This window comes from Polypterus senegalus, chromosome 6 (assembly GCF_016835505.1).
Source record: "Polypterus senegalus isolate Bchr_013 chromosome 6, ASM1683550v1, whole genome shotgun sequence".
Lineage (NCBI taxonomy): Eukaryota > Metazoa > Chordata > Cladistia > Polypteriformes > Polypteridae > Polypterus > Polypterus senegalus.
Window position 1 is genome coordinate 127,181,399 of NC_053159.1, and position 144,179 is coordinate 127,325,577.

At 39.5% G+C, this 144,179-nt stretch overlaps 2 protein-coding genes across 7 annotated transcripts; both read right to left on the bottom strand.

Moving 5' to 3' along the window:
• Positions 1-1,455: 1,455 nt before the first annotated feature.
• On the bottom strand, positions 1,456-34,985 carry inpp5ka (inositol polyphosphate-5-phosphatase Ka). 5 transcript variants are annotated; one of them, XM_039757119.1, is made up of 14 exons: positions 34,850-34,985; positions 32,099-32,188; positions 22,261-22,368; positions 21,254-21,362; positions 15,473-15,589; positions 15,186-15,361; positions 14,645-14,756; positions 13,849-13,958; positions 13,568-13,594; positions 10,404-10,629; positions 9,899-10,036; positions 9,614-9,697; positions 8,957-9,061; positions 1,456-3,856 (listed from the first exon to the last, which is right to left on the bottom strand). In XM_039757119.1, the coding sequence occupies exons 2-14, from the start codon at positions 32,182-32,184 to the stop codon at positions 3,767-3,769; spliced, it is 1,488 nt and encodes a 495-aa protein (XP_039613053.1). In that variant the 5' UTR covers positions 32,185-32,188; positions 34,850-34,985; the 3' UTR covers positions 1,456-3,766. The 5 variants fall into 5 exon arrangements, with proteins under 5 accessions (XP_039613053.1, XP_039613056.1, XP_039613055.1 ...); XM_039757122.1 differs by having other exon boundaries at positions 34,799-34,985; XM_039757121.1 differs by lacking the exon at positions 34,850-34,985 and adding an exon at positions 34,247-34,785.
• A 10,998-nt stretch (positions 34,986-45,983) lies between these two features.
• On the bottom strand, positions 45,984-121,140 carry pitpnab (phosphatidylinositol transfer protein, alpha b). Of its 2 annotated transcripts, XM_039757123.1 has the most exons (12): positions 120,978-121,140; positions 90,490-90,520; positions 66,280-66,425; positions 64,958-65,049; positions 62,999-63,006; positions 61,098-61,172; positions 60,750-60,833; positions 57,175-57,252; positions 56,709-56,819; positions 51,673-51,795; positions 51,497-51,545; positions 45,984-48,848 (listed from the first exon to the last, which is right to left on the bottom strand). In XM_039757123.1, the coding sequence occupies exons 1-11, from the start codon at positions 120,995-120,997 to the stop codon at positions 51,498-51,500; spliced, it is 816 nt and encodes a 271-aa protein (XP_039613057.1). In that variant the 5' UTR covers positions 120,998-121,140; the 3' UTR covers positions 45,984-48,848; position 51,497. The 2 variants fall into 2 exon arrangements, with proteins under 2 accessions (XP_039613057.1, XP_039613058.1); XM_039757124.1 differs by lacking the exons at positions 62,999-63,006; positions 120,978-121,140 and having other exon boundaries at positions 90,490-90,525.
• Between the last annotated feature and the right edge of the window lie 23,039 nt (positions 121,141-144,179).

The following is a 144,179-nucleotide window of genomic DNA, read 5'->3' on the forward strand; positions in this document are numbered from 1 at the left end:
CAATTGGTGTCAGAGGTGTTTGTGATTACTCAGGTGTGTTTCATAGCTTCGTAAGATTCCTAGGCCTGCTTCTACTTACAGACTGACTTTGGAGTCATGAGTTGTTTGAATGAAAGCCAAAGAATCTATTATGAGGCTGGTAAACAAGAATAAAACCCTTAAAGACATCGGAAAACCATAGGATTACCTAAATCAGCTGTCTGGAATATCGTTAAGAAGTAAGAATGCACTGCTGAGCACAGTAATCACGATGGGACTGGTAGGTCAAGGAAGCCCATCACTGCTGATGTCAAAAGAATTTTCACTATGGTAAAGAAAAAGCCTCAAATGCCTGTCCAACACATCGGAAAAAGTCTGCAGGAGGCAGATGTGTATTTGTTAGACATGACTATCTGCAGAAGACTTCATGAACAGAAATACAAAGGCCAAACTGCAAGATGCAAATCACTAGTTTGCCACAAACACAGGGTGGCCAGTTTAAAGTTTGTGAAAAAAGTGCTTGAAAGAACCTGAAAGATTTATGGAAAAAGGACTTGTGGACAGACGTGACAAAGATGAACCTAAATCAGAGTGGTGGCAAGAGCAAAGTGTGGAGATGAAAAGGAACTGCCCAAGATCCAAAGCATACATCTCATCTGTTAAACATGGTGGTGGAGATGTTATGGCTTGGGCATGTATGGCTGTCACAGGTATGGCACACTTCTGTTCATTGATGATGTAACTGCTGATGGCAGCTGCACAACAAACTCTGAGGTACATAAAAACATCTTATCTGCTCAAATTCCAGTAAATGCCTCTAAACCCATAGGACGGCACTAAATCCTACAACAACATAATGACCTCAAATACACTGCTGGGGAAACACAGGTGTTTTTCAAAGCAAAAAATTGGAAAATTCGTCAAGGTCAAGCAAGTCATCCAATTTAGCATGCCTTCCATATGCTGAAGATAAAACTTGAGGGATCAACCTCCCAAAACAAGCAGGAGTTGAAGATGGCTGAATTAGAGGGATGGCACAGCATCACCAGAGAAGATCCTCAGCACTTGGTGATGTCTATGAATTGCAGACTTCAATCAGTCATTGCATGCAAGGGATATGTAACAAAGTACTAAAAATGACTGCTTTAATATAATTGCCTTTGGTATCTCCCAAATATTATGGTGCCCTGAAATGCAGGGGAAATTTCAACATGGTGTGACCAAAATGTATGCAAAATCCTTAAATTAAAGTCAAGTGCAAAGTGCACTTGTATCGTATGTGAATTGTTGGATTTTTAATTTTAACCTGGGGGGCATTGGGGTAAATAAAAATAAAAGTGTGTTTGTCCCAAATGTTATGGAGGGCACCCTGTAGTTAGGATACAGCGTGTTGGATAATGGATGGATGGATATTTTACAGCATGCACATCATCAAATATAAAATCCCAATATCAAAAGAACAATTCAGACACACAATGAAAAGTATTATCTGTGTTTATTTCTTCAATGTCTTTATTACTGACATTAGCCACTTGGTTTACATAATAGAAGCCTTTCTTTTTTTTTACTATGAAAATAGACCGATTAACATCACTCAAAGTTTGTAACAAAAGTTCAGCAGCTTTGGACCTTCTAAGGAGCAGTACCAGCATATTGAAAGATAACAACATTTAACATAATTGCATAAAATAGCAAAACATTTAAAATGGTTTTACAAATGATGCTTGCAAGCAAACTGCCTGGGTTGCATGATAAGCAGAAATGCGACACACATTTCAGAATCAGAGCTCTTAATAAGTAAACACCAAGGATTTTTCAAATGGAGTATAAAAATAAACTGAGGTTTTTGATACTTCAAAAAGTAGAAAGAAAAAACACTTTTGCGCAAATATCAGAACTCAGCATTTTATCTGTGTTAAATTCTTTTTTTCCTGCCAATGAAATTTAAAATAAAGTTTAGTTAAATATAATAACATGTGTAAATAGACACTGTAAGACATTCTTCTTTGTAATAAATCTTGTTTGGCATTCCAAATTCTGTGATTGTCAAATCGTTTTGCATCCTAATGTCAAATGTGCATGATATCAGTATTATTTCTTTGTTTTTGTTACCATATTTAGACCTGTTCAGCTTCAACCATATACAAGCAACTAAAAGTGGACAGAAATGCTGATGTAAAAGTCACCAGCCACATACTGTAAATTCAGATTACGGAGGCCACGGTTTATCCTGGCAGTGCCAGTTCCCATCAGGGTCCACATCCCAGCACTCACACAGGGTTAATTCACAATCACTGGCTCTGTTAAAATGTGAGTGACTTAAAAAAACTATGTAAGGAACATGTAAGAGAGAAATATTTTGAAATCCTCTCTACTGTTTAATATTATATTAGCTATGGTAAAAAACATCTTTAAATTAACAGTAACAATAGTCAATACAATGTTTATTCCAGATGTTGTATATGTTTTAATGCACTGCATTTGCATTGATACTGTAATAAATGCATTGTCCTGTTTCTTCTTCAAAAAATATTATATTGTACTGCTTATGCTTAAAGGTAGTATAAAACATTCTCACGCAATATGGCATAAAATAAATGACAATACAAGAAAAAAACATGACGGTTCCGAATGAAAGGGGAAAAACAATCTTTCAATTTGGATGGGTGTATTTTTATAGTTTCTCATTAACTGATAGAGTTTTCCCTTCCAATTAAAAATAAATAAAAACACTACAACAGTAAAAATAGTACACCAAATAAACTTGTTAGTAATATCTATCATCAAAGGTTTAATTTGGAAGACAAATATTACATTATATTTTTTTAGTAATTCAAAACCCACCTCCTTCCTATATGTTAAATATCCTCCTAATAGCTCCTAAATTTAACATAATTAAATATTTCCATCAATTTTGGCTCTGAAAAAAACAATATTACTGTAAGCCCATAAGAATGAGCTACACCTACCATTTCTGACATGCCAGAATCATGGTCAAGCTTTCTGGAGGCTGCGTGACTGCAGTAGCTCAGTGTTCACAGTCACCCGCGACATTTAATGAGGTTATCTACCACTCTTCAGATCTCAGTCATCTGGCTGTGCCTGCATCTGAGATACCTGTACTTCATTAAGATTACAATTGGATGCCCCTAAAATTAATTCAAACTTGAGACCATCAAACAAAAATAACTTAAAATATCTTTAATACTGGTTATACTTGAGAAAAAAGAAAAAAATCTCAGTAGATTAGACTATAAACCTTTTCAAAGTTTTCTTTACCAGGTGATCTCAGTAGGGCCCATATATTGTAGCATTCCATTTCTCTGATTTTAAAAGTAAAAACTAATTAAAAGAAGTTTAAAATGAATCAAAACAACTTGACACGTAGCTTAACCAGGACCTCACATCAGAGTTAATGGGAAACAGTGGGCGTTTTTTGGTCACTCAAATAAAATAATGGATCTTTGTTTCTAATATTTTTGTCAGGTTTGGAAATCTACATGCAGCTTATAGGACAAGTTTCGATTAACACGTGTTTTTTCCTCAAGCAGCCATGTTTAGTATTAGTCCTTCCAATTTCTGGTTCTTTGTTAAACCAAGGTTTATGTGCATATGGGCTTGGTCCAGCCTTACTGAGATTTTAAATGTCTTCCATCTCTGTGAAGCCATCTGACTTCTGTCTGAAAACAGAAGGAGGATGACAATTAAATTCTTAATTTTAGTTTTAATATCACTGAGATGAACGTCAGAACGATGTGTTTCTTCATTCAAAAGAACTTCAAGGCTTTCAGAAGTCGTCTTTTGGGTCCAACTCAGGCCTATCCTGGCTCTTGACAAAGCTTTGATTTTCTTGTAAAGTGACACGAGACTCATTAATCTGCAAACAAGAAAAAATGTATTTGACTTTTTATATGAACTGATGCTTTTAAAGATTAAAGAAAGTGACAAGTTTCAATATTAAACATTTGCTGTACATCAAATTATTATATAAAACATTCTGTAATTTTAAACAGTGCCTAATACTGTAGGTCACAACACAGTCTTCTACATTCAATCAACATAAATATATGCAACATACTCTATTTGTATTTTATATAGGGGTCATAAAGTCTTACTCCAAATATTTTCTCAATGTAAGCACTGGGAGTGTTAGCATTTTTCTAGCTTCATGCAGTTTCCTTACTAAGTCATTTAGTAAATAATTTTGTCACAAAATACAATTATAAGTGGCACCCCTAGTTCAGCAACCTAAGACAGAGAAGGTTTAAAAATAATATACACTCATTGGAACATTAGGAAAATGTTGATGAGAACAGGACACTCAACCCAACAAAGTTCACCGATCCTATCCACGTAATTTCTCCAAAATAACGTTAAGAAAAGCTTTGAAGGCCCCTAAAAGTCCTACTCTTTACTGCAATACTTGGTATTCCATGGTCCTCTGTGTGAAGGAAAAACCTTTCAGCATTTGTGCAAAACTTACCATTAACAAGTTTCCAACTATGTCCTTGTGTTCCTGTTGAACTCACTTTAAAGTAATGGACTGGATCTGCTGTACTAATTCCTTTCATAGTTTTAAAATCTTTAATCATGTTGCATCTTATCATCTGCTTTAGCTTGAAAAAGTTCAACTCCTTCATTCCTTCCCCATAACTCATAACCTGCAGTCCTGGAATCAGTTTAATTGCTTTCTCTTTAGACACTCTCTAACATTGCTTTTTTTGTTAGCCTGGAGACCAAAACTGCACACAGTACTCCAGGCAAGGCCTCGTCAGTGCATATTAAAGCCTAATCATAACCTATTTTGGATTTGGTACTCTACAAATAATGCTATATAACCTAACATTCTGTCAGTTTCCCTATTAATTCATGTACATTGTTTGGATGTGGACAGTGGCAAGTCCAGTAAGACTCCTACATCCTTCTCATAAGAGGTACTTTCAAGTTTCAAACTTCCCACTGTGTATTAAAATGTAACATTTCTACTTTTTATGTGATATACCTTACATTTATTTGCATTAAATTTCATTATCCAAGAATCTTCCCAAACCTGCATTCTGTCAAAGTCTCTCTGTAATAATTCAACTGATTTTAGACCTCCTACCATCTCAATTCGGTTGGTCTCATCTACCAACTTAACCAGCGTGTTGCTTATATTACTACCCAGAATATTTATATATATTAAAAATAGCAATGACCCTAGCACTGAACCCTGAGGAACACCAGTTATAACATCGTGGAATTCTGATAAGGTTCCTTGCACTATAACCCTTTGCTTCCTGTGTTTTAACCCATTTGTACCCATGTACACACTGCAACCTGAACTCCTGCTTCTTTCAGTTTTATTGCTAGCCTCTCATGTGAGATGTTATCAAATGCCTTCTGAAAATCAAGATAAATAATATCACATACATATACACCTTTCTGATAGCCTTCTGTTGCTTCCTCATAACATTCCATCATATTAGTAAAATACGGCCTTCCCTGTTCCCATATTGTTTGTTCACTAACACTCCTGTTCTTGACATGTGCTGCTCAGTCTTTTCCTTAATAATTCCTTCAATTAATTTACCTGTGATGTATGTTAAACTTACTGACCTATAGTTATTTGGATCTGCCCAATAACCCTTTTTATACAATGGAATAAAAGTTTCTATTTTCCAGTCCTTAGGAATTTCCCCAGTGTGTAGTAAGTTTTGGAAAGTATGTGTCAAAGATTTATATATGTACATGCTATCAACTTTTTGCACTTATACCTATTCCTGGTGATTTGTTAGACTTCAGCCAATTTAACCTAAGCAGTACTTCTCTGTAAATGCTGGGATGTTTTCCATTTCTTAGCATGTTGAATCATCAGAAAAATGCAATTTCGGACCATTCTCTGTTTAAACCATTCGCTACTTTTTTTTATCTCCCATTGTGGTACTTGCTTGTATTTTTTTTTAAATAATTTCTCACTGCTTCCAAATTTTGGCATGAACTTTTATGTGTCTTATGTAAAACATTTTTTAATCTGTTCCACTGATCCATGACAGTTTCCACACTGAAAGTTGCCTTGAACTTAACTAATTTAATCTTTGCATCTGTACTCTGACAAAACACTGTTAATTGTACTAAATTATGGTCACTTGACCTTAATGGTTCAATCACCTCTATACCCTGAATTCTATCCTGGTTATTCCAAAATAATAAATTCAGCCATCCCTCTCATCAGCATTTTAGTATACTGTGTTAAAAAGTGTTCCTAGAAAACCTCCTTCACTACACTATTTGTAAGACTAGTTCAGTTAATATTTGGGTAACTAAAGTCCCCCCCCACTCTGGACGTCTAGCTACAGCCATGACCACGAGGAATGAAGAAAGAACCCTGGAACGGATTGAACCAAAAACATTTTTTGTTGATGGCGTTCAACCAAAAACATTATTTCTGATAGCATTAAAAAGTTTGTACAACACAGAGAAAATTGCACCTCAAAGGAAGGTGACTATGTAGAAAAACATTAATAAACAGAGTTAAAAAAAGTGTGGAAATTTTTGAACGTTCCTTGTATTCAACTTTATCTCTGCTATTTAGCCTGGTTTCTATTATTGTTATAATATCATTATTATGCTCAGATATATAAAACTTGCTTGTTTTATTTTTGATACTCCTAGCATTCAAGCAAGCAATTTTTAATGTAGTCCTTTTTTTACTTTGACACTTTATCTGTGGGCTAGAAATTAAGTTACTATATGTACTTAATATTACACTACTGTTCATCCCTTCATGTAAAGTTCTAAAGCTGGCCTGTTCTAAACTCCCAACCCTGACTCATTAGTTTAAGCAATTCTCAACCAACCTACTTGTACACCTCCCAAACATATTGCTGCCCCTCCAGATCAAATGTAACTCATCATGGTGGAATTGGTCCCATTTATTCCAGAAGGAGACCCAATGCCCCATAAACCTATTCCCCTCTTTCCTACACCACGATATGAGCCATGAGTTAAGCTTTCTAATCTCATTATTCCTGGACTGGTTCATTACAAAGGTTGAACTTTGGAGAAAACCACCTTTCTCAGATATGCTCCTTGGCTTGGAACCTAAGTCTTTAAATTTGGACTGCAGAACTGACAGCCTACCCCTTATGCATGTCATTTGTTCCAACATAGACAATGACTACTTGATCGACCTCCGCACTGGCCAGGGACCTATGCACCCTTCCAGGAAGTCTCTCACTTGTACATCTGGAAGGCAAAACACTGTCTCTGAGAGTCTCCATCTCTGGAGCAAACCTGCATTTCAATTCCCATAATGACTGAGTCACCCACTGCCATAACCTCTCTCTTTGTGGGAGACCTGTTTTGAGGTGACCTGTCGGGGCTCTTAAAATTTGCTTACCTCTCAGAGATTTCAGTGTCATCATCCAGCTCTACAAAGTCCTGAAAATGGTTTGACACTTCAAATTGACTTTGGACAGTGTGCACCCTTTACCTTGCACCAAATCTGACTGTGACCAAACTATCCCCACTTCTCTGGTCTGGTGTTTCTCCTAGCACCAATTTGGGGATGCAAACTATCTTCCTAAAGGACACCTGGGCCAGGTGAGCCAATTTCCTACTACAATGCTGAATAGCCATCCTTCTCCTCAAGTTCAGTGACTCTCAGCTCAAGGTACTGGTTTAGATGGCATCAACTGCAGCCATAGCCTTCAAGAAGGACTGATTCACTCAAGTCTAGGCTAGGCTCACAGGTTAGGCTCCAAAAAGTCCAACGTCAAAGAGGATTTGGCCTTGATTTTAAAATTTTGATTAGGATTAGGATTATAGAATTGCTCAACCCTTATTTATTAAAATGTTAACTTTTTTGTTAAATTATTAAAATTAAACTAAATAATGACTGCCTACTGTTCGTTATTCTTAGAAATTACTAAACCTTACTTTTCTCCTCCTTACTTCCCTGATTGTTTTCCTATCTCTGCACACTTCTTATGGCTTCTTATGTACTTTCACACGTAAACTAAATTTAGATTCAGTTATTCTATGCTAACAAAGTAGTGTTGATTTCCAGCTTAATCATGGAGTGGAATTTGCTTGTTCTTCACCTATTATTGATGTTTATGTATTAAAAAAGATGTGATTTAGGTTATTTAACAACTCCAAATTGGTGAATATGAGTGAAGTGTGTGTGTGTGTGTGTGTGACTGTGAGAAATTTAGCTCCTGCTTTCTTCTCCCAAGATGTATTTTAGCTCCTAGCTCTCATGTGATAGAAAAACTGGTTCAGGAAATGAAGTGATAATTCTACTGTTCATTAGAAAGTAGCAACAATTATAATAAAAAGAGGTAAAAGAATTTAAATGATTTTTATCCTTTAATACTGTTCACAGCAAGCACTCTCAAAAACTGCTTCATGAATTTGTTAACCAATTTAAAGACAGTAGAGTCTCTAGACTATACATAACACTTTACCTGTGTAAAGTAACAGTATCTTTTTCAACTCAATATATAGCAAATTTGTAATATAAAGTTATATAAAATACTGTATTTGATGAAATGAACACAGGCCAAGCATGAGCTTTATTATTTAGCAGTGGTATTACATCTTAAGTACATTAAATATTCAAGTTTGGAATTTTTTGATATTGTTCTGTGTGGTGCCCTTGTATACACAATTGCATTTAACTTGGGTAATACACAACTGGAGAATTACAAATAATTTTTACTGATGCTCTATGGTGCCAGCAAGGGTAGAAACTAATATTCAACCATCAAAATATAATAACTTTCTATTTATGGGTTCGATGCTAAATTTAAAATACATTAGTAGTAAAGCTTATCTGGGCATAATATGTAGTTGAATAAATAATTTCTTCTAAAGGTAGATTCTTATTCTTTACAAACCAACTGACAACAATCCTAAAAGTATTCTGGTTTTCAAAACCTAAACTGAATAAAAATATATGTGACAGAATAAAAAAAAATCACAACAGCTTTACCTGGAAAGATGGACTCATTCCAATAATACATTGCAAGTTGCTGCTGTAGTAGCAAAGAATGAACTCTCCACCAAGCACTGGAATCTGATCCATTCCAATATAAACCTGCAAAGAAAATCTATATTTACACTAAGCTGATGCCAAGTATCTGGCAGACAAAATGAGATGTGAGAGATGAGAACAATATTAGCAGGAATTTCTCTTTTCGAACTACCTGCAAATCATTTACCATACCTTGATAAAACTAACTTAACCATCCTGAGGTTTATTTAATGTTTTACTTGATATAGGTTTTACGCAAATAGAAATGTCTTTATGGGAAAAAGGGTACACTTTATTTCCTGTTACCATCTTGGTTTTCTTGTACTGTGCTCTGCCTCAAAATACAAACCAACTGCTTTAAAACATTATACATTCCAACCATTGTACACTGTTGAAACATACATAAAAGGAAGGCTTTGATAATTACTGGAAATTAACGGGCGCAAAAGCAGCAAAAACTCTGGAGATTCCAAAATTCAATGCTGAATACCAATTGATAATGATGAGGTATTTTATGCATACTTTGCAGTCAACAGTTAACATATATGTATAAATGCAAGACCTTGTAAATGCATTATTTAATTCATCAACACTGTTTATTATATTAAAATGTACCTGAAAAGCCTCACTACTGCTGGACACCTCATCGTCCTTCACCCACACATATGTAACATAATCCAAATGACTCCTGAATCCTGTCTGCAAGGACAAAGAAATAAAACAATTTTCTAACAAGCATTCAAGAATTAGTAATAGCACTTTGGTCTTTTTTGCAGTACTGATAATGACAAAGTGTCTCCTTGCAGTCAATGCAGATGAGGTAAATACATACTTTGTTATCAAGTGCACTGGATGCCCTGCTTCTTGAAAAGCAAAATGAATGAAATGAAGAAAACATACCTTGTATAGGCCAATCCAGTCCCACATGCTGCTAGGAAAGGCCTCTAGCACAGAATATGTAATGAGTGCATCCTGGTCTGCACTCCACTGGCCTTCTGCACACAAGCTCACCAATGGGGTGGTCTGTAACTTTTTCATCTTGAATAAAGGCAATAGAAGCATAATTCAAAATATATAAAATCAAAGAGCTGGTGTAAAGTACATTAATAAAGAAATTTAGAAGGATCATTGCTCACAAACTATGAAGAAAAGTAAATAAATCCTTGCGTATGAAAGGGAAATGAAGGGAAAAGAATATTTTTATACCACACATTTTATTGGTGCTGTTTAAATTCAAGTTACATTAAGAACTGATGCATAGTACTGTAACTGCTTCTTTAAGACTATTTTGATGGCTAGTTTGAAGGTGGGTTTTTGGCACTTAGAGAGCACAAAGAGGAATAATTATTAAATACCCAGTGCAATGCAGCTAGGACTAGTGTAATATACTAAAAAAAAGTCTTACCTCCAAGATGAAGGTACCAGTGACAGGTTTGTGATCACTGATACCATATATCATATGACTTGTATATTTTTCCTGGTTAACTGCAATAGGTGGTTCTGGATTTTTTGGTTCTATTGTGTTCTCCTCTGTTTTCTGTTGCTCCCCTGCCTCTTCTGTTTCTTTCTGGTCATCTACCTTCATCCACCATAGTATCCTATCAGTCCAAGCTGGCTTACGTTTCTTGCCACTAATCAACATGAAAAAATGAGAGAAGAATTAGAGTTTGTGAAATTTCTGTGAAAGTGTAGCTGACACTGTCAAATGATGTGCTCCTGTACTTTATTTCTCTCTAATATGGGCCTTTTAATACTTCCCATGTGTACACTGAATAAGTATATGAATATTTCATTTTTTTAATACAATGAAATCAAGTTCTTATACTGCTGTGCATTTAAACTTTTAGTGAACTCATATCACATCAACAGTGTGATTTACACTGCATCTATTTTCAAATAACATGTATTTCTTCGCAGTGCTGCATATTGGAGTTAAGAGGTGCAGTCACTGTAATAAGTTCTTGTTTGTGTCTGACTGCTTGGTAACCTAGTAGAAACTCTTCAAAATGTGATTAGGACATGATTCTCCAAAATTCATCTACACTAAAAACTAATTAATTGAACACAACAATGAACATATATTCTAGCCTATATTCAGTAAATTAATCAAGCTTTCATCCATGTGATAAGAATTAGAGCAACATTTTTTTATCTGTTACCTGCTGTTTGTACCAGGAACAACTTTGATAGCAAACAGTAAAACAGACAATAGGAATTTCTGAATGAAAGGTCCACAGATTGCTTATAGGAATAGTCTAAGTAACATGCTGCACAAATACTTGCTACAGGAGAAGGGTGAATAACTTTTTTGACTATAATTTCTCAAAAGCAAGCACATTATCATAAAGAAAACAGAAGATTAGTAACTCTATATCTATTTGACTAAAGGGTTGCAACAAAAATCAGTACAACAGCTGACATCACACACACACATCAGAATGCTAACTAAAGACAGAAGGCACATTACAAACTCTGAAGAGGATTAGTTTGGAAATAAATACTGCCAGCATAGTTGGCTTTTAATAAAGTCAGTGACAAGGCTGTGGTGGTGGGAACAATTTGAAGTTTAAACATACACTGTAAAGAGGGCATCGGTTTTTCTTTTACAGTCATTAATTTTGAGAGAGCTTAGATTAGACAACACAATACATTTTTTAAATGAAAAATCTGTTTCAAGGCCGGAATAAAATTTATGCTTTATACCTAGACCAATCTTAAACAAAACTATACAAAAGTTTAAATAAAGCTAAACTAAACAGAAACACAGGTGCAATCAAGCAAAGTAACCATAAACCTAAAGGGTAAAAACTACAAAAATTAAAAGGATATGGTGATGTATATTTATTCATGGCATTGAAAGCTGCGGGTAAACTTTCCACATTATATGCTGTTTTTTTATCTTTCTAGTTTCTTCAGGGGTTTTTAGTCTAAAATACCTTTTTTAAGATTTATTGATACTACACACTCCACTCTTAAAAGGATATAAAAAATAAAACATTCCACATTTCCTTAAGTTTCTCTGAATCGAGAAATTTGTTAAAAGTTGTAGTATGTTCTAAAAACTACAACAAAAAATTCTTAAACTAACAAATAGCTGCTAAGATACTCTATATTATCTATCTATCTATCTAAAAACTACTTTATGATACATGATATATATACACTAGTGGCGGGTGGCCGAAATCCTTATCTGGCCAGGACACCCAGAGTGTAAAAGGACTGGGGGAGAGAGTAATTGTGGGACAGTGTCTATCCCGGGCCGATAGAGGGCAACCCCTGTTGGAACATGTGGCCACTGCCAGGGAGGGGGGCGCATGGATCTTTCCAGGGCCTTATTTGGTCACACTTCTGCCACACCCAGACTTGCAGACCAACCACAGTCGTTACCTGGTAGGTAACCACCCATACAATCAGATTGTGATTCAGACTACGAACGCCATGAATGTAATTACCCCGATCTAAATGCTGTCAAATAAATGAACTACACGCCATGGCGCAACCTAAAGAGGCTTCGCCTCTGACGCTGACGTCCGAGGTTCGAATCCCCGAGAGGGGATGCAGTGAGTGTGTACGCCTATTGAGCCCAGAATTAGGGCGAAACACGTGTCGCATACTCTTTGCATTATTTGACAGTAAAACTATTCAACCATTCTATGATCTGCTTCTCGCAACTAAAAGTGGGCACCATGGCGGATGTTTGTCAACTTGCAGGCCAATCACAAGTGTTACCTGGTAGGTAACGGTAACCACCCATAAAATCAGATTGTGATTCAGACTACGAATGCCATGAATATATATATGTCTTGCTATATGGTTGCGAGACATGAATGATCTCCAGTGACCTGAGACTAGACACCTTCGGTACTGTGTCATTCGGAGAATCCTTGAGTTCTGCTGGTTTGACTTTGTGTCAAATGAGCATTGTTCATGGAGTCCCAAATGAGGCACCTTGTCTGCATTTTGAGGGAGTGTCAGTTACAGCACTACGGCCATGTGGTGAGATTCCCCGAGGATGATCCGGCTCACAGGTTCTTCCTTGTTGAGGATCGAAGTGGCTGGACCTGGCCGAGGGGACGCCCACGTAACACCTGGCTGTGGCAGACAGAGGGTCATTTCCGGAGGGTGGGAATGGACTGCATGTCTGCCTGGGGGGTTGCCAACCAGGATCCCAAGCTGTTTCGTCATGTGGTGGGTGCAGCAACGTGCTCGTACCAGTGCATACTCCTCAATGTGACCTTACCTGGTACATATACGTTTATACTGCTTATATATAACATAACATAACAATATGTATATAACATAAATCTAAAATAGAAGAAGATAACAAAAAAAGCAAATTTACTTTTTAAAAAAAGAAAAACCTGTGCACATTTTGCAGTGATGTTGATAAATTAACAGAACTGATTAGGATTCAATTTCAGCCGGCAGTATCAAATGATTTCATACTTCATTGTAATTTGTGATAATGCAACTGTGAAAGTGATTTCTCTGTCTTCTTTGACATGAAATCAAGTTTGTTCGCATGAATAGTGGAAATAGGGAGAATGCTAAAGATTTACTATTTCTTACTTAAAACCCAACCAAGTCTTCTGCTCCCTGAAAAATTGGAAAACAATATTAGAAATTAGTTAGTTAGTATTATTACATTATATTAAGAAACATATTAAATAATGAGGTGCAAAAATCTTTACAGAACTGTACAATCATTTTCCTAAAAAAAGTCTACAGCTGCATGACTTAAAATATAAGGAAATATGCATTTGTGAGCAACTACATTTTTACAGTTTAATTTTTACAGTTCAATACAGTATGCAAGAAATGGGGAGAAATGTCAGGCATGCCAAATTTACCTGGAGTCAAAGTTATCTGAGTTTAGGTCATATTTATATGTTGGCTTAAATTGAAGGGGGCCTTCTTGGAAGTTCTTCAGGAAATGTTCTTTCTTTTTGGCAATGTTTAACTGAATGGGCAAAAAAAAAAAACAATTACAAACCTGATTTTTATTTTTGCACTGTGAAGCTATGAATTACTGATAAATGTGGCTGTTTTTATTTGATTTGAGTTTAACAATTGTTCCATTACCACACCATAATATTAGATATGACCTGTTAATCACTTAATAAGATGTACAATGCAGATTTTCTTTTTAAGCAATTTATTTAATACAGCACATAATCACAAGATATTTCATAAAGCAAACAAGAATACAAAGCAATATAATATAATAATAATGTAGATATGAGGATAACTTCAGCTCAACTAAAAATAAATTCCAGACTAGTAAAACTCTAGGTAGAGGATAAAAAATTCCTGGTACCAAACCAGAATACAGAAGGGTAACTGAAGGTATATTGAGCATTGCATAAAATTTAATTCTATTGAAAGTAACTCTGTCAAAATGCACATAATTGGAGGATGATTAAACACCATTGTAAAAGTTCATGGATCACAGAATGTAGTACCCAAATGTCTATATATTACCATTATGCATATAAAAATGAATGAAACTCTTCATTGTTTTTTATTTCAGAAATCAGTCACTACAAAAATCACAGTATATGGACATTGCTAAACTTTACAGTGGGTTACTGAAAGTTTAGAAAATGTAGCACATTTCAAATCAAAATTCACAGAATCACCTCCTACCTGGTCTTTGTCCCACAAGAGGTGGAAACGGCGGTTGTTAATGGTTTCTCTTAGGAAATGCATTCCATGGTCTGCAATACGGAAATTCAGATCCCCAAATAAGAAAACTACCCTGAGGACAAAATTTCCACATTAATGTCTGAATAACAAATGATATCCAAACACAAGAGTATACGGTCTGGGATGCTTCCACTACCTGCTATATTAGACTTGGTTACTCTGTGTTAAATCAAAGAGCTCAGACCTCAGTAGACATGCATATTGATTTTTTTTAGAACACAGCAAAGATTCTTATTTAACCAAAGCAAAAAGAACAAACTCTTTAAATTAATTTATTAAACACATCCTGCAAGTTTCACAAGACACAGGCTGCGGGAATCATAACTGAAACTAAACATTCTTATTTCACTATGGAAAAAGCTTGTACACAGTCAATGTAGAGCTATCTGATTGGTAATTTAGATAGCCAAAACGAAACAGACTATAGACAAGTACCAGAACTCGTCCTTTGAAGCTCTTCTTAAGTACTTGGCTTTCTTACTTGTGGTCAAGAATCTTTGGTGAAGAATTCCCATGGAACTCTTGAACATCCAGGATGCGTTCAATTTCATCAACACGCTGACTAGCATACTCCATGTGGGCAGCAAGGTGGCAATTCAGGAAGCAGATCAAATGGCCATAAAAAGACATGCGAACAGAAACTCCACCTTTATTCCCCTGGTAAACAAGTATATTCCATTACATCCAAATGTATTTTAAACATCAAACAATATTACTTATTATTTCTAATTCTTAGCCATTATATTACGCATCCCATCCAATACTCACCCAGTATCCATAGATTCCTGTGCGGGTGTAGCTAGCCTGCAGTTCCCGTATAAAAGGAATGTGGCAGAGCTTGGAAAACACCAGTAACAGGAGCCCCTGCATTCGTACAGAAGTGAGCTACAAATGAAAAACATGCTGTTAATGTTGGATTGGAATCAATTACATTTGTGTTCACAGAAATATATGATGTTACTGTGACTGCATGGGTGATAACACACTAAGAACTAAATGAAAGACAATTTCTAAGTCACAAACATCAAACTTTGTTGAAGCAGTGGGAAAAAAAAAAACACTGAGCCATGACTTGTAAATTGGTAAATGAAAAAAAAACAAAACATTTTAAATCCATTTACTGAACACATTATTCAATTTACTGTTCACACTTAACCCAATTTAATGTGTCACATGGAACAAAGACCAGAACCATCCCTGGACAAGATGCATGCTTGTTAAACAGGCACTCACTCTCACATACTCAAATCCTCAGTTTAAAGTAAATTTATTTTTCCTATTTAACCAGTAATAGAGCTGTGATAGGAAAACTAGGCCACTTGGACAAAAACAAATGTAAAATGCAAGCAGAACAAGCCAAGTTAATACATTGTGCACTAAAAATACTTGAACGTTATTTCTATTTTGTGATGATACTAAAAGGATGAGAAATACATACATGTAAAAGGCTGCTTTCTGTTTTGTTTTGTTTTGTTATGGAGAAAGTCTGATACGCAGATTTGGATGAGTTTTCTAAATGGGCACTTTTGTTTAATAATCTTGTAACGGGACTTGAACTTTTTAATGAAAACCACCTTTGGCAGATTTCTGTAAAAGTGTTTTAAAAGCCAAAACAAAAACTTAAGAAAAGTTAAAAGTTGTATTACTGAGAACTTTACTAAATAATAACACTCATAAAATTTACTGAAATAATATGATCTTGTGAAATTCTCAATAGCTGCCATCAAAAAGAAAACAGTAAACACTTCTGTCCATCTCAAAAGAGAAACTAGACTTGTAATCATTCAAAATATAATAGCCATTTCAATAATTAGCTCAAACTATTTCAATAGCTGTGATGAACAATTTAATGATATGCCCTGTTATAATTATTGGGCTTATAAGGGCACAAGTATAAATGTTTTCTGCTTTAATACTATATTATAATGCAGATTCCTAAAGCTGATCATCTTCTGATCATCATCTTTTGTTGATAATGAATTGATATAAAAGTATATATTAATTATAATATCTAAATTATTATTTCTTTGACCTATTATACATCAACTTTAAAGAAAACATACAAATCTAATATTACAATAGAACATCTGGCTAAAATTCAATGGGAATAAATGAAGCAAAAAATCATTGAAATATCTGGACCATTAAATATTGGAGATTCTTAAATCTTTCTAAGGTTTGTTTCTTTGTGATCTGTGGTTGTGTGAAAGGTTTTGTTTTCTTCTTGTTTTGAATTACAGAATTGTTTTCTGGTTTTCACAGTGAAGCACCTTGTAAAACTGTGCTCTGTGACAGATATTATAAAAATAAAGAGTTAATACCTGACAGAAGGCCTTTTGAATTATTAAAAGAAATGGCTACATATTTTTAAATATCTGGGCAATATGACTCCTGAATGAGAGTTTACAATTCTTTAGACTGAAATCCATCAATTTCATAAAATAAACTAAGTGTTTACTCTTATTCAACCTTTTCTGCAGCCTAACAAAAACATTGTTTTACTTTTGAAAACGTCTAAGCAATAAGAGGCACAATTAAAACACTCTATCAATTTTCCATTCTGTCTATATTTGGAACTTGTATTTTTTATTCCAGCCAGGGCCTATCCTGAAAACATTATATGCAAAGCAGGAACTGGTACAAACTGGACATTCATTCATTAAATAACATATTTATGTCCAGTTCACACAGGGTGAGTATAGACCTACTATTTAAACATGACTTTATGCTGTGAGGAATAACTATGGTTCTGAATTCACATAAAAATACAAAGAACATGCAGACTAACACACTTTATCTGGAAATAATAACGATTTGGAAAAGTAATGTAAAATGTGTTTATATATTTATATTAAATTATTTATTTATATATAAGCAAAATGTAATGTTCTTGTTAAAAAAAAATGATAAACTAAAATCTGCAACATTAATTTAATTTCTAAAACAAATAGAGCATTGTTTGCTGTGGAGCTGCTGTGTGTTTCTACCCGCTTGGTTTAATGAGGGCTTTTTGTGAAGGAAGACATTGTTCATGGCAGCTAAAGCGCTTTCACAATGGAATGCAGAAATTATGTAGCTCAGCTCTGTAAACTGTGAATTGACTGCAGTGCTCAAATTTCTAAGCAGTAATGGCCAAATGAACCACTGCCATAATTTGCTTTCCATTCTTCTTTTGGATAGAATAATCTATTCCTCTAAACATTTTCACTTGAAGACTTCTACTGCTAAAGTGGTACAAAAAAGATAATGGGTTTCAATAATCAATTCTTAGATGAAACCAAATATTAATCAGAAGAAGAACAAAACTCCAGATTGAATAAAATAACTGACAATAGGAAAATTTATTATGTTATTCAGGATAATTATGTACTCAAATTTAAATTCAATTATTTATTGAAGATTGCATGAAAATAAACAAGGTTGTATAAACTAATGCTGTAATACAAATGACACCTTAGGCACCAGAAATATTATTAAGAATGAAATCAATACCTTTTATTAGCATGACTGATTATTTTACTTTAAACAAAAATTGGGTCCATTAACAAACTTGACAAGCATATGCTGCTGAAGAGCTGTTAAGATTAATTAGGGAAATATCTTGTAGGAATGGAAACTTTATACACTTTATATATGTCAGTCCACATCCTAGAGTAAGGTGTGTGTTAACACAGACGGTATTCAGATTCTTCCCATTACAACTGGTTAGTGGGGAGTCCCGGATATGGGGATGTAGCAACAATGCTAAACTTAATCATTCCTGAATACATTTGGAAAAAGGCAAGCCCTCCTACCCCTTTGACCTATTCATATTAGCTGAATACTGACTTGTTTTTTTCCAGTATGCTTATTTACACCAGGGTATTTGCATTGAGTGCTCCGGTGAAATGAAATATTGGCAACATTAGAAAATAAAACCAATCATATTAAACCAGACTTAATTGCATGCAAGAAATAACTGCTCTTCTTATTAATTTTTCTGTGAATTATTTGATTATTGTCATTTACTAGTTTCACCAACTAAAAATTCCAACAAAAAGCAGAATGTTTCCACTTATTTAATCAGTGTAAACAAACAAAAATAAACAGCAACATGTAGGTTGGTTACTGAATTTACCTGCAATACTGGTGGATGGAAACATGATGTTGAAGCTAATCTCTCAGCTTTATTCTGTTATAAGTGTGAGTCACTTCAGTCAGTCTATGTTTAGAGTGCAACTTATGTTTTAGAACTTTATTATTTGCAACAGTCTGAAAATATTTAATACCACTGTTGCTGAAAACTATTATGTTCCCATAATGTTTTGCGCTATTCAAAGAACTACATTCTGATAATGTTGTGCTTGTGTAACCCAGTTGTGTATCTTACTTACTGTACATGATCTAAGACAAGCATCCAGACATTGTTATATTAAGGTATGGTTAGCATTGGGCACCACAGCTTGTGAGTCCTAGGTTCAAATCTCAGTTCAGACACTATCTGTGTGGATCTGAACATACTCCCATTGTCCGTTTGTGTTTTTTCTGGGCATTTCAGTTTAACACTCACTTCCAAAATACATGCATGTTAACTGGCAACTCCATATTGGCTGGAAGTTAATATGAGTGAATGCTTTATTCTTACTTCTGTTGGAATAAAGTATATTTCATTATGGCCCTGGATTGGAAACATATTGTTCAGAAAGTAGATAGATAAGACACGCAGCATGACAGCCTTTTAGCCTGAACTGTACAATGCTAATTCCCAGGAGTTGACCATTCCTGAAGAATACAACTAACCTTCATTACACTGGTGGAAGGTACAATAATTTAGCTATTAAGAATGTAACAGGCTCATATTAGGTGATGTGCAACAAAAACCATGATACCAGCTATGTAATCAAAAGTATGCAAATCCCAGGCCTTACCCAAAATGTGGCTTTGGCGCATAGTTACAATCTGGTGTAGGCATGGTGTGACTTCTGCATGGAATAACATGGACTGAAGCCTAGGACCCAGTGGGCTACAAGGGCCCTAAATTTAACCAAGATGTATGAAAAAAATATTTGATCTTTGTTTTTCAAACTGATATTCCTGCTGCTAGACATGATGGTTCTGTACTCTTTATCTGCTTTACTGTTATCCTGAGATTACTCATCCACTGCAAGCCATATGCATACCATCATTCTGGAGTTTGCTCATCTCCGGTGAACTGCAGCTTGGGACAGAGTGCAGCATCAGCAGGAGAGCTGAATATGGTCTATCAGAATGGAAAGTGTGTGCAGAAGATAACAATTTTTTGTATTATATTAGTGACAGATATTCAGACAGCATTATAAGATTAAAGTTCTAGTGATAGTGAAGCAAATAAAAGTGATGATTTTGCATAAGCAGCAAAATCCGAGACTATTTCTGTATGTTTGTAGTGTAAGAAAAGCTTTCAGCATCCTTCAAAGGTGCCATTCACTGATTTCTAGGACAAAAGGAAAATATATCATGTATATATAACCACTTACAGTATTTCAGTCTGTTCATAAGTGATGTTATATTAGATGTAATTGTGAGCAAGCCCAACAGAAGTGCACAGAAACTCACCTAGCACAGCACACTCAAACCAAATTACAGGGTCCTCATGTGTTCTGATGTTAGTTATGATCAGTCGCTGGATGTATTTGCACTTACTGTATGTAATATTTCAAAAACCTTTATTTGAAGCGCCTTATGGACCAACCTGAATATGGATCACTAGTTGAAAATGTTCAAGCCTACTTGTCAGGTGTTTGCATTTTTTGACAACCACTTACCCCCCACTTCGCACAGCAGTGAGAAATTTTTTTTGAAAATAAAAGTTTTCTCTGCACTTTAAATGCTTAAGCAGAATCTTGTTGTTGACAAATCACACAGTTTGGAAGGATTGTTTGACAAAATGGACGTTGTAAAATTAGCCAGTTGACCATATATCTACTAAACAACAGTTAACATTTCTTGGTAGCTTGACAAAAGTGCCCAGAGTCTGAAAACTGGTGAAGTAAACCTGCTGATGTGTTTTAATTTTTTAAGCTTATTTGTATCTATTTTCTGTTTTTGTTTTCTTTTTCTCAAACCTAAAATTGTGAAAATAATAAGGTGTCAGAATATGGTTTTTAAATATTTTTTCCACCCTCTCAAGATAACACAGTTGAAGGATCAGAATGTATTTGTTTTTTATATTTGACATGGCATGCTGTACTGTGATGAACATCAAGTACAATTTCTAAGCTTTGATATTGTATACTCTGTCCCTCCCTATATATATATCATTCATAATATCTGAAATTGTTTCAGTGGTTTTGGCTGCTATCCATACACCTACAGTATTACACACTCTCACTTTACTTGCTCTTCTTATATAGTGCCTATTCAAGATTAGGCAACTCTAAGCTTTGACAGGTTCTCTCAGAACACCTGGGGGGAGTCCAAACAGTGGTTCAAACCCAGGAGGTTCCTCTCACATCTAAGTACTCACTTGGGTGCAAGGGTTGAGGCTGGCAATGAATGCCAACACTATATAAAGAAATAGCTTGTACTGACCTTGACATATCCAAAAGGAGAAAGAGTATCCATAATGAAAATGCTCCAGGGATCTTCAAAGGCCATATCATTAATGAAGTTCAGGATTTTTGAATTCACTTCCTGCAGTCTAGGGAGATCAGAGATCACAGGATATTAGTCGGCGTAGGACGGGGAATCAAACAAATCTAATAAGAGTGTTGCTGTATTTTCAATGGCAATACACCACTGATGCACTGAGGAAGAGTACTGGTATCTTTTTTGTCCAGGTAGAAAAATCTATGGAATGATGGTAACATTTGTAAAATATGTCTATCCAACAGATGCTGTGCCACTAACATAAACACTGCTACAGTTTCCAGTACCAAATTCTCCTGTTCGCAGAGAAATGCTCCTATAGAATATTTGTATTTAGATTTCTTTTCAGAGTGTTACAACAAAGAAATGCACATTTCAAACATTATCATATTAAAATGACTCAGGAAAACTATAGCCTATTACTGTGTTTATGGTTTTATCTGCTAAGAGGGCCCTTAAAAGGCTTATAAATACTTAATTGAGAATTCACAAAGTGATGTAATAAAAAAAAAAAGTGAAGTAGCAATAAATGTCAACTGAAACAAAACATCATATCCAAGAATTCTGTGATACTTGAAAAAAATAACTGGAATGGATTAAGTCTTGTGTTTCTATCATAACATGCAGCAAATTGAAATTTTTGCATACATGAAATTTGATATCAAATAAACAAGGAATAAATTGCAATATCATAGAATTAAAGTGCAATACCTAATAACTTGCAAAATATAAAATATATTGTGAACCAAGCTAAAATATTGGAGTTCCTACCTCTACAGAACATAAGCTTTTTTTTTGTAACCAAAATAATTATATCTAATGATACTCTCTGGAAACCTACAAATAAATTTACATTTATATATAAAAGTAAAAATAGATTATGAAGGTCAGCATTCAGCAAAAGAGTTTTTCTACATTTTACACACTTGATATTTAATTACATTTCTTACCCAATAATATACAAATCCACAATGGGCTCATCTGTATCCAGTTGTAGCAAAGAACTGACATCATCAGGTGGCTGAGCTGTGGCAACATTCCATGTGACTATGTGAAATCTGTAAGGACAGGAAGCTTATGACATTATTGTTATTATGAGCATCTGTACCATTTTACCTGCTATGTTATGAATGCTTATTTGTAAATTGTTCATTTTGCTTGCAATTCATGAGTGATACCAATGCACCTTATTACTTTGTTGTATACGTAGGCCTACTTTAAAGTTAACTAAAATACTTTCAAATCACGTGTATTTAGTAGAATGTTTATATTGTTGACCAGTAGGGGTACTGGCAGGTTACATGACTAAACACATTTGGATATCTGGTCAATTACTACCTCAATTGAGAAGCATTCCATCCTCTCCTGAACTTAAACCTTTACTGCTTCTCCACTAGCCTTGGATATGTTACATAATCTAGAGTGCAGAAGACAATCTGCTGGTTAATTCAGTATGATATTACCAGTATTTAGTGTTTAGTATTACTTCTAATGGGTGTAGCCTTACACTCAAACTATTTGGCAGCAATAGGTATAAGACTGTGCAGTTACTTTTACAGTCAAAAGCCAACAATAGTGGCACTAAACTAAAATATATAGTAGGCCTCTGCAAAATAATGTTTGCATTGTTTCATTTCAAATTAACTAGTTCAGAGTTTTGAAATTAGGAGACACCATGTTGCCTAAACACTCATCTTCTAGTAATGAATCTTTATCTGTTATGTCCCATTCCACATAATACATAATAACACTTGATTATTCAGCAATGAAAAAAGAATTTAGGGGGCACAATAGCACAGTTTGTAGTCCTACTGTCTCAGATTTCAAGACTTCTGGGTTTAGACCTGTTTGTTTTACTCCCTTAAGGGTACTCCAGGGTTCATCCCACATCACAGAGACATGTGTAGTATGTTAATTTGTAACCCTATATTAGCTCAGTTTAAGTGAATGTGTGGGTGAACATGAGCATACTGTGCACTGAACTGACAGCCTTTCCAGGATTGGTTATGGCTTGTGCTCAGTATTGCTAGGATGGACACTAGGTCTCTGCTATCTTAAACTGGGTTAGCAGGATCAAAAATGGATGGAAAGCAGACTTCTTCTCTGTAAAACAATATGTATTTACAAATGCATAATGCAACTGTAATGTTTTTGACCACTATGAAATAGAAAGGCATTACATTAAAAAAAAGCATTACTTTGGCCAACATGCCTTTTTATTGTTTTCTAATAATAGCCTCTCTACTACAAAAGATTTACAAACTATCATTTGTTTGACTTCAATCAAAACAACAGGTTGGCACATGACCTTAAGAATTAATTTTAGTCTGGTTAAACATACAAAAATAACATGTGCACACTCATCACTGCCACATAAGCCATCTTAATCTCCCCCACTAGCCCCTGTATTCCCTTTTCTGTGGAAGCATAGATGACACAGCACCTGAACCTGACCTCCTCCTTCATACTTTTCTTGGCACACAGAGAGAAGGCTTCATCCAGGGTTCGAGACACCTCTTCCTGGATTTCTTCATCAGAGCTCAAGTCTTCCACGCAGGCCATAAGTTGGGTCATACGCTGCCGCAGCAACAGCGACGCACTGGAAGATTGTGAAGTGGCGCTGTTGCAGCTCTCTGACCGAACACGATGCTCTCCTGGAGTGGAGCTGGATATGATGTCCATGGTGGTTTCTTCTTAATTTGGCACCTGATAAGAGCCCCTTGGGGCATCCAGAAGTAGCTGTTGCATATTCACAGCAGTTTACATGTAGTAATTATTTCTAGTAGCAAATACATTTTAAAAAAGCTTTAACTGTAGTAAATGTCCTTTACTTTTCTTAATTAAAGTGATGTTCAAAGGCTATCTATAAAAAACAAATGTTGTTCATAGGCTATCTATAAAAATTATATATCTTTCTATTACACAGAAAATGCAGAGCTGTCACTTACAACATGAAATGCCTGCATGCACCATCAATAATGAAACAATATTGATTTTAAACAAAAAACAGAAAGCTTTAAATAATCATCAACACTATTCTAGACATACTGTATTTAAATTTTAACACAAAACTTGAATAATATTTTGGTGTAGCTATAACTACAAAAATATAAACATTTTCATATCTACATGCATCTAAAGGACGATCTAAGGCAATCAAAACACAAAAGCTTTAACTTACAACAAAAATACTAAAAGATTAGAAAATACATCATCGCTCACTATTGACAAAAATGCAGTTGAGCCAATAATTTCATAAATCAATTTACTGTATTCACCTGAAGACTGGATCCAAGTAGTCTCTTATATACTTTGTACTTTTTCCTTTGCTTCCTTTATTATTAAACATTTGCTGGTTCTATAAAATCCTTTAAATACTTATCTTCTAAAAACTACATCACTCTTCATCCACAGTTAATTTATATTCCAGTAAAAACATACACCCCAAAAAAAATCACTTTCCATATGTTCAGAAAAAGCCTTTCATTTAATTAACCCAACAGCCTGTTGGAGGATACATCTTTAAAGATTAGTGGCTTGCCAAGTACTGAAAAAGTGCATATGAAATCCTGTGTTGAAATGAAGAAGAGCACTTTTTACCAAAAATGCCACATAAAAAGCAGCAGAAAAGCGGATTGGTGTTATTCAAATCTTGATTATATGGGAAGGCCTAACCACATGATTACAAAAGTAGGAAGCCGATCTACAATAGAGATATTGTACTAACTATGTAACAGGTTTAACATCTAATCTGATCTTTCTTTTATGAAACAGAAAAACTGAGTGAATTTGTAATCCAACATTACCTAATTTGTTGTGTAAGAATATAGAGATACAATTGTCTATGATAACCATAGTTCAAGGGTATAGCCAAAGAATACAACAAAAATGCAAATAAACAAGGTGTAAAATTGTTTCTTGTTTTCATTAGCTAACACCACATTGATAAACTGTCACAAAGGCTTTTGTCACCTTAAATTTCTTTCACTATGGTCATATACAGTATATGCACAACCTATATAGTTCCAAATTAGATACATATTCACTCTTTCCATGACACTCTAAAATAATCACAGAATAATAACACATGCGATCTATTCTCTTTAGAAATCATACAGCTATTTAGTTAAGAGAAATGCAGTTTATATAGTTTTAGATTAATTAGACAGGTGCTTCTCTCAATGCTGAAGAGTACATTTTCCATACAACCTAACAAACTGAGGATCATTGTTTAAACAAAAAAAGAATGTTAAAAATCTACAGTTCTGTGGCTTACATGGTCAAAACACACAAAACCTAACAGATGGCATCGCTCAAAATAACCCTGTCGTGATAGAGAAAGTATCATGCCTTGTGTCTGATGATTACTGGGATAGGGCTCAGTTGTGCAGTGACCATACTCTGCATAAGTAGGTTAGGAAAATGGATGGATGGGTACACAACATCCCAAATTCCTTAGGGTCACAAAATGCCTTAATCTGTTACTGTATGCGAGACTTGGTATCATGCACATTAAACTTCATTTCATTTGTTCCACTACATGTTTCCTTTCATGTGTGTGAATGCATAGTGGGTATAAAGAGTCTACACACCCCTGCCAAAATAGCAGATCTTTTATAATAAAAAAAATGAAATAAAGATAAGTCTTGCAAGAACTTGTTCCACCTTTATTGCAAAATTGCAATCTATACAAAGAAGGTGAAAACAAATCAGAAACTATTTAGTGAAAAGGGAAAGGAAATCCTACAAAAACCTGGTTTCATTAGTGCAGACCCTTTAATAATCAAGGCTGTAGCTTCATTCAGAATCAACCAGTCACAGTAAGTCTCATCTCAAATAGTAGTTAGTATACACCAGACAGCAATTAAAGTGGCTGTGATTGAACTCAGATAACGTTTGGCTGTTTCTGTAGGATTATTCTGGTATCCTCTTGGTTGCAACATACTCCAAAAGCCATGGTCAGCAAAGAACTTTTAAAACTTGAATGACATATCAACATTAAAAGGCATCAATTAGGACAGGGGTACAAAAAAGTATCCAAAGCATTAAACATCCCATGGAGCATGGTGAACACAGTTATCAACAAGTGGAAAAAATATGGTTCAACAGTGACTGTATGAAGAAAAGGACATTCCTCCAAGACTGTTGAAAAGACAAGGAAAAAAACTGGTCAAGGAGGCCACCAAAAGACCTACAGGAACATTAAAGGAGCTGTAGGATTTCCTGGCAAGTACTGGTTGTTCCCTACACGTGACCCAAATCAGCCTTATTCTTCATATGTCTGGTTTGTGGGGTAGGGTAGTAAGACTAAAGCATTTTCTCACAAAGAAAAACATCCAAGCCCAGCTAAACTTGAAAAAAGGTACACCCAGTCTCCCACAACCATGTGAAAAAATGCATTATTGTCTGATGACCCTAAGGTTGAACTATTTGGCCATAATTTCAAAAGGTGTGTTTGTCACAAAAATAATACAGCACATCATCAAAAGAACACTACACTGTATACCCGCAGTGAAGCATGGTGAAGGCAACATCACGCTTTAGGGGCTGCTTTTCCTCAGATGGCACTGGGGCTTTAGTCAAGGTGGACAGAATCATTAATAGCTTCAAGAATCAGTCTTTTTTTTATAGAAAAAACTTCTAGCATTTGCTAGAAAGTGAAGATGAACTTCACCTTTCAGAATGACAACGACCCAAAGCATACATCAACATCAACAAAGCAATGGCTTCATCAAAGGGGAATCAATGTTCTCGAATGGCCCAGCCAGAGCCCAGACCTTAAGCCAATGGAAAATCTGTGGGGTGACCCAAAGAGAGTTGTGCCCAGAAAATGCCATCGGAATTTGGCAGATCTGGAAATTTTTGCAAGGAGGGGTGTGCAAAATTGATAGTCTCTTACCCAAAAAGACAGAGTGCTGTAATAAAAGCAATAGGTGTTTCAAGTATTAGTTTAGGGGGTATGCATACTAATGCAACCAGATTTGCACCAAATAGTTCACCAAATGGTTACCTGTGTCATTTAGAATTGACTTTAAAAGACTGCTTACAAAGCCTTAAATAATCTCGCTCCATCTTATATTTCGGAATGTCTTACACCTTACACTCCAAATCATAACATTAGATCTTCAAATGAGTGTCTACTTAGAATTTCAAGAGCTAAACTTAAAAGAAGTGGTGAGGCGGCCTTCTGCTGTTATGCACCTAAAATCTGGAACAGCTTGCCGATAGGAATTCGCCAGGCTAATACAGTGGAGCACTTTAAAACAACTGCTAAAAACACATTACTTTAACATGGCTTTCTCAAAGCTTCATCTTAGTTAAATCTTGATGCTCTGTATATTCAATTCATTATCATTCATGGTGGCTTCAAAATCCATATTAACCCCTACTTTCTCTTCTGTTCTTTTTCCAGTTTTCTGTGATGCCGATCTGCGCCACCACCACCTAATCAAAGCACTGTGATATGCTTACATTGATGGATTAAAGGCCAGAAGTCCACATGATCATCATCATCAAGTTCTTCCATGAGAACCCAGAATACAATGAGGACTGGTTGAGGTTATTTATGTTAGGTAGAATGCCTAGAGGGGGCTGGGCGGTCTCGTGGCCTGGAACCCCTGCAGATTTTATTTTTTTTCTTCAGCTGTCTGGAGTTTTTGTTTTTTCTGTCCTCCCCGGCCATCGGCCCTTACTTTTATTCTATAGTTAATTAGTGTTCCCTAATTTTAATTCTTATTTATTTTGTCTTTTTTCTCTTTCTTCATCATGTAAAGCACTTTGAGCTACATTGTTTGTATGAAAATGTGCTATATAAATAAATGTTGTTGATTTGTTTTCACCTTATTTGCAATTTTGCAATAAAGATGGAATATGTTCTGAAAGGATTTCTCTTGGTTTCATTTTTTTTTAATCACACACAACCTGTTATTTTGGTAGAGTTATTTAGGCCTTTTATATCCACTGTATGATATAATAATACAAAGGCAGTGGATGAGCACTTTATCAAAATTGAAAGTTGCATTTCACAGTAACATATGTTCTAGTTATTGCCAAAAAAACTGTGGTGACTTCACTCATGTAAGGTTTCACACTCACATCAAAAGCCAATGAGTAGTTGTCTTGCCTCTGCCAACTCTTAAAAGGTTAATATGTCTCTGGATTCAATCACGGTTTCAAGAAGCATGTTTCAACAATTTAATAAAAGCCAGTTCCAATCACATGAATGCAAGTCTATTGCTATTACTGTTAGTTTAAAGGGGCAGATTAGGAAAAATGGCTGATGGACTCTCAGAATCGTAGAAGAATCTAAGTTCTTATTTCTTCTACCAACTCAATCCTAGGCCAGGATTTGGAGCGCATACCTTCTCCTAAATATGCAGGCGACTGAGCATATGCCAGATGCTCCTTTAATAGGGAGCGAAAGCTTGAAGGTCTGACAGGATAAAGAAAACCTTCTGGCCACTAAGAGGCAATACATAATCTGGAGTAGAAGTAATCCTGTTTAAAGGAAGCAGTTCAGGATGGTTTACAAAGTTCATAGTGAAATCAAAATCAGGTATTTAGAGATATGAAGCAGCAACCCCTGCATATCTTCATAAGTAAACTATACACTGACATTCCCGTTTCTCTTATTCTTTAAATTAAAAGATGGGAAATTGCTATCTAAAACAGCAAAGAACAACACGAAAAATATAACAACATGTAATCTGTAGGGCAAGAATTCAATAATTAATACTTGATGTTTATGTTATCTGACAAATAATACTTTAACTTTTCCTAACAAATACCTTATCAAGGAAAAACTTTTTTAAACCTGCTGTTTTGGCCATGGATGCTGTGGTACTAATGATCAAACTCCAGAGGCAGTAACAACTTGTGCCTAGGATGGTTACAATACTTCCATCCATCCATTTTCCAACCCGCTGAATCCGAACACAGGGTCATGGGGGTCTGCTGGAGCCAATCCCAGCCAACACAGGGCACAAGGCAGGAACCAATCCTGGGCAGGGTGCCAACCCACCGCAGGACACACACAAACACACCCACACACCAGTCCACCTAACCTACCTGTCTTTGGACTGTGGGAGGAAACCAGAGCGCCCGGAGGAAGCCCACGCAGACACGGGGAGTACATGCAAACTCCATGCAGGGAGGACCCGGGAAGCCCCGGGTCTCCTAACTGCGAGGCAGCAGCGCTACCACTGCGCTACCACTGCGCCACCGTGCCGCCCCTTGGTTACAATACTTTTCTTAGTTAATTATTTGGTGTAATAACTGGTTTTTAACTGGTAGTGACTCTGGCTCTTTGAGTTTCTATCAGATGTGACAATCATCTAAATAGCCTTCTTTCTCATGTGTTACCACATCACACAAAGGAGCCATAGGTCTGTAACAAAAACTTAATTTACTCAGAAGTACCATAATATCACAGTGCTCTTTTCCTTTGCTTCAATTTGCTGTATTAAGTAATTAACACTCTGAGCAGAAACACTGATAAAAGTATAAAGTATATTTTGTAATATTATTTTTTTCTTTCATGCTTTGACTGTATGTATAAAAATGTGGATTGGATTATCTTATAGTGGGCCAGGTTATTCAGGGATCAATGACCACAATAAACTCAACATGGACATCCATATGGTGGAAATAAATGGTTTTTTTTTTTTACTTTAATCCATTTCTTAAATTTTCTGAGCAACCTTTTTATTTCTTTTGGAGAGCCAGAAGACATCCTGACAGCTTTTAACAGAATGCACACCTAGATGGTACACAGGCAAGACAGCAACGCTAATCATTGTATTCCAATGCTGTCCATGTCATCGTCAACATAATTGTATTACAATATAACAGAAACAAACATATTTCTCATGTACTGGCCGGAAGTCTCCAATTGCTCAGATGACTAGATATGCTCCAGTGCATTATTGTACACTTTAACTAATGGTTTATGTGCTTTTTTAAGCTACTAAATCCAGTACTGTCAGTACCCTCTTCTTTGTTCGGGAACGCACAAGATGGAAATCGGCTTTTCTCTCGTTACGAGCTACATAAAACTAGGGCTTGCACTGGCGCCATGCCTCACTAATCAGTTTGGACAGCGAGGGCCAGAATGCTGTGCTAAACACTGAGAGCCTGTCACATGGAAAACACGAGCTCCTCTTTCTCAAAATGGATAATCTGCCTGGTGACTAAATCCCACACAAGGAGGATTTTATATGGAGCAAAAAAAAAAAAGTAATCTGCCCCTTCAAACATTGCACTAAACTAGACGAAAAAAATAACTTTCTTTGTTAAATTTGCAATAATTAGTGGGGGATAAATTCCTTCATCCTGAATTCTAGAAGGACAAATCCCATTTGCAACAATGACCAACCTTGAGATGTCTTTTGAGTGTTAAAGGACTCTGGGTTAACAAGTGCGCAGTATTAAGAATACACTTAGAATACCAAATAAAGTGAAGTGTGGGGTAAATTTAAAGCCAACTGTATTTCAAACTCACGATACCAGTACTGGCCACCATGGGCTGCCCAAATATTTCTCAGTTCAAATTACTACCACATAATCCAACTGCAAATCTTGTGAATAGTGCTAAAGTGTACACTGACTAATGGAATATTCAGAGAATACTCAACTACAGCCTTATTCTTTCACAATTGAGAACAATAATTCAATGTGGTATTTACATATTTCACGTTTATTTGACTTTCTATGACACCATCCTGTTTCTTCTCGGACTCAAAGACATACCTGTAAGTCAGCTGATGAGTCTAAATTGCTTTAATGCAGCAGGTATGTCTGGTAGTGACTGTGTTTGCTCTGTGACATACTAGCATAGTGTCCAATGCATGGTTTATTTGGTCCTAGCAGGTAAGGATTAGGGTTAGAAAATGGCGGGATGAATCAAACAGCCATGGTCTGGCTGCAAATGTAAAGAGTGGACCTGACTACACACCCCTCAAAGCTGACACCAACAATTTTGTGCAACTTAGCGGCACAAAGTTATGTTTGAGGGAATGCTGCTCTTAGTCTTGATTACCTGGATTTTCAAATAACATCTTGTAATCAGGGCTTTTGATTTATCTTGTGTTAAGATCAACTGTGTTTTGTACCTTATCTGTGTTCAGGTAACAGTCCTTCTTATACACTGTCTGCTACTTAGTCACCAATCATTTTAAGATGCAAAAGATACGCCTTAAATATTTTCATAAATAGACGCCAGAATATTATTCCTCCAGGAATGTCATCAAGGAAAGCATGCACAAACCACTAAAAACAGTACATATTTCTTGTAATACATAATTGCATACATGATTGCCCAAGATAGAAGCTGGTACCTTATATAAAGGATTGCATGTTTAATTATATTTGTTTAACCTCATAACTGCAAAAATGTTGCTAATCTAAATGAACTAAAGATTCACTAAATCAGCCAATCAATACTCTTATCATAGAAACAATGAACAGATAATAAAATCTTGGGTTGGATTTACATAGGGCACAGAAAAATCAATTAAATAAAACACTAAAAACCTACAAGAAGAAAACAACTGCATATATAGCAACGAGCAAATGCTCAAAAATATTTAAAGAGCCACAAGCTCCATGTCCTTTTGGGTCAGTCCATCTCACTGGTTTTCAAAACATTCAGAACATTGGTTTCAAACGCAGCACAGCTCAATGAAAGAACCACACGTCATATGTGCCCCTTATCTTGAACTCTAAGACTCTTGTCATTTTTTTTCCTACTTTTGCATGTATCATTCCATAAATACCAAAAAAGGCACACACCTGAATTTTCCCTCCTTTGCTGTATGGTAGTTGGACGTTTTGATGGTAAGGGAGGAGAGCCCAGCAGACACTCGGTCTACATCCATGGCACTGTCAAAGGAAAATAAAAATCAGCTTGGTGTGTGTGTGTGTATGTGTTTGCTTTGTTTTGTTTTATTTCCTGCTATTTCAACATTACTTTAACATTCCTGAAAATGAACTGGACGGTGCAAAATATGAATACAAATGTACAGTTTATGGAAAATGTCACATGCACAAATGAATTCTTCCTTGTGTTGTCCACTCATAAAAGAAAACACAATAAGTAAAAAGTTCATACTGGGCAGTTGTTAAATTATGAATGTTGAATGAAGTTCTAGGACCCAACTCTTATTAATTTCACTGACATTAGTTGAATTGTGCCATTTGAAATTATTTTTTACAATTTTGACAGCTTTTTTCTTGAACATGTACAATACGTTCTGCTGGTAAAGTGCAATACACTGTTTAGTAATATGTGAAATAATATTTTATGCTGCTGTACACTAACAGCAATAATAATTTGTCTTGGTTACTTGAATACAAAACACTGTAAATGGCATCTTGCTCATTTTCTGAATATATTTTGTATGATCATTCTGTTTTTAGCTTTTAGTTTGCATTTATTTATTGTATTGTTATCTATTTGAACCATTTGCCTTTTGGATTTTAAATGCACCTTTGGGGTTGTTACATTTCATTGTGTTACACAACGACAATAAAGTGCTTGCTTGATTGATTGAATAATTGGCTGATTGCTCAGGGAGATTACCTCTGTTCTGAATTTAATTCAGCTAATCGCCAACTCTAATCCTATGCGAGCATGTTTGCAATGGCTCACACGAATGGGACCAGTCACCTGAAACACAACTCTGGGGTGAAAAAGATGCTTTGTAAATGCAGGGGTGACCAACCTTCAACATTCTGTGGCCTTAAAGAAGTTTTAGCTGAGGTTATTTCAGGCCCAAATTAACTTCCATCCTTTTCTTTCCACTTTCACAGTAAATATGGGTTGAAATTATGCATTAACAATACAAATAATATTATTTACAAAAAAGTGAAATTACAACAATACATAAAAATATAAATGCAATACAAATATGGATAGCAAAATACTTTACATGAATCACATCAAGTACATTCTTTTAAAAATACTTGCTGAAAAAGACTTTCATGGTGTTATGTCATTGCAAAGGTACAGTATTTATTATATAACACAGTGAAACACAACTGATTCATGGCAGATGACTAGCTAGTGTACATCCCTGAAGAGGCCCTTTCCTTTGCACAGAACCATTAGAGCTTAACATAATAATTCGCTGGTTGTAAGCAAACACAACAGCACATTCATTTTCACATTCCTGATAGAAGGATCATCTTTACTGTTTGCTGCAGTTCACACATCTTACCTACTGAATGACTGAATAAAAGGCATCATTAACACTGCTAACGGCAAGGAAAATGTATTTGTGGTAATATTCATAAACAATTACAATGCTGGCATTACTAATTAATTCACTGATTAAATAATTTTTCTTTATCAGAAAAACCTGGGGATAGTTTGCTAAAATGCATACATCCTCTTTCAAATTTATAGTGGATGCTATGTATCCCTTCACCCATTTTACGAGGCCGCTAGACAGTCACAGCAGCACTGAGTATAACGCAGGAAACAACCCCAGATGAGATCAGATGCCAGTTAACCACATGACAAACTGATCCATACTTGTCTAAATCAATTTCTTGTCTACGGTTTAGCTAGCATGCACGTCTGTGGGATATGAAAGAAAACCACATTATCTTACTAACATATATGCAGAAACACCGAAATGAACAAAGTTTACCCTGGCGCCATGGGTTAACACGAGCTTCTGCACGGTGCTGCCCCGATTGTAGATCAATATAACATTAATAATTATTTTTGCCAAAAATCCTGTACAGAACAGAAAGAGCTACTTAAAGTGAGGTTCGTTAGTACATTGCCACGCCTGTAAAATTAAGGGTAATATTTACATTATAAAGCATTTGCAGCTTTACAGTATAATATTATAACGAAGCTCATAGTACAGTTTTACTGTTATATAGATGCGAGGCAATGTTCGAACTACAATATATGTAAGGAAGACCTACCTTTGCAGAATCCGAAAAAAGAGTGAAATCAATGTGATTCAACCTCGCTTTATCCAAATCGGTGTCACGGGCTAAATCTAAATATCATAATAAAGGTTTTTACCACAATGATTAAATGTGGCTCCTATTGCTTATTTCGGCATCAGATTTTTTCTAGTTAATGCCTAGAGGCCAGATCTGACGTGCCAGGGGATGTCATCCTCTACAGACTGTCATTGCCTTTCACTTCCTTGATTCTGATGCAGCATGTGCAACTCACGAAGATACCGCATCGAGCCTCTTAGCTCACGGCCAGACTTCTGACAGCCTCCACTGACGCACAGATCACCTGGAATTTAAGCCGGCACAATTCCCTGCTATCTGGACTATAACATCCACAACATTTATTTTATGCATCATTTTTTCTGCCGTACTGCTAAACTCTTCTACCCTATCCTGTTGCGCTACAAACAATCAGCACATAAACGTCAAACTGTGCCACCTTGACCTGTACAGCGGATATGCAATACAAAAAAGTAACCAAAAAATATCTATTTTTCCATTTTTTCACACCCATTTTCTGCAGGCCCTGAGGTAGCGAGGAATCTCCCCCGTTGCTTTTACCGTTCTGTCGAAGCCGCGTCCCGCCCAGTACCAGTTCCGCCAAGTTTCAGAAGACCACAAGGATGCCCAGAGATGACTCACGCCCTCCCTTCTTGCTCTGTGTTTGTGTACAGAGTGAATAGCCACGCCTCTTTCTACTAGCGTCTACACCATAGAGCCTGTTACATAGATCACGCCGCAGTCTCGCGACATCGTCGACTTCCGTTACCCGTCCCAAATGCTACTAAGTAGAGCTACAGCGATGAATGTAAAGGAGGAGGTGTGTGTGTAGAAAGCACATAATATCGTGGGTAACAACAATAAATATAGCAAGTAAGGAACAAACGCGGTAAAGGCAGTAGAGCTTCAGTGGTTCTAATAGTAGCCACTGCTTGTAATTTAATTCGTATTCTACAACAGATGTGCAGCAGGTTAGGGTGATAATGGATAAAAATGGAAACGTACTCACAAGTGAGGAGGGTATGTTGAGCAGGTGGAAAGAGTACTTTGAGAGGCTGATGAATGAAGAGAATGAGGGAGAGAGAGAGAGAAGGTTGGATGATGTGGAGATAGTGAATCAGGAAGTGCAAGGGATTAGCAAGGAGGAAGCAAGGGCAGTTATAAAAAGGATGAAGAATGGAAAAGCCGTTGGTTCAGATGATATACCTGTGGAAGCATGGAGGTGTTTAGGAGAGATAGCAGTGGAGTTTTTAACCAGATTGTTTAATGGAATCTTGGAAAGTGTGAGGATGCCTGAGGAGTGGAGAACAAGTGTACTGGTACAGATTTTTTAGAATAAGGGGGATGTGCAGAATTGTAGTAACTACAGGGGGTTAAATTTGATTAGCCACAGCATTAAGTTATGGAAAAGAGTAGTGGAAGCTAGATTAAGAAAGGAAGTCATGATTAGTGAACAACAGTATGGTTTCATGCCAAGAAAGAGCACCATATATGCAATGTTTGCTCTGAGGGTGTTTTGGGAGAAATACAGAAAAACCCAGAAGGAGTTGTATTGTGTCTTTGTGGACCTGGAGAAAGCATATGACAGGGTGCCTCGAGAGGAGTTGTGGTATTGTATGAGGAAGTCAGGAGTGGCAGAGAAGTATGTAAGAGTTGTACAGGATATGTACGAGGGATATGAGACTGTGTTGAGGTCTGTGGTAGGAGTGACGGATGCATTCAAGGTGGAACTGGGATTACATCAGGGATCGGCTCTGAGCCCTTTCTTATTTGCAGTGGTGATGGAGAGGTTGACAGACAAGATTAGACAGGAGACCCTGTGGACTATGATGTTTGCTGATGACAATGTGATCTGTAGAGATAGTAGGGAGCAGGTTGAGGAGACCCTGGAGAGGTGAAGATATGCTCTAGAGAGGAGAGGAATGAAGGTCAGTAGGAACAAGACAGAATACATGTGTGTAAAAGACAGGGAGGTCAGTGGAATGGTGAGGATACAGGGAGTAGAGCTGGCGAAGGTAGATGAGTTTAAATACTTGGGATCAACAGTACAGAGTAATGGGGATTGTGGAAGAGAAGTGAAGAAAGAGAGTTCAGGTAGGGTAGAATGGGTGGAGAAGAGTGTCAGGAGTAATTTTTGACAGACGGTTTTCAGCAAGAATGAAAGGGAAGATCTACAGGATGGTAGTGAGACCAGCTTTGTTATATGGGTTGGAGACGGTGGCACTGACCAGAAAGCAGGAGACAGATCTGGAGGTGGCAGAGTTAAAGATGTTAAGATTTTCATTGGGTGTGACGAGGAAGGACAGGATTACAAATGAGTACATTAGAAGGTCAGCTCAGGTTGGACGGTTGGGAGACAAAGTCAGAGAGGCAAGATTGCGTTGGTTTGGACATGTGCAGAGGAGAGATGCTGGGTATATTGAGAAAATGATTTTAACAATAGAGCTCCCAGGCAAGAGAAAAAGAGGAAGGCCTAAGAGGAGGTTTATGGATGTGCTGAGAGGGGACATGCATGTGGTGGGTGTAACAGAGCAAGATGCAGAAGACAGGACGATATGGAAGAAGATGATTCACTGTGGCAACCCCTAACAATAGCCGAAAGAAGAAGAATAACAGAAGAGCTGTGTTTCACACTGTTTTTCTTGTGTGTCCATCACATTAAGATGAATATTGCTTGCTTCTCAAATAAATTCGAGCTTAAACCTATATCTATGCACGGTCTAAACTATAGTTTTCTATTTTGTGAACATTAACACAGTTTTATGAAAGTAATAATAATTCGTTTGACTTCCTTGCTTCCTTGTGCTAGGATTGCGCATGTACTCATTTTTAATGTTGATAACCCTTCGTGATGAAATTCTTCAATGAGATTTGGACATAATAAATCTTCTTTAACTGGGAATTTAAAGTGAGCAAAACATTTAAATGTATAAGAGCTGAGAGCACAGGAAGTGTGTCTGACAAAGGCATTCACATGAATGAGAGTTGAGAGGACCGTGGTCTTGTTTGAAAATGTGTGAGAGGAGGGCGTGACTTGAAAAAATCTCTCCTCAAAAAAGTCTTGTCTCATCGAAGGATTTTTTTATATAATAGATTATATATATATATATATATACAGTATATACATAAATATATATAAATACTAGGGGGCTTTGCCCCCTGCTCGCTTCGCTCACCAACCCCCGTGTTTGGTTTTCTGGATACACACTTTTAAGATTTTTTTTTTATTTGAATTGTTGCTATTTCATTAGTATCACTTTTTTTTCAAAACTTCTGTAAAAACAATATTTGGAATCTTTCGAGTCCCAATATGCTGAATCTTTTAAATGAGGTCCATAAGACATGTGTTTAATGACTTTGTACCATAATTCAGGATAGGTTTCTCTGTTTGGAATTTCTGCACAGACAAAACGATCTACATCATCAGCAGTTAATAACTTTTCTTGCAAAGTAACCAATAAATGCATGTGAGGTAAACCATGTTTTTGAAATTCTCTGACTTAAACTTCAAAGCTTTACAATATTTACATACTTCTGACATATCACCTATGTCCGTATGTTCGATCTCTATTCACCTTTTTGTTATTTCTCCGAGTAGAAATTTCTCTTTGATTGCGCTAATGCGATCTTTCCTTTCTTGTTTTTGACACTTTTGTTTTTTTCTGCTCTCATATTCAGTTTCTTGCTCTGCATGTGTATCGCGCCTACGTTGTTTTTGAGTCTTTTGAATTCCACTGTTTTCATTATCTCTACTCTGTATGTGTTTGGCCCCCTTGTTTTTTAACCTCTTTATGATGTTTTACATTGTTTTCTACTCTTTGTCTTTTATTTCTGACCTTGCTTTGTCGTGCTTTTTTTTCCAACGACACCTGGGTCCTTATGTATAAATGGTGCGTACTCACAGAAATGTTGCCTAGGAACTTTTCCACGTTCAAATCGTGATGTATAAAACCTAAACTTGCCGTAAAGCCACGCACATTTCCACGGTACCTCATACCTTGTCCTACGCAAGTTCTCCGCTTGGTTTTGCAGACTGGCGGCACCCAGCGTCAAAGCAGTGCTACTGTTTCTGTGTGGTTACTCTTTATTTTCCTGACGCGGCTTTATAAATACACTGAAACTAACCGAATGTTGTTTATTAGTGTAATGCATCTGATTGTAATTAACTTGCAACAATATAATGATCCAGGGAATAGCCATAGTATTCCAAATGCCATAACTGCTTTAGCGTTGTTACTCTCACTGCACCTTCTTCTTTTTCTTCTTTCATCTGCTCCCTTTAAGGGTTGCCACAGCGGATCACCTTTTTCCATATTAATCTCACTGCACCACTCGGAGTATTTATATCACTGTATCTGAGTGGGGAATCACAGCAGCAGCTGTGAGAAAGAAAAGGAAAGAGAATTATCGGTATTACACCATCAAGCCCACGCTGCCAAAGCCACAGCAAAACGTTTCAAAGCCTTTCCTGTACGGACCTCACGGTTTAGAAACAGTTTCATCCCAAGAACTATAAATGCACTCAATCACTGCTCCTTCTAGAACTGTACTTATAAGTACAATTACCCCACTGTACACTTACACTACAGTTATAATATTGCACAACCTGCGCCACTTTATAAAGCGCGTATTTACATATGATGACGATATCATTTGTATGATGAAATGCAGCAAAATGTTTATTATACAGATAAAACTTTAACTTCATTTAAATAATCTGTATTGTTAATAATTAAACATGTCAGGACACGGTGCCGCAGCGCCAGCAAGTTAATGTATTGTTCCTGCCTTGTGCTGTATATTTGCTGAGGCTGGCGTGACACTGGAAGGATAGATGGATAGAATAATTAAACACGTACTATGAAGATATTTCAATGTTCCTTAAAAGTTTTGAAGAATCGTCGTTGTAAGCTTACAGATGGCTTAACGTCTATTACAGAGCTGATTGTATGGCAATTGGGTATTTGGGAAAGAAAAGTAAGGACAGGAATTGGAGGTTAGTACATTTGAAAGAGACAGGACAGCTACAATAAAGTATTTCATCGAAGGTCGCGCATGGTGCAGCAACATCTTGTATGAGATATGAACAATCACTACGCCATCGTGTTCTTAATAACAAGCTTTCATTCCAATCATCATTAAAATATCACATATACATCTCAGTATTTGAATTATTCAGAGAGCTGGAATATCACGAATGTAATGGATTCTGTGTCCTGTCGGAGAAAGAGAAAGCCCATTTAAGAAGCACGTAGTGATTTACACACATAGAGCACATTGAAGATCAAATACAAAACAAAGCATTTAACGTGCTACTTTAGTTACGATGGGATTTAAGAAACTAGTAAATTAAATGAATTTAAGATGAAGTTTATCATGTTCTACTTTAATAACAAAATAAACTACGTGATTAAAGTGGATATTTTGAGATTGAAGTTAACATTTCGTGCTTTTTTCCTACTCTGTGCCTTTTTTTCACACTGTACCCTAATAAGCTTCCATATGACACTCAGACGGTGGGCCACGTCTCGCCTTTTCACGGCGACTTTGATATCTGACATCTTCTTTTTTATGTCGGGCACTGTGCGACATTGTGAACTTGAGTTTGTTTCCCCCGACACGCTATGTCACTCGATCAACTTCCTTTTCTTGTTTATTCCACTGTATAAACCAACAAATAGTACGTTTTTCTTTGCCTCCACTTGGTATTCGCTGAAATTCTTCTATTTTCCCTCTTGCTTTTCCCATTGCCTTTTCACAGAAAACGAAGCTTAAGGTCTATTTATATTGATTTGCATATTCAAAGAGGCGTAATTCTGGGAGGAGACGGGGCGGGACAGAAGGCGCGTGCACGTGCGTTAGTTTTCATGCAGACCAGGATTTATGTAGCGGAAGAACGCAGAAGTTGGAGTATGCACAGATTCCTGCATCTGGAATTTTCTGTGCGTAAGCACATTTCGGCTTTTGTGCTTACGTCATGTTATAGTGCGAATTCTACGCATGCGTTATACATGCGACTCCTGGTCCATGGTAATTATATTCCCATTTTTGACTAATAATTTCCGTTTGTTGCACTACTGCGAACTTTACTTTTTTTTTAATACTTTGTAATTTTCCTACTTCCATATTCTTTAACTTTCTCCACATGTGTATCGCGCAGTTATTTTTTTGAGCCTTTTGAATTCCACTGCTTTCATTTTTTTTGAGCCTTTTGAATTCCACTGCTTTCATAATCTCTACCCTGCTCTGCATGTTTATAGCTCCAACATTTGTGAACGTCTTTATGACGTTCTACTTTGTCTTTTACTCCCTGTCTTTTAATTCTGAGCCCAATTGGACATGCTTTTTTTCAATTCCACTTGTTCTGGGCTGATAATTACTTTCCTTATTTTCTAATTTGCACCTAGATTATTCTTTTTCTTTTTTGCTCTTTTTTTCTCTCCAACGCTTTTGAATCTCTTTTCTCTACGCTGCTTTCTTCTTTGCTTAATCGTCGACATTTCATTTATAACGTATTGTCCTTATACGCTTTATGTCCGCTGAGAGCCCTGGATCTGTGTGTGCAGACTTTACACGATTGAGTGTTTTACTGCCCGTGTTCTTATTTGATATTGGTTGTAAGTAGGGTGTTTCTTGCAAGAATCTCATGTTCTACGTCATCGCGAGATGGTCCTGGGTCAATCTCTTGGCACAAAGTCTCATGTTTAAGGTCCCTGCGAGACGCTCTGTGGCCAATCTCTTTCATCTCGCGGGTATTTTAAGTGTCTTCCGTGATCTAAACGTGAAGATCACGTCTAATCTCCCGTCTTTTTCTCCCAGGATTTTTTTAATAATAGATATATATATTAATTAAAGGAACTTTTTTTAATCAGAGTATAGAATCAAGTCAATGAAACTTCTGGGATATTGATCTGGTCAGTTAAGTAGCAGAGGGGATTTTTAATCAGTTTCAGCTGCTTTGGTGTTAATGAAATTAACAGGTGCACTAGGGGGGCAACAATGAGATGACCCCTAAATCAGGAATGGTTTAACAGGTGGAGGCCACTGACATTTTTCCCTTCTTATCTTATCTGACTGTTTCTTCACTATTTTTACATTTGGCTACGGTCAGTGTCACTAAACAGTACATGAGGTGATACCTGGACCCCACAGAGGTTGCATAGGTAGTCCAACTTCTCCAGGAAGGCACATCAATACATGCCATTGTCAGAAGGTTTGCTGTGTCTCCCAGTACAGTCTCAAGAGCATGGAGGAGATTCCAGGAGACAAGCAGTTACTCTAGGAGAGCTGGACAGGGCTGCAGAAGGTCCTTGACCCATCAGCAAGACCAGTATCTGCTCATTTGGGCACGGAGGAATAGGATGAGCACTGCCAGAGCCTACAAAATGACCTCCAGCAGGCCACTGGTGTGAATGTCTCTAACCAAACAATCAGAAACAGACTTCATGAAGTGGCCTGATGGCCTGACTTCCTCTAGTGGGCCCTGTGCTCACTGCCCAGCACTGTGGAGGTCGATTGGCATTTGCCATAGAATACCAGAATTGGCAGGTCCACCACTGGTGCCCTGTGCTTTTCACAGATGAGAGCAGGTTCACCCTGAGCACGTGACAGACATGAAAGTGTCTGGAGAAGCCGTGGAGAGCGTTATGATGCCTGTAACATTGTTCAGCATTACCGGTTTGGTTGTGGGTCAGTGATGGTCTGGGGAGGCATATCCATGGAGGGACACACAGACCTCTACAGGTTAGACAATGGCACCTTCACTGCCAATAGGTATCGGGATGAAATCCTTGGACCCATTGTCAGACCCTATGCTGGTGCAGTGGGTTCTGGGTTTCTCCTGGTGCACGACAGTGCCTGGCCTCATTTGCCGAGAGTATGCAGGGAGTTCCATCGACACCGCCAGGTTGCACCTCAGACTTTCCAGGAGCTCAGTGATGCCCTGGCCCAGATCTGGCAGGAGATTTCCCCAGGATACCATCCTTCATCTCATTAGGAGCATGCCCTGACGTTGTCAGACATGCATACAAGCATGTGGGGGCTATACGATTTTGAGTTGCTGCAATGAAATTTTGGCAAATTGGACTAGCCTGCCGCATCATTTTTTCACTTTGATTTTCAGGGTGTCTGACTTTGGCCCTCTGTAGGTTGCTAATTTTCATTTCCATCAAACGATGGGGCATCCTTTCATTCCTAACACATCACCAGTCCATATCAGTATAGATATCCAGCAGGATTTTTTTTCCCGTTAAAATCTGATGTTTTTTCAAAGTGTTCCTAAGAGCACAGTTATCTTCATAAATCTTAAATGAAAGTTTGGAACATCCAGGAGACTCTCCCTAAAGCTGACCAAGAACCTGATGGTTACTCTAGTTGAGCTTCAGAGAAAAGATGTGCAGATGGGAACAATTTCCAGAAGGGCAACCATCACTTTAAAATGTTGACCGACCTGGGATCTATGAAAGAATGGGCAGACAGAAGCATCTTCTCAGAAAAAGACCCATAGCAGCCCCCATGGAGTTTACAGAAAGGCACCTGATAGACTATCAAGCTGTGAGAAACAAGATTGTCTAGTCTGATGAAAGCAAGATTAGCGTAATGTCTGCAGGGTACCAGGCACTGCTTATTCACCTGACAAGGACCATTTGAACACTGAAGCATGGTGGTGGCAGTATCATGGTGTGGGCTTGTTTTTCGGTGGCAGGGACTGGACGACTACACAGGGCTGAGGGAAAGTTGAAGGGAGCAGAGTGCACAGATATTCTTAATAAATAATGAGTACGGTGTAGTGGTTAAGGATTTGGTCTTCAAACCCTGGGGTTGTGGATTGAAAACCCGCTATTGAAACTGTGTGACCATGAGCAAGCCACTTCATCTGCCTCTGCTCAAAGTATAAAAAAAAAATAATTCAGAAGTGAGCGTCAGTAGGCTTTGCACCCTAGGAACCAAGTTACCCAAACTATTCTATAACATTTCAGTAATTATTTTATCACTCTGTTGGTGATCTTTATGATCATAAAATAAGTCATTATGATAGCAATTGACAAGAGTAATTCATAATTAATCACAGAATTACAATATTTGAGGGTTCCTCTAGAGCACCTCTTTCTCTTGCACGATTTGCCTCAAAAACTAATCAACACATTGTCATTTCATAACATGCTTAAGTTTCGAGTTTCGTATTTTTCTATCCAGCTGTTTTAGCTCTAGACCGTCCTCAAGAAGTCAGACATGCACAGATCCATCATCGAGATATCGATGTTTTCAGTATCAGGGGACCCTAAAATATCGAGATCTGTCAAAAACCAGATATCAAAATTTTTGATGAATCTGAAGCTGTTGCTCCTACCCCATAGATGATAGGTTATGGTGGGGGAGGGTGCAAAGCAAAAACAGATAAATGTAACTAATTGTATCTTAAATGTCATAAGTCATCACAGATAAAAGCGTCAGTCAAAATAAGCAAATGAAAATGTAAAACTTGCTTTAGAGCACTCTGGACCTCATACTAGGCCAAAGGTTCACCTTCCAACAGAACAAAGACGCCAAGCACAAGCAAAGGCAACACAGGAATGGCTTTGGGGCAACTCTGGGAATGTTCTTGAGTTGTCCAGCCAGCGCTTGGACAGAAACCCATTTGGTCGTCTCTGGAGAGACCTAAAATAGCTGTGCACAGTCAGTCTCCATCCAACCTGACCGAGCTTGCGAGGATCTGCAGAGAATAAGGGTATAAGATTTAAAAATCCAGGTGTGCAAGGCTTGTTGATTCAGACCCAAGAATACTCCAGCCTGTAATCGCTGCCAAAGATGCTAGAATGAAGTGTTGAGTAAAGGTCTGAAGATATCAATGTGATATTTTAGTTTTTAATTTTGAATAAATATGCCGTTTCTAAAGTCCAGTTTTTGCTTTGTCATTCTGGGGTATTGAGTGTTGCTTGGTGATGGAACGCATTGATTGAAATGATTTTAATGTAAGGCTGCCACATGACAATGTGAAAAAAGCAAAAGGGTCTTAGTAATTCTGAATCCACTGAATGAGAAAAGAACAAAAAAAAAAAAGACTCAGTCGTGATGGCACTATTGAGAATGGAATGGGAATGAACAGAGAATTGCTTAAAGTTCTTATTTTTATCTACCAAACCAGCGAGATGTTTGAGAAGAAACATGCTAGTCATGTTTCTTTTATTAACATATTAGGGGATTTTTGGTAAGTGTGCACATTAACTAATAAGAAACACCTATTGATGAGCAATTGCTGTTGACCACATGTTGAATTGTATCTGGAATAATAATAATATGATTCAGAACATGGATGGAGAGGTAGAGAGAAAAATATATAAATACTGCTAACCTTACCTCAAAAAAATATTATGAGATCTCTTGTAGCGACGATTCCTATGGGTTCCTTTGTACTCTTATCAATGGAATGCACTTTTCTGTTTTGTGGAGTAGCATGATAGTTTAAAGGCTAGCCAGTTTTGTAGTGGGGTCTTGATCCACAATTGAGGAAGAGATCCAAACCAAAATCCAGGCAATTTGTAAATTTGTGATACTTGATTGGAAGTGTAAGAGGGTCAGCTTCAAAACTTGCAAATGGGTGAATAGCACTCAAGTCTGTGCATTTGCCAGGTTTGCAGGGCACCAAATAGCACTGGTTGAAAGGGCAGAGCCAAACCCGTGAAGGGAAGGCAGGCTATCCCAATACATAATTTACTGTAGGTCAGCTAATATAGAGACACCAGTTAATCTAATATGCCCACATCTAGAATGAGAGTGGAAATGAGAAGAAATTGGATTCTTTATGCTTTCATTTGTCATAACCCTTGAGTCTATGTACATTTTTTACAGTGAATCAGAACCAATTAGCTGCATTAATTGTAATGTTTTTTACGTGGTCCTGCATTTTCTTTTTTTAACTTGAGACACAACAATGCAAGGATGTTACAGTGAAATCTCAGTGGAATCTTGACATTCTTGTTTTACTATACGTAGTTTAAACTATTTTGCCATTTTGTTCAATGCACTCATTTTAATTCATTTTACATTGCATCAAAAATTGGGCAGCCTGATGGTGCCATGGATGTGAATATCTTGGTCATTGTCTTTTTTGTAATTTCCATGTTCTCTATATGTATGCTTGGATTTTCTCCCTCTTCTATGGTATTCTTCCCCCATCTCAATAGATACAGTAATTATGTTAAACATCAATTTCTGGTTGGCCTTGTGTGAGTGAGAATGTGTTCATGTGTAGGCCTCGAGAAGAACTGACACATAGTCTAAAGACGTTTCTTGCCCAGTGTCACTGCTGTATAGGCTGCTACTCCTTGTGACCATGGATTTATCCAGTTTAGATAGACAAGACAGAACTTTTTTTGTCCCCAAGAGGAAATTTGGCTTTTTACAGAAGCTCTTTATGTAAATAGTCAGATAAATAAATAAAACACACATACTTTGGTCTAAACATACACTGGATAAATACAAAGCAAGAAAATTAAAAGGAAAGAAAACTTCTGTCGTGGCAGTCACAGTATTGCTGTTGGTATAAAGAAGCCCCTGCTGAATAATTTCTTGGTCGGACGTCCTCAGTGTTAAGTGTATCAGAGACAGGATGTGCAGCTTTGTTCATAATGGCACTCAGTTTGGTTTTAATTCTCTCCTTAGTGAGGAATAACGTACAAAAAATGACGAGCCATCATAACTTTCATTATTTATATTTATTCAGCAGGACAATTTAGATATACAATATCATATATACAATACAGTACATATACAGTCATTATATTAATATTTCTATGCTGGTCCTATAATTACACATTAGTTTACAGAACCTTTATTCTTTTTCAAAATCTCTATTGATAAACCCGGGGCAGGTTCTAGACAAATACTTTATACCACTTAAATAACTGCTTTAGGGTTGTGCAGTGATCTGATTTCATTAGAAACATGAAAGAAAAACACACAAACAAAATATGCTGTGAACTGCAGTCATGGCCCTTATTTGTGCAGCTATCTGAACAGCTAACCTATGAGCCACCACTTGGACGAGGATTAAAATGGAGGAATTTAACTTCCTAGCAGCAAAATGAAGGACTTCAGATGGTGCAGTTATCAGTGAAGGGAAGTCATTTCTAATACAGTAAATATTTGATAAGATGAGGCCCAAAGACTTGGAGAGCAGATCACAATTTCTACATTTTTAAGAATGAAATAAAAAAACTATGGAATTCTCCAGGGGGAGAAAAACAACAAAACAAAAAAAAACTCACACATAATGGAAGACAACTCAAATGCAAAACAATATTAGTAATGCTAGAGCACTAAATGCAATGACAGAATGGGAGCTCGAAGACAAAAAAACAAAACCTCAGATATTCAGGCACAGATTTAGAATAAAAGTAACACATTTTTGCTACCTTATGACACTCCACCACGCACAACTGGTTCATAGCTTTTTAAATTTTCAAAACAATAAAGGCAATTATGATAAATATGCTTGGACTAAATAAGCCAAAATGTCGTAGCCTAGATGTTCAGTGGTGGCTACACAACAGCCATTTTCTAAATCCTCATGATCCATTACAGGGTCAAGGAGTTCTGGGGCACATCTTAGTGGCTCAGGACCAAACACACAGTGTATTTGAAGTTAATGAAAGGGGCTTATCCTTGGTTGTTCTGACAATAAATCCTACTTTCAGTGAATAGAGTGCTGAATGAACTGCACCAGGTCCTGGTCTGAAGTGCTGATAAACTATTACACAAACATTTTGTATTAAGAATATGTCTGCTAATCTGTTTCCCAGCAGTGGGCCACAAGACACCACCATGGTAATAAGATGGCACGGAGTTCAGTGCAAGGTAGGCTTACATACATGCACATGAACATGTACACTGCCACACAAAGGTCTGCTTTGGACTGGGCCAAAGAAACTCTGCAGTTCTTGCACCCAAGGTACATTTAGGGCTCCTTTTTGAATAAGTACGGCTCTCTGTTTCTTTAAGGAGTGCAACAGGCAAATGTGAAGGATTTTTAAACTGGGAATGATAAACGGGTAAACGCTGGTGTCCAAGGAAAGAATTCAAGATAATTACAGGATTATACCAGTCGGGAGCGGGGTGAAACTTTGTAGTAGAAGCCGGCCACTGGCCAGCTATAAAAGTGTAGTCTTATACCACAAACACACAACAGTAGCAGCAACCCTCAGACCAGTCACCAAAATGCAGACTGCAAAAGGCTGAATAGATCCTAAGACTTGGAGAGCAGTGAGATGGTGGCACTCATGAGTATACTCAAAGTAGCATTAGGACACTGGCCAGACACAAAACTGTATTCAGCCTGAGTAAACACAAAATGGCCATTGGATAGTGATCATTCTGAATGCTGTAGCCAACTGGTGTAAACTCAAACTGGTAGTGAGGCACTGACCAGAGTAAATCTAAATTTTCCGAGAGGAAGTAAATCAGCTACAAATTCTTCAGGCAGCTACAGTAAAAACACAAAGTAGTAGAGGTATAGTGACAACACTGCAGCCAGCCACACAGAATCTGCCTCTGTGCATGTACATGTAACACTCACACTGAACCATAAAAACATGGAGATGCACAGACGCACTCATAAAAATGATTATAGGAGTACAGGGTCATTTCTATCATCAATATTCAAAAACATTTCATGACAGATCCCATTCCAGTCTCTTGACATGATCATTATGACACAACTTCTCAAATACATATTCTGAAATGTTGAGTCCTGGGAGGTAATGTGTCTTTCTGAGGACCAAACCGTGATCCAAATACCAACATGGATTTGGCTAAGCAGTGGCCTGAAGCCCATATCCTTAGGCATTAGACCACCCAGCCAAACCCTCCATACACTCTGGTAAATAGAGGAGAAAGCACCCATTTACTTTGCAGCTCTTGCCAAATGCCACAGCTTGTGTTTCATGGCTCTTTTATGTGACATTTTATTATAGTCCACCATGTTAACAGGTCATTTTGTTCAAACTAGCAATCCATTTTTGGGTTGAGTGGTGTGCTGACAAGAGCAGCTTTGTGTCATGGTGACCTGATTATCCTTCATTGAAAACAATCATGGAACAAAAAAAATACACAAACCCAAAAAAAACCAAAAACAAAAAAACAAAACAATCAAACAATAATCCTTGAATTATATATAATGCTCAATTAATATATTAAAACTTTAAAAAAAAATCAATAAAAATCAAGTAAAGCAAACAGTGCTAAGGTCAGCTTGGTCCAAGTAACACACAGAAGATATTCATTATCATTCCAAAATTCATTAGGCTGCTAAATTGTACTTCAATGTCACCATAATTTTTTTGAAAATTTTGTGCTAAAATGGAGTGTTTATATTAAAAAAGAAAAAACAATTTGTTTTCTAGCTGTTCACGACAATATTTTAGGACATCTAGAAAGATCTACATGGTCTTGATTTTGAGTCACTGCTTTTGACGCAGTATCATTTTTTTTTATTCCAAGGTGTTCCAGTTAAAATCTGGCTGCACCGCCGCTGGTGTTGAGATCATTGTGTTTTCATACAGATCTAGAAAAAAAACAATGGCACACGTAAAGAACACTTCAAGGAAAGCAATGAAAAGATGGATGTCATGCAGTCCAATACAATTTAGCAGTGTCTATTGTTGGATGTTTGAGTAAGGAACCTGCAACAAACAAGCAATCTTTATTTTATATAGTACGTTTCTTTAGTGAACAAAGGGCTTTGTACAAGTATAAAGGTTAAGCATATGCATTCATGTTATAAACCAGCTTAGACTAAAATAGTCTAAGGGTCTAGCTTGGCAAGACAAAGACACACAATCACACCTGAAGGAATTTCGAACGGTCAATCAGTCTAACCCACACATCATTTGGATATGGGAGTTAAACACAAAAAATTCCAGGCAGACACAGGAACAATGTGAAAACTCTTTGTAGATAGTTTCACAGCATGGATTTGACTCTACAGGTGCCGGTCATAAAATTAGAATATCATGACAAAGTTGATTTATTTTAGCAATTCCATTCAAAAAGTGAAACTTGTATATTAGATTCATTCATTACACACAGACTGATGTATTTCAAATGTTTATTTCTTTTCATTTTGATGATTATAACTGACAACTAATGAAAGTCCCAAATTCAGTATCTCGGAAAATTAGAATATTGTGAAAAGGTTCAATATTGAAGACACCTGGTGCCACACTCTAATCAGCTAATTAACTCCAAACACCTGCAAAAGCCTTTACATGGTCTCTCAGTCTAGTTCTGTAGGCTACACAATCATGGGGAAGACTGCTGACTTGACAGTTGTCCAAAAGACGACCATTGACACCTTGCACAATGAGGGCAAGACACAAAAGGTCATTGCTAAGGAGGCTGGCTGTTTACAGAGCTCTGTGTCCAAGCACATTAAAAGAGAGGCGAAGGGAAGGACAAGATGTGGTTGAAAAAAAGTGTACAAGCAATAGGGATAACCGCACCCTGAAGAGGATTGTGAAACAAAACCCATTCAAAACTGTGGGGGAGATTCACAAAGAGTGAACTGCAGCTGGAGTCAGTGCTTCAAGAACCACCACACACAGACGTATGCAAGACACGGGTTTCAGCTGTCGCATTCCTTGTGTCAAGCCACTCTTGAACAAGAGACAGCGTCAGAAGCGTCTCGCCTGGGCTAAAGACAAAACTGCTGCTGAGTGGTCCAAAGTTATGTTCTGTGATGAAAGTAAAGTTTGCATTTCCTTTGGAAATCAAGGTCCCAGAGTCTGGAGGAAGATGGTTTGGGGTGCCATGTCATCTGCTGGTGTTGGTCCATTGTGTTTTCTGAGGTCCAAGGTCAACACACAGCCGTCTACCAGGAAGTTTTAGAGCACTTCATGCTTCCTGCTGCTGACGAACTTTATGGAGATGCAGTTTCATTTTCCAATAGGACTTGGCACCTGCACAAAGTGCCAAAAATGCCAGTACCCGGTTTAAGGACCATGGTATCCCTGTTCTTGATTGGCCAGCAAACTTGCCTGACCTTAACCCCATAGAAAATCTATGGGGTATTGTGAAGAGGAAGATGCAATACGCCAGACCCAACAATTCAGAAGAGCTGATGGCCACTATTAGTGCAACATGGCCTCTCATAACACCTGAGCAGTGCCGCAGACTGATCAACTCCATGCCACGCCGCATTGCTGCAGTAATCCAGGCCAAAGGAGCCCCAACTAAATATTGAGTGCTGTACATGCTCATACTTTTCATGTTCATACCTTTCAGTTGTCCAACATTTCTAAAAATCTCTTAATTGATATTCTAATTTTCTGAGATACTGAATTTGGGACTTTCATTAGTTGTCAGTTATTATCATCAAAATTAAAAGAAATAAACATTTGAAATACATCAGTCTGTGTGTAATGAATGAATCTAATATACAAGTTTCACTTTTTGAATGGAATTACTGAAATAAATCAACTTTGTCATGATATTCTAAATTTAAGATCGGCACCTGTAGAGTTGCATGAGAACAGTCTAAAATGACTGCGCTGCCATGTTTACAGCTGCAACACAGAGAGGTTAAATAACTTGTTTATGATCACACAGCGAGTCAGATAGGGATTGAAATTTTAACATTGTGGATTAAGCATCACTGTTTGCCTATTAAGACCACGTGTAATGCTTAACAATTGTGAAGTAAGGCAATGTAGCTCTGATACAATCTGTGGGTCATTCTAGGAGGGTTTATTTCGAATAGAAACAGTAACACAGGCCCATGTCCTAATGGTGACCCTCAAAGAGACACTGAACATCCTACCAACTATTGCACAGTTTGGATGTGCGCATTACCTATTATACAATTTTAACAGGACATTTTTCCACTTGTCCTGGTCAGGTAGCGATGCTGCATCAACTGGCAGTAAAATATAGTCTCCATGTTCATAGCTGCACTCATATCACAAGGTAAGCATGGCACAATACATGTCTCCTCATGTCCCTTGCATGGCTGATTTACACAAAATGAGAACTCCCCTGCTGCGAGTCCAAGACCTCAGACCCTAGCAGATTTTAAACAGAATGTCACAAAAACAAGCCCCTTGGCCAATTAAATTGAAAGATCTCCATTAATTCAAGCAACTCTTCAGCATTTTGAAGGTTAGTAGTGATGTTCTCATAAAGTTACAGTATAAACAAGTTTACACTTTAACACACCTCAGTCCTCATTAGCTGTCATGCCTTTGACTGGATCCTTCACTCTCATCTGTGGAAACAAAAAAAGCAACTAACTTCAGAGTTAGCAACAAATTATGGTTTATAATAAGGGTGTATAGGAACATCTTCTCTAACAGTGCCCAGACATTCTTTGTTTAACTGTCATGTCACCTCACCTCATCCAGCTCTTTCTTGGTTTGGTCCTCCATCCGGCGAATGTCCTCCATTGTCAGATCAATCCATCTGTCCATCCAGCAAAAAAGTTGCCGGTGAAAGTTTGTGAAGAGACGCCGCTCTTGCTGTGGATGGCAAATGAGAATTACAAGTCAGAGAGAAGTAAATTAGGCCTTTATGTGCAATGATGGCTACCTGATTTTATATATACATGGAAGCGAAGGTCTGGGATACGGTTTGCATATTAGCAGCTGGGGATCAACAAAAGGAGAAGATGAATCACATATCTTAAAGTAGTTTTTATTCCTGAGCTTTCAGCCCCTGCCAGGAGCCTTCATCAGAGGATAATGCTTAGACATACAAGAATCAAAGGCAATATATAGCAAAATAAAGGGGGTTTAGGTCAGAGTGTGCCTGGGGGTGGGGTTTGGCAATGAGGTGGGGTTGGGAGGGGTATTGATTGTAGAGTTTAATTTTATTATGAACATGTTCTTCGTAAGTTTGCATATGCTGGGTTTATGTCCAAATGTCTGTTAATGGTGATATATAATTCCTAAATATAATTTTATATAGTGTTCTTTATCAAGGGGTTGTTCAGAACATTGAACAAAGCACCAAAAGCAAAAAAAAAAGGAAAAATGGAAATCAAACAATAGCAGCATTGGAGGAAGAACTCACGGTGTCATGAGCAGAGTTCAGCTACTTATATGTTAGAGCCTTGTGGCATACAAAAGGTGTGGTCTTCACAAGGTGTGAGATGTGCAAAGATGCAGCCCTCTTTTCTGACTTGAAAAGTAGCTTGAGTCTCCATCAGCTGAAATCGTCACATGGAAAAATCCAAGGATGGCTGCCGTTACTGATACATTCACAGTAGCAAGTGTGATGTCAAAAAATATTATGAGCTCAAAGTTGTTTATACTGTATGCTTACTATGAACTGCACGCACATACATATCATCGGTGCCTGTGACCCTGTTGTATATTTACATATTATGTTGTGAATAAGAAGACAAATACATGAGACATGCATTTAGGCCTAGTAAACTGGCCACCTGGTATATTATGATGAGTGCAGCAGATGTTGTAAGTTATGTAAGAGGAGCAATAAATGTAAAGTAAATTGAACAACATTTACATTCACTTCATAGTACCAATAATTAATCCATCTTAATGCATTGGCCTCCTCAATCCTTAAATCACAATCCAGTCAAACAGAGAAAATAAAACCAGGTGTTCAGATTAGAGAACTACTTCTAACTCATAGCTGACATGTTACATATTGATATGCATGTTGAAACTAAAACAAAACTAGAAATAAATCATTTTATATTAGTCTTTTAGGATAGCTTTTCCATAAAAGTGTGCCTATTGTTTTTTCTAAATTCCTAGCATGGGTGGACTTTTCTTGTAAACAAAAGCACATCTGACAGACAGTAGGTAGGTAAGTGAAAGCACAGAGGTAGGGAGGTGGTGGTGTGGTAGAGTTGGTGTCTGCAGATATAACACAAAGTAGCCTTTTAAGCAAATGGTACAGAAGTACAACATGTGGAAAACAAAATTAAAACCTTTTTCTATCCATCCCTTGCAGTAATCCTGATACTTTTAGGCATATTACCTGTAGTGCTTAGTTTAGATGCAAACAGCCCAGTGCTCATATTTACAGTGCATCCGGAAAGTATTCACAGCACATCACTTTTTCCACATTTTGTTATGTTACAGCCTTATTCCAAAATGGATTAAATTCATTTTTTTCCTCAGAATTCTACACACAACACCCCATAATGACAATGTGAAAAAAGTTTACTTGAGATTTTTGCAAATTAATTAAAAATAAAAAAACTGAGAAAGCACATGTACATAAGTATTCACAGCCTTTGCCATGAAGCTCAAGATTGAGCTCAGGTGCATCCTGTTTCCCCTGATCATCCTTGAGATGTTCCTGCAGCTTAATTGGAATCCACCTGTGGTAAATTCAGTTGATTGGACATGATTTGGAAAGGCACACACCTGTCTATATAAGATACCACAGTTGACAGTTCATGTCAGAGAACAAACCAAGCATGAAGTCAATGGAACTGTCTGTAGACCTCTGAGACAGGATTGTCTCAAGGCACAAATCTGGAGAAGGTTACAAAAAAATTTCTGCTGCTTTGAAGGTCCCAATGAGCACAGTGGCCTCCATCATCCGTAAGTGGAAGAAGTTCAAAACCACCAGGACTCTTCCTAGAGCTGGCCGGCCATCTAAACTGAGTGATCGGGGGAGAAGGGCCTTAGTCAGGGAGGTGACCAAGAACCTGATGGTCACTATGTAAGAGCGCCAGAAGGACAACCCTCTCTGCAGCAATCCACCAATCAGGCCTGTATGGTAGAGTGTCCAGACGGAAGCCACTCCTTAGTAAAAGGCACATGGCAGCCCGCCTGGAGTTTGCCAAAAGGCACCTGAAGGACTCTCAGACCATGAGAAACAAAATTCTCTGGTCTGATGAGACAAAGATTGAACTCTTTGGTGTGAATGCCAGGCGTCACGTTTGAAGGAAACCAGGCACCGCTCATCACCAGACCAATACCATCCCTACAGTGAAGCATGGTGGTGGCAGCATCATGCTGTGGGGATGTTTTTCAGCGGCAGGAACTGAGAGACTAGTCAGGATAAAGGGAAAGATGACTGCAGCAATGTACAGAGACATCCTGGATGAAAACCTGTTCCAGAGCTTTCTTGACCTCAGACTGGGGTGACGCTTCATCTTTTAGCAGGACAACGACCCTAAGCACACAGCCAAGATATCAAAGGAGTGGCTTCAGGACAACTCTGTGAATGTCCTTGAGTGGCCCAGCCACAGCCCAGACTTGAATCCGATTTAACATCTCTGGAGAGATCTTAAAATGGCTGTGCACCGACGCTTCCCATCCAACCTGAAGGAGCTTGGGAGGTGCTGCAAAGAAGAGGAATGGGCGAAACTGGCCAAGGATAGGTATGCCAAGCTTGTGGCATCATATTCAGAAAGACTTGAGGCTGTAATTGCTGCCAAAGGTGCATCGACAAAGTATTGAGCAAAGGCTGTGAATACATATGTACATGTGATTTCTCTGTTTTTTTATTTTTAATAAATTTGCAAAAACCTCAAGTAAACTTTTTTCACGTTGTTATTGTGGGGTGTTGTGTGTAGAATTCTGAGGAAAAAAATGAATTTAATCCATTTTGGAATAAGGCTGTAACATAACAAAATGTGGAAAAAGTGATGCACTGTGAATACTTTCCGGATGCACTGTATCAAGCATCTCAGAATTACCGCTAGGAAGTGCACTAAAAGTATCAGTAGGATAAGAATTTGTCATACTCCACAGTAGAACACAAGAAGTAGTTATGAGGCATCCTATTCCTACTCCCACTCTCGGCATGGAGCAGTAGGCAATGTTTAAGAATGAATGACATTACAATTTTATGGCACCCTGAGATGCAAACTGGCATCATGATTATGTTGTGTAGTTTCTTGATACTAACGTTAAAGCTTCACTACAAAGATAATAATAATAATCATCATCATCAAAGTAGTAAAACAGGATAAAGAAGAAGAAGGAGGAAAACATAATAAGGTAGGATGTGGTGGTAAGCTGCACATAAATGTTGCCACTTCAGAACAACATCAAGAATAAAACTGTAGTGATGCACTGAGATGGAAAGATTATGAAGCACACTGAATGAAATGAAAGCCCTGTAATGGGCACATTTATTTAACAATGAATGATTTACAGACGAACTCCCTGAAGAATGGCTTTCCTGCTGATTAGGCCATGGGAAATATTTTATAAAATAACACAGTTACCAAAATTTTGTTGCTTTTGTTGTGCTGTTTCTGAGGTATACCGAGTATATCATGGGGTGGAAAAAGCAAGTGAACCTTTAGGCTCTAAGCTACCTAGAGTCAAATGATCTAATCAAAGAGAAAATAGGCCGAATGGCCTACTCTGGTCAAAGCTTTTTTTTTTTTATAAAAATGAATCCTTTTTGACACACTTTAGCTTCTTAGGTAGTAGATTGCACTTCCAGCAATTTCATGCATCATGTAGTTGCATGTGAACACAAAGTTGCAAAATTAAAAATATAGTGTTTTTCATTAGGATGCACTTCTGTCACATGCTAAATACAAATACATTCATCCAGTAGAGGGCAGTAAAAACCCAGCCTCTCTGTTTGAATGCTGTGATGGAGTGTGGCAGTCGTAGTCTGGGTATTTAATAAAAAGAAAAACAAAATGGCTTTAACCCAGGCTTTCATTTGTTCATACCCACAACACTGGACTGAAGGTTATATCAGAGTATCTCTGCACTCAGTGATTCAAATCAAAACCCACATAATAAAAAAATCAACCACATTCCCAATTATTTATTTTTCTAGTCTTAACTAACTGTAGGTAAAAACTGAAAAGTACAGTTGTTCTAAACGCTAAACCAGACTCAATAATTACAGATTATTTGGAAAACCACGGAGCCAGTCTCTACAAGTGATGAAACTGAGGACCACTGCCTTAAATTAAATAAAACAAAGCAGATTAACTGCTATAATACGTTCACCAAGACCAGGAGCCACTTTCAAAAGATGATTAACTTGTATACAGACCAGTGCTTAATGTTAGTTAAATTTTAATAATCACCTAATTTTAGAATAGTATATATTTATGTTAAATAACTGAGACACCAGTACCTGGTGTTAATTTCAGAATTTATTACTAAATACTACTCATGACCCAAAAACCTAACAAATGCCCAATAATTAACAAATCTGAAAAGCAATAAATAATTTACAGGAATTACTTACTTATGGGTGTCAAGTATATGAACCGTACTCTAATACTAAACACGTGAGACAGTCAAAAGTAAGGGCCACATGTTGCACAGACACTGAAAACGGTGCAGAGTATCAAATAATAAGCATTGCCCAATGCTGGCTACACACGACAAGGAGATGTTGGCTTCTCTACTCAATGGCTTGAAAGCTCTTTCGCTTTTCAGTTACTTCAGACCTTAGAGGTTCTGCTCACCTTCTGTATGAAGCTCTCTACCTTATTCTGAATGCCCCACCATTTGAACTTGACAGTGACCAGCTTGTAGGCACACATATGAGGACAATCAGTCTTCTGTGGCAGTTCTTTCTGTGTTTAGACAAAAAACTTATGTTACCTTCGTCTTAAGTAACAAATTAATACAAAGCTCAGTGAAGTTACTTCAGAGCAAATTTCACTTTTGTACAACCTGGCATTTCTGATCTACAGTATGCAGACTCTAAAAGCACATCAAAGCAAAAACATTTTAAACTACAAAGAGCACAGCTTCTTCACAGCAGCAGGGACCTTACTGGTCAGTATTTGAAGATTTGCACAATCTCCACATGTCTAAGCACACCAGTTTCCTCTCACAAACCAAACATATGCAACTTTAAATGAACTGGAAACCTATCCTATTCAAATGAGTGAATTCCAAATCTGAATAGCAGTTCACTAGTTTTACCTTCCAATCTGGACCTAGAGGGCCACGGCCAGTTTTTACAGATTTGTACTTTGCTGGATCCTCTTCAGGCTTATAATCCTGTAAACAACAAAGAGAAGCAAGCAGGATGGCATTATTCAATATTCTGTAAGGTACATGACCCTCCTTGAGGGGTTAAACAGGCAAGACAAATGCCCTCTTAATTATGGGGTGGGTGTGTAATGGGATTGCATTTGTTTTGCTTTCATTCATTTGTAAGTCTCTACATATTTAAGCCTTTTTTGTGAAAAAGCAATTAGAAACCGAGTATGTATGCGTGGGCACACCTATTGGACCTGCCATCCTGAATTATAATAAGAAGGTGTCATGCATGCATGTCTGAATGTCTCCACATAAGCTCTTCAATGTGTTTAATACCCAGAGACAAGAGGGGGTGCTGTTGATAACATTCTCTTCTCCTCCTCTCCCTGAAGCACTGAGAAACCACCCAGTGAAGTCACTGGGCTCAACCCTTCAAGTTCACCAACTATTAAGAAACCCAGCTGCCAGGAAGGACGCAACCAAATCAAGAAGTTTATTTGCCAAGAGGCATTATTTTTTGTTGGACATTTCAGTTAATTAAACAGGACAACCTGGCTAGCATCCCAACGTTTCCCAATGCTTGACCTGTCATTACCACACCTGGCCACACAGGGTTATAAAATAAATGGATAAACACTCCTTAATCAATCAAACAAGTAATCATTATTTATTATAGTGTCTTACTAGAATACATCATTAAGAGGCACTTTGAAAAATAATACATTATCAGCCTAACAGACGTATAGCAAAACTTTTTCCAAAAAAACAAATACATTAAAATAAATAAATAAAGGCAATAAATAGAAATATAGGCCTGGACTTTGAGAGACAGGTCGCATAATTTGGAGACTGCTGGGGTGGAATATGATATTATATGCGAGGCAGATGTTAAAATTCAGGCCATGGGTACCCAGCTTTAATGTGGTGACATTCTGTGCAGCAACTACCTGAACAAGTCACCATGCAGTCATCTGCAATGCTCGAATGAAGGTGTGTTCCCCACCTGTTGATGCCCACTGCATTGAATGCTATGGGTCAAAGCCTGGAAACCATAAGGAGTGATTTAACAACATTTATATTAGGTAGAATGTCCAGGACGGGTTAGGTGCTCATCTGTTTTTGGAACCCATAGAGTTATTTGTTTTTTTTTCTTTCAATACAACTGATCTAGAAGTTTTTTTCTGTCTTCTAATCCATCTGACCTTATCATTGTACTCATCTTTATAGACATACAATACAATACTATATTAAAGACTTATTATTCTTACCTGATTCAATATGTTTTTATTTTCTTGTAACTATTTCTTTGACATTTCGTTAAGGACTTTGACTTACATCTTATGTATGAAAATGTGCTATAGAAATAAATGCTGTTGGATGTGGCTCTGCTATATGCATCAGGGCACGGTATAGAACTGTACTAATCAACACTGCCAATTAAATGCAACAAAATATTATTTTAACATCATTTAAAACAAAAAAAAATAACAGGTCCCATCTTATGGCACTAAATTTGCAGACTCTACATCTGAGCTTTTGCAGTTGTGAAGTCAGGCAAAAATTATTCTCACCTGGACAAAGCTTGCAGCACTGCGAGGATTGTGTTTTTTGATTTCTCCAGTGCCTTCAATATCATACAGCCATCCCTGCTCAGAGTTATGCAGGTGGAATAGCCTATGGTGTCCAGGATAATGGACTGTGACTGTAATATGGATGTGAGGAACACTGGAGCATCACAAGGAACAGTCCTGTTTCCATTTCTCTTCATTCTGTACAACTCAAGACTATAAATACACCAGCTCATGTCAGTTGCAGAAATTCTCAGATGATTCTGCACTTATGGGGTGTATTAATAAAGGGGATGGTACAGAGTATAGGAGTCAGGTGGAGAACCTTGCTTCTTGGCACAAAGAGACATGTCTGCATCTTAACTTATAACTAATAACTAATCAAGGAATTGGTTATTGACTTTCACAGCACCCAAGCCCATCTATGTCCAGTCACTATTCAGGGAGTGGAAGCAGGGGTGGGCCACATTCATGACTGGTCTTGGAACGCAGAGGAATTTTATAAGAAAGTGTAGAGAAAGCTATTTCTTCCTTAGTACACAGCATTCTTTTAATGTGGGAAGTGACATCCTTCACATCTTTTATAACTATGTAATGGCCAGTGCAATATTTTACCCTGTTGTGAGTTGGGCTGGTAGCATCACTTCAAGAGAGGTCCACCAAATCATCAAACTAAGTAAATGGGCACCGAGTACTTTCAGCCAACATATTATTATTCAGCAGAAGTTTGTCAGGAAATGCTACGGAGGACTCTTTTATACCAGCTGTAATACCCCGGCATAATGCCTCACCGTGATTGTGACTGTCAAGTCAGACATTTTCTTGCTTTATAGTCCCATGTATTTATTTATTCGACCTAGTTATGTATTTATTTATTTAAAGTTATATCTATTCATCTATATATCTATTTATCTAAAATCTCACTTGATGCACAAGTGTTAATGGACAGGATTGTAAGACTGTTCAGTCTTTCTTAGTACATCATTGTGTGGAAGGAAGTAATTTCTCATGGCTTTCAGACTGTTATCTTTAAAAGAACCACTTGGTCAGCCACTGTGGAACAGCAGATATCTAGCGGAGTTGCAAAGCCAGTTTTATCCTGTAGGTCGGCAGTGGGGCACTAGCAGCAGGGAACGGATTTACATAATGGCCCACTTGATTCACGTCATTATGCCTTCCCGCTTTCTGTGGCTCCATGTAGTTGTTCCTGTTGATATTGTTACTGATGGCACTGTTACAAAGATAATGAATTTTTGCACAGACCTGCACAAAACAAGTAATTCAGTTTTCCCTCTGTTGTTGCCCCTTCCTAAAATATCATACATATTTAAGGATATCCTCCGGATATGTTTTAGTGTTTGGGGTAGTTACACTGTTTTTAGGATATTTCTGATTTAGTCAAAATGCTGCTTTGAGGCACCTTGAATGAAGCACATACTTGCATGAAATATTCAAAATACTGAGGGATTTGTGTACTGGTTAAAGGACACAGAATATGGGGAGGACTGGGAATCTCAGAAAACTTAAATTCTACTCTACAGAATCAGGGGGGATGCCAAAGTAGCCATTCCACTGAAATGACAGGAAGAAGTATATGAGAAATGACAAAATGTATGACTCTTTTAGCAAAGTGTTCTTACAGCAGATGCAGCTTGTTTATATAGGTCTAGGAGATCCACCCACCTCTAAATTGCTCGTACACAATGGAAATATTATTATTCAAGTTCTTGAGTATATCCTTTATATCATTTGCCTATTCTGACTTGTTTGATTAGCTATTAACTGCAAGATCGGTTTATAGTAATTTTTTTTTTTTTTTATAAAGGTGGTATTATTTAGATTTTGGATTATTGATAACACAACTGACAATCCAGTCAGTCCGCAAGACCAAAACAGAACTTTAGATGATGCTATGGAAGAAAACAGCAAGTCACACTGTTGACTCACCTTATGAAGAACTTGACTTCTGTCGGCAATGTCAATGTACACGACCTCCACGTGCTTCCAAGTGTCAGGGTCCAGTCCATGGACCTGTCAAAGATCCACAAATTGACTAAGAATATTTAAAGAGATGGAAGGGATTCTTTGAAGCTGAATCCAAACCTATTATTTTTGCCTAGAAGTATGACAGGCACTCTTGATTTCACTGTGCAAAGCAAACAGGAAACATGACCCAAAAAGTGCTGGTTACACTGTAGACAAGTGAAACCTGGTTGTTGCGAGATAAGAAACAACCAACGCAAAATTTAAGACACCAGTCTTCCTCTACAACACAAATGGTTTATCGATACATACATTATCTTGGTTTCCTATATCCGGTTTGTGCCAAGTCTCTATTTTAATCAGGAAGTTGTCTTTCATGTATTCATTCTAGGAAAAAAAGAGAGAGGAATTAAAATTAAATACAAACAAAAGACAAACAGAGAGACAGAAAGATGAAAAAAGGAAAAAAGCAAGCTATCTAGTTTGTATAATTTGTCTTACATAACAAGGACAGCCCAAGCCTGAAGAATTATAAAAAAAGATTTTTTTTTTTTTTTTTTAAAAACTGAAGATGGGGTCAGATTAGACAGGTGGGGCTGGGTGGTGGACCAAGGAGATGGAGCAATCCTACGGCTAGAAGGATAGTATTCAACTACTCAGAGCTGCACGCCAGCCTTATGTTTGTGTAACTACCTCAGTGATTGCCACCATTCGGCAGGACCCTTCTGACATGGATCACCTCTGAAACTGCAACAAGCTCCCGGCTCTCTTCCGGGCAGACATACCGGGAAACCTCCAAGTGAGGCATCAGGACACCTGCATCTTAAATATGCATAGTAAAATCTGGTTACCTTTCCACTGGACAACTAAGAAATATATTCAGAAGCAATGCAGAGCTTAAAATTAGATGAGCCACTTCTATACACCCAGGATTTCTGCTGAGGAGTAGGATATCCAAAGTGGCTGCAGGGGCTGGATACCATCCATGCAGTTACAGAACAAGAAACATCCTTTCCAAGGTTATCGCTTGTTCAGCAAAAAATCCATAGTCCGATTGGCAACCCAGCAACACGTTGGTTAATCTGGTTTTGGTGCAAATCAGTGAGACAAATGGTAAGTGTACACCAAAATGGCTTAGAATTGAGAAACTAAACTGCCTTAGACATAAAGTCGGAGTCAATATTCATCTAAATATTTTTATAACTTTTTTTTCCTTTCTTCAGGGCAGCAACAGGCACAAGGTACGCTAGGTGGGAAACCACTCCACCATAAGCAACACTTATACACACATGCTCTGCTCACCCAGTTTGGATTTTCTGGGGCAACCTAAATGCAACTCTCTTTAGATTGTGAAAGGAAATCATAGTCCTCCAGGAAATACATGGAAAATAGAAGGGACCACAGTCAGGAATAGAATGGGGTAGCATCACAAAATACAGTGATGCTACTTCATTATGACATCACTTCATCTGGTTTCTGGGTCATTTTCTTTACTATAAGGCTGCAAGTAGACCTGAGCTTATTCTGGCAGTGAGTACAATGTAAGAAGCAGCCATTGATCATGTTATCAGTTTATTGCAGTTTATTGCAGGGCACACTCAAGTGCAAAAAGTTACAAAGCCAATTTATGGTTGCCAGTTAACTTAAAATGTAAGTGTCTTTAGAAAGAAAAGCTGGAGTGCCAGGAGCAAACTCGAAAGAAAAGGCTCTCTGGGCAAGAACTGAACTCACTTCCAAGTACTGTTTGGTGACAGCTCTACTGTACTTATGAAGTGAACATTGGGAAAGGTAGAAAGTTGCTTAAGGAGCACTAAGCCAAGAGGAGCACCACACTGCCTCATTGTGGCCACCACCTGATAACTGTTTATTCCTGCTTTCCAAACTGCCTGAATTATTACCTTAAGACAGTTAATTGTAATTTACTCTGTTACATAAACTGACTGAATTACTTACCTAAAGACAGTTATTTGTAATTTATGTTGCATAAACTGATTTGTTTGAGTGCTTAGTATTAAGGATGCCATTTAAAATAATGATTCATCAGTCTGCAACAAGAGTACTGTCAAAATGGAAAGAAAAAAGGAAGACACTGGGCCTTCCTTGTAAATATTTCCCCCACCCAGAAAAAAAAAAGAACACAGAGGTAGATAAGGAGAGAACAAGGTACAGCACACATATTCAGGTGTGGCAAACTTACAAGTCATATTACTCACCGTGATGACTGCTCATCCAGCCAAGCAACATGCAAGAGAAAAGAAGAGAGAGAAAGAAAGAGAGAGGGAGATTAGGTTAGATATGTGGCACAGGCAAAGAGTAGCACAGCTACACAACAGATAGACAGTATAAAAGTGCATGTTCAACAGCAAGCCCAGGGTGTGAGGGGGCACCACTAATATATTAAGAAGCAGAGTGAAAGAACAGAGGGGCATTGAGAAGCAGGGATATACAAACCAATCTGTGAATACCAGTGCTTAGTACAGTTTCAATCTATGTGCTCGAGAGGGTGACACAGCACATATCAAGATGAGTGTGCATGCAGGAAGGTCTCTCTGTGTGTCTTGGAGTAGCCAAGACTGATATAGATTACTTGTCTGAAAGCGCTAGAAGGTGATATAGTATAGATTAGGTGCGTGTTATTTAGAGAGTGACAGAATTTGTGTTTGTGTGTATAACAACACAGCATACCGTGTAAGATTAATACAGTGTGTGTCTACATGAGGTATACAGTAGTTTTTACCAAGAAGTATCACAATTTCATATAGATGGCATATATGTGCATTTTAAGAGGGAGATAGGATGTATGTTTATGTGTAACAGAGTACAGTGATAATGAATGCGTGAATGTGATGCATATATTGGTATTTTTAGTTGTAGTGATTCAAATATAGGTGAAACAGTGTCTGCAAGACTGAACAGTTAAGTATGTTTTTCTTTATTTATTTTGTCAAGAGTTTCAGTACAGCTTTCATGAGAAGCATGAATCCTCCATGTGAACCACGTAATTTGAGAGTGTTGGTGAAGCACCTAAATTATTCAGGGTACTAGAGGAGCAGTAGGATCAAGTGACAACATGCAGGTAAAGGATTCCTTGCTGTTCCCTACCAATGATGCAGCTTCATGAATTAGGCAGAGTTATACCACCTGCACTTGGGTGGACTAGATTTCTTCTCATATCATAAAAATTAAACTATGAAGCATAACTGCTAAACAGGGGCTTGGGGAGGCACTTATAGAAGACCAAAGGTTTGGCAGTATTTCTTTAAGGGCTGAATGCTCATACTGGAATTGGGGAGGGGGATTGTGCATTATACTAAGACATCAGGCTACTCATTCTAGCTGCAGAATATTCAGATACCTTCTTGTAAAGTTTCAGTATACTTACACAAGATTTAATTGTATACACTTGCCCATCAACAATCTGTGTCATCTTACTACATTTAAAAATCTTATCTTCCAATGACTACAACTATCTTATTTCCCTGCAAACCAAATACTCTCTCGTTAGTTACTTTACCACAAGAAAGTGTCATTCAATGAATTCCTTATTTATCCTCAAAAGTCCAATGATGTTCACAGAAAAATGAGACGCTCTCCAAGCAAGTAAAATTTTTGACCACAATGTCAGAGATTTTTCTATGGTCTCAACCCTAATTCTGAGGGCCAGACTCGGTCTTCTGTAGCACTAATTTGAAGCTTTCTTATCCATAAGCCTTTCTTCCATTAAAAGTTATCCCTCAAACCTGCTTCTTTTCGTGACCTGTATTCCCTCTCTCCAAGTTAAACTCCATTGCCCAGACCCCCTCATTCCACCAAGAAGTGGTCCGAAAAATAGTATGTCTACACACCCAAGCAAAAAGTCTATTCTGCTTGGTCCATCATCCTAATATTAGCACTCTGACATTAAATTAAAATCAAATTCCAAGCCTGGTGGTTGCTGCTTTCTTCTGATACCCATGAAGTGGCTATTGCCATTGAATACTTGCCTGCCCTTTTTTCTAACCATATGCCAAAGATTTTATAAGCCAGACTTCATGGGTTGGGTGCAGCCGAGTTTTTCATAAGCTTATTTGAAGGTGTTTTAACATGTAGTTGATTTTCAGAAGTCCTGTCACACTATAGCAGATGCCTTGACGCATGTGGCACTGAGGTTATGACCGACAAGAGGCACTCACTTGTCCTGCAGTATGGATAGGCATTCCATGCCTTCTCGTGTATATTGAAGGCGCTTGCTGGAGCCAACACCCGCACATATGACGGAACTTTGCTGAAAATGCAAGGAGACATAGGCATCAATTCAATACATGCACATTAATTATAAGTAGATTACCACCACTGTACATCACAATGGACATTCTTGTTGTTCTTCCTGTTTGGCATTTTCCCTCAAGTTATTTTTAAAGGACAGCACTGGTAGATATGTAATCTTGGATTATTTCTCACCCATCTGGGTACTGCAATCCTCTGCAGTTCAAAAAAAAAAAAAAAAAAAAAAGTGGAGTCCCTGTACAGATTATCTGGTTATATAAAATCTTTGTCAAGACTGATTTAATCATTTGGGCTCAGAGGCACCTCAGACACAGCTATGGGTCTAGCAAGTCCGTCAACCATATGGAGAGTATAACTTGAATGGGGTGTTCATATTCAAATCTATATCACTGAATGTGCAACAAAAGCACAATGGCAAGTATGCACGGAATCAAGTTACACAGTAAAATAATTCATTTCTGGAAATATGGTTCAAGTGAACATTAATGGTAACTGAACATTTAAAAAAATGACAGAGCTTGTGCCTCGACCATGGAGAAGAAAGTTCAGCATGGGTGGACTCATGAGTCAGACAGGCCAAATAGGACAGTGACTGCCACAGACAATCATCGTTACAATTAGGAATATTGCAATGTCTGACAATGTTGACCTGTATAATTAAAATATTAAGCAGTCAAACTTTGGGCACTAGATATTCAGATAGGACACACTGCATCTCCAATTAGCTCTGTTATTTTATTTATTTCACACAGAAAGTTAATCCTTGTTGCAGTTGGTTCGAGAGTGATATTCATATCCTGACTTAGTTCAATTTCTCAGGAAATTGATACATATACTAATTTTGATGGACAGAGACAAACTTGGATTACATTTTTATAGTATACCACATTTCTATGATCATCAGGTTAACAGCACCGTACAAAGATGATACGGAGCTGCCGATGTCTGGTGCATACTGTTTCAATCCTCATAGATTAAACATTGACTATGTGAACACTGGAGGCAGAGTCGGTGGCAGGTGTTTCAGAAAAATCAGGGAGCTACTTTTGAAAACCAAGGACTTTATCTTGGATCTCATCAAGAAAGTTGGCACAAACACAGTTGTTGACCAATTACAGCATCTTTGGTCTGTGTGCACACTATATATTTACTTATACAGTGTATATAATATTTTTTCTGTGTACCCACTGTAGACAAATGGATGAAAGTGCAAATGCTTCCCACTCACCTTTGCAAGCGGTAGATTTTGTGAGTATACTGCCCCTTCTCACCATCTTTTTCATATGGCTCATTTTTGAGGACTTCAACGCCCTCACCACCTCCTGTTTCATTTTTGCTGGCCTCGGCTACAGAGTACAGCTGACCCACTTGGTACTGCAACAGAAAACAAGAAAACAGACAGAAAGACAATGGCATGAGTCAGACAAACAAACTGCAGCAGCATTACTCTTCTCATCTAACTGGTGCCAGCCAACTGCTTCACCCTGTGTTCTCAGCACATCCCTCAGCATTTAAACGATTTTATATATAGAAATAGGTCTCTGATCTTTAAAGAGAGACAAATATGCTGCTGTTGCTGCAAATGTCAAAGGTGAAAACATGCCACTCCGCTGGAGGTCATGATGGGTGACTAATCAGAGGAGGATAAGCAGGGGCCGCATGCCGACCTAAATTGGGTGCGACACAAAGTGAAGACTTTGGCGACATGACTCAGAGGCCTATAAGCACGTGCCTCGTTATCAGGAAGGTTCGCATCAGGATTTGCAGTGAAATGACTCTGAAGCCTGTGAGCAAGGGCTGCTGCGTTAAAAGAGTTGCCATCTGCTCAGTACTATGGCAGCATGACTCTAATGCCTGTTATTGTGCACCAGAGCAGGCAGTGTCTGTATCAGATGAAGAGTGTAGCTTTTAAGTGATGGCACCTTATTAGTAGGATTTACATCAGTAATTACAGTGGAGTCGCTTTGTAGAAGATCTTTTATCAGGTAAAATGAGAGAAGGTGTAATTCTGAGGACTAAGTAGTATACTGGGAAACCTAAGGCTGTTAACACACGCTGTCTGGTTAGTAATGCCTGTATCGATGAGACCATAGCATCAGTATGCTAAGACAGATGCCCTTTCTTTTGCCTAGCTATTGTCACTTTAGTGCATCATTTAACTGCCTTTGCCCAGTTTAGTTGTGAACACTTCAAAATGCTGCCATCTAGTCCCCTAGCTTGAAAAAAAATGGTTCCCCATCCACTGGATTCTCCAGTTCAACTGTTAACACTAGTGTTATGTGACAAGATGTTGTTCTATCTTTAAGGTGCAGGATCTCTTAAGAGGTGCCACAAAAAACTACAATTGTAACCTTTACCCAATCCTGGATTAAAAACCTCAAGAAAACCAGAGAGTAGGAAAGGAGGGCAGAAAGAAGGGGAGCAGAAGTTTGTTTGTCACACATAGCTGTGCATTTTATAATTCTAAACTGGGCTAGATTACAAAGCATAATGGGATTAAAGAATGTCTCGGGCATCTCAATAATTAAAGGCCAAGCTGCAAATTGTTTCTCTGCTCAGAAGTGGTTTTGGTCTAAGCAGATGTTCTGAACCATGGTAACATGAGGTTTTATTGATAGGGTTCATTTTTGAACCATCAGTACAGTACATTAGTCTTCATCAGTGATAACATTGAACAAGTCAACATTTGTGACTTAATATTTTTGAACCAGTGGTATATAAAACCTCATTAACCCAGCCATGGGGGATGTGCAAACCAGTGTGTTTCTTTGTGCTGGTCCCAAGCCTGGATAAATGGGGAGGGTCACGTCAGGAAGGGCATCTGGTGTATAATTTTGAGCTAGAAAGCTAGAGCAATATGCGGACAACAATGCAGATTTCCATACTGGATTGGTTGAGGCCCTGGTTAACAACGGCAATCACCAGTACTGTTAGCCAATAGGGGGCTGGAGGAAACTGGGCTACTGTTGGCTGAAGAAGGAGAAGAAGAATGGGGAGACCTGTCCGGAGGCAGCAGGGGTGAAGGAAGGTAAAGAGAGTGGAACGGAGGGTAGAAATTTTGAAAGTTGGCAGAATGACAGGTAAGGGCAGAGCTGATGTGATGGAGAGAAGATAAGGCATAAGGTGAAGAGAGAGGTGGCGAATGCTAAAGAAAAGGCATATGATGAGTTGTATGAAAGGTCAGACACTAAGCAGGGAAAAAAGAACCTGTACCAATTGGCTAGACAGAGGGACCGAGCTGGGAAAGATGTGCAGCACAGGTAAGGTGGATAAAGGTTGCAAATGGAAATGTACTCAAAAGCAAGGAGGGTGTGTTGAGAAGATAGAAAGAGTACTTTGACTAGCTGATGAATGAAGAGAATCAGAGAGAGAGAGACAGAGATAGAGAGAAGGTTGGATGATGTGGACATAGTGAATCAGGAAGTGCAATGGATTAACAAGGAGGAAGTAAGGACAGCTATGAAGAGGATGAAAAATGGAAAGGCTGATGATTACCCATGGAAGCATGGAGGGGTTTAGGAGAGATGGCAGTGGAGTTTTTAACAAGATTGTTTAATGGAATCTTGGAAAGTGAGAGGATGCCTGAAGAGTGGAGAAGAAAAAAAAAAAAGTGAACCGGTACCAATTTTTAAGAATAAGGGGGATGTGTAGGGCTGTAGTAATTACAGGGGGATAAAATTGATGAGCCACAGCATGAAATAATGGGAAAGAGTAGTAGAAGCTAGATTAAGAAGGGAGGTCATGATTAGTGAGCAGCAGTATGGTTTCATACCATGAAAGAGCACGACAGAAGGAAAAGTATAGAGAAGGCCAGAAGGAGTTGTATTACGTCTTTGTGGACCTGGAGAAAGCATATGACAGGGTGCATCAAGAGGAGTTGTGGTACTGTATGAGGAAGTCGGGAGTGGCAGAGAAGTATGTAAGAGTTGTACAGACAGGATATGTACGAGGGAAGTGTGACTGTGGTGAGGTCTGCAGCAAGAGTGACGGATGCATTCAACATGGAGGTTTGATCACATGAGGAATCAGCTCTGAGCCCTTTCTTATTTGCAATGGTGATGGACAGGTTGTAAGATGAGATTAGACCGGGGTCCCCGTGGACTATGATGTTTGCTGATGACATTGTGATCTGTAGCAAGAGTAGGGGGCAGGTTGAGGAGAACCAGCAGAGGTGGAGATATGCTATAGAGAGAAAAGGAATGAAGATCAGTAAGAAAAAGAATACATATGTGTAAATGAGAGGGAGGTCAATGGAATGGTGAAGACGCAGGGAATAGAGTTGATGAAGATGGAGATGTTTAAATATCTGGGATCAACAGTACAGAGTAATAGGGAGTGTGGGAGAGAGAAAAAGAGCAGGAAGTTGGAATGAGTGAAGAAGAGTGTCAGGAGTAATTTGTGTCAGACGGGTATCAGCAAGACTGAAAGAGAAGGTCTACAGGATGGTAGTCAGATCAGCTATATTACATGATTTGGAGACGGTGGCACTGATCAAAAAACAGAGAGAGTTGTAGGTGGCAGAGTTAAATATGCCAAGATTTGCATTGGGTGTGACGAGGATAGATAGAATTAGGAACGAGTACATTACGGGTCAGCTCAGGTTTGATGGTTTGGAGACAAAGTCAGAGAGAGGAGATTGCATTGGTGTGGACATATACAGAGGAGAAATGCTGGGTATATTGGGAAAAGGATGCTAAGGATAGAGCAGCTAGACAAGAGAAAAACAGGAAGGCCTAAGGGGAGGTTTATGGATGTAATGAGAGAGGACATGCAGGTGATGGGTGTAACAGAGCAAGATGCAGAGTGCAGGAAGATATGGAAAAAGATGATCCACTGTGACATTTAATGGGAGCAACCGAAAGAAGAAGTAGTAGTATATTAAGCCTCATTAGTATTTTAAATTTTTCAACAGACGGCATGTGATACCTCTTTGATTAGGTACAATTTTGGGACCTGGAAATCTCTACATAAACAATTATTCTTGTGCCAATGAGATGCAAAGCCGTATCAGTAAAGCACATTTTTGAGTTGCACCAATTACATACAGGTCTCCTCATGAAGGTATACTTCTAATCAATTGATATGTGAGGTCATTATCACCAAGGCAAAAATGTAATTCAGTGGTATGTAAAGTATCTTCAGAAAAGTACATTTTTGAAATAATGGTATGTGGAGTCTTAATGTTAAGATACACCTTTGTGTCAAGAACAACTGAAACCTCATCAATATATCATTTTTAATTCCAGTGGTAAATAAAACCTCATCAATCAGATACATTTGTGCGCCAGCGTATGTGTGGCTTCATTATTAATGGAGGTATGATGTCTCAAACTGAGATGAACTAGCATACTGACTGTAAAAACCCATAGCCATTGGTTAAGAAGAATAGAGTGAAGTGTTGTACTTTACTCATGTGTGATGTCTACCTCAGCTCTCCCCTACCACATTCCCCCCTCCCCTCGTTGCATAATTATTGGACTGAAAACCCACCAACTGAGAGCCTCATTTATTTATATTGTCACTAATTAATGGGCTAAAGAAAAAAGGTCCCTACAGGATTTCAGTACCTGGTCCACACAGCTTCAAAATCCTTTTATCTATTGACTAGCAAAATACCCGCGCTTCGCAGTGGAGAAGTAGTGTGTTAAAGAATTTATGAAAAAGAAAAGGAAACATTTTAAAAATAACGTAACATGATTGTCAATGTAATTGCTTTGTCACTATTATGAGTGTTGCTGTCATATATATATATATATATAAAAACACACACGTGTATATGTCACATATAAAATTAGAATATCATGACAAAGCTGATTTATTTCAGTAATTCCATTCAAAAAGTGAAACTTGTATATTAGATTAATTCATTACACACAGACTGATGTATTTCAAATGTTTATTTCTTTTAATTTTGATGTTAATAACTGACAACTAATGAAAGTCCCAAATTCAGTATCTCAGAAAATTAGAATATCAATTAAGACCAAGACCAAAAGGATTTTTAGAAATGTTGGACAACTGAAAGGTATGAACATGAAAAGTATGAGTATCTACAGCACTCAGTATTTAGTTGGGGCTCCTTTGGCCTGGATTACTGCAGCAATGCGGCGTGGCATGGAGTCGATCAGTCTGTGGGACTGCTCAGGTGTTATGAGAGCACATGTTGCTCTGATAGTGGCCATCAGCTCTTCTGAATTGTTGGGTCTGGCGTATTGCATCTTCCTCTTCACAATACTCCATAGATTTTCTATGGGGTTAAGGTCAGGCGAGTTTGCTGGCCAATCAAGAACAGGGATACCATGGTCCTTAAACTAGGTACTGGTAGTTTTGGCACTTTGTGCAGGTGCCAAGTCCTGTTGGAAAATGAAATCTGCATCTCAATAAAGTTCGTCAGCAGCAGGAAGCATGAAGTGCTCTAAAACTTCCTGGTAGACGGCTGCGTTGACCTTGGACCTCAGAAAACACAATGGACCAACACCAGCAGATGACATGGCACCCCAAACCATCACTGACTGTGGAAACTTTACCCTGGACCTCAAGCAAAGTGGATTCTGTGCATCTCCTCTCTTCCTCCAGACTCTGGGACCTTGATTTCCAAAGGAAATGCAAACTTTACTTTCATCAGAGAACATAACTTTGGACCACTCAGCAGCAGTTTTGTCTTTAGCCCAGGCGAGACGCTTCTGACGCTGTCTCTTGTTCAAGAGTGGCTTGACACAAGGAATGTGACAGCTGAAACCCATGTCTTGCATATGTCTGTGCGTGGTGGTTCTTGAAGCATTGACTCCAGCTGCAGACCACTCTTTGTGAATCTCCCCCACAGTTTTGAATGGGTTTTGTTTCACAATCCTCTCCAGGGTGCGGTTATCCCTATTGCTGGTACACTTTTTTTCTACCACATCTTGTCCTTCCTTCGCCTCTCTATAAATGTGCTTGAAAACAGAGCTCTGTGAACAGCCAGCCTTTTTAGCAATGACCTTTTGTGTCTTGCCCTCCTTGTGCAAGGTGTCAATGGTCGTCTTTTGGACAACTGTCAAGTCAGCAGTCTTCCCAATGATTGTGTAGCCTACAGAACTAGACTGAGAGACCATGTAAAGGCTTTTGCAGGTGTTTGGAGTTAATTAGCTGATTAGAGTGTGGCACCAGGTGTCTTCAATATTGAACCTTTCACAATATTCTAATTTTCCGAGATACTGAATTTGGGACTTTCATTAGTTGTCAGTTATAATCATCAAAATGAAAAGAAATAAACATTTGAAATACATCAGTCTGTGTGTAATGAATGAATCTAATATACAAGTTACACTTTTTGAATGGAATTACGAAAATAAATCAACTTTGTCATGATATTCTAATTTTATGACCGGCACCTGTATATATACACACATATATATATATATATATATATATATATATATATATATATATATATATATACATATATATATATATATATTGTAATAAGTGGAGACCAGAGACGTGGAAAGGTTTGGGGCAGCCACCCGTTTATTACGGTTTCCCGGCTGCAAAAGTCTTTGAGGCATTGTAACAGTTGTTTACACAACAGAGTCCAAAACAGAACTGCCTGCCTAAGCAAAGGCAGTGAGCTTTATAGCACAGAGGGCGGAAATGATGTCGCCCTCTGGGCGGAACTGGAAGTGACATCATCCTTGGGGCGGAACCGAAGTGACCTCATTCTTGGGGCGGAACCGGAAGTGATGTGTCCTTCCTGGAAATGGCGGCTCCTGGTGGGATTTCCGGGTAAGACCTGCAGAGAACTCAGAAAGAGCGTCAGTGCACCCAGCCCCGCCCTGGGCAGATGTATACACAGTATTTCCTAAGCCCTTCAGCTGCTTCCCATGCACACGTGTGTGACAAGACTCCCCTCAGCCCAGACCCGTGGGTCGGGCGACCTGCACCGAGAGGTCGTGGGCCGGGAGAGGGCATCGGCGTTGGCATGAAGAGACCCCTGTCGATGAACGAGCGTATACTTGTACTGCTGCAGGTCAAGAAACCACCTCGTGACCCGTGGATTCGACTCCCTGTGAAGGGCCATCCACTTCAGAGGTGCATGATCCGTCACCAGAGTGAACACGCGACCCAAGAGGTAGTACCGCAGCTGAGTTACGCCCATTTGATCGCCAGAGCCTCTTTCTCCACCGCCGCGTACCTGGTCTCCCTGTCCAACAGTTTCCGGCTCAGGTACATAACGGGGTGTTCAACACCGTCGGCGCTTTGGCTCAACACGGCACCCAAGCCTGTGTCCGAAGCGTCCGTCTGGAGGATAAAAGGGAGAGAGAAGTTAGGGGAGATCAAGATAGGTGCTGAAGTCAGAGCCCTTTTTAAGTCACTGAATGCAGCCCCGCTTTATCAGACCATACCACCGTATTAGGAGCTCTTTTCTTTGTCAAGTCGGTCAAGGGCGCTCTCTCGGAGAAGCGAGGCACAAACCGGCGGTAGTACCCGGCCAAACCGAGAAAGGATTGGACTTGCCGCTTGGTTTGCGGACGGGCCAGGCCATTATGGCTTGCAACTTGGAACACTGTGGCCTCACAGTACCCGCCCACTAGGTAGCCCAAATATTTGGCTTCCTCAATCCAAAGAAACATTTCTTGGGGTTGATTCGGAGCCCGGCCTCTCCCAGTGTCCGTAATACTGCTGTGACCTGCTGTATGTGTTCCTTCCAGGTGCTGGAATAGATGACACGTCATCCAGATAGGCAGCACAGAACGAGTTATGGGGCGGAGCACTTTGTCCACCAGACGCTGAAAAGTCGCAGGCGCCCGTGTAACCCGAATGGAAGGACACGATACTGCCAGTGTCCGCTAGGAGTGCTAAACGCGTTTTTTTCCTTCGCGGACTCCGTTAAAGGAACCTGCCAGTACCCCTTTGTCATGTCAAGTGTAGTCAAGAATTTGGCTGGTCCCAGTCTCGAGGAGGTCATCCACGCGAGGCATGGGATAAGCATCAAATCGGGAAACTTGGTTAAGCCGACGGAAGTCATTGCAAAACCTCCAACTGCCGTCAGGCTTAGCAATCAAGGCGATGGGACTGGACCAGGGACTACTACTTTCCTCGATTACTCCTAGTGCCAGCATTCGCTTGATTTCCAGTTCCACTTCTACTTTCTTTGCCTCCGGAGTCTGTAGGGTCGCCACGGACGATCACCCCGGTCAGTCAATATGTCATGCGCAATCAGAGAGGTCCGACCGGTTTTCACTTACCACCTCTGGGACAGAGCGGATAGCTGCTTCGAGCTCTTGTTTCTGCCTGGGGATAGCTGCTCGCGAAATTAAGGGAACTTACTTCGCGAAGAGAGCAGGGCTGTCCGGAGGAGGGATCGGGACCCTCTCCTTCCACGGTTTCAGCAGGTTTACATGATATATTCGCCAGCTGGTCGGCGATTGGGCTGTTTCACCAAATAGTCAACCAATCCCTTCCTTTCCTTAATTTCAGAGGGGCCTAGCCAATGGGCGAGCAGTTTAGAGTGAGAAGTTGGTACCAATACCATGACGCGATCCCCGTTGGAACTCCCGGAGAGTCGTCCACGGTCATAAAGGCGGCCTGTGCTGATTGCCTCCTCTATATGACTTTTAGAATCGGTCTTATTGCATCAAATCTACGCGCAATTGGGCGATATATTCCAAAATATTAGTGGAGGGCTGTGCCTCCCCTTCCCAGCCCTCTTTAAAATATCCAATAAACCCCGGGTTGTCTTCCGTACAGTAATTCAAATGGAGAGAACCCGTAGAGGCTTGAGGAACTTCCGATATGCAAAGAGGACAAGGGGAGGAGTTGGTCCCAATCCTCCCATCCTTGCTGACTACCTTACGTAGCATTTGCTTGAGAGTTTGATTAAATCTCTCCACTAGGCCATCGGTTTGAGGATGATACACCGAGGTCTTTAAATGCTTTATTTTCAGTAACTTGGCAGTCTCCTTGAACGCTTCCGAGGTAAAAGGCGTTCCTTGGTCCGTCAGGACTTCTCTAGGAATGCCTACTAAAAGACTCCTACTAGTTCCGTGCAATATTTTTGTGGTAGCCGGCGCAACGGAACGGCTTCAGGGAATCGGGTAGCATAATCCACGAGGACGAGTATATATTTATATCCTCGGCTGAGGGTTCTAGGGTCCTACTATGTCAACCCCAATCCTATCAAAGGAACGCCAATAAGGGGAAGGGGAACCAGAGGAGCACGGTCCTCCTAGGAATTTGCCGCAGTTGACATTCCGGACAGGAAATGCAAAAGCGCTAACCTCCTCATTAATCCCCGCCAGAAAAACGGAGCTTAATTCGCTCTAATGTTTTATCGGAGCCGAGATGGCCTCCAAGAAGGTGGGAGTGTGCTAACTCGCAAACCTGCCGCCGTAGGTCCGCTGGATTAGCAACAACTTCCGGACCTTCCCCTCATGTTCAGCACCCGATACAACAAATCATTATCAACGACAAAGTGAGGTCCCTGTGGCATGGGCAAATGCGCGCGCTGGCCGTTAACGAGAACCACTGCATTCTTTATGTGTTTCAGAGAGTCGCCATTCCACTGTTCTCTTGAAAGAAGCCGGCGTCGCTCTAAACTGAAAGTGCAACTCAGAGAGCGGGTCCGTCTGACCTCAAGGGGCGGAGATTCCTCCTCGCTGCCGGGCGCTAGTGGATGACGTAGTAGCCCGCGACGGTCCGGGAGTGTCTTCGCACTCTCTTGGCCTACCGCCCCACTCCCTGTCGGCTGATTACACGGTGTGGAAGCAACTTGAGATGAATCGTTGTCATCTATAACGAGGCCATAAGTTTTCGGGAATGCTTTCTAAACTACGCGTTACTATCAGACCAGTCTCGCCCGAGGATTACGGAAACGGAGGATCCGGATGCACCGCCACGGTAAGCTGTCGAAGGGTTCCTCCGAGACATACGTAACACCGGGCGGTATTGTATGTGCGGATATCTCCGTATACATTTTAGACTGGTCTTCTTTTAATCCACTGTTGCGGTAGAATAAAACGGCGAGCAACGACAGACACGCTACTGCCGGAATCGAACAGCGCTGTTATCTTATGTCCATTAATAAGAAGCTCCCCGTATGTTTATCCGCCAGGGATTGCTAAGGGCACACAAACAACCCCGCCATTGTCCCCTACGGTCCGCCTTGTTCCCGACAGGTCGCAAGCCAGACGGCCCGCGACTTCGAACAAGCTCTGGAATGCGTGGAAGGGACTGCTTTAGTGGGACATAGCTCCCGGTAGTCCACAGAGCGGCTGTTCTGCCCTCCCAGGTTTCACAGCCGGCCTCTGGGTTTGCAAGAGCTGCAGCAGCTCGTCCATAGAATGGAATTCCCCCAGGCCGGCTGGGCAAATTCCTGGGGTAGTCTTTTAGCAGCAGAAAACAGGCCACTTGCTGCACTATTTGTAAGGGGTTAACTCAATGGCGTAGCCACTCACCCACCTGTTGCCAGAGAGCCATAGCCTGCTCTGACAGCCCTTTGCTTGGGTTAAACTCCCAGTTTATGATTTCCTTCACCTGCCGGCCTGGGGACAACCCATCGCTAACTGGGACCTTGGTCCCGATGGGCAGCTCGGCTTTCCTGCCAAGGAGAGCATACTGAGCCACTCGTGTGTGTTCCCCAGAAGGCAGCCCACGCCTGTGGGTCCCCTACGTTCTCCACGAGATGGGTGGTCCCCACCGGTTATGCTCATGGAGCAGAGCCTGCACCGCGTCCTTCCTGACCCTCTGGCGCTCCCGCCCTGAAACTCGGCCCGTACTCACCCACCTGGTTCCGGATAGTTCGTGTCCCGGTTCATCGGGACACCATCCTGCCGCTACGCCACTGTAATAAGTGGAGACCAGAGACGTGAAAGGTTTGGGGCAGCCACCCGCTTATTACGGTTTCCCGGCTGCAAAAGTCTTTGAGGCATTGTAACAGTTGTTTACACAACAGAGTCCAAAACAGAACTGCCTGCCTAAGCAAAGGCAGTGAGCTTTATAGCACAGAGGGCGGAAATGATGTCGTCCTCTGGGCCGGAACTGGAAGTGACATCATCCTTGGGGCCGGAACCGAAGTGACCTCATTCTTGGGGCCGGAACCGAAGTGATGTGTCCTTCCTGGAAATGGCGGCTCCTGGTGGGATTTCCGGTAAGACCTGCAGAGAACTCAGAAAGAGCGTCAGTGCACCCGCCCCTGGGCAGATGTATAAACAGTATTTCCTAAGCCCTTCAGCTGCTTCCCATGCACACGTGTGTGACAATATATATATATATATATATATATATATATGTGTATGTGTGTGTGTATGTATGTATATACGTATACATATACACGTGTACATATATACACACACACACACACATATACTATGGGGTGCCAAATAGGCAAATACATTGATTTTCTGAATATATAAGGTCGGCATCCGAATATATAAAGTCAAAACTTGAATATATAAAGTCAGCGTCGATATATATAAAGTCAAACTTGTTTCTAAATATATAAAGTCAGCGTCGGAATTTATAAAGTCATTCCTGATTATATAAAGTCAACATCGGAGTATATAAACTCATTCCTGAATATATAAAGTCAAAGTCAAAATATATTGATTGAAACGACTCTGAACTGAACTAAGTTAACAAAACGTATTCAGAAAAATAAATTAAAAAAACACTGTTCGGTTAATGTTTTGAAAATGATGCATGTGCCCTGCCCAGGATTGGTTCCTGCCTTGCGCCCAGTGTTGGCTGGGATTGGCTCCAGCAGACCCCCGTGACCCTGTGGTCAGATTCAACGGGTTGGGAAATGGATGGATATTCCAGCTGACTTTGTATATTCCGACGCTGACTTTATTCAAGATTTGATTTTATATATTCCAGCGCTTACTTTATATATTCCGAAATATTCCAACGCCGTCTTTATATACTCAGGTTTTGACTTTATATATTTGGGAATGACTTTATATATTCAAGTTTTGACTTTATATAGTTAAATTTAGTCATCATTGCATAAGTTTTTCTTTACCATAGAAATTTAAAGACTAAATTCAACTTCCATTCCAACCAAAGATATTTCTGGTGACTAAATAGAACCTACTTATAACCAAATTCGAGCTATTGAGCTCTCGCCTGCCTGCCTGAATAAGTCACCCTCGCTTCACTCTTACTTTTTTACCGTTCATTTAATTACGGCTAGTGGCAGAAAAATTATAAAATGAAAGGAGGATTACACGGAGTATGGCTTTACCAAAACAATTATTGATGGCGAATCGATTATTCATAAAGCTTCAATTGGTGATCTGTTTTTCTGTGTTAACCTCATATTTTTTCATACTTCTTCCCAAACCAAGGGGCTGCGAGGGTAAAATGAATCGGGAAGCGCTGATCAATATAATCGGTGTACCAGGAAATCATGCATTGACAGAAGTTCCCCTTTGCTTGTGATTAAATGCGTGATTTTTTAATGCGTTATGGAGCGCATACATCAAAGCTTCTCAGCTGTGCTTGTGCTAAGAAAAGGAAACAGTTTAAAAATAACATAACACGATTGTCAATGTAACCTTTTGTAAGTAGTGCCTGGAGGATTCAGTGTGGAGAAACTCTAGAGACAGCATGTGTATTAACTTGTGGATTTTTCTGTGAGTATTTGTTGGCAGCGTCACAAAGTCGCTTCCGTAAGACTGCGTTACACACATTTATATATATATATATATATATATATATATATATATATATATATATATATATATATACATACATACATACATACACACACAAAAAAAATATATATATATATATATATATTTTTTTTTTTTAATGAGGGGCCGTTCAGGAAAAAAAGATTGGTTCGTAAATATATACATTGGTTCAGATATATATATCGGTTCAGATACATTGATTTGAATATATACATTGGTTTTAATACATCCGTTCACATATATATTTCGGTTCAGATATATACATTGGTTTGAATACATCCGTTCAAATATATACATTGGTTTAATATATATATTGGTTAAAATAGATTGGTTTAGATATATACAGGTACATCGGTTCAGATATATCCGTTCTGATATATATATATTGGTTCAGATAGATCCGTTCAGATATATACATTGGTTGGGATTAATGGGCAGGCACAACGCGGCCACCCATGTTTAGCATCTCCCTTTCGCTTCATCATTGCTTCAACACTGTTGTAATTATTGTGCACATTTTATACAAGTAGCATATGCCTGTCTGTCGTGTTTTGTTTCATAAGAGCTCTTGGTTGGGGGTCCTTGATTTCAAAGCACTTTTTTTCCTTTAATTATTTAAAACACTTGCACTGATACCCGCCTCTTCGCCTCGCTCCGTCCCTGGCTCATTGTACCCACCTCATTCGCTCCCTCTTGTCCAACCCATGACAGATTCTTCTCAAAAGCAGAGTTACCAGAAAGCATTAATCACAACCACAGTACGTCCCATTTTTTCACTTCATGAGACGCTGGTTTGTCATTGATGGAAAGCCGCCCGGTGATATCTGTTATTCCATATTGGCAGCATTTCAATAAAGGGCGATCTGCTTCAGCAAGGAACTTAGTCCTGTTTGCTGAAAGGATGTTATGGAGGAAAACACTGGAGTTGCTCTGTTTCTTTAAATGTTGATCAGGGATCAAAATGACCAGAATATTCCCGCTTCACAAATAACTGATGTTTAACTGTTTTTATAGTAAAACTAACAAAACCACACATAAGCACGTATTGCACGCTCACACACACACTCAAACTCACAAATCGTGGGTCGCACGTACTACTGATTAAGCGTATCTGTCAAGGGCGATTATTTTTTTCACTCAATAAAACTTTAGTTTGTCAAAGTTAGAAAGCAGTGCGGTGATTTCTATTATTCCTTATTGGCAGAATTTAATTTAAAGATGATTCACGTCAACAAGGTGAAGAGTCTCTTATTTTGACAGGGCGATCTTTTTTTAGGCTTAAGCAATTTTGATTGACTTGCAAAAGAAAATAGTTATTACTTACCCTCTTTGCTTCAAATTGGCTTTTTAAAACCCTTCTTGATATAATTTGTTTATGACAGTATAAAATAAAAGTAGTGCTAAAAATTATAATGCGCCTATCTAACAGGAAGAGGTGGTGGTAAGAGTGAGATTGCTGACTCACAGTTAAATGATCACTGGTTTGTGTCCGGGGGGCTTCCTTTCTGTTATTTTATTTATTTATTTTTACAAATTGCTTTGATTAGTAAGAGAGGCGCTATAAAAACGTAAGGAATTAATAACAATAATAATAATATTATTATTATTACTATTATTATTATTATACGTGTGAATGCGTGATCAAATTCAGCCGCTGCGTAGTGGGGTATGACTAAGGACACTATGTGCTCGACAATTCCACGAGAAAATTGAAATAATTACACAGCAAGGTGCACACGCAATACAAACATAATGTGTATATTATTGAAGTAAAAGTTCATATAAATTGATTATATACACATTTTTAACAAGTTGAGATACATACATACATATACACACACACACACACACACGTATATATAAATGTAGATTTTACATAGATATACACGCAATCTATGTAAAATATGGCCAAGAGACAAAAATAATTAAACAAAATACTATATAAAATAAGTATATCCCTTAAAAATTAACATGTTAAAATTCTAAGAAAAGGAAATGCATGCATATCAGACGATCACCCTAGAGCAGTGATGGCGAACCATTTAGAAACCAAGTGCCCAAACTGCAATCCAAATCCCACTTATTTATCGCAAAGTGCCAACATGGCAATTTAACCTGAATACCACCTAAAACTGAACACCAGCATAGCCAAGGAGCTGGTGGTGGATTTTAGGAGGCCCAGGCCCCTCATGGACCCCGTGATCATCAGAGGTGAGTGTGTGCAGAGGGTGCAGACCTATAAATACCTGGGAGTGCAGCTGGATGAAAAATTGGACGGAACTGCCAATACTGATGCTCTGTCTCTCTATCTACTGAGCTTTTAATTTAGAAAAGCCACTCATACATTAACATATTTTGTCTTAAAAGGAAAACATAATAATGGAGCTTTCAATGATACAAACAACTTTTTGTTGAAAGGTAAAAGTTTGTATTCGGTTTGCTTTTGAACAATTAATGTGCTTTTTGCTGTTGTATGCATGCTGATAATTTGTCTAACCTTGGCTCATACTTTGTAAGCTTGAGAGCAACACATGCAGCACTCAGGTCATCTGCTAGTCTGTTTCTGGTGTCAGATTTGATTTAATTCAAAGCTGAAAACAGCTGCGCACAAGCATAAGATGTTCCAAACAAAGTAAGGAAAGCAATCTCAAGTGCCTTCATTGACTTAAGATTATTTGGCAGAGAATTCCACACTTTAAGGATTTCATTTTCATAACTAACTGTGCTGTCCTTTGTCATCCCTTCGATCCTCTCAAGTGTTTCACGCAGGTCTTCCCTATTAAGCTCCCCCAAAGCTTCCATTATATATTACGGGGTCGTGGATCAGGTGTGGCGATTAGCAACTCTCGGCAATAATTACAGATGTGGACGACTCCTCACCTGTGCGCTTAAGCGAGGACTGCCCGCATCACAAAGCTCCCGGAAACCGCTCCGGCCACTCTCCCATAACCCTTTAAGCGAAAGTGCAATTATCTGTTAAAACTGGCCTTTTCAATTTTGAGCTGTGGACCCGCTATACCACATCCCCTCCAACCCCACCACGAGAATCACAGGCTCAAAAGGCTGCAGTCCGTGCCGCACCCTCAAGCAGCATGTGTGCCGCCCGCCTTACCCCAGACAGGAGAGGAAGGAAGCGCTCCCATTGGGCTGCTGGGCAGAGGGGCGGGTGATGTGAGAAACGCCTCCGCTGCGGAAGAGGGGGAGCGGTGAGAGGAGCAGCCTTTCCCCGCATTCCTCTGGCTTTATAGTAACGAACTCTGTGCTCAGGCGACGGCGCGCGTGCCCACTGAGAGGGCTCTGAGTGCCCCCCTTGGCACGTGTGCCATAGGTTCGCCACCACTGCCCTAGAGGTTCTTCTCAGGGATGCTGTACCACCCCGGGCCAAGAGGTGGTGCTGCCACTAGCGGTCTCATCTTTTACTTCCTCCACCGTACAAAGGAACTGCCCAGTGAGGGCAACTGACTTCGCCCCTTCCAGTACCTCAGCTATTAAAACATTTGGAAGGAGGCGTCATGTCTGACCAGAATGACAACAACAAAGGTGCTCCATTACTTTCCGAAGGCAGACAAAAAAAAAAAGCCACTTTATTCTTGTGGCAAAAGTTGTTTCCTTTTTATCATGAATTTGTTCATCTTTGGACAGGGAATTAAATGGGGATGGCCAGATTGTCGTCCCAAAAATTATCTTCCTTTGATCTCTCGGTTGACCAATATACATACTGAAAAAAAATACTTTTGTGTATGGAAGTCCATGTGTTACAGTGAACATGAAATTGAGATAAAAGGAAGGCTTCAAACATAGTAAATCCTAATTTCCTTCTTTGTTCTGATTTGCATGTTTTGCACTGTAGTGTATTTTGCCAAATTTTGCTTTTATTTCTTAAAATGCTGTAAGGAAAACTTATTAATAACACTCACGTAAAATTTGATATATGTAGTAGAGAAGGCTTTATTTTAAACCTGAGTCAAATGTTTGGTTACAGTCTTTCACCTGTGCTGGGAAAGAACAGTTGTCAAACATTAAAATTAAGAAGTCATTTGGGATAAAAATTTGCAGTTTCATGCTTATAAGCTTACTAGCTTATGTGGTATTATCGTTTAGTAAAACAGTTCAATTTTGTTTAAAAAAAAAAAAAAGTAAAATTGTGAAATGCAATAAAACATGTGAACATATCACAGATGGTAGCAAACCTTTTTAGTGATGCGGCACGAAACAGTGTGCACTTGGTGACACAAGGGGGAAACACTTTTATCTCACACTTAATAGGGCTTTATTGTGTTTTGTCTTCATCTGCTTTCTGTGCCAAGCTTGCATGTTCTCCTTGTGTTCACATATTGCTCTCCCAATGCAGGTGGTGACTAGAATTCCCTGGAAAATGTGTAAGTATGTCTTGAGATAGATAAGCATCTCTTTCAGGGTTGGTTGCTACCTTGATTATATTGCTGTAGGAGTAAGTTCAGGTTCCTAGAAACACTGGCCTGTTGTATTATGTCAGTCTGTCATTTTCTAACCTGCTTAGTTCTGAACAGGGTCACAAGTGGCATAGGGCACAAGGCAGGAACAATCCCTGGACAGGGCACCAATCCATTGCAGGGTGAACACACAAACAAACAGCCCTCAGCCACACACTAGGGTCAATGTAGAATCACCAGTCCAGCTAACCTGCATGCCTTTGGATAGTGGGAAGAAACCGGAGCATCCACAGTATAGAAATAAATGGCTGGACATTGCAAATCAATACACTACAGGTTCCCATGTCTTATATTGCTATACAAAAACTGAATTATTAAACAGAAATTTGTGGAAATAGCTGTATGTATTCTAGCACATAAAGCCTTCTTTTTGACGGCAGATTAGCAGCTTCATTAAAAATCAAAGAGTCTACTGTGACGCAAAGCAGAGGAACACGTTAAATGTTAGAGAGTAAAAACTTATGAGACAAGGGATGAAAACAACTGAGCAGAATTATGAGAAAGAAATGAGTCAGAACCTGAGGAGAGAGGCATGTATTGTACTAATTTTTCAGTCGTGCTCATGGTTACTCCTAACAGACTCCCATCTTGTTTTTGCCTGCTCCTACCTGCATTCCTATTTTCCTTAATAAAACACAATGGAATTGGGAACAAAGCCTAAGTGGATTCTTGAAATGGCAAAAACCTACAAGTTGGGAAAAAAAGAAAGAGATACTCTAACCAGTTACCACTATAGCGCATCACAGAACCTGTTACCAAAAAGTATACCGTCTGTAAGGTACCCTTTGGCACCAATTGAATAGGGGGGCTGTAGCGAATTGACTACATTTGCCTGCCTCTTAAACATATGGTTAGACTGTGGATAGTTGCTGGAGTCTCTGGGCACACAGTTAGGAGGTCAACAGTCAACTAGGTAAAACGTGACAGTCAGTTTGGGGAGAAACGTTTTGTGTTAAGGTTCCTGTCTGGGTAAAGTTTATGTAAGTCATCTTCATTTTCGTTTGCACCATTTACCTATCAATAACCTGAAAATCTATCTCAGAACATTGATAGGAACAGTTATAGTAGCTATACCTCAAACTTGATTGACCTGCAGGACAGGTCAGAAACATCAACCTGTCCAGCCACTTTTTATGGGGAGAGCAGGTGGCAATGAAAAGAGCATAGCTGTATTTAAAATTCCCAGGATTTTCAAAAACCCTCTAAGTGCCACAATGTCCTTTAGCTACTCCTGCAGGAACCTGTTGAGGGTTCAGAAACCCAAAATAAAGATTCAGCTTCACCTCTGATGGCCCAAGTCATTTGATTCCCAAAATAATTTGGTGCAGCCAGCTGGCAGCCTTGACAGTGCAGATGATCAAGTACAAGGCTCTGGAGCTGGAGAGCTTCCATCGCTACTTGTCATCACTGATTTGCACTTTGCGGAGGCAGAAAAACTGTTAGAAGAGTGCAGAGAGGAAAAAAGGACAGGAGTATGGCCTATAAATCAGCCTCATGGAGTAGTGGGGGCAATTGCTAAGGCTGTGTCATTAACAGTTGAGTGGAGTCTGTCACAGGCACTATATAAATGCAAGCAGCGAGAGGAAGAGTGAACAGCTCAAGGCAAGAAAGCAGTGCTTTTAATCTGGAAGCTCCACATAGGGTTGATTTGGGAATGGCAGGGAGCTGTGACCCAGGTGACTAACTTTCCCTTGGTCCCCTCTAAACCTTTCCTGGAAGGATGGCAACCAAAATTTATTTTTAGATTTGTCAACCATGAACTTAAGTCTGCTGTGGATAAAGCAGGAAGTCAATTCTATTTTTAGAGCATCTGTTCACCACATCATCCTTCATCCGATTCAGCAAGGAAGGCAGCAGGGGAAAAAAAAAAACCATGAGAGGAGTGGCTGAAGAAACTGAAGAAAGAGAGTCAAACTGAGAAGCGAAAGAGAAGGAGAGGAGGAAGAGATGAGAGAGAGTTAAGCAGATAGAGAGATAATGGCAAGCAGGAAGAGAATTGGCAGGGGGTAGGAGGAGGAGGAGGAGGAGAAATGTCTTCTAATGATACAGGGCCACTAGCAACCATTCCAAAACGCTCACATTTTTCCAGGCACAGAGTAAGTCACCAAAAGGGCATATCAGAAAATGTCACTGGGCAAACCATATCCTGCAAAAAAGGCACATCACATGATTATACTGGGTAGGCATTAGGCCCAAAAGTAGTGCACATCACAAAATGGCACGGACCAGGTCATGTCTCTCTATCAGGGCATATCACGGAATGACAATGACAATGACACCAGACAGGCAGTGTCTCTCCAGTAGGGCACATCACATAGTCACACTGGGTAGGCACCATACAGGTGCCGGTCATAAAATTTGAATATCATGACAAAATTGATTTATTTCAGTAATTCCATTCAAAAAGTGAAACTTGTATATTAGATTCATTCATTACACACAGACTGATGTATTTCAAATGTTTTATTTCTTTCAATTTTGACGATTATAACTGACAACTAATGAAAGTCCCAAATTCAGTATCTCGGAAAATTAGAATATCAATTAAGACCAATGCAAAAAAAGGATTTTTAGAAATGTTGGCCAACTGAAAGGTATGAACATGAAAAGTATGAGCATGTACAGCACTCAATATTTAGTTGGGGCTCCTTTGGCCTGGATTACTGCAGAAATGTGGTGTGGCATGAAGTCGATCAGTCTGTGGCACTGCTCAGGTATTATGAGAGCCCATGTTCCTCTGATACTGACCCTTCAGCTCTTCTGAGTTGTTGGGTCTGACGTATTGCATCTTCCTCTTTACAATACCACATAGATTTTCAATGGGGTTAAGGTCAGGCGAGTTTGCTGGCCAATCAAGAACAGGGATACCATGGTCCCTAAACCAGGTACTGGTAGTTTTGGCACTTTGTGCAGGTGCCAGGTCCTGTTGGAAAATGAAAGCTGCATCTACATAAACTTCGTCAGCAGCAGGAAGCATGAAGTGCTCTAAAACTTCCTGGTAGACGGCTGCGTTGACCTTGGACCTCAGAAAACACAATGGACCAACACCAGCAGATGACATGGCACCCCAAACCATCACCGACTATGGAAACTTTACACTGGACCTCAAGCAACGTAGATTCTGTGCCTCTCCTCTCTTCCTCCAGACTTTGGGACCTTGATTTCCAAAGGAAATGCAAAATTTACTTTCATCAGAGAACATAACTTTGGACCACACAGCAGCAGTCCAGTCGAGACGCTTCTGATGCTGTCTCTTGTTCAAGAGTGGCTTGACACAAGGAATGCGACAGCTGAAACCCAGGTCTTACATACGTCTGTGCGTGGTGGTTCTTGAAGCACTGACTCCAGCTGCAGTCCACTTTTTGTGAATCTCCCCCACAGTTTTGAATGGGTTTTGTTTCACAATCCTCTCCAGGGTGCGGTTATCCCTATTGCTGGTACACTTTTTTCTACCACATCTTGTCCTTTCCTTCGCCTCTCTATTAATGTGCTTGGACACAGAGCTCTGTGAACAGCCAGCCTCTTTAGCAATGACCTTTTGTGTCTTGCCCTCCTTGTGCAAGGTGTCAATGGTCGTCTTTTGGACAACTGTCAAGTCAGCAGTCTTCCCCATGATTGTGTAGCCTACAGAACTAGACTGAGAGACCATTTAAAGGCTTTTGCAGGTGTTTGGAGTTAATTAGCTGATTAGAGTGTGGCACCAGGTGTCTTCAATATTGAACCTTTCACAATATTCTAATTTTCCAAGATACTGAATTTGGGACTTTCATTAGTTGTCAGTTATAATCATCAAAATTAAAAGAAATAAACATTTGAAATACATCAGTCTGTGTGTAATGAATGAATCTAATATACAAGTTTCACTTTTTGAATGGAATTATTGAAATAACTTAACTTTGTCATGATATTCTAATTTCATGACCGGTACCTGTATAATGAATAGGACACATCTTTTAAAAAAATCCTTAAGTAGTGTAAATAAAAATAGCAAAATAGAGCTAACATACAGATCTTTGGATAAAGGAGAATAAGAAGAACATTAAAATCATAGAAATTAGTCTAATTGAACAGTAAAAGAAATGAATAAGATCTTTTTTGTTCTACACAAGGCTCTGTGCCACACTGTCATGTGTCTGTACTTTAATGGGCAACTTCCATGTAAATATCCCATTCAAGGCTAAGCTGCTTTAATCAGCAATTATTGCAAGGGGAGTTGTTTCTGAGCCACTTCGTGCCAGTGGACAGTTAGCTAAGAAATCTTAATAGCCAATATTTCAGAACTCACATCTACTCAAAAACAGGTTCAGCACCAGTGGATTATTAAGTATGTCATATGAGACTTGCTGCATACAAGTAAAATCAGATAAGCGGTCCAGCCATGTTTTAAGCAGGCAATGTCTGGCTCATTCATTCTTACAGACTGACTGAACATACCAAATCTGCCTGCTTTACAAACAAAAAGTCACAACACTAAGCTTTGCTCACTAGATTCTCTATTGTATTCTTGCTGTAATTTGACTTTTCATTGGGTGGGCAGTTTGCTCTTAACGGTTTATAACATCATATATATTAGGTTGTGAAAATTCACATACGGTGATTTTCTGACTTACTAGTTACTTGTATACAGTTATTTTTGCTTAGTAAAGATAGCATATGGTGCCAGTGATGATGTTCATAATTGATGGGTACTCACTATAAAGAAAAAAATGTTCCCCTTAAATAAACAAAATATGATACAAAAATACAAAACATAAAATATGCAGTGGCAGACACACATCCCTAAATTTAAGTAATGTTAATTAAAGGTGTGACAGCATCAATGCGGAGTGGTGGCTCTGTAGCTAAAGATCTGTGCAGGTATCTGGAAGGCTGCCATTTCAAATCTTGTTACTACTAGAAGGGATTCTTGAGCAAGGCCCTTAACCTGAAAATTGTTCTAATGGCACTGACCCTGCACTCTGATCCACATGCAAAAAGACAATTTCTCCTTGGGATTAATAAAGCAGGCATGTCAAACTCACTACCATTGGTGAGCTGCTTCGACTGCCATACGTGCGTCAGCAGGCCGCACTGTAACAAATACTATTATACTATTATACAAAGTTACAGTAGCTTTCTTTCCAATACTGAAAACCACTTCAGATCTTCAGCTGTAGTCTGCACTAACCGTTCGTTACAATACTAGCACAAAATTACATAAAAATAGAGCAAATAAAAATGAAAATATACGAGCTATTACTATTCGTGATGGTCAGTTCTGCAGGCTGCTGCAGCCTAGCACTTCAGTTGCGACATCGTGGCTCATTAACTTTGGTCAAGGCTTGTGAGCTGGGGGGGCTGGGGGGGTAGTGTCATGCCTAGGGTATCAAAGAGCCGACACCGCAGCTGCAACCATACTAGCAGATGACGTTTCCGGTACCGTAATGCCATGGGAAAATGTGCTTTTGTCAGAAGGCGGAAGTAAGAAAAGTCAATAAGTAACGCCAAAGATGCAGAATGATTCAATCATAAACGATAGTAATCATTTTGTACAAGTTTAGTGCTAACTAGGATCTGTCATGTGGGTCACGGGCCGCATGTTTGACATGCCTGTAATAAAGTATATCAAAATCAAGTGCACATCAGGACCAGATTGCAGGTCCTACTATAAGGCACCACACCCTTCCTTGCTCCACCCTTCCTGGGACAACGGTGTACCATATTTCATATGAAAGGTTATCTATCGACTAGGGTTGACAAAATAAAAATGTCATAACTGTTCAAACTTTTTTTTACCCTACAGAAGTTAAACATAACTCAGTCTGGTCAATTTTCTATCCTGCTTATCTGTTTTAAATTATGATGGGGTGCCAGTGCTTACCCTGATAACACAAGACGGAAAACAGCCCTGGGTTGGGGGACAGTCCACTGGAGGGCAAACTCACTCATACACTCAGGCTTCACCAATACTCAGTAAATTTAGGGCCCTTGCTCAATGTAATCATGGAGGTTTAGAAAGAAAATGGGAGTACCCATTCAAATATCCACAAAGACTCAGAGACAACATATAATATCAAGCCATGGCAGTGTTCAGGGCAGGACTGAAACTGAGCTGTTAGGCAGTAGCACTAAACACTATATATAGTATACACAAATATATTTATATTGATGGTGCCAGCAATAATAATAATAATAATAAATTTCAAGGTAAACTGGAGTATTGTTTTGTACAGCATTTCACCTTGTTGGCAAGTCTCTTGCTAACCTTAAGCATTATATGAATTGCTTTGCAGAGTAATCATTGAGTTTTACATCCTTACTTGGTCTTTTGATTATTTGGAGGCAAAATGGGCATTTATTTGAGTAACAATCATAGGGTTAAACATTGTTTTAGGCACTCAAACTCAATTGCATTCAAGAAAAATCAGTGTAGTTTTAGCAGCATTTAAATTGAAGTGTGTCAATTGACTGTTCATAAAATAGATGTGGATTTCTGAAGCAACCACAATATTTTTGTTCTGTACATGAACTGGCAGAGAAACTTTTAAGCAAAAACTGGGAGTGAGACGTTAAAAACAAAACAAATATATATATATATATATATATATATATATATATATATATATATATATATATATATATATATATATATATATATATAAAGTGAAATGAAACCAAGGCCCATTAAAAAAGACAAATAATTGTGGCAAAGATAACAATAGGGTCAAAACTGAAAATACAGGCAAGAAAAGAGTACAATGATAATCTTTGAACATTTCAGCGGTTTTGCATTCACAGAATGTCGCACAGTCGTCCTTTTTATCCTGTTGCATCGATTCTGCATGGGTCCTGAACTCCGAGGCCACACCACTCTAGAATGCCACAAAATGGATCTAATGATAGAAATAAACACTGCTGGCATTTGAGGACCCAAAATCTTACCAAATCATGACAATTTTATTAAATGTTAAGATACTATGTTGACTAGTATATTTTTCAATAGCCACACCAAATTGCTTTATAAGGGTCATATAAGGGACACTTTCTTCAAACAGTCAATCCCAGAGGACACTCTCCACCTAAAAGAACAAGACAGCACTGGGGGCACAAGTCCTCCAAAATAAAAAAGAAAAGTTGACAAGAGTAGTAGTAACAAAATCTGTGATCTGAACAAAAGCATAAGGTTCACTGGAGAAAGAACTTTGACATTTAATGTTAGGAGCACCTCAGCCATGTCCCACAATATTTACCAAAAGTGATGTTCAGTTTGATAAATGGAAGACTTATAAAATCAAAACAAACTTAAACTGGACTTACCTCCTCCACGGATATTGGCAGAATCACCCGGCTGGGGGAAAAAGAGAGAAAAAAAAAAAAGAAGAAAATATTAGGATTGACCAGACATGACAGCTTGCTAAAGATTATTTTTACTTAACAGAAGAACTCCAAGATGCCTATTAAAAGTAAACCAAAATTACCAATTAAGTTGTATTTTTGCACTCTTTTTGATGAGGATTTTAGGTATGGACGCTCTATTTTTACATACACCACCCATTTGCCCCAGAACTGGATTAAGTACATTTGATAATGCATGTATAGATAGATGGGTTGTTTTTTCCTGGCCTATTTTTTGCTCTTCTCAGATGGCAGGGTCATGTCTGAGAGTGTTCTCTGCCCACATACGATACCTTAGAAGTGGATGGCCACAATGCCTACAATCAAATATCAGTATATTTAATTCAAGGGCATATGAAATAGGTACACTTTTGAAATTCTCTTTCATTTTGTGGACACTTACATTCTTCACATTCTCACCCATGCCTCTTCAGGTGAGCCATCCCTGAGGTCTTTTCATATCTTTGATTGCATATAAGGAGTTACCAAGTCAGCCAGTGAGTCCAAGCACAATAAGCTGGCATGCTCACACAATGAAGGAGTCTAAGAGTGAGAATATATATTAATACAATAACATTTGATGATATCAGGCAAAGAGTCAGTCCTTATGAGGTGTCTTACATCAGGCAGAAATGTTTTAAGATTTGATCAGTCAAACAGTGAGAAAATTCTGAGTATGAAATGAAACAATCCTGAACAGGACTCCAGTCCAATGGAAATTAAATTCAGGCATACCACACAGACACACAGACATAAAATCCAAGGAATTAAAAAAAAAACAACAAAAAAAAAAAAACACAAAACACTATACTATTTGGAGTTAATACCTGATAGGATTTAACTGCTTAACGTGAAATCTATTATGGTAACTTGCACTACATTGTTAGTATGTTCCATTTTCTCAGTCAACAGGAAGAATACCAATACCAATCCACTTATCACAGTAGGAAAAAGGGTGTTACATTTTACTTAAAATTACAAACTATATACTCAGTGAGCCAATTTTTAAAAAACACTATACTAATACTGGATAGGTCCTCATTTTGCTCTCAAAATGCCTCAGTTCTTCTTGCTATAGATTCCACAAAATGTTGGATGCGTTCCTTTGAGATTCTGGTCCATGTTGAGGCCGTGGTATTCAAATGATAACTGTTTGATATTAAGAGGTAAAAAGTGGGCCAAGAAAACATTCCTCACACCATTACACCACCACCACAAGCCCGGACTGTTAACACAAGGCAGACTGACTGCATGGTTTCATGTTATTGGTACATCTACTGTATGTGCTTCAGCAGAAACTGAGATTCATGAGACTATGCTAAAATTTTCTAGTTTTCAACTGTTCAGTTTTGGCGAGCCTGTGCCCACTGCAGTCTCAGTTTTCTGTTCTAGGCTGACCGAAGGGAACCCGACGTGATTTTCTGCTGTTGGAGCCCATCTGCCAAGGTTTGATGTGTTGTGCATTCTGAGATGCTCTTCTACTCACCGCAGTTGTACAGAGTGGTCATCTGAGTTACTGTAGTCTGTCTGTCAGTTCAAACCAGGCTGGTCATTCTCCTCTGACCAACAAGGCGATTCTGTCTACAGAAATGCGGCTAACTTGATGTTTTTTGTTTTTCAAACCATTCTAACTAAACTCTAGAGACTGTTGTATGAAAATCTCAGGGGATCAGCAGTTACAGAAATCTCAGACCAGCTTGTCTGGCACCAACAATCATGCAGTGGTCAAAATCACTGAGATTGTGTTTTGTTTTTTTTTGTTTTTTTTAAAACAGATTCCGGTGTTTAATGTAAACATTACCTTAAATTCCTGACCTGTATCTGCATGATTTTATGCACTGCATAGCTCTAACATGATTGGCTAATTAATTAATTGCATGACTAAGCAGATGTGCAGGTGTTGCTAATAATTTGCTCAGTGAATGTACAAGTACATATTTAAAAATTGTTTAAAGTATGGCAGGCATCTGTTAATGTTTTACTTAGCTATCAAATAAGCTGACCTCTGAGAATTGTTCGGATGCCTCAAGATCTATAAATGCTTACTTCACACTGAATCGTCTCATCTCTTGTTCTCTGGATGAGTGGAGTACAGAATGTCAATCGGTGCATTGTGTGACCGCACGATTGTAACTCATTTGTTGTAATGCAATTTATAAAGCCAACCCAAAAATATAAAACAATATGGATACGTCACTAATATTTCAAATGTACACAGGCAGAAAATAGGTCTGACTTTTGTACTCATGACCATGGAGTGGTAAAAGGCAGGAGCCATACCAACTAACCTATAAGACCTTCGTTTTGATACTTTCTATTAGGTGCAAAAGCAAAAAAAAATAAAAATAAAATAAGTGTTTTTTTTGTTTAGATAAAATACACATTATATTAGATTTTGCCTCGGTTTTCTTCATTTCATGGTTTATTACAAACTGGACAGCTCTCTGACTCCTTTGGCTTTTCACTGAGTAATATATATATTTTGACTCTACGCTCAAAATACTAACGCTGGTGAAGTCTTCTTTTATTTCGTTATTGAAATTTAAATTTCTTTACTGGGAATATACCCACATCTGTGTACTACGTTGAAATGATGGATTTCTGGAGCACCCATAAGAAAACAACCTTAAAAGTGCATCTGTTGATTACTGTATGCAATAAAATCAGTGATGTTCAAATCTGTCAGACCAAGTTGAAACTGAAAATGCATTCTTGTATTTAAACCTCATTTATGTAGTAGTCTGCAATAGACAGTCATTGTGTCCAGCTCTGACCGTTTCCACTGCAGCTGGGATAGGCACCAGCCTCCCATGACCCAGAGTTGGATTAGGAGGGTTTGAAAAGGTTACGTTATACAGTATGCAGTAGTGGAGTGCCAAGAACTGGAGCAGCACCAAAGGCTAAGACAGTGTGGGCAGTGACTTAAGAGTTATTTATTGTGACAATTAGCCTGACCAGAAGGTAAATGGGATCAAAGAAGCATTGATTAGCTTTGTTATTTAATTAACACATGTCAGAAACTAGGCTTAACATGTAGAATCCTTAATGTGCAATTCTAGCCTGTTAGCTACCGGTAAAAATGTTACAAAAATCCAATAGCTCCAAGCTCACACTTCAGTAATGTTTTTTATACATTAATTGGGTGAGGTATAAAAATTTTATTTAATTTCTGCTGAAATGATATTAACTGCATCTTATGGGATTATAATATCTTTGAAAACTAAGGTCTGCCTCCTTTATTTTCTAATACATGACACCATCAACACAGTTGCATTTAAATGTTGCTGATAAAAAGATATCACATTGTTAGATTATTTCAGGAGGGCTATTCTGAGCCTGTCTGGCCAAATTCCAGTCGGCAGCTGAATTAACTTAGGGTACGAAAAACCCACCAGACACAGGGAGAATGTGCAAACTCCACACAACGTCAGGCCTTGATATTAAACTCACTATGTGTAATGTGTCAGTTTAGATTTGTGTGTATCATACGTATTGTTAAATCTGAGGGCTTATTTTTTTTTATGGCTTTTTGTGTCTGTTGCTGGTTTTGTAGATTTTTCTGCAATACACAGTAGTACTATGTCTTTAAATGGGAGTTTATTACTTGGTATCCTAAGACGAGGGTCTATCCTGACATCAGCATTCCTGAGTCCTGCCCATGGCTATTAATGCTGTTTAGATATTCTAGTGTTTCAATTAATTCCTCTTTACCCTTGGATTCTTCTCTTTGGATACATATATTAGAACTTTTTAGTTTGGATTGCCTTTTTAGGTAACTTCTTTCTGTTTGGTCGAATAATTTTGTTATATTTTTTTCCTGTCTTAAATTTTCATTTATAAGAATCCTCATTGCCTTTTTGGTTGCAAGTCAGAGTTTTAACAGTTGCTCTTCCATGTTTGGTTATTTCTGATATTTCTTGGGACTCTTTTGAAATTGTTTTCAACTTTATAAGCCAGCTTTCCATTTTAGGCCTGATAGGCTAGAAGCCTTCAGATAGGAGTTGGGGGGTTGGAGATATCTGGGATGAGTTTATTCTGGGTTGCCCACTGAAGGACTTGGCCTACTTTTTCAGGTCCTTTTATAGGCCTCAAATCTTTTTCCACCATGTTTGTCACTCATAACACTATGTTGCAGCAGCAGGTGTCTTCTGCAACCGTACAGCCCAAGATAAGTAGATTCTATCTTTGCTCAAATAGCAAAATAAGAAATTATGGAGTACTGTATGTTAATGGATACACCTGAATTCTTTAAAATACCAAAAGTATTAGTAGTGCTCCTCATTTTACAGTATGACAGATTTTTAATGTATCAAAACAAACAGAAACTTAATATGAATTCCTTCCTTAAGGTCCTAACGAGACCTAAATATTAAAGAGGCATCTTCAAAATAGAATTGTACCTGTGCACCTCAGAAATCAATATTCTGCAGTGTGCATGGGGATATGGCAGACGTGCACATGCAATACCCTTAGACCTTAAAGGAAGAACTTGCTACATAAATAGAATGAATTATTATTACTATTATGGATGACAATCAGGTTGTCTATTGTCATGCAGCGTGGAGGAGCATCTCTTCGTAGGCTCGATCAAGGTATGCAATAACTCACTGGGGCGAGAGGGGGCACTGTCACTTCTCCTTCTCTCCAGATGGTATCGAGAAACTGCCCAGTGAGGGCACTTAGCCCTGCTCCTTCCAGTTCAACAGTTACAAGAAACCCGACTGCCCGGAAGGAGGAACCATTAGCGACCAGAGCGACCTGCTGGATGGAGCTCCTTTGACTGAGCCAAATCCATTTTTCTTACATTTATGCCTACAGCCCAGAGGAATAACACCAAGAGGTGATGCTTTTTGTTGGAGTTTTCTGTTGATTAAATGGGAGAATTTGGTTGCCATCCCAGCTTTTACCTTTGTGCATCCAGTCAATCCTCCACCTAGTCAAACTATTCATATACCAACTTTATAGTGGCAGCTTTGATTCTGGATCCAAGAATAGTGTGAACTCTCCTTCACAGAGTGGCCGGGTCAGTTACTGACTGAGAACAATTGAGTGAAAGCAGCAGGACAATCATTCAGTAAGGAAGAGAAGTCTCAAGAGCAGCCAGGCAGTAAATTAAGACTGTGTGTGACTGAAAATGTGACTGATTCACCTTTCTTTAAACTTAAAATGTCAAAAGCCTTTTTTGACATGATGTTGTTTACAGCATTGCCAAGGCATTAGACATTCAGTAATGGTTCTTCATTCATTCATTCTCCCATTATAGGTTTGCTTGGGATTAGAGCGGCAAAGAAAAAACCAACCTTGGATTGGATAGGACTAAAAAAGCAAAGTCATCTAACTATTCTTTTACTGCACTTGCTAATATGAATTAAAAAACATAGGACAAACATGAACAAGTGAGTGAGTCATAGAGTGAAAACAAAAAGCTAAACATACATCAACTGGGACACTGCACTAGCATTAGTCATGGCTGGAGCTATCATAATGTGGCGCCAAGATCAGTTTTAATAATAAGTACGCATTTTTAAATATTTTATTAAAAAGCATTGAATGGAGCCATGAATGATGACAATAAGAATTTAAAAACTTCATTGATATGATAATTTCACTCAACCCTATAATTATTTCATTCTGCGTATCCATTTCATTACAGTCAATGCACCATACTGCTCCCCATTGCTTTTATAATTGCAGACTGCCATTGTGTTATTCCTCCACTGTCTTTACATGAGAACATACCCTAAGTGGGAAGTCTTTACAATGTAATGTACAACCTTTGCACTGATTGCCATTCTTCTTAGTACATTCAAGTAAACATTTTTGGGAGATTCTCACTAGGAACTTAGATATTTCATTTCTTACTGATCCGTATTGCTGAATTTTTTAAATACTCTGAAAATAATAAGTAATGCAGGCTTTCGTGCGATGGTTACGTCTTGTAAATATTGGTAGGTGATTGCAGTCTGCTCCAGAGACAACTCCTTAGCAGTCATGGCGTTTTACGCTGGCTGTAGTTCTTCTTGATGAGGCATTCTGAAAAACACATCTTGCAAAATAACAACTGGTTGACTGTTGTGGAGCACACATACTGTAAAAATGAACTGTTGTATTTGTCTCTACGAAACCTGCTTTTACCCGAATCAGGTAGTTAGCTTTTGTTAATTCATAGTTTTCAATTACGGTACTTGTAAAATGAATATTACATGATTTACTTGTCAGGCAGGTCTGTGTAACTGGCTTTTTAATGGTGTACACAAGCCTTGTTTTTTCAATAAATCCATAACATACTGTCACCTTTTATTATGCTCTATAAAAGCTCTTTTCTTTCATATAAACAGATTTTCCTTTGTTATTACTATATTCCCCCTTTAAAATACACACATTTAAATTAACATTCAGTCCACTTTACTCTTTATACTTTATTAATGTTCAACTGTGGCAATCTGCATGAAGGTTTCATTTTAACAGATACATGGTGTCTTTCCATGGCGAGAGAAACTTGTGTACATTTCACTGACATTCCATAAATATGACACACAGCCAACCTTGAGTGAAATCTCATATCTTCTAAACTATATATGGTGCTCATTGGGCATGCAAACAGAAAATACCCAAAAAACAAAAACACAGCCACAGACACACAGGGTCATATCTGACGGCAACCACAGATTAAAAACAAAGGTGTTTATATTAAAAAGGCAGTACAACCAGGTAACTTAAACCATACAGCAGATACTTGAAAATGGTGTCATTAAAGGCATTTATCTTGCTGCGGCCTTCAATAGACTGGGATCCTGTCCACAACTAGTTTTCTGTCTTGTGCCCACTGCTGCTCTGCTTTTTTCCTCATCTCTTTACAGGATAAAGAGGATTTAATAAAAACATGAATGGATGAGTAAAGATAATTACATTTTAATACAGATTTGTAGCATCATGCTCTGTGCATTCAAGTGCTAGTACTAATCAACCTTTAAATACTTCTTACAGTTCATTTCAAAATGTTTTGGCTGAAATGCCGTATAGTAGAACATTTTCAATAAGTGGCTTGATTATGCTGGACTTTTTTGCCAGCAGTTGAATAACAAATTGTGTTCATTTCTGTGCAACAGCGCATTTTGCAATCATTGAGTATACGTGGAATACAATTCATTTAAGTGAAACTCTGCACGACAGCGTTTTTTAAAATGTTTTGGACCAAGGACCACTTCGTTAAAACCAAACATTACCATAAATTCTTCGTGGATTTCTTCCAGGTATCTGGTTTCCTGACATGCAGGTTAGGTGCATTGGCAATCCTATATTGTCTCTAGTGTGTGCATGGTGTATGGGTGTGCATATGCCCTGCGGTGGGATAGCACCCTGCCTGGGGATTTGTTCCTGCCTTGCGCCCTGTGCTGGCTGGGAATGGCTCCAGCAGACCCCCCGTAACCCTGTGTTAGGATATAGCAAGTTGGATAATAATAACGACCTTTTTTTTTTTTCCTATGTGTACTCATGTAAAAAAATACTGCGACGACTGGAGATAAAAAGAAGAGCTAGCATACAGACTCAAATAATGAGTTGTTAGGCCTGTTTATTGGAAACTGCCTCATTAATTTAAGTGCCGGCATTACTCACGCTATTATGCACATGGAAGGTTCCCTAAGACAGACAACAAAAAGTCCGCCACGAGCAGAACTTGGTCAAACTTACACTGATCATCAGTCTTTTTCTGTGTTACAGGCTACTTGTAACTCTTGTACTACTACAATATGAACAACCATGCTGGCTCATTTTCGTTTGTTAACCCCGAGGTCTCTGCTTCTCACCACCTGGTGTCTTCTCTTGGGTCTGGGTGACTTACCTGGTCCCTATTTCAATCTTTGCCTACCAGGTGCTCGGCTTGGCCCACTTGAAAGTCTCCATATTCCTGCCTTGCTGGGGTTAACTTTTAAAGTCCAGATTTCAGCAAATGGTCCATAATAAAGCCTTGAAGATGGTGTTACAGCACACAGACTTAGAAAATTAATTAATTAATTTTTTATTTGACATATTTTATTAATATCCAAGGGGAAATTGCTGCTTCATACTGGTGAGGCCTAATCTCAAATACAGGCTACAAAAAGGACATAGTAGTTTCAGAAAAAGCCAGAGAAGAGCGACTAGGCAGATTCCAGGGCTATAGGGGATGAATTACAAGGAAAGATTAAAAGAGCTGAGCCTTTATAGTTTAGGCAAAAGGAGATTAAGAGAAGACAAGATTGAAGTTCTTAAAATTATAAAGAGAATTAGTGCAGTGGATTGAGACTGTTATTTTAAAATGAGTTCATCAAGAACATGGGGACAAAGTTGGAAATTTGTTAAGGTAAATTTTGCACAAACATTAGGAAGTTGTTCTTTACACAGATAACCATAGATACATGGAACAAGCTACCAAATAGTGCGATTGACAGTAGGACTTTAGGGACTTCCAAAACTAGACAATGTTATTTTGGAAGAATTAGGTGGATAGGACTGGCAAGCTTTGTTGCCCGTTCTGGTCTAAATCTCACAAATATTATAATGGTCAGAGTGCAGGGTCAGCCATTCCACAGCACCCTGGAGCAATTTTCAGGTTAAGGGTCTTGCTCAAGCATTCCTTCTGGCCTTAACAGGCTTTGAACTGGCAACCTTCCAGATACAGGCACAGATCCTAAACCTTAGAGGAGTGCAACCTTAGAGTAGTGCCACTGATGAAGGTTACAGAGTGTTAGAATTCATAGTAAGGATGAATTTTGCAATACTCTGTGAGGAACAAAAGGATCCAAGGAGAAGATTAGATTTTTTGCTTCTTCACTATTGCCAGTGTAGTTTTCACTCAATCTTGGTAGCTATATACCTGTACTTCTATGCAAATACTCATGTTTATCATTGGTGTCTAGGTAAGCTAGTCTCTGTCACTTTACTTGTTCCACAGGAGTCGTGGAATTGGTTTTTCTTTCCTCCATCGTCAGATTGCCATATACAATATATTGTTAGGGCTCTTTATGTTACTGCTTATTGAACTAGAGATTTGTGTGTACATCTGTAAATATTGTATAGCTGCAAATTTTTCTGTTTCTCCGTTACTGTACATGTTTAATTTTTATAAGAGCCCAAATCACTTATCAAGTAAACAGTCCTATAAAAGAGTAAAATAATGTTGGAAGAGCATCAAGCTTTCTGATGCAATTGTAAAGATGCACAAAGTGAACTTCAGGATGGGAGTTAAATGGTGTGCAGCCTGAAAGTGTGAGGGCATTTCTGTGATTTGACGGTTGTACAAGCTGTGATGGTTTGGCCAGTTCCAGGACTCAAGGCAGCCATTCTACAGTGCATTTGCTGAGAGCACAACAAGCACAAGGCTTAAAACAAATCAGAAAAGAATAGGGCAAGACAAGGGCACAATAAGGGCATGGCAGAGTAGGAAAGAAAATGGAGTCTGGACAGCAGAAAACCTTGAGCTCCACAGAATCATACAGTGACAAGGTGACACTGCAGCAGTAAGCTGGCACAGAAGAGTAACTGTATAAATCAATGCAGGGAGCCTCCGATACTTTAATTATTTTACAGGTTTTATCAGGGCAGGATCAAGTTGCAATCATTTTGAAATTTCCTCAAATCCGGTTACAGCTGAACATCCCCAGGAGCTTCATGCCTGTGAGGTGTTACAGCTCATCAAATCAATGTCTGAGGCAGCACTTAGGGTGTTTGTTTCCTAAAGAGTGGGAATGTCTGTTCACATTCAGCGAATGTATGACACCCCCCTCTCCCCACCCCAAGATTGGATGCCAACTGTAGGAAGAAATATCACAAAGCAACCAGAAGAAAACTGCATCAGCACGTCTTCAGTACATGCACGTTACATTGGACGGAGTCAGAATTTGAAACGTTCATAGCCATTGGGTCTGTGGAAAGCTCACAATGGCAAAGGAGTACTGTAGGTCTGTACTCGGGTTTTGTTCACTTGATCAATCAAAAGCAGAAAAAAAAATATCACATTGACGAGTTGTGTTAAGGAGTAATGTGGTCTTACAGTACGGCACTTCCAACAAAGACTGAATTTAAGCCCATTTCAAAGATAACAGGACCGAACAGCTCCTGCCTTCCTCTCCTGCCATTTACATTTCTTGATTATTCATAGGTCTTGTGCCTACTTACAAAAAATGTTGGCACAATTTGGCAGATTCAGTACATTCAGTTAGAATGACTGGGGCATAGAGTTGTTTGATCCCTCTTTCTCTAAACAGACAGTCTGCTAAAGCTGGTATCCACTGATAAGTGTCCAGCTGGAGCATTAAATCATAAAAGGCTGTAAAATCCAGAAATTTAGAACGACTTTCTGGATCTCCTGCAGACAGACAGACTTCGAGAATAAGATGGGGAAAAAAACGCAGCAAAACTTGGAAGCAGTGGAAATGGTGAGAAGGTTCTTTTTGGATGGAATTGGGTTGCCGATCACAACAGTTTGACCTGAAATATCCTCAGATGGAAGAACCATGTTGTTCAAGACCTCAGAGAGCCACATGGGCTGATGAAATAGAGAAGGTTTGTTTAGAAGGCCCTCTCAAAATTGCACTAGCCTGAATAGAATGGTTAGAAAATGGCTTAATATTGCTTCAAACATTGTTTCACAAGGCAAAGAATGGCTGTTAAAATGCTAAGGCATGGGGCAGCTTAGACTGGAGAACACATCTTCTCAGTGGATGCAGTTTTGTTCATAATTGTACTACAGAAGGTCATTAAAGACCTTGTGCAGTTTTAAGTTATAACTTTAGTTGTATGCATGATAAAATCAGTCTGGAAAGAACAGTGCGAGTGCGATTCATTTATTACATTTTATAAACTAATAAGTCACATATTCATTCATTAAATTAAGAATTGCAATTGCCCCATGACTTTAGTTGAGGAGAAAGTAACCTGTGCCCTATAGTTGGCCAACTTAAAAATCGGTTATTGCAGTCCAAAGACAATTTAGAACCCATTACAGGAAAAATGCACTACAAAACTAAACTGTGTACTTAAGATGAATCACGGAGTAGGAGAACTCATGCAATTCAGGGTATTACTGAAATTCAATTTCATGGATTACATTGACTGCATTTGTAGAACTTCAGAACCACATCACGGTTTGTATATGTGATGATGGTGGACATGTTGTATATTCACAATATGAAGAATACACTTAAAGTGTAATAAATTCTTGCACTTAACGCTTTCTACAGATTAATGTATACAAATATAGTTATGATTATTTTAAACTGTGCAAGAACTTTATAATATCCCTATGTTATCTTTTATATATTTAAAGTAAAATACAAGAAAGAAGCCAAGTGTGGTTACTTTGTACTGATATTTTTATTGATACTCCTGCCTTTTATTTAGTACAGCTTCTTTTTATCAGGGCAGATGAGAGTATAAATTCCAATCCAGTGTAAAAATGAAACTTGATATTTAAGGCCAATTTTAACAAAAATACTAGCACCTGTGGTTAATGGGGCTATGATATTTAATTTGATTATAAAAATTAATCAAACAAATGATGTGGTCTAGTATTTAAGCAAATGAGCTGCGAATTACAGGTGTGACAATGTGATTCCCCACACGTGACTTAACTGTGACCTTGAGGACATCATTTAAACAATCAGGACTGCACTTTTAGCAGTAAAGAAACCATCAGATTTTTGTGATCTGCATGTTAGTTTGTATGAAAATATCAGATAAACTAATCTATACTTGTAAACGTAAAAAAGGCAAATATCACTCTGATGAGAAGACTCCTTCCATCCATCCATTATCCAACCCCCTATATCCTAACTAAACGGTCATGGGGGGTCTGCTGGAGCCAATCCCAGCCAACAGAGGGCGGAAGGGAGGAACAAAAACCCCTGGCAGGGTGCCAGCCCACCACAGGGCGCACATACCCACACACCAAGCACACACTAGGGACAATTTAGAATCGCCAATGCATTTAACTTGCATGTTTTTGGACATGGGAGGAAACCCACGCAGACACGGGAAGAACATGCAAACTCCACGCAGGGAGGACCATGAGAAGACTCTTAAGGAAAATGGACATTAAAACATCCTTTATACATGGGATGCCACACCTATGAACTTGGCTGTAGTCCTTTTAGGGAGACAAAAATAACCAACATTTTCAATGGATCGGAAATGTATGTTTTATGACATAAAATGGATGTCATTCAGTATTTTCTTTTCTTCTTATATCCCAAAGAGGTGCATCCTAACTTGAATGGTGAATTTACATTGGCAAGTATGAGGATGATGGATGAAATGATTGATAAAGCCCCCACTAAAAGCTCCAAGTCAATTAAGATTCAATACAATTTTTGAGAATATCATGAGCAGTTCTCAGACCCAAAATAAAGACAAGAAAAGAACAACAAATAAGGATATTTTAACAAAATCAAATCCATAAGGAAAGGAACAATATTAGTGTGATTTAAAGTGGCATTTCAAATAAATAAAAACGAGAAAACCAATGTCTGGCTGCCTCACTGGGCCTGACTAAATATACAGTAGATCTTTGCCCCAACTTAACACAGAGGACAGCTACAGCACTTAAATTGCTCATACAGTACTCCAAACCCTTTAGTGGAGTGGAGCACTTGGCAAACCCTTCCTTCCAACTTCACGGGCACAGGATTGCCCTTTTAAACCCCTGCCTATGACCATTTCTAAATGCACTTTCAGTCCTCTTAACATTAGCACGGGGTCTGAGCCAGCTCTACATTTGGGGGTTGGTGGGGAACCACCTATTCACTGTAAATATTCATAGATTTTCCTTAGTAAAAATTATATAAAACATCTGGATGCATTAAGAAGCTCAACAAAAATGTGTGTGTGTGTGTGAGAGAGATTAACTGAAAACTCTAAATTTTCCTAAAATAACTAAGTGAAGGCATGTGACAGAGTGTGCCCTATGATGGACTGACTTCTTGGGATGACCCTACATTTGAGCAGATGCTACCAGGGAAGTTTCCAGCCCAGTTTACCCCCTATATATTAAGAAGGTTCAATAAATTGATACTTGCTACACATAGTTTAAAAGCTTGTTTAATAGAATTACAAAGATAATTAGAGCTTAGTATCAAGTAGGTATCCATCTAGTCTACAGTGGTGTTCTTTTCAAGATTAGCAATGCACCAGCTACACTGATCTGCAACAACCTTTGAACCTCCTGCCTATTACTGTGTAGGTCCCCCTAGTGCCACCAAAACAGCTCTGACCTGTCAAGGCATGAAGGTGTCCTGTAGTATCGGACACCAAGAAGCTGTTAACAGCAGATCCTTCAAGTCCTGCAAGTTGCAAGGTGGGGCCCCAATTGATCAGACTTCAAGCACATCACAGAGATGCTTGATCCAATTGAGATCTGGGGAATATGGAGGGTAAGTAATTGCCATTCTGGAATAATATTTGCAGTGCAGCAGAGTGCATTAACATGCTGAAAGAGGCCACCGTCATCAGCGAATACCATAACCATGATGGAATGTACAGTATGTACTCTGCCCAGCAGAACATTGCTCAGAGCATCACATGGACTCTCCTGGGTTGCATTCTTCCATTAGTACATCATGCTGGACACACCCGGCCATCCACAAAATCTAGAAAGAAAATGTAATTCATCAGACCAGGCCACCTTCTTCCATTGCTCGCAGATCTAGTTCTAAAGGTCACATGGCCTTTGTAGGTGCTTCAGCATGGCCATGGTCTGCAGCTACACAGCCCCAGAAGCTAGGAGAGATGCACTGTGCGTTCAGACACATTTTTATCATGGCCAGCATTACTTTTTTTTAGCAACTTGTGCTACACAAGCTCTTTTGTAGGATCGGACCAAACAAGCCAGCCTTTGCTCTTCACACACCACAAAGAGCCTTGGGCGCCCGTGAACATATTGACAGCTCACCAGTGGTGCTCCCTTACTTTTGGTAGGAATGACCCACTGCACACTGGCAACACCCCAAAAGACCTGCTGTTTTGGGATGCTCTGACCCAGTTGTGTAGCCATCACACTTTGGCCCTTGTCAGAGTCACTCAGATCCTTACACTTGCCCATTTTCCTGCTTCCAACATATCATCTTCAAGAACTGATTGCGCACACGCTGCCTAATATATCCCATCCCTTGACAGGTGCTTTACTGTTCAGTGGTTTTAATGATAGGAGTGATCAGTATATATTAACAGCCAGAAAAGATGCAAAGTAAATGGCAAATTCACACAACTGCTACTTCTTCCAGACCATTATCACTCCTCTGGCCCCATGTCACTGTGGGCAACTCTGCCTTACATAGCAGAGTGCCAGTATGCAATCCTGCTCTGTGACACATCATCACAGTTCTTCCAGATCAGCAGCAACGACGACATACAGTAGCTTCTCTTTTTTGATTTCACTTCTTTTTTTTTTTTTTTTTGAGTAAAACTTGTGTGCACAGTTGTGAAATATATACATGTATTTCTGAATTGCAAAATCATATTAAAAAGGAAAGAAATATTTAAAACAGTAGCCTCACAGAGCCTCTCTAATTGGAGCGTACATGACATGGTGTTGCTAATCGGACTGGTTTGGCTTTAAATATGTTGTTTGCTAAAATACCACACACCCTGTGCATCAACAGATGATTGGGCATGCCAAACAGTGCTGCATTTTTTTCAAAAGGGCTGCTCTTCAGTTCCGGCACACAGCACCATTTTCAATCAGTATCTTGAAATCCATGAATGGCACTTGACACCTATTAGGTCCTCCTTTGCTACTGTCTGTGTTGGCTGAATTGCAGTACAATGAATGCTGTGAGATGATTATTACATTTTGACACAAATTGCAAAGGCTATTATAGGCTAGAAAAGTATAAAAGTGCAAAAATAAATAAATAAAAAGGTTTAAAATGGAATATAACATTTTGTTTATGTTGACCGTTAAATGAACTAGTGACCTGTCCCAAGTTGGTTCCTACCAAGTAGCCAATGTTGAAATAACAGTTACTCTGAACTATAAAAGTGGGTTAGCAAATGTATGGATCAAAGGATGTTATGCACACACAAGGCCACCAAAGCAATACATTATATAAAAGGGCTCAGGCAACTAAATAAAACTGAAGATTTTCATTTGATTGAGTTATTAAAGTACACAGAAAGAGAATATGATAAGAAAGCAAGTTTTTCGATAGCTCAATGTGTCCTTTCCAGGCAATCTTAGCATATTCAACATAGCAGTCCTCTTGGCCCTGGCTGCAGAACCCCATCTCCTCAGGCAGTCATTGCCCCCTGTAGGTGCAGCCAATTTTTCTGCACAAAACAGATGAGTGTGCCACATATCACTTCTTACTATACAGTACATAACCCAAGGTCAAAACAATGCTGGCTGTAGCCTGAACAGCATATTTAACTCAAAAGAAGTAGACACGAATGGTCAATCTCTAGACTACTGATCTCTCCATTTGGTCAGCCATTAATGCAAAAACATGTCCTTTATAAGGGCCAAGACTCTGCTAACCTTGAGCATCCCTTCTGGTGGTATTCACATCTAGTGGCCTACTCTCCATATACTTGTATTTAAGTACAGCTGCACTTTACAGATTGAGGACGCCATTTTTAGCTGGATATCCTTTAGCTAGGCTACTACTCATGCTGACTACGTCATGCTAGGACTAGCTACTGGTATAATTTACGAGTAACAGACGAACAAAAATACTTTCACTAAACTGACTAACCTGTCACAATATTTTTATAAATTCACAATATAGGTGATAACTACTGTGTATATATGCATTCAGATTCACACCTGCTTAATCCAACGCAGGATGGTGGAGCTGCTGTCTATTCTAACAGCAATATGCAGAAGATAAGGACTAAACTTGGAAAGGTACCAGTCCATTACAGGACATACTTATTCATAACTTAGCTGATTTGAATTTACCAATTACCTTAACTTGTACATCTTCAGCATGAGGGAGGAAGGCTAAAATATCAACAGAAAAATCCAAACATGGGCTCTGAGAGAGCATGTAAACTCCACCTTATTAGGGCCTGGACCAGAATTTTAGGGCTGCATTAACCACTGTGCTGTACAGTAGTAGAAGTTTGAACTGCTCACCAGAGGTTTTCTCACAACACACATTTAATCAAAACTTTTTACTAAATCCAACTAACCTACTACATCCGTTGGGTACCATGTATAATCTTCATGATCCTATAGCATATAAGGGGCATGTGTTCCTCTCATCCACTATGTGCAGCACATCTGTCTGCATTGCACTTGTCAAGACTAATGGTCCTCTGATAAATGACAAAATGCCTCTTCTTCACAATGAATTTGTTTAAACTGCCAGTTGGTAAATGATTTTTGAAGCCTCTACGAACGTCCCACAGCCATTTGTACTGCTGCTGCTGTCACCTCTGCTGTGAAGCAATTAAAGTCTGGTTTTACCAAACTGTGCATACATACAGCTAAGATTAGATATGAAGGCTTCATCTTTTGTAAATGCTAAATTTTTAACTTTATTATATTTTTTAAATTTGGGTTCAACTCCCACCACCTCAAATACACTGTCGTATTTTTTTTTAATTTTACAACAGCGCTAAAAGGCTAGAGCAGCCTCTATTAGAGTTATGTAGCATACAATCCATAGAACAGCAGATCTTTGTAGTCTTGCACAAGTACAATGAAATTACATTTGCAACTTCCATAGTCAATGCTATAAAGACAACAAAAAAGATAAAAATAGAACAAACAAAAAATAAGATAATACAGTAAAATAAGAATAGAACAATAAATTAAATTTAATGGAAAGAAAAAAAAAACTGTCCCAGTAGTAATAAACAGTATAACAGCTTAGATGTGCAATGCAGTAAGCAAACAAACAAGTATGGAAAAATATCAGTAAAACAGCAATATAGACACTATGCACAGTATAAATAATGACAATATGAACAGAACAACATGCAAATATGTATGTATGTGTGGTCAGTTGTGCCAGACAAGTATATACAGTTGTGCTTGAAAGTTTGTGAACCCTTTAGAATTTTCTATATTTCTGCATAAATATGACCTAAAACATCATCAGAATTTCACTCAAGTCCTAAAAATAGATAAAGAGAAACCAGTTAAACAAATGATTGGGCAATCTGTGTTATATAAAGAACAGGGATCTATCAAAGTCTGCTCTTCACAACACATGTTTGTGGAAGTGTATCATGGCATGAACAAAGGAGATTTCTGAGGACCTCAGAAAAAGTTATTGATGCTCATCAGGCTGGAAAAAGTTACAAAACCATCTCTAAACAATTTGGACTCCACCAATCCAGATTCAGACAGATCATGTACAAATGGAGGAAATTCAAGACCATTGTTACCCTCCCCAGGAGTGGTCGACCAACAAAGATCACTCCAAGAGCAAGGAGTGTAATAGTCAATTTGTGAATTTCCCCTTGGGATTAATAAAGTATCTATCTATCTAGTCAGCGAGGTCACAAAGGACCCCAGGGTAACTTCTAAGCAACTGAAGGCCTCTCTCACATTGGCTAATGTTCATGTTCATGAGTCCACCATCAGGAGAACACTGAACAACAATGGTAGGCATGGCAGGGTTGCAAGGAGAAAGCCACTGCTCTTCAAAAAAACATTGCTGCTCATCTGCAGTTTGCTAAAGATCACATGGACAAACCAGAACACTATTGGAAGAATGTTTTGTGTTGACGGATGAGACCAAAATAGAACTTTTTGATTTAAATGAAAAGTGTTATGTTTGGAGAAAGGAAAACACTGCATTCCAGCATAAGAACCTTATCCCATCTGTGAAACATGGTGGTGGTAGTATCATGGTTTGGGCCTGTTTTTCTGCATCTGAGCCAGGACGGCTTGCCTTCATTGATGGAACAATGAATTCTGAATTATATCAGAGAATTGTAAAGGAAAACGTCAGGACATCTGTCAATGAACTGAATCTCAAGAGAAGGTGGATCATGCAGCAAGGCAACGACCCTAAGCACACAAGTCGTCCTACCAAAGAATGGTTAAAGAAGAATAAAGTTAATATTTTGGAATGGCCAAGTCAAAGTCCTGACCTTAATCCAATCGAAATGTTGTGGAAGGACCTGAAGAGAGCAGTTAATGTGAGGAAACCCACCAACATCCCAGAGATGAAGCTGTTCTGTACGGAGGAATGGGCTAAAATTCCTCCAAGCCGGTGTGCAGGAATGATCAAAAGTTACCGGAAACATTTAGTTATATAAAAGGGGGGGTCACACCAGAAACTGAAAGCAAAGGTTCACATACTTTTGCCACTCACAAATATGTAATATTCAATCATTTTCCTTAATAAATAAATGACCAAGTATAATCTTTTTATCTCATTTGTTTAACTGGTTTCTCTTTATCTACTTTTAGGACTTGAGTGAAAATCTGATGATGTTTTAGGTCATATTTAGGCAGAAATATAGAAAATTCTAAAGGGTTCACAAACTTTCAAGCACAAACTCCAGTTTAACATTTTTCGAATTTAATATTCAAACATAATACCTCTTTTTAGAAAGATCAGTCTGTCCTGGGAAATTAAAAAATGCAAATCTGAAACGACTACTTGGCTGAATACGTAGCCCAATATGTCAGGCCTTACTGACTGCTTACGGTAGAAGTCTTTTCAACAATATCTTCACGTGGATAAGGAAAGCTGCAATGTTACTGCTACACTTCTGGGGGGAGCAAATTGAAGGTCAACTCCTAATTCTTTTCATAAATACAGTATGCTATATTTTGAGCCATTTGGAAGTATTTGCTTACCTTGTTAATAAATTCCACAAATACTTGGCCTGGCTTTTGTAGTTGTTTTTTCACAATGATCTTAAAATTCACTCAAGGAGTTGCCCGTACTTGGCATTTGTCATCTTCAGCCAGTCTCATAATGCAAATCCTCAGGTTAACTCCATGCCAGCTTGACTGAGCAGTATGCCCAAACCCTCTGAAATGGAACTTGCATGCTTCACGGCAAACTGCAAATGAAATTTAAATTGGAAGTCTCTAAATTTGCTAGGTTCGACTAGAGGTGTGCACGGTAATGGCATGGCACAGTACCCAGAATTGGTTTCTGTCTTGTGCCCAATGTGGCCAAGATAGACACTGGCTCCCCATAATGCCAAATAATTTGGATCATCACAAAATTGTTTTATTCTTGTCACCGTTAAAGAAGCTCAACTTTATGATGCTTGATCTCTGAAGATGTAAGGCAGTAGTGGTGAAAACTGGAATCTCTGCCACACATTTATTTCAGGATATTGTTCACAAATGGAACATATAGGTTGGTTAAATAGGGTCACACACATAGTCAGTGATGGAGAACGAACAAGCAACCTAGTGCTTCAAGGTCCAGTGTCTTAGCAAATGGACCATAACAATGAAGGAATACTCAGCAGTTTTCCTGCACCATTCTTTTACACTGTGCCTTTTTATTCTTTCAGTCCTGACACGTTAACAGCATTTCTTGATTGATGACTGGTGCGTTTGAATTTGTTCGGTCACCGAGGACACTAACAGAGACAGGAGTGTTAAGTCCAACTCCACCTCTTTCATTCCACACAGATGGCTACAGGATTACTCACTCTGTAAACTTTAACAGTTATCCTAGACTGCATGATGGATGAATGCTTATTCCACTTCTAAACTCTTTGAGAGCTGAAAATGGTTTTCCTAAAAACTCAGTTTTCTGAAAAGCACACAAAGCGATGGTTTCACACATAAAACAACATAAAACATCTGTTGCTATGTGCTGTGGCTGCTAATGGCTCATGTTCAGCAGCAGTGGGGGCACCTAGACGGTCAGCAGGAATGCACAGTGGGCTGGCTGCCTTCGCACAGCAAGTGGGCGACGGTGGCCGTCGCAGTCTGACGCAATATAGTTTGTACCTTTTGTTATCATAAGTGCTGGTCCTCCCACTGTAGGCACATCAGCTACACGAATGTGTTCAGCACCACGATCAGTTGACGCCGGTACCACACTTTCGTTTTCGATATCCATCTCCAGATCACATGCATCAAACTTGGAGTCTGACAAGTCAGAGTCCTGTTTAACGAAATTACGTAAAATGTCCGTGGGGTATTTTGCTTTGCACATTCGCTTTGGTCTCTCAACAGATGTCGATGCCATTTTGGAGGTTGTTTGCTCTTTGCTACTCGTGCATGTGCAGGGAATCGAGGTCAAATCAACAAAGCTACTGTATGTAACTTTCCTTGTAGCAAATAGAGTCAAACTAAAACGTAAGGGCGAGTTTTGTTGCAGTTTAAGGCTGATTACTGTCCTCTACCCCCGAATTTTGACAAAAGTCGACATCAGCCCTGAAAGGAGTTAATGTCTGCCACCGTTTTTCCCTTCTGTTATCCTCTTCTCAGGCACCAAATGCATTGCTTGAGCACATAAACTTGTACTAAAATATTTCTTGAGACACAACAGCACAATGGAATCTATACTAATAAAAGGCAAAGCCCTCACTGACTGACTGACTGACTCACTGACTCATCACTAATTCTCCAACTTCCCGTGAAGGTAGAAGGCTGAAATTTGGCAGGCTCATTCCTTACAGCTTACTTACAAAAGTTGGGCAGGTTTCATTTCGAAATTCTAAGCGTAATGGTCATAACTGGAACCTATTTTTCTGCATATACTGTAATGGAGTTCAGCTGGATGGCCGTGGGGGACGGAGTATCGTGTGACATCATGACGCCTCCCACGTAATCACGTGAACTGACTGTGAGCGCAGGACGTAGAAAACAAGGAAGAGTTCCAAAAAGCGCTGAAGAAAACATGCATTATACAATTGAGTAGGCAGCGAAACAATAAGAAGCGAGCGAATTAAGCATATTCATGACTGCAGCTACTGCAGAAACAAAGCACGGTGTAAACCGTAAGTTTAAATTAAGTTTATAGACAGGCTGCCACTGGCATTTGTCATGCCCATGACTAATGCGGGATACAAGTTTAATGAGAGCACGCAGAGGTATAAATGAGAGTTTTGATCACTTTGTAACAAAGTTAAAATTGCTGGTGAGGGGCTGTGCACCAATACTCACAGAAAAATCCACAAGTTAATACACATGCTGTCTCTAGAGTTTCTCCACACTCTGAATTCTCCAGGCACTACTTACAAAAGGTTACATTGACAATCATGTTACGTTATTTTTAAAATGTTTCCTTTTCTTAGCACAAGCACAGCTGAGAAGGTTCGATGCATGTGCTCCATAACGCGTTAAAAAAATAACGCATTTAAATCACACTTTCCATTCCAAGCAAAGGGGAAGTTCTCTCAATGCATGATACTGCAGAAACAAAGCACAAGTAACCCGTAACTTTACATTAAGTTTATAGACACACTCCCACTGCAGTTTGTCATGCCTACCACGAATGACGGTATTCGCGAGATACAAGTTTACTGAGAAGACACGAGGTATAAACGAGACTTTGGATCACTTTGAAACGGAGTTAAAATTGCTGTAGCAAGAAACTGAATGAAACGTTAATGTTTTACTTTTAATAACTTATAGACTACATTTTATTTTTTTCCCCTTGCACTCAGTGAGCGAGGCCAATGGCCGATCAGTTTATATATATATGACCTCCAAAGAGCGTGGAGACTTTTGATCACGTCAACGTGTCTGCAAAAAGTGGCGTCTCCTGACCTGCAAAAATACTATTAAAGTCAAGCAACCGGTGTTGCACGTATACTCTTAACACTGCAGAGGACACAAAACTAATTTTCTTAATTGCTGGTGATGCCGGTAAGGCACATTACCAGAGGCAGAAATTTGGACTTTCACATAGAAAATGTGATTTCTATACCACAGCCGTCGTGTAGCGCCTTTCAAAAGGGATCTCTCGGCTGTGAAGCGTGGGTATTTTGCTATTATTTATATATATATATATATATATATATATATATATATATATATATATATATATATATATATATATATACTGTATACACATATGCCAGAAACACTCATAACAATGACAAAACAATTACATTGTCAATCATGTTACATTATTATTAAAATGTTTCCTTTTCTTTCTCATTACTTCTTTAACACACTACTTCTCCGCTGCAAAGCGCGGGTATTTTGCTATATATGTGTGTGTGTATGTATGCATGTACAGTATATTTATCTGCATGTATGTATATATGTCTGTATATATATATTTATATATATGTAGATGTTTGGATATGTGTGTATGTATAAATGTTTATATGTGTGTGTGTGTATATATATATATATATATATATATATATATATATGACAGCAACACTCATATCAATGACAAAACAAATTACATTAACAATCATGTTACATTATTTTTAAAATTTTTCCTTTTCATAATTTCTTTAACACACTACTTCTCCACTGTGAAGCACGGATATTCTACTAGTATTATATATAAATAAAACATGGGAAAGGAGCTGGCCATTAGCCCACAGTTCACAAAAGTAATTGCTTTGTGTCATTGGGGGACTTTCAGTTTTCGATTTCCGAGTGAAACCTTGCAAATATGTCCATAGGTGGGTAGGGTTCAAAGTCTGAATTGCCTTTAGATAAAAGACTAAAACATACATTTATGATTGCTAGTGGCCTGGCAGTGATCGTTGTAATGTAGGAGGCAACTCTTATCTATATAAGGTACCAGTCCACTGCAGAGTAAACTCGCACACATTCCTACAGTTACTCACATTAGGCAACTTTTGGAATTTGAATTAAACTAACACACAATATCCATGCAGACTTAGGAAGAAAACATAAACGGCATATGACCATGACCTGGCTTAAACTTTAACCGAGGTCTCTTGAACTGTGAGGCAGCAAAGCTAAGCACTGTGCTACCACATGAAAGATGAAACCTTACAATATATCTGAAATCCAACCATCTGCTGATTTTTTATATTAAAGATCATATAAAAACGATGCACTAAAGAGCTGTGTGGTATGTGTTCTTTTGCCAGCTTTCCACAACTCCTTTACTTAAAGCATTCCTTATAGTTTAACAGATTAATTAGGGGGCTGGGCTGGGAATGCAACAAAGCAGTTTGTCTTCACCTACATTTTAAGTCTGCCCCTCATGCAAAGTGGATACTTCAAAACATCTACTGCATATTAGGCATCAAGAATATGTTCTCATATTTCACCACTGGCTTACAGGATGACCCCATGCAGCTCATTTACTTGTTATGAAAACATCACGTTTCATTGCTCACAGGAAGGAATATTGAATGATGTTCCCTTTGATGGCCAGCTAATGAAATATTGTGACCTAGCACAACAATAGTAGGCATATATACGGTATACAATGTTGGCATATATACGACACATATATACAGTGGGTACGGAAAGTATTCAGACCCCCTTCAATTTTTCACTCTGTTATATTGCAGCCATTTGCTAAAATCATTTAAATTAATTTTCCCCCTCATTAATATACACACAGCACCCCATATTGACAGACAAAAAAAAGAATTTTTGAAATTGTTGCAGATTTATTAAAAAAGAAAAACTGAAATATCACATGGTCCCTAGTATTCAGACCCTTTGCTCAGTATCTAGTAGAAGCACTCTTTTGAGCTAATACAGCCATGAGTCTTCTTGGGAAAGATGCAACAAGTTTTTCACACCTGGATTTGGGGATCCTCTGCCATTCCTCCTTGCAGATCCTCTCCAGTTCTGTCAGGTTGGATGGTAAACATTTGTGGACATCCATTTTTAGGTCTCTCCAGAGATGCTCAATTGGGTTTAAGTCAGGGCACGGGCTGGGCCATTCAAGAACAGTCACAGAGTTGTTGTGAAGCCACTCCGTTATTTTAGCTGTGTGCTTAGAGTCATTGTCTTGTTGGAAGGTAAACCTTCGGCCCAGTCTGAGGTCCTTAGCACTCTGGAGAAGGTTTTTGTCCAGGATATCCCTGTACTTGGCTGCATTCGTCTTTCCCTCGATTGCAACCAGTCGTCCTGTCCCTGCAGCTGAAAAACACCCCCACAGCATGATGCTGCCACCACCATGCTTCACTGTGGGGACTGTATTGAACAAGTGATGAGCAGTGCCTGGTTGTCTCTACACATACCGTTTAGAATTAAGGCCAAAAACTTCTATCTTGGTCTCATCAGACCAGAGAATCTTATTTCTCACCATCTCAGAGTCCTTCAGGTGTCTTTTAGCAAACTCCAAGATAGAACTTGAGAGTGAAGAGTGAAAAATTGAAGGGGGTCTGAATACTTTCCGTACCCACTGTATATGTTGTGACAGTCTGTTTCACACCACAAAGGCAGAGTCCTGTTGCATGCCACAGGCTAAATTAGATCTTCATTAGGCTGAATGACCATTTGGGTTATTGGCTATGAGGAATGAGGTCACTGTCCATTAAAAGTTGGTCCAAATGAGTGCTATTACCTGGACATTTGTGTCACTTACAGAAGGAAGGGGGGAGTAAAGGAAGAGTGTAGAAACTTCCACTACTTCATACTAAAAGTCAAATCATTCCAAACTGAAAGCATAAAGACCGAGATGTTTACCTGTGATGTTGACTTTAGGCAGGTATTGATTATCCAAACCTCTTCTAGCCCCACTTATGGAGGAAACAAATGGGTGAATAGACATCCTTTTCTTAGAACTCTAACCCTTCAGCACCCAGGGTGGATCACTTAAGAAGTCATACATGACACTAGTTCAAAAAAATAATGAAACCATTGTCTTACCAAATTTAAAAACTACAACCTGCTCATATAAACTCGGTAAGCCTGACCTATGTTCCCATGGGAAAATACTTTTTTTGAACATTTGCTTAATATGACAGAGAAATGAAAAATGGACATTAAGGACTAGACTAGAAGCATTTCCAACTCCAGTATTCACAAGACAATCAGAATACTTGAGATTACTAAACCAGCTCAGTTTTTTTTTTTTTTTAAAAAGATATCCCCTTCTCAGTCAAGGTCAGACTTCTCCATTTCTTCCGTTCTGACCTTTTTGACATCACTCTGCTCTTTCTGGGTCAGGTAACAAGAAAAACCTCCAGTGCAGCATTCAGAGGGTCCTATCAAGTGAAACCAAAGTCAAGTATTGTGTGCAGAGGTCCGGGCACATTATTTGACCTCATATCAGGTTCACATCTTCTTTGAGTTTCTTTAGGATCCCATTTTATGCTAGCTTACACCGAAGCACAAAAATGTCTTTAGGAACTCAAATGCCACAGAGCTTGAAGGTGCAGTTTTCATTAATTCTAGCTGCTATAGAGCAGCCAATCACACTTATAATGTACCTAAAGGTAGAGGTCATCATGAAAAATAAGATGACCATGCTCCTCATTTATCCTTTTTGATATATAAAAACCACACTGGGCATTTTGCAAGAGAACACAACATGGAAAAAGTGCCTTTTACTACCTGTAACACTGACTTTTAGAATTATTTTAATTAATCTCTCAAAAGCTTTGAAGGACAGGATTTCACCTGTTGCTGTATGCTGATCAAAGTCATACATATTTAAACTTAATCATATCCGTTAAGGTTCATGGGAAACCACAACCCTTAACCCCAGCCCTGGTAGGAATGCCAGTCCATCCCAGGGCACACTCATTTGTACAAAACCAATTTTAAGTTATAAATTAACTTAAAAAGCCATAAAATTGGGCTTATTTGGGGTTGCAGATCTATGGCGCATATACCAGCAGACTGGCCACAATGTAGGTAACACTGGACCTAGCACTAGTATACCATGGAACTCACACTCTCTCTTTCACACACACACACACACACAGAGAACCGGTTTAGAATCATCAGTTAACCAGTTAAATACACACATCTTTAGAATACGGGAGGAAAACTGAAGTACATGGGGAAAAAGCCATGCAGTCCCAAGGAGAATGTGCAAACTCTGTACAAACAGCAAATCCAAGACACACAATTCAAACCACAGTTCAACCATGCTACAACTGGTATAGAACAGGTTCCAAAAATTCACCTCCCAGAATACACAGTTAGTTCTTCTTCAGCCATCTTCACAATATGTGGGCAAGCAAAGACAATGGTAACATGTTCTAGGACCATGCTGGCGACTCTAAGACTCGCTTCTGTCTAGAGATCATCCGTCTAAATGTCTCCGTCATACAGACCTCTAAAAATATATCTAACATTTTCTAGAACCCTTGAAGAAGAAGAAAAAAAAACAAACTCTCTTCCCAATTCTCACCATTGTAACCTTTCTTATGCAAGTCCATAATGATTTGGTAGCATCTCCTAATACAAACTAACAATTCATTTTCTAAGTTTATTTTATAGCATCTTTCTCTAGTGAACACGACTGAAAGATAGACAATAGACAGGTTAACTGAGTCACATGGGGGTCAGAGGAAGGAAATGAACCAGGGATCCAGTGGCATTCTTGACCCAGCTCCATTAGCACAAGGCTACAACTTTGATCAAATGTAATGCAAGGTAGGAAGGAAAAATGTTAGATTAGTGCTGGGCGGTGTACCGGTTCATACCGAAAACCGTTTTTACTTTTGTTATGATATAGATTTTTCTTATACCGCAACACTGGTTTAAATAGCCTAAATGACGTTCGGAACGTGGCACAGCGGGAAACTGTTTAAGGGGGACCTTTTCCACTGCTGCACCGCATAAACAAGCATACAACGGAGTACAGTATATGCGTTAGAGGTGTTGCGCGGTGAAAATGGACAGAGAACATTCTGAAACTCAAGCTGTAGCGACGATAAAGTTGAACATGATGACACAGAAGAACTTTTGCTGGAAAAAGGAGTCACGTCTGTTGTCTGGAGATACTTTGGATTTAAAAGGTTGGATGTGGACCATTATGTTCAAATGTGTGAATACTGTTTCTATACTACTGGATAATACTGCAAGCCAAGTTGTATTTTTTTCAATGCTGTGTAATGTACCTGGGTACTGTGTAATAGTGTGACGACATGTTGACTTTAATCTCGACGCTTATGACGAGAATAAAGTCGACATTTCTACTTTATTCTCGCCGTTTGTTGCACTATTATTTATTTTATTGTTATTATTTATTAGTTTAAATATTATGCAGTTTAATGATGGTAACGTTGTTTAAAAAAGGCTCTTTAACATGTCAGTGGACAGAGATTGTTAACATTAACAAAGTGTAGTTGGTTTACAAAAAATATTTACTATTTATTCCTTTTCTAAGACATGTTCAGTGTAATACAACTTTTGACAAGCACCTCTGGATATTTTACTAAGTCTAAATGCCTCTTTGGATGGCTGACAATATGTTGTCAAAATGTTAGTTTAAGTTGTTTGCAAATATTGTTCAATAAAAAGGTTCTATATTTTGACTGCAACGGTCATGCAATGTGATTCCTTCATTAGTGCCACCGCCTTGAAAACACTCACTTTATGGGGCCATGCAAACCTGTATTAATACTTGTGTACACATTAAAATTTTTTTTGTACAATGTACAATTCTCATGACAACGGACTAGGTTATTCTTAGCCAGTAATTGCAGTGGAAATGTGGTTAACATCCGCTCATGCATGGGGAAAAAAATACTGTCCAATACTGTGAAACTGATATCATTTTGAAAAATATCGCGATATAGAATTTTGGTCATACCGCCCAGCACTATGTTAGATATGAATGCACAATGGGAGGTCTGAAACTTTAACGTTGAGAAAACGATCAAGGAATCATATTAAACTTGCCACAATTTACATGCAAAGAGTACAGAAGCCATTAATCAGGCTAACAGGAGGTTAGGTTATAGGTTACGATGAAGAGACTGCAAGTTATATAACACCCCAGTCAGGCCTTCCCTGGAGTACTGTTCAGTATTGGTCTCCATGTTACAAAAGCCACACAGCACCAATAAAGAAAGTCAAGAATAGAATGGCTAGACTAATTCAGAAACTTCAAATTAAACAAAGATTAAGAGGTATCATGATTGAAGCTTTTAAAATAATGAAAACAATTAGTACAGTAGATCCATATTACTTTACATTCTTCAACAGGGACACAGATGGGAAACTTGTCATGTTACAGACATTAGAAAGTTTTTCGTTAGTAAATGTGTCTATGGTTCTCTGTATAAAGTATAATGTAGTGTGGTACTTTTGAAAAACTTTTCAAAACTGGATTTTGGCTAAAAAAAAATCTGCATAAGGCCAGAAAGCTTTGTTGGCCTCAAAGGCTGTTTCTCATGATAATTACTCAAATGTTTAAACAAATCAGTCTTTATCACATCTTTAAGCACCTTTCAAAATGAACAATATAACAGTGTGCTTTACAAACAAAAAAATAAGTTTTTTTCAAAGCAAAGAAGAAAAGCATAATGGTTAATTCATTACATGTTATATTCTGTACTGGAAACCAAAACGTTTATATATTGCATATCACACAATAAACAAAATTTTCAAAGACAACTATTCAAAATGTACACACATTCAGTAAATTGCCCTGCCATTGCCTATTACAAAGTCTAGATTGACATCCTTTTATGTGAGCCGAGTTTCGTAACAGGTTCTAATGGACAAATAAGCGAGTACAAAAATGGATGGATACATTCATTCCTCCCATTAATAGTCTAAACCCGCATAATCCGCGTGTATGGCCTGCTATTCTAATCCCATTAAAATGGGCTCTCGAATTACCAGTGTCCTCGGATAATTTAAAATGACCAGCCATCCTCTATTGACTAGTCCCGTGCGAAAAGGACCACAGTTCTCATCTTTCGCGTCACCTGGATATTAAATTTAGCGCTCCACTGCCTCTTTCGATTATCTGACGAGCGCTGTTTGGGGTCTCTTTGGTGTAGAGGTGTCCTGCTGATGCTGAACTAACTTATTCAGTTGCATTGGATCTACTTAGTGACAGGCTGACGATCTCTTCCACACCGGCGAGGGGCAGGTGAAGGTCAGCACTGTACCTGATACCAAAAGCGGTACAAACAGAAACACTTTCTTGTAAGTGCCAGCGCCGGGGTTTCAAAGACGCAGAATGATAATGACGAATGTGACAAGGCGCCTGCGTTTCACACACGCCAGCGAGGCCGATCTCGTTTCGGTCAGAGAAAACGATAATGATTACTGTCCCTGGCGTTATTAATAAACCACATTACGTCAGACACGGTGCGGCAGCCCGGATCCGCATCAAGCGCAGCTGCGGAGCGACGTGAAGCTACGCTGAATCGGGGACCGAGTGAGCTCAAGCTGCAAGGTGGAAAGCGCGGCTTCTCCAGAATAGGGACAGCTCAAAATGTCAGTATGACGATCACGACAGTGGGACCAGTGGGTGAATTAATATGGGAACTGAAATCTAGTAAATTAGTATACTAAGTGAAACTTTAAGATTACCCATTATTATGACAAGTAAATGAATTACTGGCATTCAAATACTGTATGTAAACATGACAAGATAATACCGACAACATGGAAGAGTGACTAGCATATGTGAGCTAGAACACCTTGACGTATGCAAATTACAACCCCGACGGCGGCAATAAAACAATTACAGCTAGTAGGAAGCTCCAACCCGTTTAAAACATTAAGCGGGGCTTCGGTGAAATTTACAACCGTCTTTCAGTAATTGGCCTCATGTATTTTCCTTGCCTTTGACACCTCACCTGTTCAAATTTTGCCTTGCATTCTAACAAGTTCTCTGCCTCTCACCCACTTTACACTTTTCCTCTTCACTCACTCCTTCTCTTGCCCTTGTCATCACTGCTCCGTCGTCTTCTTTTGCCCAATGACCCCCACCGATCTACCTCTTTGCAACATACCTCGTTTTTCCTTTCACTCTCTTTATACTTATATTAGGATTACCCCACTACCTCCTTATCCCAATTGCCCAGTCCCGTTCCTTTACTTTTCCCCACTTCCTTCTGCGGTTTACTTTTTTGTCAGCCTGCATCTCTTCTGACCCCAAACCTTTTCACCACATTCTGTATCCCCTTTCCATTTTTCTCTCCATGCCCGTGCCTACTCTATTCCATTCCTTCAGTTTCCTCACCCCGTGTACTCCCTTCATTTTGCCCTTGTCTACTTCATGCTCATCAAGCTGGCATTGCCTTTCTTCACTCTCGGCTCCCGTTTGTCGCCTTTACCCTATTTGTCCTTCCCCCTTGTGCTCTCTATCATTCGTTTCATTTGCTCCAGTTTGCTCTCTACTGCCCCACATTCCTTATCCTGGTTCTTGTCGTCCAGTCTGCCCCCTCCTTGCGCCCTACAGCCCCTCTTCGACGCACATCTGATTTCACCGCGCCGCGTACAGCCGTAGGTTGAGGAGTCGAGCCTCCGCGAGGTGCAACGACGCCTCCAACCACATCTGTCGACTAGCGGTCTGGCAGTCACGGTCAAGGCTTACGCGAAATTGCACCGAGGTTCGGATACTCACAACTCCTTGATGAGTACCATCTTCTCAGCGGATATCGGTGTCCGAGCGCGTCCTTTTGAGCAGAATAATAACACAGCCACCCAAAATCCCAGCAGATGTTGCGCTTTGCGCTCCTCTCCTCCCTTCGACTCTACTATTTTCCCCCTCTCTCTCTCTCTCTCTCTCTCTCTCTCTCTTCTTCTGGGTTTTATGGCGGTTGGCAGACCAACGTAAATGGTGCATTACCGCCACCTACTGAGCTGGAGTGTGGAGCAGCGAGTCAGGAAGTACTGTATACCTTACGGGGTGGAGGTGATGAAGAGAAAAAAAAAACTGAAAATAATAACAAAAAGTCCAACATTTACAAAAAAATCAAATACGCATTTCGAAACACTATATTGCCAACAGTGTCCTAATATACCTACAATTGTAATAACCTCCTGTCCGACAGATTGCAGTATTTTTTAAAGATGCATTCTTTGCTCCTTATATGCAGTGCACTCCAGTAATATATGCTTTACTGTTTCAGGATAAATACATTTTCTGCATATCCTTGTGTGATGTTTGTTTATTCTAAACAGTGAATAATTTAAGTCTGTGTGCCTAAGACGTCACAGTGTGATGATGACTTCTTCCTTTCTATTTCTACCTTCTAATTTGCTCTTTCCCACCACCTTTGGGATTTCATATAGATGCTTTCCTTTTATATCTTTACCCGAGCTCTGTTGCCAAATTGATTTAATAAATGTTTTATTGAGGTTTTTGCCTCCCCTTTATGTAGTGGCACTATTACATTTATATTGTTAATACTGAATGACTGCTTAGCAAAGTTATCAATCACCTTATTTCCCTGAGCAAGAACCCATAGGAAATAAACAGCTATGAACAGGGTCTTTAATTTCCACAACACAATATTAATATATCTGGCCTGCGTTTGGAATTTACTGACTTAATACAGACCTCTTACCAACATAAACAAAGCTGACACAATAGTAAAAATATGGCCGGAGCAAGCCATATCACAGCTCACAGACTGCTTTGAATGCACACAGTGGGATCTATGTGCTCAGCAGGTTGTACAGGACACAGAGATAAACATGGAGAAATGCACATCCACTGTTCTGTTCTACGTCCATAGCTATGTGCATAATGTCACTATGAAGAAGATAAAAAAATTTCCAAATACAAAACCATGCATTTAGATCTGGGGATCCCATAGCCTAAAGGGTTGCCAGATCAAACCTGAAAAAGAGGTATTAAAAAGGCCAAAGACATCTACAGGAAACATGTGGAAGATCATTTTTACAGCATGGATACCAGGGGCAAGTGGAAAAGCATTAGAGTTATTACTGATCACAACTGCAGCCCGGGCTCTCCCCACAGTGATGTCACATTGGCCAATGATCTCAACACCTTGTTTTGCCTGTTTTGAATCTAGCAACCTTACTCCGCCTGGAAAGATTACAGCCACAGAGGATGCCAAGTCTCCCACCTTCAGACTGAGCATATATGATGAACGGCACACGCCTTGTAAAGCTGCTGGATGGGATGGAGTTTCAGGACGCTTGCTGAGGTATTTACAAATATCTTTAATCTCTCCTTGTTGTTGGAAATGGTCCCTACACGCCTTAACTCAGCCATTATTGGGCCAGTGCTGAAGAAAACCTACATCAGTAATATGAATGATTATCGTCCAATCGCTCAGCCACCAATAATAATGAAATGATTTAAAAGACTGTCTCTCTCTTGCTCTTGACTCTGCTCCCTGGAACAAATTGATCTACAGAGGATGTCATGTCTCTAGCCCAGCACACAGCCCAGACTCATCTAGAGGAACAGAGTACTTATGTGAGGATGCTATTTGTAGACTATAGCTCTGCTTTCAATACTGTTGTCTCCTCTCAGCTCATCCATAAACTGCACCAGTTGGGCCTCAGCATACCACTATGTAATTGGATCCTCATCTTCCTGTCCGAGTGCCATTAGGTGGTACAATTGAGCACCCATTTCTCTTCCACCATAATACTGAACACAGGCGCGCTGTAAGGCTGTGTACTGAGCCCCATCTTCTACTCCCTTTTTATTCACAATTGTGCACCTGCTTATACCATAAACACCATCATTAAATTCAACAGTCATTGAAATAATTTCCAATAATGACGAATCGGCCTACAGAACACAGGTGAAAAATCTGGTGAGATCGTGCTCTGTGAACAACCTATGCCTCAACACAGGGAAGACCAAGGAGCTCGACATCAAATTCAGAAGATCACATGATGAGTATCATGTTCCAATTTTCATCAATGGGGAAAAGGTGGATTGCGCATCAAACTTTAGATTCCTGGGGATATATATCGCCAGGGACATTTCATGGACAGGTAACACCACGGCACTGCTGAACAAGCACAGCAATGACTGTTTTTCTTAAAAACGTTGTAAAAAGCTGGCCTCCCTTGACAGGAGCTGCTGACCTACTACCGCTACACCACAGAGAGTATTTTAACCCATTGTATTTGTGTGTGGTATCTCAGCTGCACAGCTGTTGATCGGAAAGCTCTACAGAGGGTTGCGTCAAGAGTGCAGAGGATTATCAGGATACAGCTTACAGCCCTGGAGGACATCTGTAGCACACTCTGCCTCATGAAAACCACCAGCATCTGCATGGATTCCACTCATCAGTGCCTCAGTCTATTTCAGCTTCTCCCATCTGGTGAACGCTACACTTCATGCATGGACTTCAAACCTCAGAGACAGTTTCATCCCAAGAGCTATAAAGAGACTCAATCAGTCCATTAAGTGCTCCACATAGAGCACTTTGCACTATATTTATATGTATATTGTACTTGTGTTTTCATATTGTAGTATATTTCTATTGTTCAATTGTGCTATTTTTGTCATTTTATGGAAATATTTTTTGTGGAAGAGTTGCACATGGAATCTCATTGTACTGTGTTCAATGACAATAAAGTAATTCAGTTCAATTGAGCTCAATTCAATTCAATTTTAATACTTGATAGAACAAATATTGAATCAGAAAAAAATCAGTACATGCAATGGGAAAAAAGCCGAAATAGGTACACTGGGAACAAATTCATATTTAAATACTACGACATTTTTTTGCCCATTTATTTCCCAAGCATCCAAAACTGACTACTTTATTACTAAGTTGTTCCCAACAGTCTTCTAGTGATGCTGATACTGGATGTCTGCTGTTGTGTTCCCTCAAATTATCCAGTAGACCACTGCCAATTGCATTCTGCATAAATACAAAGGTTATCTCCTCCATTTCTACTAATATTGCTGATACCGGAGAGGATTTCATAGCACCACTACATATTCTCAAAGCCTGGGTGGGCTTGAATTTGATCATGGGGTTTTAATACCACCCGTGATGGTGACCCACATGCAATGCATTCATAAGCAATTATAGTTCTAATAGCTGCAATATACAGCTGTTTAAGAGACTTCCTATTTACACCCCAATCACACCCAACTAAACACCTGAGAACATTAATGGCTTTCCTACATTTGGATGGGACTACATGCATTCCCTTGTGGAATCCCATACTCTGTATCAAATTCTTTTGAAAATGATGATCCCACAGTGACCTTTGTCTTCCTTTCATCTAGAAATTCTCTGATCCAGTTGAACATTCTTCCACCTATTGCCATCTTTTCAAGTTTGATCAATAACTCTTTTTGTCCATAACATATCATATGCTTTCTCTATATCAAAGAAAACAGCTATCACAAACTCTTTATTAACTTGAGCCTTATGAACATCTGATTCCAAACTCAGTACCAAGTACAGTACATTGTCATTCTCCCTTTTCAAAATCCAGCTTGATGTACAACTAATTTTCCATGACTTTCCATCCATCCATCCGGGGTGTGCACACACAGGCACACACCAAGGCCAATTTAGAATCGCCAATCCACCTAACCTGCATGTCTTTGGACTGTGGGAGGAAACCAATGCAGACACGGGGAGAACACGCAAACTCCACGTAGGGAGGACCCGGGAAGAGAACCCGGGTCTCCTAACTGCGAGGCAGCAGCGCTACCCACTGCACCACCGTGCCACCCCCCATGACTTTCCAAAAATAATTTAATCTTGCAATTACCATGTGTTCCATTACCTTACATATATGAGACATCAGTGAGATGGGTCTGTAACTGGATCAGTTTGACTGATTATTATTAGGTTTTAATATAGGAATGACAACTGCTACCTTCCATGATGAGGTGAGTGTCCCTTCTTCCCATATTCGACAAAATAATTCCAAAATCAACAGAAGATTAAATTCTGATAAATTAGAAAACATATTAGAACATATGTCGTCTTCCCCAGGCGATGACTGTCTTGCACTATTAATTGCTGATTTAAGCTCAAATAATGCAAATTGAGCACCCAAACTAGAGTCAGACAAATCTCTTTCCTCATTAATCTGTGGATTGCGTAATGAAACTTCTCCACAAAACATTTGTTCTTTACTTAAATTTACTGAGCTAATAATTCTGTTTTTTTTAATGTCAGTTTCTGCTACATTTTTTCCCTCAACCAGAACCGGTAGTAAATTTGGTTTATTATTTCCTCCCGACTTCTGTTTCATGCTCTATATTTCTCCAACCAGAAACTTTTCCCAATACTATAACAGTATGTTCTCCAGTGTTGTTTTTCTGCCCATCTCACTTCTCTCCTAATAATCGCTTGTGCTCTTTTTTATAATATAAAAGCAGAGTATGAATAACATTGCCTTACTTTCCTGAATGCCTCATTTCTCTCTTTTATTGCCTTTTTACACCCTTCAGCCCACCAAAACAATATTTTCCTTCTGCTACCACATTTTGATCTGGGAATTGCTTCTTTAGCTATTGATTTAATTGCATCAGACACAATATCATAACTCAACTCGGTAGCCTAAATATCTAGCTGATCTGGAAATCTACTTTTACATAAATCTTTATATAACTCCCATTTTGCCATTTTAAAATTCTATCTATAGATACATCTTCTTCTTTCCTTTTCTATGCTTCTATACCCAGTTTACATGTGAATTTCCCCTTGGGATTAATAAAGTATCTATCTATCTATCTATCTATCTATCTATCTATCTATCTATCTATCTATCTATCTATCTATCTATCTATGTAATAGAGAAATGATCACTTCCCATTATGATGCTATTATTCACTTCCCATTCACATGTTCTTCCTTGATCTCATGACACCAGAGTAAGGCCTATAGCTAATACATTATTATTATATAGATTCACTCTTGTTTCTCTACCATCATTCAAACACATATAACATTCCTCTTCCAGGAATTTTTCTATCATTGTCCCATTTTTATTTGTGCGTCTACAACCTCACATTGTACTATGAGCATTGAAGTCCCCACACTATATATTTTTAGTTTTCCTATTTCCACCCAGTTCTTCTAATATTTCATGTGTTAATTTTCCACAAGGGTTATAATAATTTGCTATCTGAATTGTACTGTTCCTTTCCCAGATTTCAACTATAACTGACTCATTATCCACCCCAACTTCCAAAACTCTATGTACTATCACATTTCTAAAAAAATTAGCTACTCTTCCTTTATTTCCTTTTTTCGATCACATCTTATATAAACATAGCATATTGATAGTAACATAGTAAAAGATAAATGAGATTTCAACCACATTTCCTGTACACATATTATATGTGTTTTTTTGATAACCCACCAATATATTTCATAAACTCAAATTAATTTGTTAACAAACTTCCCACATTCCATTGCAATACTAAAATTACCGTTACCAGTCCTACTTTGATGTTTAAGTACTGTTGCCTCCTCCCTGTAAAGCATCACTAATAATTTCTACAATTAAGTCCTTCATTTCTAGATATTTTTCCGTAGCTTGAAAATGATCTTTTCTCTGTTTTACTTTTGGCTTATGCTGTATAATTTACCACATCTACCACAAAAGTAACAAACTTCACTTTTTCTACAATTAATGTTTCCTTTGTTATAAAACTATGCACTTTACTAATCATCTCATATTTGTGAATACTTTGAACATTACTCTGTCTCTTTGAAACACTCTTCTGTACTCTCTGAAGAGCTTCAGCATATGATATGCCCATTTCAATTCATACCTGCTGCCCTTCTACTGCTCTTTTATGAACAGGACATCCTACATAAGCAGAACAATGTTCTCCTCCACAATTAATACATTTTGGCCTGACTCCTTCTCCACACTTTCCATATTCACGTTCTTCACCACACCTACAACATCGTTTTTTGCATATTTTTTAATTTTGTATTTGGTAAACTTTATTAATCTCCATGTCTTTTCACATTATTTTTGGGGGTCAGAGTTCAGAGTCGTCCATTGTCCAGCACCTTTAGAGCAATTTTAAGGATAAGGGTTTTGCCCAAAGGCCCAACGAAGTAGGATCCCTTCTGGCAGTAATGGGATTTGAACCTGCAACCTTCCAGATACCGGTACAGATTCTTCACTTCAGAGCCAATACTCAATGCCCAAATGTCTGACACTTGAAACATCTCAAAGGAGGTGGTTCATATACTCGGACCAAGTAAGTCATGTAATTTAAATTAACTTTATCCAGCAGATCCCTCCCATCAAATCTGATAATCACTGACAGTGCTTGGAGCCAGAGTTTCACATTCTGCAGCCATTTAAAGTCACTGCTGGTTGACTGCTGGTCTGCTCCTTAAGTTTGATTTTATGATGTGCTTGACATCCTCTGAGCTGCATACTTTTGATACCAAAGTCACAGTCAAAACAATAGCTAGATGCTATTGTATTGTATTGTATTGACCCCCTTCTTTTTGACACCCACTGCACGCCCAACCTACCTGGAAAGGGGTCTCTCTTTGAACTGCCTTTCCCAAGATGTCTTGGACACGGGTTCAAGGGAGCGATACTGCCCCCTATCTGTCACAACATGCATACATACAGTACATCTATACCTGCATACATACACATATACACATACATGCATCTACACCCATCCTTCTATATAAAATCGGTCGGGATTGTCCTTCCGTCCCGTGAGTGCTACGCAGGCGCGGAGTTTCACACACGCCCCGTCCATTTTGCAATGCACGATGGGATTTGTAGTTTCGTTTTTCCAGGTAAAAGATGATTTTCTACTCCAGTCTGTGCGATATCTTTTTCTTCTTTCGTACTAAATAAAAGTAGTCAGGATTGTCCTTCCGTCCCATGACTGGAAAGCGTAGCGGTATTCCGCTTATCACAGACTTACTACTTGCAGCTTGCGGTACAAAGCGACCTGATGTGAGCAGAGTTCTGGTGCTCCCATCGTTCCCTTGCTTTTGTGTGCGATGCGCTGGAAAAATAGACAAAATTATGTCTCTGGAAATAATTAATGTTGATGGAGTAGAAATGCCTCACCACGTAGTGAATATCAGGGGGGTTCAAAAGGGCGACCTCAATATAGAAAAAAAGTTTAAATTTCATCACAAAAATAACAGAAACTACGAATATTAACGTAATACCGCTCAAATGCAATATAACCAAATGAATGAGTTTGTAGAAAATATCAAATTGATCTACATATTGAATTGCCTTAAGAAGTGGTCAACTTAAAAGTCGGTCGCCTTAAAAGGCAGGTCAGCCTAGTTTAAAAATAACTAATGAAGTATTGCAACACCAGTTATTAGAAAGATAAATTAATAAATTAAATTACCAATGAAATTAAAACATGTGCTCGATGTTCTATTAGTATTATAGTACTTTATTGATAAAAAATCACCTTTGACCAAAACAGATTATTGTTGGTTCTGTTTCTGCTGTTCAGTTTATATCTCTGGGGTAAAAAACTGTTCTTAACTCTGTTAGTCCTTGCTATAATACACCAATAACATCTGCCCGAGGTCAGCAGGTCAAACAGATGATGTCCCGGGTGGGATATGTCTTTTAGTACATGGATTGCTCGGCTAAGGCACTAACTGCTGAACAGATCCTCCAGTGAGGGCAAAGAGCAGCCACTAATCTTTTGGGCTGTTTTAATGACCCTTTGAAGGGCTCTCCTATCTGCTGCTGTGCAACTGGCAAACCATACAGAAATGCCATATGTCATCACACTTTCAGTAGAGCAGCAGTAGAAGGATACCGGTATATTCTCTTGCAGATTGTTTATTCTTGAACCGTCACCTTATCGTGGTGGAGGGGTTTGCATGTCCCAATGATCCTAGGAGCCATGTTGTCCGGGGCTTTATGCTCCTGGTAGGGCCACCCAAGGCAAACTGGTCCTAGGTGAGGGATGAGACAAAGAGCGGTTCAACAAACTCTGATGAAGAATAAAAACCTTTGATGACGTTTTCCCTTGCCCAGACGCGGGTCACCGGGCCCCCCTCTGGAGCCAGGCCTGGAGGTGGGGCTCGATGGCGGCGCCTGGTGGCCGGGCCTGCACCCATGGGGCTCGGCCGGGCACAGCCCGAAGAGGTAACGTGGGTCCTCCTCCCCATGGGCTCACCACCTAAAAGGAGGGGCCAAGGAGGTTGGGTGCAGTGTGAGTTGGGTGGTGGCGGGCGGGACCTTGGCGGTCTGATCCTCGGCTACAGAAACTGGGTCTTGGGACGTGGAATGTCACCTCTCTGAAAGGGAAGGAGCCTGAGCTAGTGCGAGGTCGAGAGGTTCCGCTAGATATAGTCGGACTCACCTCGGCGCACAGCTTGGACTCTGGAACCAATCTCCTTGAGAGGGGCTGGACTCTCTACCACTCTGGAGTTGCCCCGGTGAGAGGCCGAGCAGGTGTGGGCATACTTATTGCCCCCTGGAGCCTGTGCATTGGGGTTTACCCCGTGGAGAGAGGTGGCCTCCCTCCGCCGGGTGGGGAAGGGTCCTGACTGTTGTTTGTGCGTATGCCAACAGCAGTTTGGAGTATCCACCCTTTTGGAGTCTCTGGAGGGGTGCTAGAGGGCATACCTTCTGGGATTCCCTCGTTTTGCTGGGAGACTTCAATGCTCACGTGGGCAATGACAGTGAGACCTGGAAGGGCGTGATTGGGAGGAATGGCCCCGATCTGAACCCGGCGGTGTTTTGTTATTGGACTTCTGTGCTCGTCACGGATTGTCCATAACGAACACCATGTTCAAGCATAAGGGTGTTCATATGTGCACTTGGCACCAGGACACCCTAGGCCTCAGGTCGATGATCGACTTTGTGGTCGTGTGTCGGACTTGCGGCCATATGTCTTGGACACCTGGGTGAAGAGAGGGGCGGAGCTGTCAACTGATCACCACCTGGTGGTGAGTTGGCTTCGATGGTGGGGGAAGATGCCGGTCAGACCTGGTAGGCCCAAACGTGTTGTGAGGGTCTGCTGGGAACGGCTGGCAGAGTCCCCTGTCAGAAGTAGCTTCAACTCCCACCTCCGGCAGAACTTCAACCACGTCCCGAGGGAGGTGGGGACATTGAGTCGAATGGGCCATGTTCCGTGCCTCTATTGTTGAGGCGGCTGACCGGAGCTGTGGCCGCAAGGTGGTCGGTGCCTGTCGTGGCGGCAATCCCGAACCCGTTGGTGGACACCGGTGAGGGATGCCGTCAAGCTGAAGAAGGAGTCCTATAGGACTTTTTGTCCTGTGGGTCTCTGGAGGCAGCTGATAGGTACCGCAGGCCAAGCGAACGCGCTTCGTTGTTGCTGAGGCAAAACTCGGGCATGGTAGGAGTTTGGAGAGGCCATGGAGAACGACTTTTGGACGGCTTCGAGGAGATTCTGGTCCACCGTCCGGCGTCTCAGGAGGGGAAGCAGTGCAGTGTCAACACCGTATATGGTGGGGATGGTGGCTGCTGACCTCGACTGACGTTGTGGGTCGGTGGGAGGAGTACTTGAAGACCTCCTCAATCCCACTAACATGCCTTCCAATGAGGAAGCAGAGCCTGGGGACTCTGAGGTGGGCTCTCCCATCTCTGGGACTGAAGTCACCGAGGTGGTCAAAAAACTCCTTGGTGGCAGGGCCCCGGGTGGATGAGATACCCGGAGTTCCTTAAGGCTCTGGATGTTGTAGGACTGTCTTGGTTGACACGCCTCTGCAACATCGCATGGACATCGGGACAGTGCCTCTGGATTGGCAGACCGGGGTGGTGGTCCCCTCTTTAAAAGGGGACCGGAGGGTGTGTTCCAACTATAGAGGGATCACACTCCTCAGCCTCCCTGGAAAAGTCTATTCGGGGTTCTGGAGAGGAGGGTCCGTCGGATAGTCAACCTCGGATTCAGGAGGAACAGTGTGGTTTTCGGCCCTGGTCGCGGAACAGTGGACCAGCTCTTCACCCTTAGCAGAGTCCTGGAGGGTGCATGGGAGTTTGCCCGACCGGTCTACATGTGTTTTGTGGACTTGGAAAAGGCATTCGACCGTGTCCCTCGGGAATCCTGTGGGGGTGCTCGGGAGTATGGGGTACCGGACCCCTGATAAGAGCTGTTGGTCTCTGTACAACCGGTGTCAGAGCTTGGTCCGCATTGCCGGCAGTAAGTCGAGCCCGCTTCCAGTGAGAGTTGGACTCCGCCAGGGCTGCCCTTTGTCACCGATTCTGTTCATAACTTTTATGGACAGAATTTCTAGGCGCAACCAGGGTGTTGAAGGGGTCGGTTTGGTGGACTCAGGATTGGGTCACTGCTTTTGCAGATGATGTTGTCCTGTTTGCTTCATCAGGCCGTGATCTTCAGCTCTCTCTGGATCGGTTCGCAGCTGAGTGTGAAGGGCTGGGATGAGAATCAGCACCTCCAAATCCGAGCATGGTCCTCAGCCGGAAAAGGGTGGAGTGCCCTCTCAGGGTTGGGGGAGAGATCCTTCCCCAAGTGGAGGAGTTCAAGTATCTTGAGGTCTTGTTCACGAGTGAGGGAAGAATGGAGCGTGAGATCGACAGGTGGATCGGTGAGGCATCCGCAGTGATGCGGGCTCTGCATCGGTCTGTCGTGGTGAAAAAGGAGCTGAGCCGTAAGGCAAAGCTCTCAATTTACCAGTCGATCTACGCTCCTACCCTCACCTATGGTCATGAGCTATGGGTAGTGACCGAAAGAACGAGATCGCGAATACAAGCGGCTGAAATGAGTTTCCTCCGCAGGGTGTCTGGGCTTTCCCTTAAAGATAGGGTGAGAAGCTCAGTCATCCGGGAGGGGCTCAGAGTAGAGCCGCTGCTCCTCCGCATCGAGAGGAGTCAGATGAGGTGGCTCGGCATCTGATCAGGATGCCTCCTGGACGCCTCCCTGGTGAGGTGTTCGGGCACGTCCAACCGGGAGGAGGCCCGGGGAAGACCCAGGACACGCTGGAGGGACTATGTCTCCGGCTGGCCTGGGAACGCCTTTGGGATTCTCCCGGAAGAGCTGGAAGAAGTGGCCAGGGAGAGGGAAGTCTTGGCCTCTCTGCTTAAGCTGCTGCCCCCGCGACCCGATCTCGGATAAGCGGAAGAGGATGGATGGATGGATGGCACTCAGAAAATAAAGTCTCTGCTGTGCCTTTTTCATTACTGTGATGGTATTAGTAGTCCAGGAAAAGTCCTTATCTATCAGCATGCCCAAGAACTTAAAAGCCGAACCTCTAACTACACAATTGCCATTGAAGTACAGTGGGGCGGGCTCTGCATTGTTCTTCCTGAAATCTATTATGAGTTTCTTTTCTTTTTCTTTTTATTTTTTATTTATTTTTTTATTTTATTTATTTTTATTTTTATATTTTTATATATTTATTTTTTATTTTATTCAGAACTAGACTGTTCACCGAACACCACCTTGTCAGTCTCTGGACCTCATGAGATGAGTCCAACCACAATTATGTTGTCCGCAAACTTGATGATGGCATTGGTAGAGCAGGCCGAGACACAATTGTAGGTGTAAAGGGTATAAAGGAGTGGACTACACAGCCCAGTCTGATAGTATTAAAGAGGTATTGGCCTAATCTAACAGTCTGGGGGCGGTTTGTCAAAAAGACCTTAATCCAGTGGCAGAGGGTTTGGGAAAGTCCAAGGCCAGTAAGTTTGGCAATCAGCATACCTGGGACGACACTATTAAAGGCAGAGCTGAAGTCTAAGAAAAGCATCTTCACAGAGCCCCCCTTTTTGTAGACTTGTTTGCTCAGTTGGAAAACTGGTATGGATCAAAGGTAAGTGGGATGTTGGATTGGAGTACTTGGCTCTCAAAGCACTTCATTATAATGGGTTTGAGTATTACTGCTGATAATCATTGTAAGCCACTGTTGACGGCTTTCTTTGGCACTGGGATGACTATAGTAGACATCAGGCAGCATAGGATGGTGGATCTAGACATCTTTAAAGAAAAATTAACTGCTTGTAAGCTACTTAGGGTTAATAACTGACAAAGCCGTTTTGCTGTAACGGCAGGTTATTCAAACAGGCATCTGTCATAAGACGGTGCAGTAAGCTGACTTAGGACAATTTCCAGTTTCTTTAGAAATGCATCTATTTGACACAGGAAAGATGTCTTTTCCTTCTTTAGGGTCTATCTGACATGTGAAAAAAATAGGAACCGATGGCAAATCTATACTAATAAAAGGCAAAGCCCACACTGACTGACTGACTGATTGACTCACTCACTCACTCACTCACTCACTCACTCACTCACTCACTCACTCACTCACTCACAAATTCATCACTAATTCTCCTACTTCCCATGTAGGTAGAAGGCTGAAATTTGGCAGGCTCATTCCTTACAGCTTACTTACAAAAGTTAAGCAGGTTTCATTTAGAAATTCTACGCGTAACGGTCATAATGGTCGACAACGTCCGCCATGTTAAACTTTCTTATATATGGCCCCATCTTCACGAAATTTGGTAGGCAGCTTCCCTGCGCTAACCGAAAGCGATTTACATACTTATTTCGGTGGTATGACGCCACTGTCGGCCGCCATATTAAACTTTTCAACGGTCTTTGTTACCTATGGGCCCATCTTCAAGAAATTTGGTACGCGGGTTCCCAACGCTAACTGAATCCTACTTACGTACATATATACGTCCATAGCCTGCAGCTCAGTCGCCGTGTGAAGCGGCGTTGGGTCACCCATCCCCACGCCCCCCACGTTGTTGGCTGCCTGCCTATATAAGGTTGTCCATCGCTCCGGTTTCCTCATTCCCTTCCTTGCTTCACCACGGTATTCTTCTCCCTGCTGATAACTGCAGCCTTTTTATTTAATCCACGGCTTCTCTGCTATTTTATTGTTCGTTTATTACGATTACAGTTATTGTATAGGTATTTTACACTTAGTTTACATTGTTCAGGTACCCATTTCCTTTATCGTTCCAACCGTACCCCCATTAACATGTCTATCGAGGTGATCACCATCGATCAAAGAACTGTCACTTACCGAGTGGTTTCCATGCCCGGAGATGGCGCCTGCCTTTTCCATTCTCTGTGTTACATATTGCACAGCCATATCAGGCTCACTCTTCATATCCGGAGGAACATTGTGTTTTATGTATTGAATGACTGGGACAAGTTCAAGGTGTGGGATGATGACGGTACAGGAAATAATACTACACAGGAGCACTATAAGAGTGAAATGCTTAAGCCCTTCACCTATGCATCTGCATGTGAGTTGATGGCTGCTGCTGAATTGTTCGGTTGTCGCTTTCAGGTGTACCGAAATGGCCAAATATTTTACCCCTTTGGACAACCGCCAATGCCTCTTAAACATCTTAGATTGACAGGTGACGATTTGAGTAGTGGACACTTTGATGTTTATGAATGTTTAAACTCTCAAAAGCTGGATGTGAAGTTATTGATGAAACTGGTTGTGTGCTTACAACGCTTGACAGATGCTGAATGTCACTTCAACACAACAAGTCCTGCAAATACTGTTGTAATTGAAACAAATCATGAAACTCAAACCGATTATGACAGCAGCAATCCAAGCTGTGAGATTTGAAACAAGTTTACTGTTCACATGGCCAACTGTACGTTGCATGCTTAAGAGTAAGCTCAGTGCACAGCTTGGTCATATTACAACCGGAGGGCCGAACTCACAATGTGGTATACAAAGAGATCCTTAACAAATAATTATTGGTATATTTTCCCTCAGTTTAAAAAGGTTTACTTTTCTTCTTAATAAAAATTTTAAGGCAGTAATAAAATAAAATGCTTAAGTAAACGATATTATGCTTTTTGATTAAGTAAGGGGAAGGCGGAGGAAGAAGAAATTATAAAAAGCCAATTGAAAAATGTAACTTTGCTCTTCTGCCTTGCAACGTAGAATCCAGGTACTCATCTGTGGCTGAATAAAAATCTAATTGATTTGCGGTGGCGCAGCGGGTAGCGCTGCTGCCTGGCAGTTAGGAGACCTGGGTTTGCTTCCCGGGTCCTCCCTGCGTGGAGTTCGCATGATCTCCCTGTGTCTGCGTGGGTTTCCTCTGGGTACTCCGGTTTCTTCCCACAGTGCAAAGACATGCAGGTTTGGTGCATTGGCGATTCTAAATTGTCCCTAGTGTGTGCTTGATGTGTGTGTGTGCATGCTCTGTGGTGGACTGGCGCCCTGCCTGGGGTTTGTTTCCTGCCTTGCTCCCTGTGTTGGCTGGGATTGGCTCCAGCAGATCCCCGTGACCCTGTAGTTAGGATATAGTGGGTTAGATAATGGATGGATGGATAATTGAACTTGTCCTGTCTTCCTTGGGGGATTTCTTCCATAACAGGAATAGATTGAAGATCTTTGTGAGGATCACAGAGGTCTGCACAATTCTTTAGGATCTTTCCTGTCATACCATCAGGATCGGTGGCCTTCTGACTTTGAGGCTGTCTGTTGTTCTCAATGGGCTTGTTCCATCTGAGACCTGATTTTAACAACTTGGATTGCTTTTTGTTAATGTCAAATGTGAGTTGTAATTTCTTTTTGTGACAGGAAAATTAAACCGTTTCTTTTTTTTCATCCATTTTCCTTTTTTCAAAGTTACTTCACTCAGATTGGGGTCATATGGGACTGGAGCCTCTCCCACTAGTAAAACCAACCCTGGAAGGCTGGGACATTCACATACACTTACTGCATGTTATTTTTTAAATAGAACTTATAGAATAATCAAAATAGCACCAAAGGTTTAGTTCTTTAACAAAAAGTACAGAAGGCTTTCATGCTTGTAGTCATAAAAAAATAGGATAAAAGCCTATAAGACTAGTGTCTTTGGGACATAGGAGAAAAGCTCAAATATATAAAAATCCATGAGGACATATGGAGAATATATAAATTTCATTCTTTAGTATTGTGAGGCAGAAGCACTAACTACTGCTCCACCCCGAAAAAGAAAATGTCATTGTAACACTGTGGACATTCAGAGAGTTTCAAAAGCAGCGTAAAGAGACATCAATCCAATGGATAGTGACAGTTATAGTGACCCACCTAGAAACCGAAGGAGTGTCACTATTAGTCATATGCTAATACATTTACCTTTAACCGTAAATGCACAGACACACCTCACACAGAATTACCCTGATATACTTGTGCCTTGACAGTGAAGCTCTTCCACTACAGCAGAGATACACAAACTGTCAATGGTCCCTGGAGAAGAAGGAATTACTTGTAAAGGTAATTTCTACGCTTAGTAAAACTGATGTCAGAGATGGCAACGTTCATCTTGGAAATGTAGTGGGACACTGGCATCTCCTGCTTATCACCGACGAGCAACCCAATTTTAATTCCAACTAATTTCTTCATAGAAAGCCAACTGTTGCTATTAATGACACCAGAGACAGCATAGTTCAGATCTTCTCAAGGAAAATCAGCACATCCTGTCATTTAACTTTCAATTGAAGATCACCAGAGTATTTTATCCAACAACTTAGGTCAGGAGTGACCAATCTTCAGTTTTGTTTCCTTATTTCTCTGTAAATATTATGTTTATTATAAAATATTATATATTTGTTATTCACAATGAAAATTTCTAATGAAGATATTCAAGCACACTGAATGCTCCACTGTCAGCTATCTTCTTATTCTGGCCTCCATGTTAACTGTCTGCTGATTAAGGCAAAAAGTTAAGAACAAAAATGGAAAATAAAAAGAAAGATTGCAGAGCACTTCTCAGTATCATAGAAGCTGACTTTGCATTTCTTGCTGTGTCTGTGTAAGGTTTTCTCCAGGCATTCAGACTTTCTTCCTGCAATGCACATCTGATGTGTACTTTAGATTAATGGCAATCTTTAAATTGCCTGTGTACAGTATGGCATGTGCTCCGTGGCTGACTGGAGCGCAGGCCTGGCATGGTTTGTGGTCTGCACCCAGTTTTGCTGGCATAGGTGCATCCTCCTTGACCCTGAGCTATCTTAAGCAGACTCAATAATGGATGGAGTATGCAAATGACATTAAAGCTGTATGTTGTAGAAACTGAAGACAGTTATATCTAATGTCTATATACATAACGTAGGAGAGGGGACTCCAGTCCTGACCCATGTGCCATCGCTGTGGCTTTTGCTCATTCTTCTTTCATGTTTGTATGGACAATTCGGCCGGACCTTGACTTCTCCATTAGACATTCTGAAGACATGAGTGTTATGTTAATTGGCCACTGTCGGTGTGAGTGTGCACAGGAAGGTGCCCTGTCCAGGTTTGGTTCCTGCCTTATGCTCGATGATGCTGGGGTAGACTCTACACACCCTCCAACCTGAACTGCATAAACAGGTATACAAAATGAATGAATAAGTGATTAAAGTTATCTCAGAATTTGAAACTGAAGAGTAAATTCTCAGACCCAGTCCATTTCAGTCATTTTTGAATTGATGCTTGAAACCTATTTTTGAAAAATCTTTATATAGAATAAGATAACAATACTAGGATGATATGGTGGCTGCTGCCTCACAGTAAGGAGACCAGGGTTCACACCCTGGATGTTCCTTATGTGGAGTTTACATGTTCTCTGCAAGGTTTAATCAAGTTATCTCCCACAGGCTTCGGATTTGCAGGTTAGATGAACTGGCATTGCTAAATTGGCCAACGTGTGTGTGTTTGTGTGTGTGTTCATAATGTGATGGGCTGGCGCCCTGTCCAGGTGCCTGATGCTTGCTCGAATAGACTCCAGCTGCCCAGTGACTCTGCCCAGGATAAGTGGCTTAGGAAGATGGATGAATGATGACAGTACTAAACCACCCTCTCCTCATCTGCAAATAGTTATCTTCTACATACTCCAAATTCCTTCTATATCCCAAGAATACATGATAGGTGGACTGGAGATTGAATTGATCCTGCATGATCAAATATGAATTTTTTTAAAACTGGTGTCCCTTCCAGGGTTGGCTCTGGTCTCATGCCTGAAGCTTCTGGGATTTATCTTGTGCTTGTTATGACCCTGTCATGGTAATGTGTGAAAAATGGCTGGCGATATTGATTTGCCTCTCTGTCTCTTAGCCAGAGTCCAGAAAGCATCCCTAAAATACTCTAACTTTATTTATTGGACCCTTAGTTTTCTCTCTTTTTGGATTCTTTAATTTCCACCCTGTCCAATACAGTATGCTTCTCAGCACAGGTCTCAGGTTTAGTTCCATTGAGTGCCATGTTGAAATTTCACTTTAATGCTCTCTCTCTGCAGTTTTTAAAATTACCAATAGCATGGGATGGATTTGTCCATTCATTTTCTGAATTTGCTTCCTTCCTTTAAACATAATAAGGAGTTGGAGCAAGGCAGGAATGAGGCCTGGGTAAAAGGACTATCCTTCACATGTCTTATGGTGGATTTCTCCATGAAGGTCAGAAATGCACTTAATGTGTTTTGTTCCTTTAATATATTGTTCTCTGGTTTTACTTAGTTCATATTCTTGAGATTCCAGACTCTCAGTTACCTCTTAAGCAAATAAGATAAGATAACAGCTAGCCAGCTCCCTTAATAACACCTGTGTGCGTGGTGAACCAAGGGGAACTGGTCAGCTAGTACACACTATACATTTTGTTAATGTCCTCAGAAAAGTGAAATATGAATGCAAACCGCCATCTCATTTCATGTCACGTTTGATTAACATCAAGTGTTTGCATCTAATTTAGAGTTCAGTTGGAAAGAAAACCTGCAGTCAACTCCAAAAAGACTATCTGTTTTTAAGGATAGTATGCAAAGACACCCCTAAATTGTGTGCATATCCTGGGATGGTCTGGTATCCTCACAACACTGGCATCTGCCTTATTTCATGGTCATAACATTTGACTAAATCAATTGTAATTTTATATTATACAATTAGAATCATTTGAAATAACATGAGTAGACCATGGATGTCAAACTCCACAGTGGCAGCAGAATGTAATTTCAGCCACTTTCTTACTTTGTAAGCAGTCACTGTTTGTAATGGAAAAGACTTCTAATGCTTTGATTGACTTGCTTGACTACCCCATGGAGATAGTAGCCATTATGAACTATTCTGCACATCCTCTCTCTGACACACTAACACTGAAGACTTTCAGCCAATGCTTTATTCAGCAGCAGTGTGTCAAGAAAATGTGACTGCAGCTCCTTTATACCAACAACAATATGTCTGCATAATGCCTCACTGTGACTGTGACAACTAAGTCACACGTTTTCTTTCTTTTTAAAATATAATTTATATTATCACATAATTGTGTGTGCTGTTTTCAAATCATAATGATACCTGATCAAAAGTTTACATACCCTTGAATGTTCGGGGCTGATAATATACACGCAAGTTGACACTCAGAGGTTCAGCTTAAGAATAGTTAAGTGAGAGTGTCCACACTTGTAACCTCTTTGATTGTAATCAGTGTCTGTGTATAAATAGTCAAGTTAAATTTGTGCAGAACATTACTGACTTTACTGAATACTGAGCCATGGGGAAAGGAAAAGAACTGTCAAGGAAGCTATGAGAAACAGTTGTTGAAATGTATAGATCAAGAAAAGGATAGAAAAAGATATCTAGAAATCTGAAAATGCCAGTCAGTAGTTATCATACTCATAAAAAAGTGGAAAGTTAGGGGTTCTGTTGTTACCAAGCCACAGTCAGGTAGACCAGCCAACATTTCAGCCACAACTGCCAGGATCATTTGATGAGATGCCAAGAAAAACCCACAAGCCACTTCAGCTGAAATATCGGGTTCTCTGCAAATAAGTGGTGTTGCTGTTTCAAGATGCACAATAAGGAGGTACTTGAATAAAAATGGGCTGTATGGTCAAGTTGCAAGAAAAAAGCCAAGGCCACAAAACAGCCCACTTATGATATGCCAAACAGCATCTAGACAAGCCTCAAAACTTCTGGAACAAATTCCTTTGGAGTGATGAGACCAAAATTTGAACGTTATGGTCACAACCATAAACGCTGTTTGGAGAAGACACAGCAAGGCCCATGACGAAAAATACATCATCCTTACAGTGAAGCATGGAGGTAGATCTCTGATGTTCTGGTCATGCCTAAGCTACAGCAGCACATGTAACTTAATGAAAATTCATGGTAAGGATGCACAGCCTGATAGAAGTACTTCAGTGTCAATTGGAAGTTCCCTAAAACAAGAAGTATAACTCCTTGTAGTGCCCACAGGTGGCGCCCATGGATCCCAGCAGGGCTACCTTACTGCACCACAAGACCCATAATTCTTTGCGGGTATCAGAATGGGTCTCAAAGTCCAGGGATGCTGCCATCTAGCAGGTTGGGGAAGCATATAGTTTTGAAATGAAGCCTCTGTCCATTTTTCTGTCACATTTGCCTCTTGGCCATTTAATGAAAAGGAACCAATCCTGGCGGGATGCCTATTCATATATATATATATATATATATATATATATATATATATATATATATATATATATATATATATATATATATATATATATATATCATGCATGTGTACCAGAGTGTTGCCTTCCAGGCTTGTCTAAGGTATGCAGTACCGCCCTGGGACAAGGAGTGCTTTCATTAAAAGTCTTGTCTTCCCTTTTTCCTCACAGTGCTGAGAAACTGCCCATTAAGGGCAACAGAGCCTGAGTAGCTCTGCCCCTTCCGGTTCAGGCGATGTAAAGGGAGACATTCCTGGAAGGTGGTGTCCCATTTGGACCTGAGAACTTCTCCAAAGCCTGATTCTTACAAAAAAAGTGCTGCTAGATGGCGACAATAGGCTATTGCCTGTTTCTGTTTGCAAGCTCCATCGTGTGTCTGTTAAGTTTTTTTTCCCTCGTATTCTGTTGCAAATTAAAAAAAATATATTTCCTGGTTGGTACCCCAATTATTTTGGGACTCACCTTCTCACTCACCTCTAAGATATATAATGGATAGATATATAAACTCCAGTGTCTGTCTTTATGTCTGTCTGCTTTTCATGAGAGAACTACTTAACGGATTTATATTGGGTTTTTTTTTATAATTTGCTTCAGCATTCCGGTTGATTTTGTGACCCCTCTCATTGCACTAAGTATTAAAGTTTGCTTGTGGTACAGATTTATTTGGGCGAATTCTAGAGAGATGGAGCAGGCTGAGGCGAGGGGGTTGGGGCTCATGTGCCAATTTCGGGGCGTATCTTACATTCGCTTAGCTAGCGAACGAGAGAACTACTTAATGGATTTAGATCGGGTTTTTTCTGGAATTTTCCTGAACATTCCGGTTGATTTTATGACTTCTCATAGTTCGCTTACAGGAGCGATATATTCATTTTAATCTGAGACACAGGCTGCAGGTCGATGGGAGTGGGAAGAGTGATGTCAGGAGTGGGGAGTTTGTCTACATCTGCCTGTTGGAGTGTAATTTCCCTCTGCTTAGCTAGCGATACCTTTTTGTTTATTAATTTTTAAAGTTTGTCCTGTTTCACTACTACAACTAGTATGTATGTGTATATATATTGTGAGATTAGAGCTTTATTGGCGCCGATCTGACACAGACTCACAACGAAGGCATGTGTAAAATAAACAAAAAGACTTTTAATTTCTTCACCTGTGGGACACATCTTCCCTCTGATCCCCATAGGAACAACACAGTCTCAAAATACAAACAAAGAAAAATCACCCCAATCCACACTCTTCTTTCCTCCACTCCTCCCAGGACTGCTTCACAGTTCCCCCTGGCGGAGGCCACGGAGCCCAACCAAGATGAGCTCCGGTGTTCCACGAAAGTGGCCCCGACGCAATCCTAGGGGGCTGCCACCAAGTGTTCCGGGGGACATATCGTGCATCCCATGGCTGCTCCCCCAAATCCATTGTTGAAGGGGTGTCGGCTGTCCACCACTCTCTCTCTCTCTATATATATATATATATACAGTATATATATATATATACCTGTATACACAGTAAATGCATGATGCACTTACTTTTCTATATGACTGCATTTCAAACATAATAGGTTTTTACTCTGTATGTATGTATGACATGTATGAGCCTATAAACCTAACATTTATGGATTTTATTTTTCTTTTGCTAGAAAATGATGGGCCTTGTCGTCCCTTAGCTCATATGTCCATGACCTATTGGGCTATGATGGACCACTGGATTCTACAATGTTGATGCCAGCTAAGCCCCTAATTTACTAGCCAGCTCTTGAGACACCAGTTTTATAAATCAATTTTGACAGGACTCTTAACAAGGTGTGCCAATGACTGTAGGTGCCACCCTAACTGGTTATAACCAGTGCAGGAATTAGATGAGACACAATCACGAAGGACTTCCTGTTCCACCTCCAGGCATTTGCACTTCTGTTTGTCTTCTCCACTAAGGACAGCCCTGCATCATTAAACTAAAGTCAGAGTATCAAGTGTGGAGAGTGCTCAGATCAGTGAGCCCGAGGAAGGCGGTTGGTCCCGATGGGATACCTGGGAAGGTGCAAAACGCGTATGCTGCCCTGCTCTGACATGTTTTAACCAGCACCTTCAATCAGTCCCTGAGAGAAGCCTTCATCCCACGCTGTGTGATGTCAGCTGCCATCATTCCTATCCTAAGAAATCAGCCACTGACAGTCTCAATGGCTATTGCCTGATAGGACTTACATCTCTTGTCATGAAGTGCTTCGAGAGGTTGGTTTCTCATTACATCAAAGTCTGTCTCCTTCCTACTTTTGACACACCAGTTTGTTTACAGAGTAAACCTTTCCACTGAGGATGCCATAGCCACAGCTCTCCACACCACACTAATCCTCTTGGAACACCAGGGGAGCTATGTGAGGATGCTTTTTACTGACAATAGCTCAGCTTTTAATGCAATTATTTTGAACATTTTAGTCAGTAAACTGTCTCCCCCCACTATTCTGTGTCTGAATAAAGGACTTTCTCTTCAACCATCCTCAGACAATAAAACTTGGCCCTCACTTTTCCTCAACTCGCATACTCCACACCAGTTCTCCACAAGGCTGTGTGCTGAGTCCACTGCTGTTTGCCCTCTACACCCATGACTGCAGCCCAGCCCACCTTAATAACACATTTGTCAAATTTGTTAATAACATTGTGGTGGATGGACTCAGAACGAGTCTGCCTACAGAGGGGAGATCCTGAAATTGTCAACTTGGAGTTCACTAAATACCATGAAAACAAAGGAAACTACCTTTGACCTCAAGAAAAACAGAGCAGACCTGCCCCTACCACCCCCATCCTCCCATATCAACAGTGATTGTATGGAGAGTGTCCCAGCCTTCAAATTTTTGGGTATCTTCATCTCTGCTGACCTGTCTTAGACTACAGACACCAAGGTGGTCATTAAAAAGGCACAACAGTGACTCACTTCCTGAGACTGCTTAGGAAGAATAATCTGGATCAGAAGCTGCTGGTGAACTTTTACCGCTCTTCCATAGAGAGTGTGCTGACATGCAGTATCACAGTATGGTACAGAAGCTGCACTGCAGCAGATCGGAGGGGGCTTCAGCATATCATCAATGCAGCTCATAAGATTGTTGGCTGCTCTCTGTCCTCTCTACTAGACTTGCACACTTCCTGCTGCCTTAGAAGGGCAAAAACATATTGAAGGAACCCTCACATCCTGGTTTGCACCTGTTTGAGCTGTTGCCCTATGGTAGGTGCTACAGGTTCATCACATCAAAGACAAACAGACTCAGGGATGACTTCTTTCCTGGAGCTTTAACTACATTAAATCTCAACCTGCATTGAGCATCTCTGTCTGTGTCTCTGTCTCTGTCCCTCTTTTTTCTCTCTCCTTCTCTCTCTCTCTGATCACCCTGACCACTCACCTTTTCTCTGGATGTGCAATAATCTTTTATGTAATAATCACAGACATATGCAATATTTTCTCCATTTGGTATATGTGCAAAATTTTACATTATTAGTATTCTATGTGTAATATT

Bases quoted from the DNA above. Each gene is read 5' to 3' on its own strand.
- pitpnab (XM_039757123.1), bottom strand. From the start codon at position 120,997: ATGGTACTCATCAAGGAGTT. The intron at 66,426-90,489 runs GTAAGTCCAGTT...TTTCTGTTGCAG, and splicing joins TGCCAATATCCGTGGAGGAG to TACCAAGTGGGTCAGCTGTA. The intron at 65,050-66,279 runs GTGAGTGGGAAG...TTGCATTTTCAG, and splicing joins AAAATCTACCGCTTGCAAAG to CAAAGTTCCGTCATATGTGC.
- inpp5ka (XM_039757117.1), bottom strand. From the start codon at position 23,992: ATGGACATCATATCCAGCTCCACTCCAGGAGAGCATCGTGTTCGGTCA. The intron at 14,757-15,185 runs GTAAGAAAGCCA...TTTTGTCCTCAG, and splicing joins CCAAAGATTCTTGACCACAA to GGTAGTTTTCTTATTTGGGG. The intron at 13,595-13,848 runs GTAAATTTGGCA...CCAATTTTTCAG, and splicing joins TCAGATAACTTTGACTCCAG to GGAGCAGAAGACTTGGTTGG.